A 123,413-nucleotide genomic window follows, 5' to 3' on the forward strand; every position below is an offset into this window, starting at 1 on the left:
ATTCCTCATCCGTGATTTTCCAAGGAGATCCTCCTGGTAGGCAGGGGCTCTGGATCTTGTGGTTTTGACTTAGGGTGGAGAGATGAAATTTCTCAGGGCCTACTCCCCAGTACTCACCTGGGGTGGGGATGTGCTCCCCATTTAGTGCTCTACAATAGGTATAAGAGGAGGAGGCACCTTCCTTTCTGGCTGTTGGTTAGAATCTCTGGGGACCTGGAAATAAAACCTGTGCCAAGGCCCCACCCCTCAGGCCAATTAATTAAAACCTGATCTCTAGTGATCAGGCCCAGGTAACAGGCTCAGGTGATGCTCTTCAGCAGCCAGGGCTGGGTACACCCTCATCCGAGGATAATGAATGAAACATAAGCATCAGCACACATTTGGACCAGTGTTTTTAGGGCATGCCAGCGGCGAGTATTATTGATCTTTGGAAAATAAGATCCTTGGTTCAATCCTTCTGTCCCTCCTTCTAGGAAAGTCTCGTAGCCCATGAGCGAATAAAGGCTCTTGAAAATCCCAAGGTAAAAGAAAAATCTGGTTGACTTGTTTCACCTGGTGTTTCCATGGTCAGGCACGCCTGACCATGGAAACATTTGTCATGGGTGACCCTCTGGGGTCACTGTGAGCTGGCAACGGTAGCCTGGAGTGCTTCTTGCATGCCACACGGTGTGACCCTGCTGCGGGCACACTTCCCCACCGTGTCCCTGGCAAACTGGTAAGACCAAAGTGGACCTTTGGACACGTTGCTGTATACACAGGTGAATGGGGAATTCCCTTTCTGGACCTTTGGGGGTAAGCCTGTGGCCTGCTAGAGCACTTGACCTGGGAGGGTGAAGAGGGGGGACCCGGGTTACGGAGTCAGGTGTACGCTGGAGGGAAATGAGGTCCAGAGAGGTAGTTGGCTGCCTCGTCTCAAATCACAAAGCTGGGCAAGAGCCCGAAAGGGACTAAAATTCAGACTTTCTGCTTCTCCTTCAGACTCTCCTCCCTGCCCCCTCCCCCTTAAAGGCATTACCTCAGGCGTTTTATGATCTTTGAATAAAGGAGTCCTGCGAAGATTAATGGGAAGTTCCGGCCTTCTTATTCCATTTTGTGTTCCTATCTCCATCTGCCAAGAAGACACCCAAAGCTCTAAACATCATTTGGTTGTAAGGAATGTTTAGAATTGAAAAGCTGGTTTGACACAATTAAAAGCTTCCAGAAGGCTGTTATGGCACCAATTATTTACTTAGCGATAGCAAGTGATTTAAATTTCATTATGGAGTAGAAAATAGGGAGATAAGAACAAAATATGGTCGGGCCGACCGTGACCTCAAAACCCCTGCTCCTTTGGTTCATGAAAGATAGCAGAAGCAGAACATTCTGATTCGAGGATCGTTTTGTTAAGTTGTGCATTCTCTTAAACGAAATTGTTTCTTAATCTCTTCCTGGGCTGCTAATGGGCCATTTATCAGGGCCATTCCAGGGCAAAGGCAGTCTGGGCCAAATAGGGCTGCTGGTTGGAGGAGGGGTCCCTCTGTATTGCAAGTGGTTGGACGAATGACTCAGTACCTCCCTGCTTTGAGCAGAATGAGGTTTATCTTTGGAAGATCAGAAAGATCCCCCATCAACAAGGCAAAGAAAGCAATGTTCACTCCTTCATCTTCTGACTTCTTTTTATATATTGTTGAAACTCTCCCTTTCTTCCCCCCAGCCCTCTTTCAAGGACATTCTTCAGGGTAATTTAAAAAATTGTTTTGACATTTATTTGAGAGAGGGAGAGAGCAAGAGCATGCGGGAAGGGGCAGAGGGAAAGGATCCCAAGCAGACTCCCTGCTGAGCACAGAGCCTGACACTTGCCTCCATCCCAGGACCCTGAGATCATGACCTGAGCCGAAATCAAGAGTCAGTGGCTCAACCGACTGAGCCATCCAGGTGCCCCCGGGGTCATTTTAACCACAACATTTCCAATGGTTCAACTTCTTGTTATGTTCTTATAGGCTGTAGGCAGGGGTGGAGGGCACAGCAGGGTGGAGGATCTGGTTCAAGGGATTGTCAAAAGGGCACTTACCTACCCATACTTAAATACATATGTTACATATGTATTTGAGGAATAATTTGCATATCGCAAGATTCACCCTTTTTAGTGTATAATTTTATGAGTTTAACAAATGAATATAGTTAGATAACAACCACAGAATCTATCTATCTGCATATATATAATCGCTCCTTCTCTCCCCAGAGTTTCTGTTTTGCCTCTTTGCTGTCATTGCCTTCCTCTTTTCACCTCGGGCTCCCTACCTGTTTCTTGTTTCCATAGTCCTGCCTCCTCTGGAAGGTCACACATGGAATCACACAGTATGTAGTCTTTTGGATCCGGCTTCTTCCACTCAGTGTAATGCACTTGAGAGTCACCTGTGCTGTTGCATGCATCAGTTGCTGAGCGTTCCACGGCGGGTGTGTGTTTCCTCATTCGCCACTTAGAGGACATTGGGGTCGTTTCCAGTTCTCAGTGATTATGAATGAAGTTGCTATAAACATTTACATATGGGTTTTTGTGTGGATACATGTTTTTATTTCTTTTAAATAAATACTGGGGAGTGGTATTGTTGGATTATGTGGTGTGTTTATGTATAACTTTAATAGAACTTTGCTGAATTTTTAAAAAGATTATGTATTTATTTATTTGTGGGGGGGGGGATCATGCACAAGCAGGGGGAGTAGCAGAGGGAGAGGGAGAGCAGGCTCTCCGCTGAACAGGGAGCCCGATGTGGGGCTCCGTCCCAGGACCCTGGGATCACGACCCAAACCAAAGTCAGATGCTTACCCAACTGAATCACCCAGGTACCCACCTCCTCCAACTGTTTAAAAAAGATTTTTTAGTTAAGAACTTTAATTTTATCAGAACTTTATTTGTTTAACTTTATAAATAATATGTTTTTGATTTAAACAGTTACATCAAAATACATTGATTTCATTGTTTTTAACTTTATGAAAGGGTATCATGCTGAGATAATCTTTGGGTGGATTTTTTTTTCACTTAGTTTTATAGTTTTAAGATATATTCCTATTGTGACATCTGGCTGTGAATGTAATATCCTAGCACATTCTACTGATAGGCATATGGCTGTTTCCAGATTTTTCTATCATCTGGTTTAACTACTGATGTTCTTGTATATGTCTCTCGTGTTAGTTCTGTGTCGCTATGTGACAGCATTAGCCCAGACTTAGTGGTTGAAGATAAACCACCTTGAGGTTTCTGTGCATTGAGAATCTAGGTATGCCCTACTGGATCTTCTGCTTCGAGTCTTCACTCGCCAGCAGTTGAGGAGTTACACAGGATCGAGGGCCAGTCTCAGGGCTCAACAGGGGGAGGATTTGCTTTTGAGCTCATGTGGTTGCTGGCAGCGTTCGGGTCCTTGCAGGTTGTCAGACTGAGTGCCTCAGTGTCTTGCTGGCTGTCAGAGGTTACCCTCACCTTCTCCCTAGCGTGGTCACTTCATCAAAGCCAGCAAGGGGAGAGAGCCTGCTAGTGTGGCAAACGTTACAGTCTTCTGTCACATCATCACAGGGTGACATTCCATCACCTTTGCCTTGTTCTGTTGGCTCAAAGCAAGAGTGGGTCCTGCTCATCATACTCAAAGAGGGAGCTTGCCCAAGGGCATACGTATCAGGAAGGGACAGTGGGGCCACTTCACAGTCTGCATCACTTATTCCCTAGGGGATGGTTTTCCCTTAGGTTCATAGGTGGCAATGGAATTGCTATGTCTGAGGGAACTCTTCTATTCCCAGTAATGCTCTTTACATAAAGACTATCATATCTGGAATGAATATAGTTAGGTCAGCTTTCTTTTGGTTAATGTGCTTAATATTCCCTCCTTTTACCTCTGACCTTGAGACCCATCCTCATGATGAAGTGGTAATTCTGGGAGTTTGAAGGAGAAGGGATATGGAAATAACTTACAGGAGTCAGTTGGTTCCCCTGTGTTTTCTCGTTTCTTCTGAGGACATTTGCACCAATCTCAATGTCTTAGCAGGAGGGGTACAGGCACTGTTTGCCACAAAGTGATGAGGTGAGTGCTGGGGGAGGCAGGAACAGAATTCTACAGTTCTTTTTTTTTTTTTTTTTTTTTTTGTAAGATTTTATTTATTTATTTGAGAGAGAGAGAGAGAGAGAGAGAGCACAAGTGGTGAAGAGGGAGAAGCAGCTGCCCATCAAGCAGGGAGCCTGATGCAGGGCTCGATCCCAAGACCCTGAGATCATGACCTGAGCCAAAGGCAGATGATCAACTGACTGAGCCAGCCAGGCATCCCTGTACCAATTCTTCTATTCTTTCTTCTCACAACCCTGCTGGGCTGGGTCCTGTCCCAGACAAAGCCAGCACTCCCCAGATGCCAATTCAAAACAGCCCCTGTAAACTCAAGAGCTTCCTCACTTTTTTCTTTTGTGATCGGATGGGGCTGGAGGAGTGGGAACCAGCAGTCATGCTAGTTCAGCGTCTTGGCCTGAACTGGAGCTACTTGAGGTGTGATCAATGGACCAGAAATATAGGCATCCCCTGGGAGCTTGTTAGGAATGCATGCTGTCAGGCCCCACCTTGGAGCTACAGATTCAGAGTCTGTATTTGAACAAGATCCCCAAGTAATTCTCACGCACATTAAGGTTTATGCTTTACCCAGCATAGGTGCCGAATAAATATATTTAAATCGAATCAGGCACCTTTTTGACCAAGTACCTCTGAGTTTGCATGGTCATGCTGTGCCTATAAAATGTTGATTTTGGTTCTTTGATTTGAGCTTTCTCTGCCCTAGGCCAGAATTCAACAATGTTGACTTTGCCTACCATGCAGATAGATTTTTTTTTTTTTTTAAACAGAATTCTTTAGTTTAAGAAAAACAACGTTGTAGTAGCACCATCTACCTCTAGGTTTTAGCACTCATTGCTGTTGTAATTTTATATTTACTGGTGAAGAGCTGATTGATGTCTGGCTCCTGCATGGCATTGTAAGCTGCAGAAAGACGAGGAAGGTATCCAACTTTATCAGCCATCATTTCCCTCATGCCCAGCATGGTGTGTGGCATATAGCAGGTGCTTAATAAATATCAGTCCAGTGAAAGAAATGACTTGAGCACTTATAAGAGACCTATTTAATTGATGCTTGTCTATTGTGTGCTCACAGTAATGCTTATACTTGCAAAGAGTTCTACTGTTAAGAAATATATGTATGATTTTAGGAGTGCTTCTTCTGATGTTACTATTTCTTGTCATTAATATTAAATCCAGCTACTTGAAGTTAAATCCAGTTTACTTGCAGTCTTATGTTTATTTTTTTAAAGAAGTTGAATGCATACTGGCATTTAAATAAATGCTAACATTTAGTATTTACTAATTTTTTTTTAAGTTTATTTTTAGCAATCTCTATACCCAATGTGAGGCTCAAACTCATGACCCTGAGATCAAGAGTCACATGCTCTTCTGACTGAGCTGGCCAGGCCCCTCAGTATTTACTAATTTCTAAATTCAGTGTCTACACTGTGTGTGATAAGATGAAACAAAAAATGTTGCCTTCAGGGAATTTTATGTCTCCTTGATATTCTTAGAAGAGAACAAACACATTTATTATATGATATAAAAAAGCAAGGGGGTGCAGGGGTCACAGTATGTGCCAAGAATGAATCCTATTTAAACTGTTTCTTCTGCTCTTTCTCTCCTTTCCGACTCTAGTTTAGGCCCAGGACAGCAGCCCAACTGTGTAATATTAAGTTTACCCCTCCCCCTTCTCTGTCCTTTCTGCCAGATTTTTAAAGAGGGGCTGATCGTGAGAGAGTCTTGCCTCTTCTCAGACCAAGAGAAGGGAGAGGGAAATGTGTGTTGGCTTAAGAAAAGCGTTGACAAAAATCCAACTTTTTATTGTGTAAGGCACATAAACATGCATTGGAATAAACACTTTATGTAATTTGAATATTACATTCTATCAGTAAAGGTAGAGCATGGTTTCCATTATGCTGGATACTGAGGTGCTTTACTGCTACAGTTCCCAAAAGATAGGTTGGTTCCCCAAAAATGTAATCCAGTTTACAGAACTCTAGATGGGGGCGGGGTGGCCTGCTTTCCCATGTGTCTTGTTTTTTTTTTTTTTTTTTCTCTCTCCCCTCAACAAGCCTGATTACACACACATAATCACTCCATGTGCGGTGGCATTAGACAATTAAAAAAATTAGACTTTTAAAAGATCTTGCCTAGCTTTTCTCTGGAAAACTTGAAATGAAGTATTTTGCTTTAAACTTGGCAAAGCTAAAGACCAAAGTGATGTCTGTGATCAGGGAAAGTCTAATAATTGAATACTATTACCGGACCAGTAGCACCACACATGCGTTTTGCTTGTCAAAGGTGATGAAAGATACGTGGAGGGCCGAAATCAAGCAACATAATGAGAGCACCATGGAAATGATTTTGTTTTGAACATTGCTGAGTTTTAAAGCAAAGTAATTTACTTCAAGTTTTTCATTCAACATTGAACTGTCAGTTGTGGAGACTCTTTTGAAAGCGCTTAGTTTTTAATTCCTAAAATGTGCATTCATCTAACAAATGTAAACCTTAATGAGACATTTGGGGGGGACTGCACTTTCATTTATTCTAATTAGTCTCTACTTTCAAAATCGGTTGCAAATTTTTCATTTCCTGAATGAAATATCAAAAGAGAGAGAGATAGAGAGAGAGAATAAAACAAATTATTACACTCTGGATGAAAGCATTTATTATTTTTTTCTGGGGAGTAATTATTAAACACAACACAAACCTCATCGAATCTCATTTCTACACATCATTAAAGAGTTTCTGGGCCAAACAATGACCTTTTGCTGAAGAGTCCGTAAAAATTACTAGTGTGGAAAAAATGATCATGTGTTCAGGGAGGACATTGTTACACTCTTGCCTCCCTGACTCTGTGCTCACGTTTTTCTTTGCAGAGTTGGGAAAATAATCAGATTTTTAAAAACCTCCCCAAACCTCATTTCACCAGCAGAGGTCACCCTTTCTCCTTTAACGTTTCTCAGAAATGTAGGAGCCTTCCGCTGGAAGTGCAGCCAGAGGGCTGGTGGAAATCTATGCATCGTCCACACTGGCTGTACCTTTTTGCAGAAGCACAGTTGAAACATTACGTACTTGGACTTCTCAATAGATAACTTGCATACAGATACAATAAATATAATAATCCTATTCTTTAGGTTCATCTACTTCATCAACTGTCTTTCAATGCTTACTGGTGCCAGCTCAAATTCCGCCCAGTTTTCTGACTCCTGGACCAAAAGGTAGGTTCCCAGAATCCCCCTAGAGGTGATGAGTCCTCAGAGAAAATCCCCTGGTGAGGTTCTGCAGGGGAGAGGGGAAGAATTAAATTGGGTGAGGACCGACCAAGCGTGGAGCCTGACATGGGGTCCTGGAAGGTGAGCTAGAGAGGAGTAGACCCCAGGCCTGGCTTCCGCCTGTAGTTTTCTTTTGGAAACAGAGGCCTATGTTTGCAGTTCATTTGAAGACTTACGTTGGACTGCAGAATGAAGTTCTCGGTGGATCATTTACGAGCTTCTCGAGAATGGATCAGTCCGTAGGTACCATCTAGAGAAGGTAGATCTACGGGGATCTAGGTGGGTGATGGAATTATCTCCATCCTATTGCCTGGTCCTGAATGGGAGGGGGGTGGGGGGATGGTAGGCATCTGGCCAAATCAAAAAAATGGGAATTCCTTTTCTCTTCCTGCCTTTATGGGGAAAATAATAGGCATTTTCCCTCGGGGTCCCTGGGAAAATTGAGCTTATTGGTTTTACAATGGATGGTGAAGGTTTTTTTTTTTTTTTTTTTTCCTAAGTTCCTTCTCTCCCTCCCTTTCTTTTCTTTTTTCCTATAAATCAAAGTTTTAGTTGGAATTTTAGAAGTTGAAAAATAGGGATGCCTGGGTGGTTCAGTGGTTGAGCATCTGCCTTCCGCCCGGGGAGTGATCCTGGGGTCCCAGGATCGAGTCCCATGTCGGGCTCCCTGCATGGGGCCTGCTTCTCCCTCTGTCTGTGTCTCTGCCTCTATGTGTCTCCCATGAATAAATAAATAGAATCTTAAAAAAAAAGTTTAAAAATAAGGTGGGTTTTGGGGGTTCTCTGTGGCTGCTGCTCTTCCCTTGAGCTCCAGGTAACACAACTGCAGTGCACGGGGGATGAGGTGGTGCTTCCTTAATAGAACTATATCTGTCCCTTCTGGGAAGCAGGGCAGCTGAATGACCATGACAGTGGACCTTCATTCATGCATGTGAGGTGACCCATCCCAGGGAGGAAAATCTGCCCGTGATGTCGACATCACCCTCTGCAGTCCTCCTCTTTCTGCTCACTGGGCTTCCGGACCTCCCAGCTGGTTCTGTACAGGGTCACCTGCTACCCGTTCGACGTGTTTGCAGGAAGTATATACTAGAGCCGGCTGATACTGTGGCTAAGGAGGCAGGGATTTTGCAGGCTGATTTTTAAACCATTGGTAGCTTGAGATCAGCTGTGGCGGGAATATTTACAACACAGAAATTGGCAAACACTACAAATCAGGCCCTGCCCCTGCTGGTTTACCTGTATGCCACAACTTGCATGCCCGTCTGCGTGCCAGTTGAAACATGCTCACATCATTTCTTTTCCTTCTTCCTTACTTTTTTTTTTTTTTTTTTAAAAACAGTGACACCCTTTGGAATTTTTTGATGCAAATATTTACCAGGAAAAAAAAAAAGAGAGAAAAATAGCCTGACTTCCTTCTCCTCCTCCTTCAAAAGCTTTGAGACAAAAGTTTTTATCAAGTACAGATTTCTGCTCTTAATTTTAACCAGAGTCTGTTCAAAAGACAGGCAAGTTGTCCGAGCTTTCAAGCACAGTCTGATTCCTTTCTTTAAGCCCACACTAGCCCAATTTCTTTTTAAAATCCCCCATTTTCCTCGTCCTGCGCCCTCTGGCTTCCTGAGGGTAACTGTCCCCTGACTCTGTCCCTACGCCAAGGCATCAGACTCTTTCTTCCCTGGTCCTTCTTGGCTCAAGGGGCCACTGTAGGTCTGCAGGCCCACCTGGGCCGTCTGCTCTCCTCCGGCCCGCCTGCGAGGAGCCAGGGCTGTTTTTGATTTCCCCACAGCATCATCCTCTTATTTCTTGACAGGTCAAATCTGGACTCCATGGCATCGCACCTGGACTCCTGGCATGGCTGAGGCAACATTCGGGAGGGAGAGGAGAGTCGTTCGTTCACCGCCTGCCTTGCCCAGACAACGAGCGCTGCTCCTACCCACTCCCGGGAAGGTACAGCTGCGCGTAGGTCCAGGGGCCGCACGTTAGAAAAAGGCCTGTGGATTCTAGAACCCGCGGGCTAGAGGTATTGTGGAGAGGTCGCCCCACCCCTGCTGGGGATGTTGTCATATTTACTGCCATATTTACTGCCATAAACCTGGTGCCTAGAAAAGTAGTTAATCCTCATTTGTTGCCTGACCCGTTTTATCTCCCTCCCTCAGGCAGAAACATATTAGTCAACCAGGCTGCCATGACAAGGAGCCACAGACCACGGGGCTTACACAATAGACATCTATTTTTCTCACAGTTCTGGAGGCTACACATCCAAGATCAAGGTTCTAGAAAATCTGGCTTCCGGTGAGACCTCGCTTCCTGGCTTATATATGGCCGCCTTCTCACTGAGCCAGCTCTCATGTTCCTTCCTCTTCTTCTAAGGACACCTTATTAAGATCAGGGCCCCACCCTATGAGCTCATTTAACCTTAATTACTTCCTTATAGGCCCTATCTCCAAATGCGGTCCCACTGGGGGATAGGGCCTCACATCCCAACGCTGGGGTGGGGGGTGAGGGCGTCCAAGTCCACCCATGATAAATGAGAACTGGTTCTGTTTTAAAAATATTTACAGAAAAAAAGAAATGCCCTCCCAATCTCCCTTAACTCCCTCTTTCAGAGTCAACAACTCTCTTTAGGAAATTCTCCCACGTGGCTTAAATCCTGCTCCATGCAGGGGGAAGCCATTGTTTCTTCTGGCTTCCACGGGGAGGGCCGAGAGCGAATCCTAATTCGGTGTATCTGTGGTTTCTATCTGTGTATCTACACTTATTCCTCAAAATTTATCCACTCAAAATTAATTTTTATTCATTCAAATTTAAATAATAAACATGTGCGGTAATCTAAGAAGAGGCAAACGGAGCCAAGTCAAACAGTGATGGGGCTTTGTGACTCTCCCAAAGTGAAAACTTCAATTCCTTAAAAACCCTAATAACACAGTGGGTTTGAAAAATCACTATTACATTATCCTTTATCCTTCCCTTCTTCCACTAATTCCTTCTCCAATCCTGTTTCTTCTGCTAGTTGTTGACATAAAATAAATCAGGGTGGAAGCCAGACAGCATGCCTCTTTACTCCTCATTCCTATTTAGTTTTTCCTTCATAAATTTGGGTTTTGTGCCTGTCTCTTTGTGGGGTAATTTCTTCCTTTGGGCTTTTTTTTTTTTTTTTAAGATTTTATTTATTTATTTATTCGTGAAAGACACAGAGAGAGAGGCAGAGACACGGGCAGAGGGAGAAGCAGGCTCCCTGTGGGGAGCTCGAGGCGGGACTCGACCCCAGGACCCCGGGGTCACGCCCTGGGCCTGAGGCAGCCGCTCAACCCCTGAGCTGCCCGGGTGCCCCTCTTCCTGTGTTTATCAGATGTTGGGGTGCTGGGGGTGGCCATGGGAGCTGGCGAGGGGGTGTCCCTGTAATAAGAAGCCCAAGGCTGCGTCCACGGCTACTCTTCTGTGCACAGTTGCATTTAGCAGGAAACTTCTGGAAGCAAGATGCTCGAATGCAAAGAAAGCGAGGGCCTAGGATGAGGGTGTCAGGCGGGTCTGCGAGTGTTATTTCGTGGGGGTGGGGGGGACCTTCTTCAAGTCCCACCACCTAGACTAGCGGGTGCGTCTCTCGCTAGAGTAGCCCGGGAGCCGGGGAGAGGGCGCAGGGCCGCGGCTAAGCCGAGCAGGCGGCGGGGTCGGGGTCGGGGTCGGGGTCGGGGTCGGGGTCGGGGCCGGGGCTGGGGTCGGGGTCCCGCGCACTCGCACTGTGTCGCCTCCGCACGGGGCCTCCGGGGACGCGGGCGGCTGTGCCCACGTGGCCGCAGGTGCGAGAGGCTTGCGGGGCGCCGGGCCTGGGCCCACGCGGGCACGGGGGTGGGGGTGGGACGTGGGGGGTGGGCCTCCGCGCCCCAGCCCCGCGCAACCCCGCGTCGCCGGACTCAGGGCGGGGGGGCAGCTCGGCAGCTCGGCGGGAAAGCCTTTCGTTCCACAGATGAGGTCACGGAGGCCGCGGGGGCCCCCCCTCTTCCCGGGGTGCCGGAGGCGCTCGGGCCTGAGGACCGTGCACTGGGCGCCGCCCGCTCAGGTGGGCCTCCCCGGGCTCCCCTGCTGGCGCCACGGAGCCACCTGGGCCGGGAGGGACTCCGCGGCCTCGGCTTCGGCCTCCACGGCAGGGGGCGGGGCGGGAGGTCTGCGGGGGGGGGGGGGGGGGGCGGGACGGGCAGGGGCGGGGTGGGAGGTCTGGGGGCAGCGGGAGGGGCAGGGGTCGGGGCGGGATGGGAATGGGGTGGGGGCGGCGCGGGAGGTCCGCGGGGGCCGGGACCGGCAGGGGTCGGGGCGGGAGGTCCGCGGGGGGGTGGGACGGGGCAGGGACGGGGTGGGAGGTCTGCGGGCGGCGGGAGGGACAGGGGCGGGGCGGGATGGGAGGTCCGCGGGGTGCGGGACGCGGCAGCGCCGCGGCAGGAGGTCGGCGGGGGACGGGACGGGCAGGGGTGGGGGCGGGAGGTCAGCGGGGAGCGGGATGGTGCAGGGGCGGGGCGGGAGGCCCGCGTGGTGGGGCGGGATGGTGCAGGGGTGGGGGCGGGAGGTCGGCGGGGAGCGGGACGGGGCAGGGGTGGGGGCGGGAGGTCGGCGGGGAGCGGGCCGGGCAGGGGTGGGGGCGGGAGGTCAGCGGGGAGCGGGATGGTGCAGGGGCGGGGCGGGAGGCCCGCGTGGTGGGGCGGGATGGTGCAGGGGTGGGGGCGGGAGGTCGGCGGGGAGCGGGACGGGGCAGGGGTGGGGGCGGGAGGTCGGCGGGGAGCGGGATGGTGCAGGGGCGGGGCGGGAGGTCTGCGGGGGGCGGGATGGGGCAGGGGCGGGAGGTCCGCGGGGGGGGGGGGCGGGATGGTGCAGGGGCGGGGCCGGGCGGGGGCGGCCGGGGAGGTCGATGGCGGGGCGCGAGGTCCAGAGGTCGGTGGCGGGGCGGGTGGGCGCGGGCGGTCGGGGGTGGGGTGCGGTGGGGGGCGCGGGGCGGGAGGGCGGCGGCGGCACGTGCCGAGCCCGGGGGAGGGCACCGCCACCGCCCCTCAGCGCAGCCCCAGCTCGGGACGGCCCGATGCGCGCACCGGGGGGCCCGCCCGGCAGCCTCTCCCCGCCCGGCAGCCGCCGTCCGTCCGGGCTCCGCTAGTGGTTTCGGGGCGCGGGGACAAGGGGAGCGTGGTGGAGGGGTGGAGGGGGCGGGCGGGCAGGGAGCCGCGGGAGTCGGCGGCGCCCGAGGAGAGGAGCGTCCCGCGCGCACGGGCCGCGGCGTCAAAGCGGCGGTGACCTGCCTGGCGCGGCGTGAACAAGGCGGACAAATCCCCGGGAGCTTAGGAAACATCTGCTCCTCACGTCGGAGGCAGAAACTTGACCGTAACGCGGGGAACGCCAGGATGGAATCGCTCCCTTTCTCCGCAGGCGTCAAGGTGGGCCCGGCCCCGAGAGCCAGGCCGCAGCTCAGGACCAGTTCTGTGCACTGCGTGCAGGTCGGCTTTGCCCGTCTCCTCTGTGAGTCTGGAATCTCCTGCAGGGAGCCTGATGGGGGCCGCGATCCCAGGACCCGGGATCATGACCTGGGCAGAAGGCAGAGGCTCAACCACGGAGCCACCCAGGTGCCCCTTGAGGTCAGTATTGGAGTCAGGAGAAAGGGCACGAAGAAGGTGAACGGGCATCAGGAGTAGGAGCTGGTCAGCGGGCGGGGTCAGAACCCCTGGGTGTGGGGGCCTGGTGATGGGGAAGGGGCAAAGAGCAACCAAGAGTTGAAGTCAGGAGTCCAGGAGATCAGAATTGGGTTGTTGATCGGATAGCAGGAATCTTCTCCGAGGAGCATGAGGAAGCACCATGGCTGAGGCCTAGCGTGTGACCTGCTGACTTCCAGCAAGGTCTTACACATGAGGACGGCAAATAGGTGATGACGTCTTACATCTTGCTTGCCGATCCCGACTGAATGGTGATGGCCATGTGATGTGCGGTGTTCAGGAGGGTCGATCCTGGGGTTGAAAGATGCTGTGTTCATGGGTGATGTCTGCTGTAAATAGGTCAAAGACTACTTACTGCCGTATATTTCCTATTCCTACTTTGATGGTCTCTCCTGATATTCCTTATTGCATCCACCTAGGTGCCCGGTTCACCCATAATCTGAGTTCCAAACAGGTGCTGTGCTGCTGGTCCTAGTCATGGGACTGCCGTGGAGATGAGAAACCTCCTACCATTAACTCCCTGGAGTGCAGTCTCAGATCTGTTCTCTTAATATACTATTAGTTTCAGCAGCGAAGGGTATCGTGTGTATAAAATCTTTTAGGCAGAAAATAATAGGTAGTTTCAAGGTTTAGAGGCTGTGCCTGGTTGTAGGCCACTGTCTGCCACGTGGTCATGGGTCCTTCTCTTTGAGGAGCATGAATAGCCTGGGAACCTTGTGGATGGTGATTAGTGAGGAAGCAAGGTGGTTCATGCCATGCTGCTTGCCCTACCTGGGGATAAACTCGGGCTTTTCCAGATTAATAAGGAGCGGGTAGGTAATAAGCAGTTGGTAAGTGAAATGAACTCTGTTAGGCACGCGTCACAAGGCAAGTATGACCCAGTCCCTGCCCTCCTGGGGCTTCTACTTGAGGGAGTGTATGTGGCAGTGGAGTTGAGGAAGGATGGGTAGGAAAAATTAGTGATAAATGGAAAATGGCTGGTGAGAAGGACCAGTGTCGTGGACTACTTAGTGCCTTTGGTCGTGGTGGTATGGACTCAGTTGTGCTAGGTGGGGGTGGGGCCCGGGAGGGAGAAACCCATATTTCTTCTTCATTACATCTGCACACATGAGGTTGATCAGAGTTGCAACTTCGAACTTATAGATTTTTTTTTTTTTTTCCTGAGGGCAGGTGTCAAAATCCACTCATCTAGGAAACTGTGTAGAGGTAAGCACCTGGGATTGGACCTGGATGGTTCTCTGACTGCTTCATAGCATGACTTTGGGCAAATTACTTATCCCTTTGAGCTCCATTTCTTTTTCAAATCAGTGAGGCGGGGTAGTAGTGTCTGCTTTGCCATCTAATAGGATTGAAAAGCATTACCATGTTTGAAAGTGATTTATAGATTGTAAAGCCCTATATAAGTGCAAAGGTTTTTTATCGTGACATTAGACACAGATAATCGTTAGGTACCACATGCATACCTATTGCATTAAAATATGAAAAACGGATCTCTCGTGAATGGGTTGTTGGCTCCATGTTTTATTTAACCGATCTAGAATCCATGGAAGCATTCTCTTCCGCTGTTTGATGACAGGGAGCTCCCAGTCAGCAGTGACGACCTCTGAGAACTCCCCTCTGGCCCTGCATGGGCTGGTTGTCCCACGGAGAGAGGGGCTTGCATTTTAGGATGGATGGGCAAGTGAAGGGTGCAGTCTTGGATTGAAACCTGGAGCAGAGCTCATTGGCCCACGGAGGCCTTGCTCTCTTGGCTAGTTCTTGTCAACTCACTGAGCCAGCCGGACAGAGGCATGACCAGCACGGAGGCTGGTTGTTTGGAGCTTGCTTTATTCCAGCGTGTGACTCCCTTCCCTGTAGTGTTACCAGGACTCAGTTCTTGTTCGCAGACATCAGGGAATTTCACTGCGAATTCAGTTTAGCTAATTTGGGCAGAAAAGGGTATTGTCCCGTGTGAGTCAAAGGCTCTGCAATTTGGAGCAAATGTGCTTTGAGCTTAGATCACATGCTGTGCTGGCAACTCGTTTTAACTTTTAATTCTTATAGTTAGGAGAAAAAAAAAGATTTCAAATGTCATTGGCTGTAACGATTAGCTTCAGTGAGGGATTCTATCTATGGCTATTTGCTTCAAAGCCTTAATTGGCTGAAGCCTGTATATTTGATCGTTAACAAAATGGTCTCTTTTCTATCATGCTAATAATTTTGTTTAATAGAAATGCGGCTTTGGTTTCTTCCGGGGCTACGTTGCTATTTTTCTGGCACTGAGTTGTGTTGCTTTAAGGTTTTGCCACATATGAGACATGGCGGAGTTCCATCTTGGAAGTCTCCAAACTTGGGCCTGCTCAAAAGGATGGGACTGGAAGGAATATTCTTGGCCCAGCTGCAGGAAGCAGTTTGTTTAGATCAGACCAAAACAAAGAGGTTGGCTTATGTGGAAACTTTATACCTGTCCCACATGTTTTAGACACTTCTGAAAAAACAAACAGCTCCATATTTGCAATTACAAGGTCAAAAAGTCACATGTTGGCCCCAGTGCCAATTCAGTGGAGTCCTCAAACAGTCAACGCTGGTGTTGTTAAGTAAGAGTATATGTTGTGGCCACTTAACCAGGCTCCACACCTGGAAAAAATAAAAAATTCAAGAACGCAAGCAAAGTGAATTTGAAACCAGAGCGGGCTCTAGTGACTGTGTTCAGACTCTGAGCTCCTGAGCTGTCTCTACATTCCAGGCTTGGAGGGATATTTGAAAAGCATGCATCATTATGGGCAGAGTCTCCTGAATCCATATCTCAGGGGCAGGATTAACACCATGCAACACCCTGTGTAGACCCGGATTCTTCCTTGAACTATGTGCTCATGAAAGGTGTCCAGGGACTATCTTTTTCTTCCTCGTCTGTCGTAAACCAGCTGGTTCATCTCCTGATATTCAATATGCTCCCCCCCACCTTTTCAGATATGTCAATGCACAAAAGAGGCTCGTGAAGGGGAACAGCTGCCCGGATACCAGCAGGAGCTGCTGCGGCTACAGATTTGAGGCGCACACCTGCGTGGAGTTGGGTGACAGAGGATTTGTCAGGGAAGGGCGGATCATGCAACATCAGGGCTCTAAAGCCAGAGGGATGGATGGCTCTGGGGTGGCAAATTGGATCCCCTGCTGCTCACCTGGAGGTCATGGGATCACACCTGACTTGAATTAGTCAAAAAGATTCCAGGTTGAGGGTTAGTTGGTGGTTTATGAATGAAATGATTAGCTGGTTGTAGCAGGTCCTAATAAACAGATTGTCTGTATCAGTGACATCTATTCAATGAGCCACCAATAAGTGGTATCCCTGAAGCCCTCATGTGGGAGGGGGCGGGATTGATGAGGTCTGCAACAGTCCTGTGAAGGCTGTGACAAAATGGGAACAGTGGGAGAGTGGGCACTTAGAGTCCCCAGGGCCCAGCCATGTGCCCTCCAGTCTGGGGAGGTGGGGAAGATCAAGATGAGTACTTGAGGGAGAGTGAGAAGGAATGACCATAGGGTAGAAGGAAAACTGGATGGGAGCTGTGGCCCGGAAACCAAGTGAGCAACGTGTTCCAAGGAGGAGGAAGGGAGCAGCATGTGCAGTGATATGTAGGAGGCGCCCTGGGTATCGGCAGTTGGATTTAGCAGCATGGATGTCACTGGTGACTTTGATGAGGGGAATCTTGGTAGAGTGATGGGGGTCACCATCTGGTTGGAGGGAATATAAAAGAGAATGAGAGGAGGATATGGCAAAGGAGCACTGGGCCATTCTTACAAGGAGTTTTATCATACAGTTTTATTATACAAGGAACAGAAATGGGGTAGTAATTGGAAAGGAGAGTGAGAGAAGGTTTTTAAAATATTTTTTCAATTTTATCAAGGTATAATTGAAAATAACATTGTACAGGGTTTTTTTCTCCCCTAAAGATAGCAATAACGTGCCACTGGGAATAATCCAGTAGAGCAGGAAAATTGTGATGATGTAGGAGAGAACGGGGAGTGTTGTTGGAGCCGTATCCTTGAGTGGGATCCAGTGGACAAGTGGAACGGCTGGCTGCCTCTTCGAGCAAGGATGGTCCATCCATAGTAAGGGGAGGAAGGCAGGGTTTACTGGGACAGATGCTGGTGGGTGCGTAGAAGTGGAGGTGGGAAACTAGCATTTCTTTTATGAGTGTTTCCATTTTCTCTGAGAGGAAGTGAGGTTGGCAGCTTAGAGCCTGGAGAGGGATGAGGTGCTAGAGTTGAGGAGATAGGATGGTCATCTAGGAGGGGGGCAGGTGCATGGACGTGGGAATGAGGTGTGATGTCCAGGCAGCATGAGGACCCAGGTGAAGTCGTGGAAAGGAATTACATTAAGACTAGTGGGTGTTGGTTGTATGATTTTCTCCAGCCACATTCAGCTGTGGGGAGTGGTACAGAGCAAGGAGAGAGTGTGATTTTAGGGGTTGGCAGTGGAGTTCTACAAAGCGGGAGAGGGGCACCCTGAAGATTTCTTTTCCATTAAAAAAATACTGGTTACAGACTTATGAAACTGATTTAATGAACTCTTCATGGGTTGTGACTCATAGTTTGAAAACCACTGATTTAACCATGAGCATGAGGAGGGGGAGGGGCAGGGGGATAAGCAGACTCCCTACTGAGCGCAGAGCCAGATGCAGAGCAATCCCTGGACCCTAATGTCATGACTTGAGCCAAAGTCAGATGGTTGACCAACTGAGCCACCCAGGTGCCCTCTCATATATATTTTTTTTCTACTTGGATTTTTAATGTAGAGACATAGCCTCAGTAAGGAGTTCTTGGAAAAATCCATCAGACATTTGTTGAATACCTACCTGTGAGGTGCCTAACTAGTTTTTAGTGCAGGGGTTGAGGGGAGACAGAAGAGGGATAAAACACAGTTCTTGCCTTCAGGGTTGGAGAGGATGCAGTCCGCTGTCCCTCATTCAGCAACTGGGTCAGTTCACTACCCAAAGATGGCACATATCGTGGTGTGCTACTACCTAAACAGTTGTGTGGATACCGAGGGGCCAGACATCACATTTGTCCACCTTAATGTCAATCTGACAGCACCTGTTCTCCACATGTGGTTGGATCACCCTACCCTAGGACTGTCAACTCCTTTAACCTGAGCAGTGAACTATTTTTTTTTTAATATTTATTTTTTATCTTGGGGTGAGAGTGAGTGGGGGGGAGGGGCAGAGGGAGAGAGAGAGTCTCAAGCCGACTCCCTGGTAAGTGTGGAGCCCAAAGTGGAGCTTGATCCCAGGACCCTGAGATCATGACCTGAGTGGAAACCATGAGTCGGAGTCTTAACCAACGGAGCCATCCAGGCGCCCCTGAGCAGTGAACTCTATTAATGCATCTTAAGATAGTATCAGCATTTTAGGGAACCTCGGTAAATTGTTGGCTACATTGTCCTTATGGTCAAATTCCACTCTCAGAAACTTAAAAAATCTTAGTTCTCATCAATTTTTTATTATATATCCAATTTTTTAGGGGGGCAGTGTGGGGTAAACTACACGCCTTTCTCTTGGAGGTTGGAGACTGTTTTTGAACTGCGGATACACACTTGCCTAATGGGGATAAAGTCCGGGCACTAGTTCTTCAGATCTGGTTCATCTCAGAACATATGGCCCTGCAGGAAACAGTTTGCAAGAGTCTTTGATGCAAAGGGAAAAATATTTAATTTCTTCATCTTTTTGTTCTATTTCTGTTCTTTGATTCAAAGGGAAAATGAATTAGGGCAAAAGTGATGTATTTTCCCCCCGTCTTTTAATTATATTTTAATTCAGTGTAAAAGGACTTCATTTCTCTCCGCAGTATTCAATGTTTATGGTCCCAGACATGGCGTTTGCATTCTCTGTTTATGGTTTGGAGGCTTTGTGCTAACATACTTGCCACCGATGCGGTTGGACTTGCCTTTCCAGGCAACAGTTAAACCAGCAGGAGACCACTTGTGTGCAATTTGTTGGAATGAAATCTGCATTTTGGGATTAGATTACTTAGTAGTGTCATTTTGCGTTGAGGCGACTTTGTGGGTGGTCTCCAATAAAGCCTCCACGTACAGCGAGTGTCAGCCCTGATTATCTCCAAGCAAGCTTATAATGACTGCACAGCTTGGTATTTACAAGAAAAAAACAGCTTCCTTTAAGTTTTAATTCAGGGAATGCAGGGGCACGGATGAACCCCTGCGAGAGGGTGGCGGAGGGGCCACTGTGGAGCCGTTCTGGAGGGGGTGCATCTGAACTCTGTTCCTTCTGGGAGACCAGGGTAATAGCCACCAGTGTCACTTGGGGCTCACCAATTAGGGCATGTGTCTTTAATAACGCCCGAAGGAGCTGTCGCGTCTCAGAATTTGGGAGGACGGAAAGATTTGTTGAGGACAGATTAGTGGCGTGAACCGTAGGGTTGACTGAGATGTGAGTATATATGATAAATAACAAATGATGTGCTGGACCCACCCTCCTATCACCCTGGTGGTGGCAAGTCTCCAGGGCAGTGGGTTCTTCGGCTAGGGTGGTTCGGCCTTCAGGGGATATTTGGCAGTGTCTGGAGACATTTTCCGTGTCACGATTTCCTGCATCTCGTGGGTAAAGGCCAGGGATGTTGCAAAGTGTCCTGCGTTGCACAGACCGTCCTCCACTTCTCCTACAACAAAGAATTATTGCGCCCCAGCTGCCCGGGTGCTGAGGTTGGGAGACCCGCTCCCAGGTACAGGAGCGGTGGGAGGAATGCACTGTTGCCCTTCCCCATCCTCTTCTTTTCTTCCCTCGGTGCCCTCTGGTCCACTTGGACTCCTTCTGCTTCTCTGCTTGCCTGGAACCCTCATGGTCCTGGAGGGAAAAGACTCCAGTTACGTACTGGAGAGGATGCCTGCTTTGGAGCCAGACAGATCTGGGTTAAATCCCAATCTGATGCCTTCAGTTTGGGTGACTTTGCGGGCAAATTACTTAATTTCTCTGACACTCGATTAAAAAAAAAAAAAAAACCGAAACAATGGGGACCGCAGTCCTTACCCCACTGGGTGGTAGGGAGGATTAAATTCATGGAAATGTATCAGGACCTGGTCACTAGGTAGTAGGTGTCTCATAATAGCTTCATCATTGCACATTTTTCCTTGCGGTTACTCAAGTTCAGTTTCCCTACCTCTAGACATTATCCCGATGATTTCTTTTTATTGTGGAAAATTTACAAAAAAGATAAGCAGGAAGAAAATGCTAAATCACCTGTATTCTTATGCCTTACACACAGAGATAATCACCACTAATGCCATCTGTATATGTATTTCTAGACTTTCTCTCTCTGTGTGTGTATTTGTGCTCGTGCTGTGTGTACTATTTAGTGACTTGCTTTTTAGACTTCATGATGTATTGGGAACATCTCTCTGTGTCAATACATATAGATCCACATCATCTACATCATCGTTTAAAAAAGCTGCCTGGTATTTTATTGTGTTGATGAGCCATGATTTAATCAATCAATCCCTTAAGTTTTTGGACATTTAAATCGTTAAAAGTTAGCGCACAGAATGTCCTGTCTGGGTTGTGGCGTTCGTGGTTTGTAGTTCTAGAAAGGCAGCCCTTTGCACGCGTACTTCCCACTGTACAGACATCCCCAGGTCGTCAGTTCAGGAGGACAGCACACGGTACATGTTTTCTGCTCCCACTGTGAGAGCACTGCTCCTGCTGTGTGGGTTTAATGTCCTTTTCTTTTCGTGACACAGCATCAGACAGTGGCTCAGCGCTCAGGCCCTGGAGTCAGGTGGCCTAGGTTCAAATCCCAGCTGCCCTGTTTGGGTCTGTGACCTCACTTACTTGAGCCTTAGTTTCCACAACTGTAAAATGGTGATGCCAACTGAACCTGCACCACTGAGTTGTCCTGAGAATTAAATGAGATAGGATATGTCAGGCACATCGTGCCAAGTACTCAGTGTGTTTTAAGTTGCATCAGGCGGAAACAAATGCCTGACAAGCTGAGTGCTACCTGAAAGTCTTTCTCCTGTTGTTTAGAAGTCCTTGCTCTCTGTGTTAATTATGATCTAACAGTACTGAGTGTCCCCCCCCCCCCCCCCAGGATTAGCAGCAGCTGGAGTTCAAAGACCTACCTGCTCCTGCCTGGGGCTTTGGCTTTTAACTGCTGTGTATTAGTCTCCTATAGTTGCTGTAACAAAACCCCACAAACGTAGTGGCTTAACAGAACACACATTTATTATCTTACAGTTCTAGAGGTCAGAAGTCCAAAATCAGTCTTACTATGCTAAACTCAGTATAATAGCAGGGCTGCCTGCCTTCTGAAGGCTCTGGGGGAGAACCCATTTCCTTGCCTTCCCTAGCTTCTAGAGGGTGCACGAATTTCTTGGCCTGTGGCCTCACATCACTCGGACTCTGACCCTCCTGCCTCACTCTTATAAGGACACTTGTGATCTTGTGATTACATTGCGCCCATCAGATAATTTCCCCATTTCAGTGTCTCTCACCTTAATCACATCTCTCCCCTTGTCCCTCTGGATACATAAGGTGGCCTAATCTGAGGTTCTGGTGTGTGCTCTGCTGGCTGTCATGGAAGTTCTTCCTCCTAGGATCTGCCAGCAGTCCTGTCCCCTTGGCCAGGCTCCCACAGGCCTGGAGCACGCCCATCTCTATTGCCCCTCCCTTCCCACTGCCTGGCTTCGGAGCACCCCTGGACCCTCCCAGCCCCCACATGGTGAATTCTTAGATATGTTCCTTGAGGTTGCCTTGTTCTCTGAAGTGTAGTTAGAGGAGCCCTGCTCACTGTCACAGGTTCACCTGCCTCCCTGACCAGAAGCGCCCCCAGCACTGTTCCTTGACCTCGTCCAACCTGTGCTTCCCTCTCCTCAGCTCCGAATGTGTTACGTGTTTAGTATGGCCCAGGGGCCCCTCCAGTCCTTGCTGGTCCACAGATCCTAAGACCCTAGGCTCAGGAAGGACACTGCAACACTCTTGCCACAGCTGGACCACCATTGGTGGGCTCTCTTGAGAGCAAGGGGACGAGTGTCCCCCAACATGAATTCGGGGTCATGGGCTGGTGAGATCTTCGAGACCCACGGCTGCTCTTATGGTCCTTTCCTTGGCATCTCTCCGCTACAGACCCTCTTTGACAACCTTCTGAAATGTGACCTTGCATCACTGGAACCCGTTCAGGCTCCTTCCTGCTAGTCCTTCCCCGTTCTCAGTGCCCAGCCCTACCTGGCCGAAAGCCTGTTCTCTTGCTCTTCTCCTGCCATAATGAGGCCCCATTAGGGAGGACGGAGTCGCCTTTAGGTTAGAGTCCCACTCCTTAGTGACACAGAGTCTGCTTTCCCACGCAAGCCCGGGTGGTGGCCTAGGAGCACGGTGCTTTGTTTTCTATGCGGCAAGAAAACAAGCTGCATTTTGATACACAAAAACAGGTTGACTATTCCAATCCAGGCTAGCCCTCCTTTCTCACCCTTGGGCAAACGAGAATGATGGCCTAGCCTGTCTCACTTCCACACATTCTTAAGTCTGGCTTTTATTTTAGCTTTTCTAAGCTTGCTCAGCACTACAGAGCCATTAGTCAGATATAAGGAGAAGAATTCCCCCACGATCCCACTGTCATCCTGAGAAATTAAATGATTTTTACTTTTTCCATGATCCCTTCCAGTTTTTTTTTGTCTCCACGAACATATAATTTAAATAATCGTAATCATAGTGTAGCTATCATTTTGTATTCTGCATTTTTCCACTTAGCATTAATTATATCATAAGCATTTTTTCCATGTTGTTGCAAAGTCATCGTAATTATCATTTTTAATGACTGTGTGAGAATTCACTGGGGGTGGGGGGGAGTAGATCACTTAACCGTTGTTCTGTTGTGGGGCCTTTTGCGGCTCCTTCCGTGTTCTGCTTCTGCTTTGGAATTGCCCTCCACGTCCTGTCCCTTGGCCGTCCTCCGTGTGTGGGAGGCAGAGTGGGGAGGCAGGGGGTGGAGGGGGGTGGGGGGGCAGGGGCAGGAGAGAAACACCACCGGGAGAAGCAGACTGGAAGGAAGAGGAGGCCTGCTTTACCTACACCTGCGTTAAGACTCCTAAAGACAGGAGCTGGAAACCTGGTACCTGTGGAGCCCCCTCACCAACGGCTGTTTTTGAGAATGACTTTCATTTACGTTCTGGGAGTGAGTTTCGGTGCCTGGAGGAAGGTGGCCTACACAAAACTGATGGAGCAAACAGACTTAACCTTTCAGTGTTGAGGCATCAAAAACCAACTCCAGATGCTAGTCTAAATTCGAAAAACATAATTTTTGTTAATCAGATATTTAGTACTGATTAGAGCTAACATGATAAAGCGAGAAGATCTCAACTCTTCCACTTTTTGTTAGAGTTCCACGAGCTCTAGACACAAAAGTTACTCTATAAAACAAGGGTCCCTTGGCAAAAACTGAGGAATGGTAATGCTACATGCTGCATCCCCTTCTTGGGTATTCACAATGCCTGTTCATCTAGTCAGTGCCATAAGGAAAACTGCCTACCTCTGGGTGAGCCCATTGGCAAGGGGGTCTGGGACACAAATGTAGTTTGTGTGTCCCACAGGTGCAGGGCCCTTCTGTGATATGGCAACTCCAACAGTCAGTCGACTCAGGAAACTGAAAATAAGCTAGATAGTTCAGAGAGAGCTGCCTACATAGATCTAGTTCATGAAGTGTCGGGAGAGCTGGAAGATCCGAAAAGGTATTGGGACCTGGAGATTCACAACTGCAGGACGTGGCTGCAACCCCAAAGTATAGACGTGCTGTGATCACAAATGGGACACAATTGCTTCTGCAGCCCTGGGGGTAACCCACAGGGTGCTGAGACCAGCAAGGGGGCTCAAGGCGTGGTGGGACCCAGCAGGTGGTGGGAGCACTGGAGAGGTTCTAACCTCTGGTACCAGGACGATGGAAGTGGCTTGAACTCTGACAAGTGGATCTGTGGAAGGACTCTGGAGCCCACAGCTGTTTCCTGGAGGGTGTTGCCCTCTGTGATGGGCAAAATTCTGGTCCCCAAGATCTCTACTTCTTGGTGTCAAGCCCATGAGTATGTCACTTCACTTGGTGAAAGGGACATTGCAGGTTTAATAAGGTTCTAATCAGCTGACCTATGACAAGGAACTTACCCTGGATTACTTGGCATGGACCGTGCGTGATCTCATGAGCCCTTAACAGTAGAAGAGGAAGCCACAATGAGAAGTCAGAGAAGGCTGAAGCATGAGAGGATTTAATCTGTCATCACTGCCTTCGAAGACGAAGGGGGCCAGGAACCAGGGTGTGTGAGCAGTCTCTCGAAGCTGACACCCAGCAAGGAAATCTCAGGGACCTCAGTCCTACAGCCTCAGGAAACTGAACTCTGTTACCAACCGGAATGAACCTGGAAGTAGTCTCCAGTAGAGTCTCCAGAGGAGAGCCCAGGCTGGCCAACACTTTGATCTTGGACTTGTGAGTCCCTAAGCAGAGAACCAGGGGTACCCACTCAGAACCATGAGATAAGAGTTGGGTGTTGTTTTAAACCAGTGAATTTGTGGTAAATTTTATGGCAGCAATAGAGAATTAATACAACCTCCCATCTTTGAATCACCTGTCATTTCCTTACATTTGCAGAATCGAACTGGGAGCTCATTGGCAAGGGGGTCTGGCAGATATAGTTTGTGGGGGTCCCAGCTTTTCCATAATCTAGCACACAAGTGGGGGAGTAAGGCTAAAATCACATGAGTGAGTCCCTGGCACAGCATATGTTAACATTTGGTGGCATAAATATTAGGAAAACCCCTTGGGGGGATTTTGATTATGATAGAGTAGTGTTGGACTTTTGAAATGGGCACTCTGGGGCCTCCCATAAAATGAATAAAAATGATACATTGATGCCAATCTTATAAGACAGCCAAGGGGGCACAGCAGGGTATTGTGCAGAAAACCCCACAGGCTGGAAGTCAGGTTCTAACTCTGTCCCTCCCTAGTGGGTCGCTTTATGCGGCTCACCATCCCAGGGTCTCCACTTCTGCGTGTGTGGAGCAAAGGGAGCTGACCGAAGCGCCTGTCAGGTCCTTTCAAGCTCAGAAGTTCTCCTGCGTGGAGAATAATTGTACTTTTTAAAGTGACTGTGGATTCTATTTAAAGGTTTGTAGTCATATTTATGATTGATTTGATGCTGAATTCTTGATTAGCAATGAAACTCCCAATCACGGGATTGTTGCTAAGGGAAATTATGATTCAGTTTGCAGTTATCTGCTGTCCAATATGAGAAAAAGGGATAGATTTAATAATGATCATCTTTGGCTCCAAGTGAATTGAGGAGCCTCCAGTGTGGGCATGGGCTTTTCGATGCTAAAACAATCGGTGGCCACGCTGCATCACTTCTGCGCTGGCTGCCATGGGGGAATGAGAGCCGTGAGCCATATGATCCCCAGCTTCTAATCTAGTTGAGATAAGACGAATGTGAAGAAATGATTGGACAATGACAGGAATGAATAGAACCATGTTTTTAATTACATTGCAGGTTAATGTCAACTTCCTAGAATGGCACTGGGCTTTTTGTAACGGAGGCCTTTCCTTTTATCTTTCTAGATCACAGAGAGAGGCACAGACCTCTGAGCAGCAGTGGTTTAGAGCTGGGTTTTGTTGGCCTCTGCAGTCTGCTTGGCTCTCCCTGAGAGCTGTTCAGTGAAGCCACGAGTGTCTCTCCTGACAGTTTCCCAGAAGGTATGAAACATAGCTCACCACCCACCTTGAGCAGGTTGTTTTTTGAGGCATTTGAAAGTAAAACAAAGTACCCTGCCATTAATGGAAAGCTAGAATTTTCTATCCACTTTTGACAAGTTGGTTGATGCTGTCGCGGGCTGTGTGTGCCTTTTCAGAATGCATGTTTTTAACTTGTTATTCCTGGGTGGATTAATTCCTAATGCTCCTCTTTGATATGCGCTTGATGCCGTGCTCTTGTTACAGCCCTATTCTGGGTGTGTTGACTACAGCACAGAAGCAACAGTCCTGCCTTCCAAGAACCTGCGCATCTGCACAGGTGGCTGAAATGTTCCTTTAGCACCTGGATGTTCAGGGGTCATGGAGATACAGGTTCTGAGCTTTAAGCCTCTTTAATGTTTGAAGCGCCTCCTATGTGCTCAGTGTTTCTTTCCTGGGAGACTGTGTGGTTTTGGAAACTTTCAAAATGGGGCACGGAACAAATTTTGCCTTCTCTGTTTTTCTGCAATAGTATGGGACCGGAGCATGGAACTGGGGAGTGGTGCCTGGGATAGAGTTCCGATTCAAAAACAAAACCTTTTTTTTTTTTTTTTTTGGCATGATTTTAACCTTTCTGAGACTCAATTTTCTCATCTGTGAAATGGGAGGAAAACAACCTGATAGGGCAGCCGTGAAGATTAAATCAAATAATACATGTTACGTGCTTAACACATGCCTGGGAAGTCATTAAGCAGTGGCTGCTTAATACTGCTAAGCTAATGTTATCATCTTCATCATGATCACGGTCATCATCACCATCACCGTGATCACCACCACCATCGCCATCTCCACCATCAGCAGTGGCTACAGACCATCATCCTGCCTTCCCAGAGATTCCTCCCAGATTCCTGAGGTGATCTCGGGCCCCCGCTCTGCTCTAGAATTGGCTGTAGCTGCTGTACCTCTGAGGAAGAGCGTGAGCCCCACATTCTCCCAACCATGATGTATGGACTCTTCTTTGTTTTCCCTCCTTGCTCAGTCTTCTTGGCTGGAGTCCTGCCTTTCAGCCTAGTGTTTGCCAGCCCCCTCTCTGGGGAGGCTTAGAGCCTCCCGTGGTATCATCCCTGGTAAGGCTCTAGCCGTGGAGTGGTCTTCTGAGTCTGTAGCTGCTGTCTGTTGGACTCTGAGAATTCGCTCCTTCCTAGACTCATGCCATTGTGGGTTTAGGCCAGACCTGTATTGACTTCACTCCTTGAGGCATGGTTGTGGGAAGTTTGAGGGGTAAAATAAAGCTCAGGCTTTCTTTAGGTGATGCTTTGACAGGTTTGCATGGGGGGCAGGGGGTACGTCCTTCCCAGCATGAGCCTGTCCAGAGGCTATGTCATGGGAGTCACTGCTCAGAAAAGGAGAGGGGCAGGGGAGCTCCAGGGGAGAGAGGGATTAGGTGTCTAGATGATGTTGCTCAGCAGCCTGGCCTGGGTCAGAGAGCTCTGAATAGCAGAACCGGCTGGGGGTCTTTATAGTCTCGGGGTTTATCTTATCTACAGCTAGCAGATTTAGGCTATGCAGAACAGGAAGACTCTAAATAGCTAAAAATCTGCTTATTTGGGCTAAATAAAAGAATTGGATGTGTTAAAATTTGAGTTTAGAACCAGGGGTTTTTGAGCTACCATAGACTGTGTGACTTAAGCAAGACATTTATTTTTCACACTTTTAAGGTCAGGGCGCCAGCACGGTCAACCTCTTGATGGGGGCTCTCTCTTCCTGGCTCGCAGATGGCTTTCTTGCCATATCCTCACATGGAAGAGGGAGAGGGAGAGCGAGAGCAAGCAGGCGCTCTGGTCTCCGTTTAGCAGGGCAGTAATCCCATCTCGAGGACATCACCCTCATGACCTCATCTGAACCTAATGGCTTCCCAAAGGCCCCACCTCCAGATACCATCACACTGGGGGTGAAAGCTTCTGCATGTGAAATTTGGGAGGGGGATCCCTGGGTGGCGCAGCGGTTTGGCGCCTGCCTTTGGCCCAGGGCGCCATCCTGGAGACCCGGGATCGAATCCCACGTCAGGCTCCCGGTGCATGGAGCCTGCTTCTCCCTCTGCCTGTGTCTCTGCCTCTCTCTCTCTCTCTCTCTCTGTGACTATCATAAATAAAAAAAAAAAAAAAAAAAAAAAAAAAAGAAATTTGGGAGGGACGCAAATATTCAGTCCATAACACTTTTTTTTTTTTTTTTTTTAAGATTTTATTCATTTGAGAGAGAGAGAATGAGAGAGCACAAGCGGGCGCTGCAGGGGGAGCGGGGCAGAGGGAGAGGGAGGAGCAGACACCCCACTGAGCGGGGAGCCTGATGTGGGACTTGACCCCGGGATCGTGACCTGAGCTGAAGCACATGCTTAACTGACTGAGCCCCCCAGCTGCCCAGTCCATAGCACTTCTAATATAGAACTTTCTTTCTCTGTCAGAGACAATAAATGGGAGTGTATTTTGAAAAGTGAAGAACATTGTATCAGTGGAACACATCATCTTTATTACCACTTGAAAGGTTAACGTGAAGCTAATCGCAAATGGTTTCCGATACTACATTTTCTTACAATGCAAATGAGACTTTACTCTTTGTCCCAGTCTTTCCACTGAGCCGTGCAAAGAATGCCAGCCTCCACAGTAAATAAAGCCCACACCCTCTGTCCCCTCCCCATCTGTCTGGCAAGGGGGTGGGGGTGAAACCACAGTGTGTCAAGTGGGCTGTAAACATTTGAGCTGCTTTCCTTCAACTTTTGGGAGGGCTTCTTGGGGATGACGGCAGGACAGAGGGTTGCAGTGTAAATTACCATGCAAATTGCAATAGTGTTTGAACCTAAGACACCTTTGCCAGCTCAGTGACCTTGAGCTTCTGGGGCTCCCACTGAAGGGGAGACTTGCAAGTACCTTCCAAGCTGAGCCGCTGAACCACCTAAGCAGCCCCATATGCTTGACTCCAATGAGCGCCTATAAATACGCTTGAGCGGCTGCTAAGATACGACAACCTGAAGAGAGTGTGCCTGAAGGTGTGTCCCTGCGGACCTTTGAGCATGCTTCCCTTTAAATGCCAACAGTAGGGGATCCCTGGGTGGCACAGCGGTTTGGCGCCTGCCTTTGGCCCAGGGCGTGATCCTGGAGACCCGGGATCGAATCCCATGTCGGGCTCCCGGTGCATGGAGCCTGCTTCTCCCTCTGCCTGTGTCTCTGCCTCTCTCTCCCTCTCTCTGTGTGACTATCATAAATAAATAAAAATTTATAAAAAAAAAATAAATGCCAACAGTAGGGTAACTCAGGTTTTGTAGTGTGATGCTCTCAGTATGTCTTGAGATACAGGTTCGCCAACTGAAGCATTGCCAACGCGGATGCTGGGTCGGTCTTTTCCCATTTCCTCCTTCGCTCTTTCCATCTCATTTACTAGGGCAGCAAAGAAATGGACTGCTCGTGTGGGAGGTCTCCTTCCCCCTAAGGCTGGCAGGCTTGGTGGTACATTGTGCTGCCCCCAGCCTCTGATGAGAGGCATGACTTTAGGACATTTCCTTGCGGGCAAACATCCCTGACTTTGTTGGCTTCTTGTCTCCATTCCCAGGACTACATTGATGACCCCGAGGCTGCTGGCCATATCCAGGGGTGGTAGCTAGTTCAGAGCTCTCAACAGGAATGACTCCCTGAGGGCACAACCCTAATTTAGGACAAATAGAAGACCACAGGAAGTGCCCTGAGGAGTTTCCATGCCTGGTTATAGGGAAGTTTCTAAAGAGCCAATGGAGTTGATCTTGGCCTTTCTTTTCCCTCCACACCTAACTCCATGTTATGTGGCATAATCATAACAGTGGGAAGCATCTTCTCTTTGTGTTAAAAAACGGCACAACCAGGGCGCTTGGATGGCTCAGTCCGTTAAGTGTCCAACTTTTGATTTCAGCTCTGGTCATGATCTCAGGGTCATGAGATTGAGCCCCATGTCGTGGGGCTCAATTCTTGGAGTCTGCTTTTCTCTCTTTCTCTCTCTCTCTGAAATCAATCAAAAAACATTTTTTTAAAGGCACTACCACCACAGTTAATGTCTACTAATCTTTATGTGCTGGGCACTGTGCAGAATGTTGTAAATTCATGTCATTTAAATTGGACTTGTCCAAGTCCATGCCTCAAGAAGGTAGATGTATTAGGCAGGGTTCTCCAGAGAAGCAGAACCAATAGGGTGTGTAGAGACACACACATACACATGTATGTGCACATGTATACATACTCATATATATATACATAATTTTAGTTTTTAAGGAACTGGTACCTGCAATTGTGGAGGCTAGCAAGTCCAAGATCTGGCAGGCTGGAGATCCAGAGAATAGCTCATGTTGTTCTAGAACCCAAAGGCAGTCTGGAGACGATTCCTTCTTTGTCAGGGGACACTAGTCTTTTCTCTCTTGAGGTTTTTGACTGATTGGACGAATCTCAATCATATTATGGAGGGTAGTTCGCTTTACTCAAAGTCTGCTGATTGAAATATTAATGTCCTTGAAAAGAAATACTTCCATAGTGACGCTTAGACTATGTTTGACCAAATACCAAGTTGATACATAAAATTAACCATCATAATAGGTATGATTTCTTTTTTACAGGTGAGGACAAATCTCAGAGAAATTAATTCACTGGCAGTGGGAGGCTGAATAATGGCCCCCAAGTATGTCCAGGTCCTAGGTCCAAAACCTGTGAATGTTACTGTAAATGACAAAAGGGACTTTGTAGATGTGATTGATTAAAGATCTTGAGATGCTGGCTAGTGCCTGGGGGGCTCAGTTGGTTAAGCCTCTGTCTTCGGCTCAGGCCATGATCTCAGGGTCCTGGGATGTAGCCTTGCATCGGGCTCCCTGCTCATTGAAGAGTCTGCTGCTTCATCTCCCTCTGTCCCTCCCCCTGCTTATACTCTCTCTCTTAAATAAGTAAAATCTTAAAAAAAAAAAAAAAAAAAAGATCTTGAGATGCAGAGATCATTCTGGATTGTTTAGGTGGGCCTGGGGTAATCACCAGGGTCCTTACGAGAGGGAGGCAGGAAGGTCAGAGTCCATGTCATGACAGAGGAAAGATTAGAATGCTGTTTTTTGAAGACGAAGAAGACGCCACAAGCCAAGGACTCCAGGGGGCCGCTGGAAGCTGAAAAAGATAAGAAATGGTTTTCCCCTGAGGCTTCAGAGGGCTCTAGCCCTGACAACATCTTGATTTAGCCAGGAAAGCTGATTATGGACTTTTTACTTCTAGAACTTAAGAGAATACGTTTGTGTGGCCTTAGGCCACGGAGTCCATGGTAATTTGTTATGGCAGCCAGAGGAGACTAGTACATGCCAAGGCCACTAGTTAGGAGATGGTAGGGGTGGGATTTGAAACCACGGCCTCAGGCAGTTTCCTGTTGTCATCCTCCCTCCTGTTGATCTCCCTCCAACAGTAGTTCTTGGGTTCATGCCCCCTCCGCAGTCTCCGTGCAGACTTTAACCGCCCTGCCCCTGAACTTATAACAACAGGGACTGGCGATAGGGTAATGAAAACAAGGGTCCCCATTCCTACTGTGGGGCAGGTGCTCTGTAAATATTAGTGTTTTGTTCTTCCAGCCTCCCTGGAAGTCAGGTACTGCTGTCTTCCATATTTCACAGTTGAGGAACCAGAGAGCAAGAGAGGCTGAATAACCTGCCCAAGGTCACACAGCTTACTAGGTGGCAGAGCTGGGGTTGAAGCCTCTGTCCATCTGATGCCGATGCTTTTGCATAGATTTTCTCCACCACACTTGCTTCTCCAGAGTCTCCATCACAGAGCAGCCGCAGCTGCAGGAGAGGAAAATGTTGGTGTAAGCTGAAGAGAGCTGGAGACCAAGGCTCCCTGTGTTCTGCTTTCCTTCCCAGAAGCCTCCATCTCAGGCGCACAGGCTTCAGATCCAAGGTCAGGGGGTCCCTGTGGGGTCCTCTACACCTTAAGGTGGGTCCCACTCCCCTGGCCATGCTGGTGCCTTCTGTTGAGTTTTCTTCCCCTCTGCCTTCTCACCTTTCCTACCTCCGCTCTTGGGCTGCCCTTGGCATCCGCTCTGGGCATTTGGGTCACCCCCATCCCCCTTGATGTATACACTTCTTTCTCTTTCCCCATGTGGCCATCCCCTTCTCACTCTGATTTCGGCCACTCACAGACGGGGTCTGAAAACATGGGAGGGAGGGGAGTGGAGGGTGAGCCACGCTTTCCAAGGAAAGCTAACCAGACTTCTCGGCCTGTCATGGGCTGGTGGACAATCTCAAGGTGGTGGCCACACCTTGGTCCTATCACCTGGTAAGCCGGCTATCCAGTGACCGAAGATGACCCCAGGCAACCAGGGCTGACCAGAGACTATATTGCTGATTCTGAGCTGAGGGTATGACTTGACAAAGCAGGTTATCAGCAGCATTGGACTGAAAATACCATGTTTATTTCTGAAATAAGTTGTTTTGGCAGTTATAAATACTCTATGGAGCCAGCTTGGAGTGTAGTCTAGCAGGTCTCAGACAACTGAATAATATTTCGGAGGCACATGCAGAATCCAACATGCAAATTCCAGCCAGTTCTTCACTCTCCTGAGTAATGGGGGAGAGACCGGGTGTGGTTAGAGCCAGTGGAGAATCAGCTTAGTGCAGGGTTACAGCCTGGGCTTCCAGAGGCTCTTTCTTTGGAGTAGGTGCTACTGGAAGAAATGTTCAGGGGCATTTCTGGGAACCCCTTTGCCCTTGGGTAGCAGAGAACTGAAGTGAAATACCCTAACTCCTTTTTCCCTCCTTCCCTTCCTTTCTTCCTTCTCTTCCCTCCCACCTCTTCCCCCTCCCTCCTTTCTCTCTTAATCCATCCACCTGTCAAACAATTATTGAGTACCAGCTTTGTGCCTGACACATTGCTGGATGCTGGGGATGGTGATGGGCAAACCGACCCGATCTACGCGCTCCTCCTCCCCACCATGAAGGTTAGGAACCCCTGGCGTGGTAATTAACAAGTGCACAAAGGAACGACTCATTTGAAAGTGTGGCCCACCCTCTGAGCCATAAATAGGAGGGAGTGGGGAGAGGCTGGGGTGGCACCTCAGCGTAGACAGGATGGCTTCTCTGGGTGGGTGGGTGGGGGTATTTTAGCTGAGTCTGGAAGGATGAGGAGCCCCTCTGAGTGTGGAGATCAGGGATGCTTCAAGCCAAGGAACCGATGCACACAGAAAATGACTGATGTGAGGAACTGGCTTGATACATTTTTATTTATGGAATTTCTATAAAGAACTGCTTGCCTGGCAATCTCAAGAGCTTGGCAGTGACTCTTACTCTCTACTTTCCTTCTCTTCCCTCTCCTTTCCTTGTTGGGGGGATTCTCTCTTCTGCCAAAAAACCCACTCCCACTCCCCACCGTCACTTCATTGTCTTCAGCTCTGAGCCCATCAGCCCCTCTACTGCTGCCTCCCCTACCTGTCTTGCCTCAGGAGCACCCGGATATGTTGATGAGAAAGAGACTCCTGCCTCTCATCACCCGCCTTCACCAGGACTCTCGTTACTACCAGCTGGGTGGCTTCACCATCGGCACCATGCTCACTGTCGCGGCCATGGTGATGTTTAGGCTCCAGGTCTGCTGCCCACATTCCCAGCCATCTCCATCTCTCCTGTACCTCATCCTCCTATAACTTGTCACGGGTGGCCGTTCTCTTCCCTCTCCTACTGATACTATAGTGGCAGCCTTGCTCTGCTTGGCTCCAGGGGGAGCCCCCAAACAGGGAAGAACCTGACCCTCCCCACCATGTTAACAGCAGAAAGAGCAGGGACCCTGGAGTCAGACCCCATTAGCTGAAGGGACACTAAACTTTGGAGCATTATGTACTGTTAGTCCACAATTATTATGAGCATTATGGAAATAATGGGCAGGACCATGCCTGGCATTTAGTAGATGGTTAGTGGAAGGGCAGGTTCCTCTCTCTCCCTGCCTGCATGGACATTGTGACTGACAAACAAGAAAGGACCCAGCACCCCATCACTTGCCTGCACCCACACTTGACTTATCCAGCTCTCTAGCACCTCCACTGCTGAGGAAGTGTTTTGGAGAGGACTCTAGCACTCTCCCAGTGCCAGTTAACGGTTTTGGGCTAATGATGCCTAATATATATTTTTAATGACACAAATAGTATGTGAATATATTCTAGTAGAAACAAAGGCAAAAGGGCAAGTTCTCAACCATCCTCTCCAATCCAATCTGGTTTCTTCCTCGGCAGGAGCAACTGTCAACGGTTCAGTCTGGAGTATCACCTTCTGAACTTTAAAAGACATATTTACTTAATAGGTGTGGTTTTGTTTTGTGTTTTTACTTTTTAAGTAACTGGCATCATTATGTATAATTATGCTGCAACTTGCTATCTTAATACGTTCTTTTCTTGACTGTACAGATAGCTCTGTATCTTTTGTTTAGGAGCGACTGCCTTCTTTATTTTTAAAGTTTTATTATGGAAAAATCTATATTTTTAAAACATATTTTTTTATTTTTTAAGATTTCATTTATTTATTCATGAGAGACAGAGAGAGGCAGAGACATAGGCAGAGGCTCCTTGTGGGGAGTCTGAGGTGGGACTTGATCCCAGGGACCCTGGGGTCACACCTTGAGCCAATGGCAGATGCTCAACCACTGAGCCTCCCAGGTGCCCCTTTATTTTGTTTTTTAAAAGATTGATTGATTGAGAGTGTGTGTGTGCACCGTGCACGTGCATGAATGAGGAGAAGGGCAGAGGGGAAGGGAGAGAGAGAATATCTTTTTTATTTTAATTAAAATTTTTTTAATTTAAATTCAACTAATTAACATATATTATTGGTTTCAGAGGTAGAGTGCGGTGATTCATCAGCCTTATATAACAGCCAGTGCTCATTACATCACACACCCTCTCTAATGCCCATCACCCGGTTACCCTGTTCCCCCACACCCTCCCCCTCCGGCAACCCTCAACTTGTTTCCTATGATTAAGAATCTCTTACGGTTTGTCTCCCTTTCTGATTTTGTCTTGTTTTATTTTATCCTCGAGAGACAATATCTAGCAGACTCCCTGCTGAGTGAGGAGCCCAACCTGGGGCTCAATCCCAAAACCCTGAGATTGTGACCAGAGCTGAAATCAAGTCATTCACTTAACTGACTAAGCCACCCAGCCACCCTAGAGATTTTAATTTTTTAAAAATATTTTTTATTAGTGAGAGAGAGTAGGATTGGGGTGGTAGAGGGTGAACAGCAGAGGAAGAGGAGAAGCAGGCTCCCTGCTGAACAGGGATCATGACCTGAGCTAAAGGCAGACGCTTAACTGACTGAGCCACCCTGGTACCCCTTAAGATTTTAAGTAATGTCTGTATCCAATGTGGGGTTTGAACCCACAACCCTGAGATCACACCTTCCCCCACTCAGCCAGCCAGGCACCCCTTATTTAAAAATTTAAATACATGCAAAGGTAGACCCTTATGTGCCCACTCCCCAGCTTCAGCAACTGTCGCCTCAGCCAGTTGGGAACATCTAACCCCACTTCCTTCCCTGTGCTTTACTGTTTCAAAGCAAATCCCAGGTATAGCATTCCAACCATAAATATTTTATTATGTGTCTCTAAAAGGTAAGGATTATTAACAAATATAAACATAATGCCATGGTCACCCTTAAAAATGAACAATTCCTTAATATTAAACTTTATCTAGTTGAAAACATTTTTTAAAAAGATTTATTTATTTATTTATTTATTTATTTATTTATTTATTTATTTATGATAGACGTAGAGAGAGAGAGGCAGAGACACAGGAGGAGGGAGAAGCAGGCTCCATGCCGGGAGCCCGAGGTGGGACTTGATCCTGGGACTCCAGGATACGCCCTGGGCCAAAGGCAGGCACTAAACTGCTGAGGCACCCAGGGATTCCCCCCCTCCCTTTTTTTTTGAAAACATTATTTATTTAAATCTGGATTCTGTTAAGATCCAAACATTGGAATTGGTTGATGTATCTTTTAACTTTGTTTACCCTGTAGGTTTCCTGTCCCTCTTTCCCTCTCTCCCCTCAATTTTCTTGCAATTTACTTCTTAAAAGCCCTACCTTTTTGCCTGCTGCGTAGTATTTCCCAGGAGGGCTTCATCATGGTTTATTTTACCTATGGATGTTCCAGTGAACTTCTTAGCGTAAGATTTTTGTGCACACAGTGCCAACATTCCTCTAAACTACAATAAAGTGGATATGCAAAGTCAAAGGGTGTGCACACCCTGTGTGTTTAGCTGAACCATAGCATTTTTTTTTTTAAGATTTTATTTTATTCACAAGAGACACAGAGGCAGAGACACAGGCAGAGGGAGAAGCAGGCTCCATGTGGGGAGCTGATGTGGGACTCGATCCCAGGACTCCAGGACCACGCCCTGAGCCGAAGGCAGGTGCTCCACTGCTGAGCCACCCAGGTGTCCCTGAACCATAACATTTTTATAAGTCAAAGATGGTCGAATATTGGCAGTCTCATTTGGTTTGACCTAATATATTTTAATTGAAATTGCCCAGTCGCCCTTAAACATATTGTATCCATTTTCCCTCCTCCTGACGGTTTATAATTGTACCCATTTCCCTCAGCATCACCACAGTTAAAATGACCAGTGTTTCAAGTGTCCTGCGTATCAGATGGGGACAGAATGGAGTTATTAGACTTGTCAGTGACGCTCAAGAGCCAGGGGGCTATCCAGTCTGAGGACCCTTCTATGGGAGCCAGATCCCTAAGGTATAGACCCCACACGATGCTGCTGGGCTATGCCCCGATGAAGTGAGTGATCCATCCGATGGACACCGCGAGCAGAGAGGGGCTTGGGTACGTTTTTAGGCAGATTTTTCCTCCAAATCCCTGCAGTGAGTTGTGACCCCCAAGGCAGGCTTGTACCTGCTTGAGATATGAAGCCTTTGGGCTGAAGCTGGTGGCCTCCTAGCTTGTGACTGCACTGGTCATCTTCACCCCATTAAGGCACCTGCCTGGGCTGGTGAAGAGATTGTGGGTGAAGGCTTGGGAGGATACCTGGGCATTGCGACGGATGTGTCCCTGTTATACCTGTACTTTGCCCATCCTGGCACCTGCTTCATTGGCTAAGATACATAGTGGGGGTTGCAGGTGTGGCTTAGGGAGGCCTACACACTAGGGGAAGGAGCTCGACCGAAAGTTTTGTTTAGACCCTGTCTTGTCCATTTGGCCATTCTCTTCACCAGCCTATACCGTGGTGGTCCCATCTGGAAAATGGAGACATGAAGGCCTGCCGTCCCCAACTCCCGCCCCTTTGCAGTGTTATCACGGTGACGTGAAGTCTGTGAAGGTATTTTGAAAGTGTCTGTGTGCTCTGCCAAAGCCAAACTCAGTGTGCAAAAGCCACAGACCCTGCAAACTAGAGAAATGCCCCCTTTCCTGGTAATTATTCAGTAATTATTCACCTAAGAAGGATTTCATTGTTATGTTTCATATATTCGTCGCACTTGATGGCCTTTTAATAGTGGCATTGAGTTTGTGTACAGAAAGGTCATTCATTTTAAGATTTCTGGGCCCTAATTGTTATTTGTTTTGCTTGGTTCCAGTGCGCTATAAATTAGTGATATCCACAGAGCGTATTTGTCTTGGCACCGGGGCGCATTGTCTGCAGCGAGCGCTGTTTGGCCTGGCGCTGGCTTGGATTTCCCCATCTGTTTCTGATGTTTACATTGTTAAAGATACGACAGACACATAGGACACGGCCACATGCAGAGAGGGAACTTTTTTCCACTCCAGTGCATCAAACAGGGTCTGAGCCTGTAATAAGCACAGCCCTAAATTACACTTGAGCCTGCTGAGGGACGGCCCAGCCTTGGTGACGGGGGGATTGATTGCCAGGGCCCCCGAGCATTCGCTCCCAGGAATGTGTCCAGCGGGCTCAACAGCTCAATCTCCAGAAACTCATTTTTGCCTTGTATTGGAAAAGAAAGAAGCACAGATTGCATTCCACATGGTCCTCCTGAGGGGGCTCCGGAGCACCGAGGATGGGGAAGATAAGGTGGTCAGTCCCCAGAGAATCCTAGTGCTGTGTCCTGGGGGCAAAACCATCCTCAGGAACAGGGACCCATGGGGGTCTGGTGCCTCTTGCCAGCTTTGTGGAGTGGCTGGCCCCATCCCCCAAGCAATTCTCCACGGTCACCCCCAATCTGCTAGGGTGGGAGGGGCACGTCTTTTTGGGAGGCGATCTTAGATTTTCCTCATGGGGTGAGAGACCACAGGAAGGGGAGGAGGCCGGGCAGGGGAGGGAGCAAAGGCTTTGAGGAAGGAAGGGATGGGGACAGTGCCCTCCTCCACCTTCCTAAACGAGAGAGAAAGGGAGAAAGGGGGTGAGGAGAGAGGAGGTAGGGATTGTATGTAGCAGGGACATTGGTGGCGCAGGCGGCCAAGCCTTCCAGTCAGCTGAGGGCCAGGCCGTGACATCTGCTGTGACCTCTGCTGTCACATTGCTGTCGTCATCCTGAGTCCCTCCTCTGTACAGACTTGGAGTGCTGCCCTCAGGTCAGAACAAACCCTGCCGCTCCCGCTAACCTGCTAGCCTTGCCCTCCCCTCGCCAAGGAGCTGAGACGTTGGCTGGGCCAGTTCCTCGCCTGGGCTCGTCGGGCCCTGGGAGAGGGCGGAGAAGACCGAGACCCCTTCCCGTCCTGGGCCTGTCACAGTGGAAACCAGTCTACCCTTCCCTCGCCTCCCGTGTTCACCCTTCTCTGACTCGGCTCCTCGGCCGGTGGCGGTTGCTCCCCGGGGAGGGAAAGAAGGTGGCGCATCACGTCGGGCGCTGGGCGTCCTGGCCTGCTCCCACGCCTGCTGGCTGCCCGCCCCGAGGGCTTCACCGCCCTCGACTGGGACCTCCGTCCTGTGCCAGCTGCGGCCTCCTAAATGACCCCCTATTCCTCCTAAATGACCCCCTATTCCTCGCCCCAGCACGTTCCGCGCTATAGTCTAGGTGGACTCCCCAGGACATTTGGGGAAGGGTATTATCTTGACGTGTCCCCTGTCCCCTGGTGTTTTGTTCTTGCTGGAAGGAAACACCTCCCTCGCAATGACTTCCACGCCATGCCCACCTCTGACGAAGGTCACCAGACTGCTCAGCCAGCGCCAGGGGTGGGGTAGGGGTGGGGAGTGGGGGGTGGTGGGGGGTGGGGGGGGTCTGTGTTTCCTGGGCGGGAAGTGGGGGTTACCTGCAGAGGAGCAAGTGCTTGTCTAAAGCTTGAACTTCTTGAGGGGTCATGCCAGGAAGGCTGCTGGGGGCTCGGGGAGGAGGAGGAAGGGGGAGGACACCAAGGCCTACATACTTCCTGTCCTGCTGTTTCTTCTCCATGGAAACACCCCTCCCCTGCTCCCTCATCGTACTTCAAAGCTCAGCTCACGTGTGGCCCTAGAAACACATCCCTCGCTCTTCCTTCCTGGGTGTCATCCTAGGGCCTGTGACTTGCTCATATTTGATCCATGGCAGCTGGCAAGGTGTTGGGCATGCAGGTGGTCAGGGCCACGTTTGCTGAGTGACTGCTGGCTGGGGGCTGTTTGGAGGCTTCTCTCTGAGGTGACCTCCGGGCTGTACCTGAGCTCCTGCTCATTTGCTCTGTGACGTTGGGCGAGATCTCTTCATGTGCCTGTCGAGTAGGGAAGTGGGGCTGGGTCATCTCCCATAACCTTTCCAGTGCTAATATCGCCGGGGGTGGAGGCCAGGGCACCTGATCAAGTAGAGATGGCCACACCAACTGCTCCTCTTCATTCCCCTGTCTTCTCTACTGTAGCCATGGTTTCTGCAGGAATGTCCTGTCACCCAGGGATCCAGAACCTTCCCTTTTTTCAACTGGGCCTCATCCAGCATTTTTTTTTTTTTTTAATCTCAGTGAATTTCGTTACCCTCATCCAGTTCTGCAAGCCAGAAAGCCAAGATAAGCTCGCTTATCGTCACTACTGTCCTCATCCGATCCACTCACTGGTCCTGGAGACATGCAGAGTATCTCTTGAACCCAGCCACTTCTGTCCTTCCCACCTCCACCCTGGCCTGACGTCAGTACTCTGCCAGTGTCCACCGTCTGCTTTTATCATCTTGCTGGACCGCTGCAAAGTACCTACCTAATACACCTGCTGTTCCTACAGCCACCCTGTCTCCCATTTAGACTCCGCACCATAGCCAGGGGATCTCAAAATCCAAATAGGACCCTGCCACTCTCCCTTATTTAAAAACCCCTCCTGGCTTCCTGGGGCATCTGGGTGGGTCAGTCAGTTAAGCCTCCAACTCATAATTTCGGCTCAGGTTGTGATTTCAGGGTCATGAGACTGAGCCCTACCCACATCAGGCTCCGTACTCAGCAAGGAGTCTGCTGGAGATTCTCTCTCCTTCTCCCTCAGTCCCTCCTCCTGCTTGCATGCTCTCCCTCTGTCTCTAAAATAAATACATCTTAACAACAACAACAACAAGCTCCTTACTGGCTTCCTATTGTACGTAGGAAAAAGATAAAACTCCAGTTGTGGCTATAAGCTCCTGCCTGCCTCTTTAACCTCTTTCTCACATCAGGTCTCTCCTTAGATTTAATTTTCTAGTCCCTCCAGCTTTCTGGTTCTTTCATTTCATGTCCAGGACACCTCTATCACGGGACCTTTGCACATACTTATCACCTGTGACAGTTGTGATTTTACATTTGAGTGAAATTGTCTCATTAATATCTGTTTCCTTTACACTGTTCGATCCAGGCAGGCAGGACCATCTCTGCTTTTGTTCACTATTATGTCTCTCTACTCCTATCATGGTATTTGACACTCAGTAAACATTTGCCGTATAAATAGATGAAGGAAGGGAGGTAGGAAGGACAGCCCCCCCGGTCAACATTTGTATACTTCCTTTATTGGAAAGTACCCAGTTTGTCATACTAACTGATAACTACTACATTTATAAAAAGGAGATTTTACTTGGGCAGCCCTGTACCTTGTGTTTTATTAATCAAAATCTTAATATTCTTAAGAGAATAAAGACTTGTTCCATTGTAAAAGGTTCCATATGGCCTTAAGAATTAGTTCTAATAAAATGATGAATGGCTCTTCACTCCATTAACAAATGATCATTAATTTCAATTCATATGTCTGACATCTGTTTCTGATCTTTGTCCTTTCAAGTGTAATTAGAATAATTGTAAATATGCAACCCATCACTGAAAGTTACAGGTGATTGTACTATGCTGTGTTCACCCTCCAGCCAGTGAGACTCTATTTCCCTGAAGGTGGGACCCATCCCCGTGGGGTGCACAGTCAGCATGGGGGAAATGAGTGGTGTTATAAGGGAACAGACATGGAGTTGGTCTGTGTGGGAGGCATCCATTTAGAGAGATGGGCTGAAAATAGATTTCTCCGCAATGTGACCATGAACCTGTTCTCCAAAGGGCAACTCTGCTTGGGTGCCTTTTTGCTCTAAGCATCCACCCAGAAAATGGCGAGATTTCAAGGAACTGGAAACATCTTCCTTCTCACTTACATTTCCCCAAAGAGTAATGGAACATGCCTGAGATTCTTCTAAGAAACAAGATATTCTTTCTCACAATTAGAAGGACTATAAATTAAAGTGCTGCTGGAAAAGGAGGTATTTGAATTCACACTAAAGTGTGAATGACTGACATGAGGTCATTTCCCTGAGAGGAAATTTTGATATGGAAAGCATCCTGAGGGCCTAGAGAGTAAGGAAAAGGGCCCAGAAAGGAGAGGCTTAACAAGACTCTGTTGTCTGGGCATTTCCAGAACTCTCAGGTTTCAGACCTTACTAAGCCTTTGTTAGAATAACTGGGGACCAAGCCCTGGAGCAGGCAGCCTGTGGAAGAGGATAGCTCCGGAGTCAGAACTTTGTGCCAAGCTTGTCCCTAGGCTCAGCCCTTAGGAAGCTCATGGAGAGTGACTTTCTCTGCATCTGCAGGAGTCCCTGGTCCCTGGCGTGCAGGAGGAAACTGGCCTCCATACACGGAGTCAGAAACCACTGCAAAGCCACTCCCTTATTAAACTTCTCATATCTCTTTCTGGGAGAAAACAGGGTTTATTGTGGATGAAATAAAAATTTTAATACACTTGGGAAAAACTATGCAAGTGAAGCGTTTTCCATATACCTGGATCTAAATTGTTACAGGGAAATTTTATTGTAATAGGGCCCATGATCTCAGAAACCAGGTTTTTATCCGGAGGCTATTCTACTTTTATAACCACATCAAGTCGGTGGAACATATGAGCTGATGACAATTTTGTTTCTCAGATCTGTCGTGTTTGTGAAACCCATTTCTGCTCTTGACACAGGTTCAGCCATGATGCTGTATCTGGGTGTGTGTGTGTGTGGGGAAGAGTGTATACCTCCCTCCTTCCCCTTCCTTTCTGGGAATCTGCTCTGTCCTGTGAACCCAGGAGGGTGGGTACCGGGGTTGCTGGTTCTGGGAACACAGAGGAATTCAGAATTCCTGAATTCCCTTCTCATCTTCTATTCCCCCCATGCTTTTATGAGGTGGTGGTGGAGTGGGAGGGGAAACTGCTCCCTTGGCTGTAGCCCACATGTAAGCAGAAGAGGTGACTGTGATGCTGCAATAACCCTGGTAGCGGAGATGATGTGAATGGTTAAGTGAAGTCATAAGCATCTCTTCTGCTTTCTCCTGGGGGCTCGTCCCCTGCTGAATACAGGAGAATTTTCCTTGACTTACACCGGTTATTCTCAAGCTAGTGACGTAGTTGCTAGATCCTTCCAAGATGTGACTTTCTCCATCAATTACCTTGCTGATCTTTAATCTGAATGTTTAAAGTATTACCTTTGGACATCTGCAGGCAGGCAGCATTTGACAGCACGGGGCAATTAGTTCTGCTCTTCAAATCAACTGAATCCAAGCCTGTATCTGCATTCTCTTACGACGCCAGCACCTACAATAGACGAGGCACGTCTTTTAGAGCTAGTGGTAAGAAATAAAATTGTGTATGTAGAAATTTGGACGGTTAGGTGGAGAAATAACTGTAATTTTTCTTTGCAAAAATGCATTATAGTATATTTTGCTGTAAAAAAGGAACGGTAGTTTCTCTAGAAGGAAGTAATTGCCGTGAGAGGTTGAGATGGGGGAAAATGCCACCTTCCAAACGAACTGCTATTAATACTCTCCCAGACCTTTTTCCTATGCAACTATTTTTATATTTTTCAAAAGTCATCTTCTCTTACACATACTATTATTAGCTGTTTTTCACTTAACAATATTCCGCGGCTATGTTTCCATAACAATCTACTCTATTTCTTAAGCGGCTGCATAGAACCTGGTTGTATGGGTGCACATTAATTGACTTAACCAGCCTTCTGTTGCAGCACTTTGAGGTTGTTTCCTATTTTTCACTGTCATAAATAACTTGGAGATAAATATCATTTTTACATCTTTTTAAAATTTGACCAATTATTTTCATAAAACGAATCTCAGTATTCTTGGGTCAAAGATGTCCACTTAGAAACAAGACTGTTTCCACTATAAAAAAGCAGAGAAAATGCTTCTCCCAAGCCCAGTCCCCATAGTTATTTACTGTGGCATATTTGCATGTGTTTCGTTAAGTGGTGGTTTCATTAAAGGTTAGTGAGACACAGGAAGGATAACATCCTATTAAAGTAACAACAGCAAAAAACAACTCCTATTTAGGATTTTTTTTCTGATTCCTCTTCTGCTTCCCCTGCTCCCTCCCTCTCACTGGCTACTGCCTTCAGCCCCCTTTACCTCCTTTATCAGACCCAGAATGTGTCTTCTTTCCTTTGGAACTTGGGTGACAGGCTGTCCTTCAATTCTGTTCTCAGTTTTAGGTGTCCAGAGGGAGTCAAAGAGACCTCATACCCCTACTGATCCATTTAGAGAGAAAGAGGGGGGCTGAGAGAGAGAAAGCGAGAGAGGAGGGAGAGGGAGACAGAAAGAGAGAAGAGAGGGAGAAGGGGAAGGAGGGAGACAAACAATTTTGCTACCAATAGACATAGTGGACACTGGGATCCCTTTGTTTTATTTCTGAACCTCTGCTATGTTGTTTCACTCTTGTAGCTTTATAGTACATTTTAATCCTGGGTAGAGAAAGATTTATTTATTTATTTATTTATTTTGGTTTTATTTTTAGAGATTTATTTATTTATTTTATTTATTTTAGGGAGAGCATGTGTGTGTGCGAGTCAGGGGAGGCGCAGAGAGAGAGGATCTTTAGCAGACTCACTGGTGAGTTTGGAGCCCTTCAGGAGCCCTGAGATCATGACCTGAGCCAAAACCAAGAGTCGGATGCTTAACCGACTGAGCCACGCAGGTGCCCCAGGGCAAGACTTCCAGAACTATTTTTTTTTTTTTTAAGATTTTATTTATTTATTTGAGAGAAAGAAAGCATGAGCAGGGCCTGAGGCAGAGGGAGAAGCAGACTCCCTGCTGAGCAGGGAGCCAGATGTGGGGCTCAGTTCCAGGACCCTGGGATCATGACCTGAAACGAAGGCAGACGCTTAACCTACTGAGCCACCCAGGTGCCCCAGGGTAAGACTTCCAGAACTATCTCTTAGAGGATCAGTGAAATAGGCAAAGATCAAGAGAAAGGGGAAGCAGAGGGATTTAGTGGGGAGGGAGGAGAGGATAGGAAACCACCTTCTGACTGGTAAAGATTTTGGAGCACAGGGACTGGTCCCATCTCCCCAGGGCAGGGGGAGTGTTGCTGGGGTATCCTCAGGTTCAGTCAAAGCCATCTGCTCTGCTTTCTCTCATGTCTGGGTGACAACAACAACATCCACGTAACTGAAATGAGAAGTCCTAGGGATAGAGCAAGGACTTTAGCCAGGGTAATAATTAAATTGCAACATCCTCTGTGTACTTCACTGATGGAAGGTTGATCATGAGGAGAAGAAAAAAAATCCTCAAATTACTCTAGCCATGGCAAACCTGGTTCTCTGAATGTCACCCAAGTATGAAATGCTCACATTTCTTAAGTAGCTTTTCCTTATTTTGATTCCTAACAAGTTCTATTTCCTCTTAAAATTGAAATAAATATTGATTTTTTATTGTTGTTGTTGATGAACAATTTCTGATGTAGAGTCTTCCCATTTTTTGAGTTTTACCCTACTACTGTACTTCCTATCCTAAGCAGAAATTGATTTCGGGAAGTCAAAGGATACAATTCTGTTGAACGGTTTTCATTTTACAATGATAGCTTAGTAGTAAATGAGGACATTAGAATAAACATCATGAGGTCCTGGCTGTGAGCATCAATAGTGTTTTTTTAATAGCTATTAGAGTTATCGAGTTTTCCATTTTACAATACCATTTGTGATTATGCTGGAGTGAGCAGAAAAGAGGAGGCTGTGGTAGTATGGATCTTTTTTTTTTTTTTTTTTTGATGCATTAAGGAGGTGTATTGGATTCAGAATCCAAGATTTTGGTTTTAGATCAAGCTCTACTAACTATGTTTTCTCAGTGCACCATTTCTTTTCTATGAATCTCAATCGTATTGCGTATAAAATAGGGAAAATAAGACTTGCTTTACCCATATTGTGGATTGTCCAACAAACTGAAAAAGATAATTCATGGAAAGCCACATTGTAAAAGGTGAAGCATGATCAATCTTAAGGTTCTACTGTTAGATTATTCCTATAAAGTGCCGCACAATTACCTAGGAATACAAAACATTGGTCAAATTACTACTGCATGGTATTTCGTAAATAACCCATTGAACCCACTAATTAATTTTTGGGCCTGGTTAGAGCAGTCCCAATTTATTATTTGTAGTGATGGTCACATCATAAGCAAATCTAGGCTCTTCTGTGGGTTGGTTTGCTTTTCCTAAGAAGAATCAATTGGCCTTTGATACCAGGGCATGGAGGACTGGATACTACAAATCTGTGGTTCCTAAGTTTGGGTTTCCATGAGACTCAGGGAACTTTTAGAAAGTGCTGATTCCAAGTTCTCACTCCAGAGCTACTACATCAGAATCCTCAGCAGCTGGGGCCTCCGAATCAGTGCTTCTAACCAGCTCCCCAGTGCTTCAGATGCACAGCTGGCTTTACAGCTACACCTAGTGTAGGAACAAGGAGGTGAAGATTCTGTTTTTTGCTGTACTAGTTGATTCTGTTTGGGCCTTACTTTTTTTTTTTTTTTTTAAAGATTTTATTTATTCATGAGAGACAGAGAGAGAGACAGAGACAGAGACACAGGCAGAGGGAGAAGCAGGCTCCATGCAGGGAGCCTGATGTGGGACTCCATCCTGGGACTCCAGGATCACGCCCTGGGCCCAAGGCAGGTGCCAAACCTCTGAGCCACCCAGATGTCCTTGGACCTCACTTTTGAGTTTAGTAAAATGCCTGTCTTTTTAAGCTGTGATCAAAATCCAGGAGAAGATTCTTCAGATACTTCGGTAGACCTGTAAACAAGGAAGCACTTAAAGCCCATCTGAAGATTTAAACTACCCTGACTGCTTTTGTTTAATAATTGGGATTCTGGAAGCTTCTGCCTGAAAGGAGTCCCATAGCTAAAGAAGTTTGGAACCCATTAAGAATCCATGACCCTGACTTGACCTTCCAGCTCTGACAATCTTTGGTTATATAGCCACACAGTTCGAATGCTCTCAGAGAAGGTGGTAGAAAAACTTTCTTTTGTTTTGCGTTCTGGTTATTAAAAGTCAGCACGAATCTTTGCAACATTGAGAGACCAGCTTTGAGGATAATTTGGGTCTTCAAAGAACACTCCTCTGCCTCCTTGCAAAAGTTGTGTTAAAGCAATTAAATATTATCTGAAGGAAAGAAAAAAAACGTAAGCTGACTACTGAATAACAGGAATCGTGTTAACAAAACAATCCTTACCCCGGGATCAAAGCCAGAGAGAGGCAGGGAGATGCTATGCAGGGGATAAGAGGAGAGGGGGAGATGAGGAGGTGTTAGGATGGCTTCAGTTCAATTAGGGATGCGAGTGCGCAATTTGGGGATAGTCTTCTGAATTCAGAACAATAGCTGGCAACAGAAACACGAGTGGCCCCACGAGAACTCACGATGCAAGAAACACTGGATTCTGTGTCTCTGTTCAGACAAGGGGCCAAATAAAGGAACAAAACAAACAAGTGGACATAATTGTTTGCCATTCAAGGGAGCCACAGACCGCTCAGCATATGGTGTGTGGAGATTCCGGAATGCACGGGCAATCTCATTTGGAACGACTATTCTTGTTCCAGAAGCCTGGGAGCCAGATGAGCACGAGGCTGACTGAATGATGAGGTGGATCGTACTCTCCATTTCCGAGGCAGAAACATTCTTTCTCAGCTTCAGCGCCCAAGGTATTCACCAGACTTGGCTCCAGTGGACATGTACTGTTTCCAAAACTCAGATCTCCCCTGCAAAGGATGAAGAGGTGCCATTACTGAAGAGATTTTGAAAATATGTTAGAGACTGAAGAGAATCTCCAGAAAGGAGGGGCAAAAAGTCTTTTGAGTAGCGTTGGAAATAAGGGCATGGAGTCCTCATAAGCCAGTGGGCGCATGGGATGCCTGGTTGCTCTTGTTACCCTATTTGTGGAGCTCTTAGACAACAGGGAAGATGGAGCTGTGGCCCCAGAGGGCCTGCGAGAGGTAACCACGTCTTAGTCTGTGGGAATTCCTGGCTTAGAAGCAAGGATTTGCTGAGCACCATGCTCTCTGGGGGCAGGTAGGAGAGGCTGGACATGGGTGTTAACAAATCTAACTCTCCAAACCTGTGTGTACCTAGGGAGTTAGTTCCTTGCTTTGGGCCATGTTACAAGGGGCAGAAGGAGAAATTCTTAGGCCAAATACATCTGGGAAACAGTTGAAGTAAAACAGGATTTTTTTTTTTTTTTTAATTGCAGGACTTCTCATAACCTTTGGTATTCTAGGAAAGGGATATTGTAGGCAGCATTTTCCAAGTGATTTGCTCATGGAAACATTTATTTGCATGGGATCACTTGGGACTAATGTTCTCTGGAACACACATTGCAAAGAAAAGAAACCAGGTCAAAGAATCTTAGGGACCTTAGAGTCTGTTTCCTCATCTTAGAAATCAGATTATAGATCCTGAGAGAGAAAACAGTTTCCCCAGGATCACACAGATGGTTTTTGGCTCGTGCTGGAAGAGAAAGTAGGATCTCATGTAGAAAGTAGCAGGTCCTAGGGATCTGGGTATATTCTTTCTACTATATCACATTGTACTTGTCACTGACCTTTTGTACAGGGATTCGATGCTATTCTTTAGTAAAGCTGAAGTCAGGAAGGAGAGATAATCAGGAGACAGATTTTCAAGGGGTTTGAATGCCAAGTATTTCTGAATTTTATCCAACTATGTTATACTTCCTCTTGGCACTTACAGCACCATATCATCGTTGCTGGTGGCGGATTATGTTATTTTGCTCATATCTTGCTGTTTTTCCCATCTTTGCTATGGCAGGTGGGGTCCACTTCCCTGTCTCATTGATGTTGGGCTTGGCTATGTGTTATGGGCTGAATTGTGTCCCTCCTAAAATTCATATGTCGAAGTTCTAACCCAGTACCTTAGAACGTGACTGTATTTGAAGATAAGGTTTTTAAAGAGGTGATTAAGTTAAAATGAGGTTGAGAAGATGGGCACTAATCCAATATGGCTGATGTTTTTGTAAGAAAAGGAGATTAAGACACAGGCACAGAAGGAAGACCAAGTGAAGACACAGGGAGAAGGGGACCATCTACAAGCCAAGGAGGGGAGCCTCAGGAGAAACCAACACTGCCAACACCTTAATCTGGGACCTCTAGCCCCCAGAACTGGAGACTGAATGAGACAATAAATTTCTCTTGTTGAAGCCACCCAGTTTGTAGTTCTTTGTCACAGCAGCCTTGGTAAACTAATAGACGTCTGCAATAGTGTTCATGATGGGTAGGTGGCTGTCATCCAAGAAGTCATCAGGAACCCAGGCCTTTCCCATCTTGTGGCTCTGCCATCTTGACACGTGATTCCCAGAGTCATTGTGCTTGTCTACAAGAAGATAGTAGTGGGGGAATGGTTTTTATGGGTGACATCTGGAAGTTGTGGTGTATACCGCTTCCACTCACAATCCATGGTCAGAACTTCGTTCATGGACACACCTACTGCGGAGGGTGCTGGGAAGTGTAGGCTGGCTGTGCACCAAGGAAGAAGAGGAAACGGATTTGGGGATTAGCCAGCCAGTCTTGGCCATATCTCTTAACTATCCCATGGTAGATTGCATGAGAAAACAGCAATGACTTCTCTCAGATTATAAGGCTAGATAGAAAGGAGCATATACTTTATGTCTTATAAAAGAAACTGTGCTGGTAAAATAAAATAAAAACAAAATAAAACCCAAAAGCAACTGTAGAGAAGTGTGAATATAAAAAGTAGTAACCCCATTTGTTCTTTGTCTCCCAAAGCCAGGCCCTGGAGGAGACCAGAGCCTGCCCCATGGCCTCATGTGTAGGGTCATCCCATCTGCCAAGGTGGTTTGGCTGAGTTGTGTGAGGTGAGGCTTTATGCTGGTGCGCCAGTAAACAACTGCCCAAGGAGTATGTCCCTTCCCTAACACAAAAGTCACTTTCCTTGCCCTGTGGGTGCCCCGATTGGAAAACTGCCCTGATTTCCACACACAGGGAAACTAATGACACTTCCATTTCTGACTGGTATTTATTTGGTGGCAATGGATTGAGACTCAGACAAGGTCAGGAGGTCAGAAAAGCACTAGATCGTTCTGGCTGAGATGAATATTAGCTGGAGGAACAACCCAGACACACGCTCAGAAACCGTGATGATTGCTGTTTTTAATGTTGGTGGTCTTTCCAAAATAAAACACAACTTTGACAGTAGCTCCAATTTGGATCTAACAGTTGTATTTGGACTTCCTTGCTTTTCTCCTTATCCTAGAAAATGTTGATTGAAACTTACCTGTGTTTAAGCATAGGGCAGTTTAAGACAAATTTTCTCATTTTAGGCAGAGGTAAGCTTAGATGGCTTACCATCAAGTCATTTCTTACAGGGAGCATTTGCTCTAAGCACGGGAATATCCCTGTGGTGTCACCCTCCCCGACATGTGCGACACTCTCCATTGTCTCTTGCTGTTGATTCTCCCGGTGTCTCTTATCTCCCAGGAACACTTGCCTTGTTCAAGTGCTCTTGCCTTGTTAGAAAATAGGTTTTAATTCTCTTAAGGTGAAACATTTCCCTCATTTGCTTTTTCATTCATTCTACAGACATTTATCAAATGCCGTTCAGTGCCAGGTCCCCAGAATGCTAAAGTGAATAAGACTGTCTCTGCCCTCCAACCCCTGGAGTCTAGTGGGGTTGGTCCCATTGTCACAGAAACTTGTACTGTGTATTATGGGGAAGCCAGGTTATCTTACCCTGTGTTCCAGAGGGTGGTTGGATGTAGTGAGTGGAAAGATTGAACATAATCTTGATATTCTTAAAATTTAAAAAGTACATACAAATGTAAATAATTTCCCTTGTTACTATAAAAGGTAGTTGAACAGAAGTGAGGATAGTATTTCTGGAAAATAGTATGTTACTCAGAAATGATGTAGAGTGAATCATTGACTTTGCTAGAGAGTTGTCGTCTATTAAATAAATTATTGAACGCATTAGGGGCAAGCCTAATAGGAAGGAGTCTGTATTTGGCCTTTTCCTTCTTCCTGCCTGCCTGTCTGCCTTCCCTCCCTCTCTCCCTCCTCTATCCTCCCTCCCTCTCCACCCACTGCCTTCCTCCCTCTCTTCTTTTTTTCTTTTTTAATTTAACATTTATTGAAAACCTGCTGCAATTCATGGTGTTCTATATCTAGGATTTTCCAGTATAGACCCAATTTTATATAATTTTATTACTTTTTCAAGAAGATATTTTATTAAATATTCAACTAAATGTGATTTGGCTTCAATATCCTTGTTAAACTTTTCACATAACAGAACCCACAAAATGGGGGAAAAAAACCCCCCACAAACCACCCTTGCTAGGCCTTGGGATTTTGTCTCTGGTTTGGGCAATATGGCCCCTGGGTTACAGTTAAGGTTCTGGAAGAGGCTGGAATGGGATAGTGTGGGGACATACAGGTGAGTAGGGCTCAGCCCCTGTTATGATCTAACAGGAGAGATAATGTGAAATGAAGTCTCTGTCATAAAGGCATGATTTGCTGAGGGCACATCACATCCTTTATTGACTTCCCCGGCCAGTCTTTTGGGAAGCATGTGGAAAGTGAGAAAAGTGGGAAATTGCATCCATTTGATTTTATCCCTGTACATTTGTGTTCAAAACAACCCTGTAGACAATGTTTCCCAAGAAGTGGCTTTTTGTTGATTTGATAAAATCCAAGTCACTCAACTCATTGAGAGAATTTGACTTCCTCTGTTGTAAATCGTGGAGGCCCAGAAACTATGGCCATCTGTTTTTGTAAGACCCAGGGGCTAAGAATGGATTTTACATTTTTAAATGGTTGAAAGAAAGTCAGAAGAAGAATATTTCATTACTTGAGAAAATTATATGAAATTCAAGTTTCCGGGTCCATAAATAAAGTTTTATTGGAACACAGCCATGCTTATTAATTTACATATTGTTCATGACTGCTTTTGCTACAATGGCAGAGTTGAGTATTTGTGATAGAGGCCATATGGCCCAGAAGTAAAGCTGGAAGTATTTATTATCTGGTCCTTTAAGAAGACTTGCTAACCCCCTGATATATTGCTTTATTTCAGTGGAGAAAAGTTAAAAAAGGCATCTTAACACCTGGCCCCAGAATCTCTTCTAGAAAAGGAATTGTCTTTATTTAGAAAAATCCTCAAATAGACCATTCAGATGTGAAAGGACAGGCCTCAGGGTAGGTGGGGAGTAGCACTTAGCTGCTTTGTATAAAAATGGACGATTAATGTCCCTGTCCCTATGCTTCCTGGTAGGGTTAGAAAGCAGAGGGCTCTTAGAGTAAAACATTCAGGTTTGAATCCCACCTCTCTATGACTTTGGGCCAGTCATTTAACCTTTATGAGCTTCAAGTTCTTTATTTGTAATATGGTGAACCATAGTCAAATTTTCCTCTCAAGTTTGATGATAAAATGAATTAATGTATATAAAACACTTAGCATAGAGCCTGGTGCATAGTAAACTTACAATCTTTTCCAGCTGTGATTTATGATTATCATGATTACATTTATAGGATACAGGAAATTAAATGAAATAATATATGTTAAGTCCCTAGAATACAGGCCAGCAGAATCCCTTTTAAGACACACTGATGATCAATCCTTCTTGGTCTCTGATCCACAGATGTTCAGACACGAATCTGATGCCAGAGCTGGTATCAGGGACCCCCGGAGGGTCTGGATAGTGTGCCCTTGGATGTGAAAGATGAGTGTGATTAATAATGGGTTTTAGCACAAGTTGTGTCTTTCCACAGAGCTGACCTCATCTCCTCAGAGAGTTGAACAGGAAGAAATGGGTTAGTGGTGCGATGGGAGGTACAATATTTAGAAAGACTCTAAAGATAGTGATGGCTGTTTGATTTTCCAAGAAAATAAAGGATTTCTTCTAGCAAATAGGAATATTTAATTTCATACAACAGAAGCCAGGGGACATGGAGTGTTTTTTTGGTGATGGCGAATCCTTTAGAGCTTGTATCCTCAGCAAAGGGTTTCCATCAACTATTCGTTTAGAACAAGCGCTGTTGGCTGGCCTAGAAGCTGTTTTCAAACCCTGTGTTAAATGAGTGTGCACCATTCTGTGTGTGAGTAGTTGTTCAGAGCTTGGATTCTAGAGGCCGAAGGATAAGCCAGATTCAAATCATGGCTCTGCCATTTATTAACGGTGACCTCAGACAAGCGATTTCACCCATCTGTGCCTCACTTGTAAATCAGGAATAAGAATAACACCTACTTGTGGTAGCCAGCTGGCCCCCAGTGATCCCTACCTACCAGTACTCACACCCTGTGTATCTCCTCCTACACTGTACCAAGGTCATCCAGGTGACCAAGAGAATATGCTAGAAGTGACATGGATCACTTTGATATCAGGTTATAAAAGATACTGCGGCCTCAGCTTTGTTCCCTGTCTTTCTAATCTGTGTACTTTCTGCCTCTCCTATTCTCAGATTACTTGCTCAAGGTGAAGCCAGATGCCATGAAGCCAGGACACTCGGGCTGGCTGTAGAGAGATCCACATTGGCGGGAACTTAGCCCTGCCAGCAGCCACAGGAGAGGTGGATCCTCTGGCCCCAGATGACAGCAGCTCCAGCCCAAGTTCCATCTTTGTAAGAGACCCAGAGCCAGAACCACCCAGCTAAGCTTTTCCCCAAATCCTGACCCACAGAAACTGTGAGACAAATGTTTTTGTTTATTTATTTTAAAGAAAGATTTACTTATTTGAGAGAGAGAGAGAGAGAGGAGAGAACATGGTGGGGAGGGGCAAGGGGAGGATCTCAGACAGACTCTCTGCTGAGCATGGAGCCCGACTCGGGGCTTGATCTCACGACTCCTGAGATCCTGACCTGAGCAGAAACCAAGAGTTGGACGTCCATTGGACTGAGCCACCCAGGCGCCCCTAAATGTTTAATTGTTTTAAGTTGATACATTTGGGGGAATTTGTTCCATAACTAATACAGTACCTCATAGAGTTGTTGATATTTACAAAGTTCTAGAACAATACCTGCCACACAGTAAACACCATGTAAGCGTTTGTCAAAGGTATGCATTCACACGTAAATACATACCTAACTGGGGGATTAGGGTACCGGAAGTGCAGTTTCGGTTGGTCAAAAATTCACATAATCAAATCTTGGCTGTTTCAAAATCAAAGCCTTCTGCTTCCTTGAGGGCAATCTTGCCTGTTTTCATAACAATCTGCAATAAGGAGGAGACTCTGATTTATATTTCTCGCCGAGGAGAAGAGATATTGAAATGGTAAGCGCCTAAGAAATTAAAAGTCATTTCAGTTTTTCAATTCATTACTTCTAGAAAAAAAATTCAAGCCCAGCTTCATTACTAGTGCTCCGTTTTAGTGCTGATGATAATTGCAAAGGCAGTATTTTAAATTAGAATGTATAAGACCACATGTAATTAACCTGTACAGAAGGGCTGAGACTTCATATTAGACTATTAAATCAATCCCAGCAGAATCACTAATGCTGAGCAATTGATTTGAAAATACTGTACAGGCAGAGTAAAGAAGCGGGATGCTAATTACCATCCACGAGAACTGAGCACACTCCTCGGATGTAGTTAGAGTGGCAGGCTTTTTCCTCTGGCCCTTAACCCACTCAAAGCTGAACATGCAAATTGGTTCAGCCTGAAGACTTACAACACCCTGAAGTTCAAGGCAAGAGAGGGTTTTTCTGCTGCTCTGTGAGTGTGAGGATCGTAAGGGGACTCTCAAACCATTTGGAGGCCATGACTTGGAAGGCCAAGCTTGGGTGCCTGCCGTGGGGTCCTGGTGAGGAGTCCCAGGAAGACTCTCTCTCTAACATTTCTTGGTGCGGTGGACATGAACTGCTTCCTCTACCACTTGCATTTTGTGTACCACCCCCTTACACGTTCCTCTCTCCGCTCGTCCCTATTCCTGTTTCTTCTTGTTTCCACCCTGCAACATCCATTTACTTGCTTTATTCTTTCTTTTTTTCACCGAATCTATCAAATGATTGGCAAATACCTACTGGCTTACCCAACAAAAAGAGTAAGAGCAATTGCTTACATTTAATCTCTGGGGCAGAGAATGCAAGCTGGCTATCAGAATCCAGGGCCTGCTTCCCCTAGAGGGATGACGTGTAACCAGGCACATGGCCAAATTATATTTCCCAGACTCCCTTGTGGCGACATGTGGCCACGTCCTTTCATGGCACTGTAAGGGGAAGTGATGTGTGTTGCTTCCAGGCTGAGCCCTTTCCAAGAGTGGGTGTTTATATCCTCCCAACTCCCTCCTTTTGCCAGCTGGATGCAGATGGTGATGTGGCCCCAGAGCCACAAGATGTAGTGAGCCTGAGCTGTTGATTTGTCACGTGGGGTAAGGCCAAAGTGAACCAGGTTCACACTTCTGGGTCTATCATGTGAACAAGCAATCTTTTGTGTTTGGGCCATTGTACATTTTAAGGTCCCTTTAATTTACTCCCACTAAGGTTTCCATGTACTATCTCATTTGATCCTCATAGCCATCCTATTGAGGGCATCACTGTTATTCTATTTTACAGAAGAAGAAACAAAGGCTGAAGGGATGAAACAATGTGTCTGAGGACACCCAGATAGTAGATGACAGACCTGGCACTGGGGGTAATAAAGAAGTTCAAAATGTTATCTTTGGGCAGTAGTAAGCTACAGGTTATAGAGGGCCAGACCCTTTATAACCAAGAAGAATCAGAGAACCAAGGGATGCCGATTCTTTCAGGCTGCCACCTGTTCTGTTGGTTAGTGCCTGTCCCAGTGCTGTTGTTAAATATTTTGACTACTGGGGCACCTGGGTGGCTCAGTTGGTTGAATGTCTGCCTTCGGCTGAGGTCATGACCCCAGGGTCCTGGGCTCGAGCCCTGCATCAGGCTCCCTGCTCAGAGCTTGCTTCTCCCTCTCCCTTTGCCTGCAACTCTGCCTGCTTGTGCACATGCTCTCTCGCTCTCCTGCTCTCTCTCTCAAATACATAAATAAATAAAATCTAAAAAAAAAAAAAATTCTGACTATTACTCTTGCTTAAGACAAAATGGGATGACTGATGCCTCTCGTCTGTGGTTGTGAGGTTCTGTGGGGACTCCAGAGTGAAGAGGATGCTGACGATGTGAGGCCATTCTTGTTCCTTCAATGCAACGTGATGGGAACAGGACTAACACTTCTGGGTCTTCTATGTTGCAGTGCAGTCAATCTGAGTCTGGCTTTTAAAATTTAAAAAAGTGTTAAAACAAATTTTTTTGGGGGTAGAGGTAGGAAGGATAGTCGGGGTCAGTCTTTTGTTCTTTGGTTGGAGGTAACTTAGGCCCAATAAGGTTAAACTCAAACCAGACGTGGTTATTGGCACTCCCCTAGTATCTCAGGTTGGGTTCCTTCATGTGTGTTCATGTGAAGTGACCATGATGATTCTGGATGTTCCCCCCAGGGGGTCCAAATAGGGGAGCAGAGGAATAGGACGAGGAGGAGAGCTGAGCAGGGGTGAGAGTCCAGGTGATGTTCCAACCTGTTGGGTGACCAGACTCGTAGCAGGCAGGCCTTGGCTCCTGCTGTCACTCCCGGGTACCCCCGGGCCTCCGAGTGGCTGTGGTGACCCAGGGGGACGTCCTCCGCAAGCACAGAGGCTGGGGGCAAAGGGTGTCACAGCAAACCTGATAGAGACCCGGGCAGACGTGGGCAGAAGCTGCTGCACCTCAGGAGAGGGCACTTGTCCACAGGAGCTTGTGGCTTGCCTTACTCCTTTTACTTGCCCAATTTCCCCTCTTCCGTGTGTTAACCTGGGCTCCAGCCCAGAAGAGAAGATCCCTTCTATTCGTGATTGACCAAATCATGAACCAAAGAAAATGACTGTTGTTGTTTTTAGAGGAGAGGAGGGGCAGAAGGAGAGGGAGAGAGAGAATCTCCATGCTGGGTGTGAAGACCAACGTGGGGCTTGATCCCACAACCCTGAGATCATGACCTGAGCAGAAGTCAAGAGATGCCTGACCATCTCAGCCACCCAGGTGCCCCGAAAATGACTTTTAGCCACTAAGTTGTGGGGTATTTGTCATGCAGAAGTTAAAATCTGTGTCTTGGTTGAAGATTTTAGGTGGGATAGGATCAGCCTTATGTTGCTTTAATTGGGGGTTAGTTAAGTCTAATAGTTTAGGAAAATAGTGTTCCCCCAATGTGGAGTTTAGGGTCAAAACCTCAGTTAATAATAATATGTTGCTTCACTTTGCTAGAGGTGTGTTGTGTTGAGGTCTGGGTGGAGAGAAGATAAATTTCCAGTGAAACTCTTTGGAGTTGCCTCACGGGTCCCCCTGTGTTTGTGTTAGATGTTTTCCTATCTAAATCTTTGTGACATTTCACACATATTTGAAGCTGGAAAGGCTCATTAATGGTTAAATTTAGAGGCCATTACTTTATTGTATTGTCAGTAAGAAAAGGAATCCACTAATAAGATTTAAAATGCCTTTTGGGGCACCTGGGTGGCTCAGTTGGTTGAGCTTCCAACTCTTGATTTCGGTTCAGGTCATGATCTCAGGGTTGTGAGGTGGAGCCCACCAACAGGCTCCTAGCTTGGTGGGGAGCTTGCTCGGGATTCTCTCCCTGTGCCCCTCCCCTTGCTCATGCTCTCTCCTTCAAATAAATAAATAAGTCTTTTTAAAATATGCCTTTTGTTTATTTGCAGTTGGTGAGATCTACCTGAGGAAGGTTGCATGCCAATGCCACATTAAACAAAGAAAAGGAAAGGAAAAAAGAATCCTAAATTCTTTATTAGAGTCTGACGTGACTGATTTCAAAAATTCTTGGCCAAAAAAAAAAAAAAAAAAAAAAAAAAAAAAAATTCTTGGCCAAGACCTCAGTGGAGTTTGTGTGCTGTATTTAGTTTCTCAACCAGAAACCTTCCATGGAACTTGGAGATTTGGAGGAAGGCAAGTGAGGATCTCACCTGAAGCCTTCAGGGGGGCCCAAAGTTGCCAGGATATTCGGAGTTCAAAGTTGAGGAATTCGTTTTTCTTCCTTCACTTGTCTGAGATTGAAAATCAAAAGTGGGGTTTAGGGATTCAAAGAGATGATCACCCAAACAGAATTTATGTTCGATTTTGAATAAGCAAGTACATTTCAGGAAATTAATGAAACTTGTTGAGCTTTAGTGTTTGATGGACTCAAACTTCATGTGCTTTAAGATTTATTTGGAATTGTTCTCCCATTGGAGGCATAGTTATGACTGTTTTACCTGGCTGCTAACTTAGATACCCTCTTTATATTTGGCTGATTAGACACGTCTTCCAAGGGGTAGGGTCACTGCAGATCTAGTGTTTGGACTCTTGTTAGGTCCCTGAGTCATGACTTACGGGCTGTCTCATATTGATGTGTTAAGCTCTGTCCTTCAATTTCCAGGTTACACTGTGGTTTTACAGATGTTTCAGACCAGTCTTCTTGTGTATTAGTCCAAGGGAGGGACCAAAGCAAGACACATGACTATGGAGCAGTGAAGTGGGGGTGGGAATGCAGAGTTCTGTTATTATTTTAGCTCCCCAAGGCAGCAGGGGGTACAGGTTCTATCCCAAGCAATAGGTAAATTCAATCATGATTGACACTTTCAAGAACCTATTGGTGTCTTTTTCCTTTAATCTTTCATGTCTTCTTCCCTTCTTCTCATATTCAGTGGAGTCTGGGGTTATTCTAACAGAGGTTTAGCATTAAGAATGGACATTTACAGTGGCGCCTGGGTGGCTTAATTGGTTAAGCCTCCGACTCTTGGTTTCAGCTCAGGTCATGATCTTAGAGTCATGACATGGAGCCTTGTGTCAGGTTCTGTCCTTAGTACAGAGTCTACTCTCCCTTTGCCCCTCCCTCCCCCTCTCTCTTTCTCATTCACATGCTCTTTCTCTCAAATAAATAAATCTTAAAAAATATAAAAGAATGGACACTTACATATGTCTTGTGGAAATTACACTTCATAGCCTTGAGCTTAGAGGACAAACATCTCCCTAAAAGATACGAGCTCTTATTAGGTTGAGCTCCATCATGTGTGAGGCGCTCAGGTGATACTTTTGCTTATCTTCGTATTCAGGTAGAGATCCTACAGGTCAGCAGAAGCCCTGAAACTGGCCTTTCCTAGACAGTAGGCTCTCATCCATATTTCCTAGAACTCATAGATTTTCCTCTGAAATCTACATTTATTGTTTGGTTGCAACAACTGTCTTTAGCAAACCATGTCACCTGGGATTTGTTATGGCTCTGGGTACAAAGTCACACCATATTAAAAGTGCCATATTTTTGTGTTAGCCACAGACTATATTGTAAGTAGGAGTCACACGTTTGGTCTGTGGGCATGCCTGGCCATTTATCTGAATACTTTCTCTGGAGAAAAGTCTTTATTGATGAATGAATGAATGAATGAGTGAATTTCACAGTATTCATGAAGAGCCTGCTATGCCCCAGGCACTGCTAGAAATGCGGCATAAGACTAGCTCAGGTGAGCAAGATGGGCATGATCTTCTTCTTCAGGGAGTTTAAAGTTGAGTGGGGGAGATACTTATACCACAGATAAAACCCCAGCATAGTGGGGGGTCATGATCATGATTCCCAGGAGGACTTTCTTAGGGCAGGGTGAACAGGGAAGCCTTCTCTGAAGGGGAAGGCATCGAACCTCCAGCCTGAAGGATAAGAAGGTACCCTTATTGAAAAAGGGAGGTCAACGGGTAGGGGAAGGGGGCAGATGACCTCAGAGAGGAGTGGTTCATACTTTGCAGTGAATGTTTTGAGGGTGATTTATTACTTCTTCCTGGTGTATCACCTCTCAGCCTTAGCTCTCATTGGGGATTTCCAGGCTCAGTGGACAGAGGGAAGGTATTTGTTTGGGAGCTGAGGATCCTTACTGAGCACACCTGCTCTTACCTTTATGGACAGGTTTAACTGAAGGGGGTCTCCCGGGAGTTCTTGGATACAGCTCAGGCCCCACCCCCTGCCTACTCCCACTCCTCACTTGAATGCTGTTTTTAGCTCCACTGGAGAAAGGAGCTCTGAGGCTAACAGGGCCATGCATGACATTGTTTTGCCAGGCCAAATGGGAGGGGGGTGGGCCTGGGCTATTTAGCTGCCCTAGAGCTTGGTGGGATGGGGTGTAGGCCTCTAAGTGTACAGAGGACGCCTGGGGAAACACAGCTCTTGAATCCCACCATTGGCTCTGGTCCCACTGAAATCACCCACTCCTCTTTCTTGAGTCCCAAGCATAAAGGCAGGGCAACCCGAATGACCACCAAAGAAAAGAGGCACAGTCCATGCGTGCAGGCGCACACGCACGCATGTACACTCAATCTAGAGAGGGTGGGGCAGAGATCCTTTCTTCAGGCTCTCTAAGCTCATTTAAAGTCTTAAGAAAATTCCTCATAGGCTCAATTTATCTTTTAGAAGATCAATTTCTTTCAGAGGTGTTCTACATCAAGGTTATTTACATAGATTTTGCTGGAGGGAAGGGTATTGCTTATCCAACAGAAAGTAAATCCACTTTTCTTGTTTTTTCCTTTAAAAAATTTTTTTTTTCTTTTTTCTTCTCTAGAGCATTGGAGACAACTCAGCATCCATCTTTTTTGGAACCTGATGCTGAGCTCCAGTGCCTCATGTCCCTGATCACAGTGGCCTCTAACCCATGGCTCATCCAAATCCCTCAGGGCTCAGGGTAAGCACGTTTTCACTTGTTAGTCTATCCACTGGGGAGTCACAGGACATCTTAATGTAAGTGAAGTCAGATGATATTTAGGGAGAGTTTCACCAAGTGTAAATCAATGCCTTGAGGCTTTGGGAGTATTCCTTCTTGTCTTTTCTCTTGGAATATGCAGTTTAGACCCCATGGGTATGGTTTAGCAAGATCTCAAACTAGAAACTTATTGAAAGTAATCCCCAACACAACTCCAAACTTTCTTTTTTTTTTTTTTTAACTCCAAACTTTCTTGAGCATCTCTGTCAGCAAAAAAAGTAAAGTCTAGTTTTTTATCCTCAACCAATAAATGCGCATACCATCCAGTTTGTCCACTCCAATCTGGGATGGAATGAAGTGTTACAGCTCTAGGTCAGGTAATCTCTATTTTTCTCTGAAGTGTCATGGGATCCACTAAGCCATCACTGAACTCCACTGGGCTTGTTATGCATTTGCTCTGTGCCATGCACTGTGCTACGTGCTGGGGATGTAACACTGTTCAGGATACAGCCTCTGTATCCTTGGAGAACATCAGATCTGCCCTGGGACAGACAGGTAGAAAGAGGTAGAAAAAGGATGAAATAGGATGAAGTAATAAGGATAAAAGGGAGATATTTATATATTATAGATTACAGGAATGAATAGATGGGAAAGGAAATCTTTCTCCAGTGAGTGGAGGATGCAATGGGTGATTTGTTCCCTAGGAGATATTTGGCAATATCTGGAGACATTTTTGATGATCAAAATTGGATGTTGGGGGTTAGTTACTACTGGCATCTAATGGGTAGAAGGATGCTGCTAACCGTCCTACAATGCATAGGACAGCCTGTTACGAGGAACACTTACGTGGCTCCAAATGTCAAGAGTGGCAGGGGTGGGAAGCAGTCCTCTAGGGTCTGAGCTGGGCCTTAAACATGGCTGGAGTCTACCAGACAGCAACCAGGGAAGGCTGGTTTTGCAGATGCTGGGGGGACCAGACTGAGAAGAGGTGAGGCTCTGGGTTTGAGGGGCTCAGCTCACAGTGTTGGTGTTCCTGAGTGGCTTCAGGGCTGGTTCCAGGTAGTCCCTGCTCCCACCATGGTGCAAGGTAGGGCTAACTGGGTAGGAGAATGAGATTTCTTCCTTTAGATGGTGGCTCAAGAGGGAGAATTGAGGAATTTGATCTCTTGGCCCTGAAGAGGTGGGTCCAGCATGTCAGGAAAGATAACACTGGAGATAGCAAGAGTAAGAACATTACCCTCAATAAGTGACTTAACTTGGGGATCCCTGGGTGGCTCAGCGGTTTAGCGCCTGCCTTTGGCCCAGGGCGCGATCCTGGAGTCCTGGGATCGAGTCCCACGACGGGCTTCCGGCATGGAGCCTGCTTCTCCCTCTGCCTGTGTCTCTGCCTCTCTCTCTCTCTCTCTATCTCCATGTCTATCATAAATAAATAAATAAATAAATAAATAAATCTTAAAAAAAAAAAAGTGACTTAACTTGAGCCTGTCCTTCGCAAGGCTAGTGAGGTGGCCAGACCATTTATTACATATGAGCACTTGAGCTAGAGACTTAGGTGCCAGGGTGTAAACCTGTTCCACCCCAAGATCTAGAATGGAAGCCTGGAGCTGTACCATTGACTCTCTGTTGTCTTTTTTTTTTTTTTTTTTTAAGATTGATTGATTTTAAAGAGATATAGCGCGAGAGAGAGAGAGAGAGAGAGAGAGAGCATGAGCAGGGGGAGGGGCAGAGGGAGAGAATTTCCTGCAGACTCCCCACTGAATGTGGAGCACAACACAGGACTCAGTCTCACAACCCTGAGATCATGACCTGAGCGGAAATCAAGAATCGGATGCTCAACCAACTGAGCCACCCAGGCACCCGAACTTTCTGAAGTCTTCTGGACAGATGCCAGAAAGATATTCTTAAATTAAGTGAAACACCATTATCTGAATGACCCCCCAATAACCCTGTGAGGTTGTCCCCAGAAGGTAATAGTACATTTAAGTACAATAGTATGAAGGAAACTGAGACTCAGAGCAGTTTGGGTGCTGCTGATGGGGAGGGTGGAGAGGCCAGAGTCCTGGTTTGGCTGGTGGGCCAAGGCTGAGCTGTTTGCTGGAATTGTCCATTGTCCTCGTTCGACTCTGTCCTCTAGGAGAATGAGATCTTCCACAAAACCTCACCCTAAGGTAATTGTTTGGGTTTGCTTCCTGCCTCCATCCATATAGATCTACAGTTGCAAAAATAGCATGATTGCTGTCAAGTCCTTTTGCACGTGTGATGTGCTTGTCCGTGTTCTGCATAGATCCCGTGAATCATTTTAACGAGCTCATCAAGGTGGAGTGCCATCATTTACCTATCAATCCCCCTCCTTTGGTCATTTTAGAGGCTTCCAGAGTTTCAGGATCACGAATATCATTGTAGTGAGCATCTTTGTGTAAATAGATCTTTTGTTTTCTTTCAAAGATCTCTTTAGGATACATTTCCAGCAGTGGGATTAATGTGTCAAAGGGTATGAATATCTTCAAGTTTTCTGATATATGTTGTCAAATTGCTTTCCAGGAGTGTAGCAATTTACATACCTGACATGGATAAATGAATGTAGCAGGCGGGCAAAATGGTGCCAGCATTGAATATTATTATTTTGTTTTTAAACTTTTGTTCTTTTGCTGGTTTAATATATATAAAAGGATCTTAATTTAAATAAATGGGATATGCCTAGCATGCACTTTGGCACATGGTGGTTGTTTCCCTGCCTGTTATGATCCCTATCCTGCTCCTTGGACAATAGCCTAGACCTTCTGTCTGTCCTGTACAACCTCCACCCCCCATGTGACCTTGGCTGTCATCACTCGCCTGTGAGTGCCTGGTCTTGGCTTGGCCCACATGCCCATAAATGTTAGGCATCCATGGTAATATTGAGCATCTAGGCCGATCCCTTGTGTGGCATAGGGGTTGAAAGACTGCTTCTATTCATCTCTTGGTTCCTCAGTTTATCGTGACCTTGGACAAATAATGTAATTCTCTAAGCTTGGGCTTAATTGAGGTAACGTATGTTAGGCATATAGCATAGCTGCCTGATACAGAGTAACGCTATGTTAATAATTATCAATTTTAATAAATCATGTCAGTCTTTGAGATAGGTGATGTTCGGTCCACATTTTACAGTTGAGGCATTGAGGCTCTGAGGAGTTAAAGTACTTTGTCCAATATAGACAATGTAACTTGGTGTGATCTCTGGCCCTTTCTCTCTGTAGCTCTGGTGACTGGGCCCTGGGGGTGGGAGGAGTATTCATGAAAGCCCTCTTGACCAGGACAGATGGCACTAACCTACCTATACATGGAAATGACTGCAAGCCACAGACGAACGGATCTCTAAACCCAAACTAAATGAATTCCACACTGCCCCTTGCCTGGATTCCAAAAATGCCAGCAGCTGCTGTAGTACCGCCTGATCTGAGGGGAAGTAGGGCCGAGGGAGAGTTAGGATGGAAAGGGATTAATCTGAACCAATTGTGGTTAAACTGTCTTACCTCTGAAAATTTTACAAACATGTGTGACCAACTGCAGGACAGTTCCGGGCCTTGGGAGGGGCCGGCTGTGTGAGGGTCCCCAAAGCTGAAGCCCCATTTGCTTTGTAGTAAGTGGGCCTTGAGCCTGGTCTCTGGACTAGCCATCAACCAGGCATGGCATGGGCTAGTTACTTTTTGATGGCTTGTCCCTTTTCTCTGAATTAAAACTTTGTCATTAGCATCGTTTCAGTTTGAGAGTTACTGCCAGGGTGGAATTACTCTAATTAAGAGGAAAAGAAAAATATGTTGCTAGTCATTAATTTTTCTTGATTAGAAGGTGACCCAGTTTGAGGTTAAACGAAGAGGACGGAGGTAGTAATTTAGCACCCTGGGGGTTCGTGGAGATTTTTGTGAGCGGGAGAAGCAGCAGCTGGAACCTGGATTGCCAGCTGATTTGAATTCATAGCCACTTGTAAATAGATGTGTAAGAGATCTTCAGGAATGGTGTGCTAATTTTTAGAAGGAACAAAAGCCAGGATGCTACCGATGCCACATCTGTGTCCCAATACATGTTCGAAGGCAGGCTTTTTCTCTTAAACGTAAAAATGTTATATTTTCATCTTTCCTTGATTTGAGGATCTGGGCCTCGACTGGTCTACCTCTGGAGAGCAAGAAACTTACCTTTAGCCTATGCCCACAGCATTGAACGTATGTTAACATAGCTCCGATGTGTCATCTCCTCCCTTAATACCCGACACAACATTTCGAGGCTTCTGTGATGAGAGCAAAGCATCACCTAGTGCAAAGAGCACAGACTTGGAGCCAGAAGACCCGAGTGCGCGTTCTGCTTCCGTATTTGCTAGCCCGGTGACTTGAGAGTTAATCTTTTTTGGTCTCTCTGAACGTGTTTCCAATATTACAGACCGAGTTTGAGGAATCACATGAGGTAATTAAATATATGGAGTTACAAAGGGGTATACAGTTGTTTTCATGGTGTCATCAAGTTCTCGGAGGACTTCTAAATGGGGGACTTTGGGCAGCATCTTTGGGAAGATGAGGCAAGCATCTGAGTTTTCATTCTAAGGGAAAAGCTGCGGGAGTTACAAGATGTGAGGCATCTCCCGGCCAAGGGGAAGGCTGCCTGGGTCTCCAGGGCCCACGCGCCTTCCCCTTTCCTCTGCTAAGGCTCCCATGGCCCCAGAGACCATGCACATTTTGGAGAGATGTAACTTCATAATTTTTTAATGATCCATGGCCCAAGTTTAAAGAAGAAGTGGTGGCTTGTGAAATTTTTATTTATGACATGATTTTCAGAATTCAGTGTTCACAAATACTGGCACGATTGAATTTATGGAAGCGGAGGAGGCTATTTGACTAGGTTATCCACGCAGTTTACGATGTTGCCCGGTGGAGGTGTTAGAATCTGGCTGCAGTGTAGGGCACCCTGATGGCTCCTTGTGCTCAGCAGACACTTATCCCGAAATTGTGTTGTGACTTAAGCTGAAAGGCTAAATGCCTGGAGTTCAACTTGTAACTTAAATAGGTTTCAATTTGGCTGAAGCAAGTTTTGTTTTCCTGGGTCTATTCTTAAGTAGTAATTTGATTCTGGTTTAATTACCATTGTCTGCTCCTTGTTTTTGCCTCCTTAGCATTCTTTAACCCATTAACATTTGAAATTTGAAGTGGCTATCTCAAGTGGAGAAAGAACAATCTTTTTTCTTAAGGACAATTTCTTATGTGGGAAAGTTTATAATTCACAGTTATTTGCAGTTGGTGTCAACTGGTGGAGCAGGCGCCAGGGGTTGGAACAGAAGCTGTGAGGGTAAGTGGGGGGGGGGGCCCGCAATGGCCACCTGAGACCTCTGCCTGCTAGTGTAAATGCAGGCTCGACTAGCTCAGTGGACTGAAATCTTGATCCAGAGTGCTAACATAAAAATCTCCCTGGCACATTTTTCAAACTTGAGCTGCCCTTTGCAAACAAGGTGTTGCATTTATTTATTTATTTATTTATTTATTTATTTATTTATTTATTTAAGGGAAAGCCTGAGTATCTACAAGGCATAGAAATGATGGTTCATTTTAGAGAAATTCTGTGTGGCAAAAAGAAAATGACAATGTCATCAATTCAACTGGATTTTTCAAGCTTTTCAGAAATATGTAGAGAAACCCAGTGATTGAAACAACCAGTAGTTCCTAGAATGGGAACCCAAGTTCTTGAAAATGGAGAGCATTCAAAAGCGAGAACCTAGAAAAAAAGTTTGTTATACTGATTATAAATTTCTCAGAATGTGAGCCACAGGGTGGCAAAATGTTGGGAGAAAAGCAACTCTTAAGTGGAAGGTAACAGGCAGTTCCAGTTGTCCTCTGAGAGGACACTTCCTCTGCGTCTCAGGACGCAGAGGATGGTGACACACACTGGAGCCCAGGCCCACGTAGTGGCTTCCCCGATGGATGTCTGTGCTCTGGCAGACTTTATGATTTGGTGCCGAGCTCAGGTCTGGGTTGGAATCTTGACTATACCACTGACTGATCCTACAACCTTGGACAATTCACTTACTCTCTAAATCTGTAAAATGGGGATAAGATCATGCATGGTTCTCAAGCGGTTATGAGGATTAAATGAGGTAATGTGTGGTTAGGGCCTCAGGCTTGATTCCCTCCTTGCTTCAGCCTCTTGGGGCACAACCAGCCAAACTGTCATTTAGAAAGAGAAGATGGTCATTCATGCTCAAGACAGGTAGGAGGAATCAGCCTGCCTTGGAGACTCTCATCCTCAACTTGGCGATGCTTGTCCTGAAAGGCCTTCTGTTTTCCCTTTGGCAGAGCCTGGCATCTTGTGACTCCAAGGAGAGCCTTGGGCTTGGGCTTCAGGTAGCACTCTTGGCCTTAGGTTCATCCTCCGTGTCCAGCAGACAAATGTTCATGTTTCCCTAGGGCCTGGGAGACAAATGGGGAAAGGTGAAACATGCTGAGGCCAGGAGTACACAGGATGTCTCGAGCTCCTGGGCAGCTCTCTCTGGTAAGGATACCATGTGGCTTAATCCAGGTGCTACTTCTGCACCAGAGCCAGAGTGAGAACACTCCTGCAAGCCTCACGAGGTTTTCCTTTTGCCTCCCCACTTCTGACTGAGGGATTAGGAACCACCTTGAAAGGCTCCCTAAGTTCTCCGTGTGTGATCTAGGAGGTGTGATCACTGTCCTAGACTCCTGGTGCTTGAGCATCAATCCCCTTGCAAGGGGGTGGTGGAGGCTACATCTTGCTTTGTAGCGAGTGACATGACACTCCAGTGAGGAGCTAATGTGTAAGTAGCAAAGAAGTAAAAGAGAGTCAAAATTTAATTTCAAATTAGTGATAGCATAATTTTAAATTATTATTTTAAAGGGAAGAAGTAGGTGACTATATACATCTGACTTGAGTTCTGGTCTGATTTTTCCTTCTATGCTCTTTGTTCTTTTATCAGTTAGTTGAGGCAAACAACTTTTAGGGGCTTTTCAACTTTCTTCTGATTTCACCTCCCCGGGTATTTAGTTTTTTCTTTCTAAAAGCAAGCGATGGCCCCAGGTGGGGTATGATCAGATTGTGGGTGTTTGGGGTTCTATATGTGCCTTTCCTTGCCCATAAATTGGGTGAAGATAGGAGTTCAAACCCAGGTTCTGGTCTTGTAAAGACCAAGAAGGGCTCACTGAAGTTAAGTGCAAGAGCAGTATCACCATTGATCTTCCCTCTCTGCCTTTAGTCTTGTAGGTCCCGGTTTCCAAGATGCACTCTGGGGCACCTGGGAACCCAGCTGTCTCCGTCCATTCCACAAAAGGGAAAGGGCAGATAACAGGTTAGCACAACAAGAGCTGATTGTGAACGATTGGTCATGGCACTTCACCTACCATATGCCAACTCCTGTGTGCCCAGCAGGGTCTTCTTGAGGCCTGGGTGGTGGGGAGCATGGGATGCACGGTGCTTGAAGCCTTTATGTTCGAAAGCTTAGTTTTGTCCTTTGAAAGTGGGAAATGGTTTCCTAGGAAATCACATTTTTGTCAGGATCAGACTGGAGAGCCTATACAACCTTAACAGAACTTTAGAATTTCAGAGGTGAACGGATCTGTCTAATTTTATTTTTCAAAGGAGGAATGGGAGGCCCAGGGAGATTCAGTGTCTTCCTGCATGTCCCATGGCACCTACCTTATGCTAGATCTGGCTTTGAGGGAGTGCAGATGTAGTGAGGATTCAAAGTTTGAGCTGTAAAGAAATAGAAGTGGGCAGACCCAGAACAAAACCCTTTGTTCCTTTTATAAAAGGGGGATTGCTATTGTTTCATGTACACATCATCTTGTAGGTAGGAAAAAGTCTCTAAAAACAAAATTCAATCATACGTTGCTGAATATTCACTACCTTCTTAGTGGAGAAGATCAGTGTAGTCAGAAAAAGTTCTGGGGCTGGAGGGAGGGTGGGAAGGGGTCAGAAGACCTAGGTTGAGACCCAGATGTGCCATGAGGCAATTCACTCTCTCTTCTTCGTTGCTAAATTCTTCCTCATTTGCACTATGAAGGGTTGGGCTGGATAATCTCTAAATAATATTATGACATTAAAGTTCTGGAAGTTTATGACAGTACAAGCAGTATTACGACGTAGTTTCTGCTGTTGTGTGACAGACATAAAAAATAAAAGTGATTTAAACAAGGTAGGGCTGTATGTATCTCTCATGTAAACGGTCAGCTGATATGGTGGCTCTGCTCTCTGACATCGTCAGGGGCCCAGGCTCCTTCTATGTTGTTACTCTGCCAGTGTTCCTTGATCTTCACCATCCAAGATAACTGGCTGCCATGCTCATGTTCTTAGCAGTAGGATGGAGGAAGAAGGAAGAGGAGGGGGGAAGCCTGTTCCCTCTATGAACATGGCTTAAAAGTTGCACTTATCATTTTTGCTCAGAACCTGTTGGCCAGAACTTAGTGAAATGGTCATACCTAGATGTAAGGGAGGCTAAGAAATGTAATATTTGTTCTGGCTGGCCGTCCGCCTAACCACAAGTTCTAATTTTACAGGAGAAGAAGAAATAGATATTGGGGATAACCATGAATCTTTCTCATGTGAGTCATACTTGAGATGATATAGAACACAAGGTCATCTGTTGCCTTCATCACTGCTCAGTGAGGCATGGGAAGGATTGGGTGGGGGGCAATGTCTCCAACCCTCCTGACAAAAAGGAATACTGGTGGGGCTCAGAGGACATGCTGATGAAACTCTGTTATTCCAATAAGTGGGTAATGGTTGAAAACTACTTTTGGGGAATCTGCCCAGTTCCTGATGTTCCCTTTTCTCTGAGCTTTAATTCACTTTCATTCCAACATGGTGAGTGATAGCAGCCATGTTTGTAGTGACTATCCTTCTACCCATGAGTGGCCATAGACTGAAATGGGTGTGAACACAACCTGTGCTATCACATCCTCCCTTGAGGGTGTTCAGAACCATGACCAAATGAGTCATGTTCATTAAGGACCATTTGCTTATGCTTGAGTATAATAAACTCAAAAGTGGTGGGTTGCCATTTTCTGTCATGAGTTTGGGGATTCAGAAAAATCTGGTTCTTGGACAGAGAAGTGTTTAGAGAGAGTAGCCACCCCAAAAGTGGGGTGTCTGAGAGAGGAACTGGGAGGGCCTGCTGATTCCTGATGGCTCTGCAGAAAAGTTTTCAGTTTTGCCTAAGGCTGAGATGCATTCTCTCCTATTAACATTTATTTAAACCCTCTTAAAAATACATCATGGATATATAGAGCCTTCAAAAAAAAAAGAACTCCTAATCTGCCCAGTTGAGTTTTTCTTTTCTTTTTTTCCCTAACAAATCTTAAAATCTCATGTACCATCTTAACAGCTAGTGGCTTGCAAATTTCAATTTTTCGCTTGTCACTAAGAGTGACAATTCAGAGGAGACTATATAAATTGATTCACCTAGCCAAACTTATCCAAAGTGGGGAAGCTAAATAGGTCAGTCCATGGCAACCCAAACCACAGTGTCTTTCCCCAAATAAAACAGTAAGAAATCCACATAGGAAGGGATGAAATGCAATGCAGTGGTTCAGAAGTGAGATTGAAAACAGCTCATCTTTATTTTTAAATATCTTCCTTTAACTTCAATGGACATGTGGATTTGAAAAAGATCCTAGGTTGGTATTAGAGGATAGAACTCACTATACATTTATAACTGAACTTCAAAGCAAAAAATAGATAGGCAAGTCATCAACTTCTTAAATAAAATTTAAGAGTGGAGATCTGTTGAGAAATAGGGGCCATGCTGTGAAATTTCCCATATGAAGTACAAAATCGACTAAAAGAAATATATTAGAATAAGGTTTCAATTAACTGGAAACTAATCAGAACTTTCAATAATTATTATTCTTAAATCTACTTAAGTCAGGATATAATAAAATAAATCAAATAAAAGAAACTTTGGGCGTATCCTAGTTTTAGGTTTAAATTTGTTTTTGTTTAAATTTTTTTTTTAACTTATAGTACTTATCTAGAGCCATGGAATTGGGCAAATAATTGAGTTTTAGAGCTAGCAAGACCTTAACGGCTGTCAAGTGCTCCAGTTTTCACCCTTAGTTTCATATCGTAATCACTCAGGAAGCTTTGAAAAAAGTCCTGATGCCCAGGCTGTCCTCCATACTCATTATATCAAAATCTTGGAGGGTGGGACCTGATTTTCCAGATGAGTCCATCTGGAATTGAGAAATGATTCCATCTGGAATCTGGAAAACCAGGGCTCTTCTACAGCTGTCCCAAGTAGTAAAGTGACTGACCCAGATTGCCAGCTGTTCTAGAACCAGGTGGGCCTCTGCCCTGTTATGCCACTCAGCCTGCTGGTTACACAGGGCCAACACACACCACCCCCATGCTGATCACCGAGCCAGCGCTCCTCTGACTCTGGTATGCCTTACAGTCACCAGGAGAGTTTAGGGAATGCAGCTTTTGATGACTAGGTCTAGGGTGGGGCTGAGAGTTTGCATTTCTGACACGTACCCTGGTGATGCTGCTGAAGTTGCTTTGGGTACCACACTTTGAGAACCACTCTGGAGGCTGTTGTAGAACTTTCCCTTCCCACAAGTGCCCCTGCCTTATGCCCAGGCGGTAGATTTGATCTCTCCTCCTCCTCCTTCAAGGACACAATTCCTGTCTTCTTAGAATGTCCTTCTTTTTCCAAAAGTGTGTGTAGCTACTCTGTTCCCTTGGGACCTGAGAGCCATCCACGGATGAAGTATCCTTTCATGCTGAGGGATTCCGCAGCCGTTGTGCTTTCTTGAACTGCGACGTTTAACTGCATCATTCCAGAGCAGGGCTTTTTTCTTTTTTTTTTTTTTTTCTTTCTTTTTTTTTTTTTTTTTTTCTAGCTTTTCCTAGAGAGGGTGAAAGATGTGCTTCATTATATGGGCGTCACCAAAGAGGTTAAAGTTCATTGACAAGGACCCACTGGTTAGGCTGGATGAGTGTCTGAGTTCCGCTTATCAGCCTGCACATGTGGCCAGAGATGGAAGAAGTGCCAGGGCAGTGGAATGAAACCCGGGCACTGACAGAAATCCAGCCCTAATCCCTTCCCATAAAACAAAGTGGAAGATAAGTGAAAACGGTTGAAGCCTGGAAGCAGATGGCTGAGTTCCTCCACACTGGGCTATAAAGGGGGACCTTTGTGACGGAGTATTTATGGGTTTGGGGAAACCTGACAAGGTGTTGCTGTAAATGCCAAGAAATACACAGAACAGTGATTTTGTTATTTGAACACATCTCATGATGACTGCAGTTTAGCGAGGATGAGGAAAGATAGCTGCTGTGCGTGTTTGCATGTGTGCATGTGTATGTGTGCACACGCGCACACGTGCTCATAATGCTATGAGCAAGACTAACTTGGTTGGTGGGTGAGTGGGTGGCGGGGACAGGGCTGCCAAGGGAGATCCCTGTAGATGCTTAGGAAGGGACGAGTGGACCATCGGGTCACGGAGGAGCTCTGTGGGGTTTGAGGATGGGGCTGGGGAGTGTGACTCACAGTTCAGCAGTCTCCTTAAAGAGGTGCCCCAAACAAAACTGCATCTAAGAAGCCACTGATGAAAGCAGGTATATCTTTGGCCATCTCTGTTCTAGGCCATTCCACTAATCCATTAAGTCACAGTCTTCTGAGTAGGCATGTTAGCATCAGTACTTAGAGCAGCGCTGCCTTCTTTGCATAGGTATCAAAGCGTGATTATTATCTTTACTGGTTAGCTGGTTCTTCCCAATCTTTTAAGTTTCTGTGCTTACTCCTGGCCAGCTCCACAGAGCACTTTTGATAGATAAAAAGCTTTCCTTAATATGCAAAGGAGTAGCTAACTGGACCTTTGAAAGCTATTCTCTCAGCAAAAAACAAAACAAAACAAAACAAAACAAAACACAACCCACATGTATTATTTAGAAATCCATTTTTAAAATCCAAAGAGCTCTTTCTAATTGCAGTCTCGAAACAATCCTGCAGAACTGTGTGGTTGGGGGGGGGGAGGGGGTGGCCCTTTTGTCTCCCATTCCGAAAAACACGTGCTCTCCTTTTCAGAGTGGAAGCAGGAAGATTTTCAATTGTAGTTTAAACCGAGTGGACCCTTCGGATTTTCCTGGAGCTTGTCAGACTTCTATTTCTGGGAAACTGCATTGTGATAGAGAAAGACAAGGGGTGGGAGGGAGAGAGGAATCAGAATGAGAACATGCAAAGAGAAAACAGATGTCTCAAAGTCACATGCAGGGCCCCTCATTTGCAGGGTTTGGATAAACAGGCCTGAGCGCGGAGAAGCAGCTTTGGACATGAACAGTAAACCTAAAACAAAAGGAACCAGTGGCCCTCGAGCCCCACCATGGGGCTGCTCCACACCTGCCAAGTTAGAGACTTCAGGTGGCAAGTGTAGGTTGCCCTCCCGCTCTGGAGGGGCCTGGCTGTGACCCCCTGGCTCTGAAGGACAGGAACAAAGGCCCCCGTGCGTGCCATCTGATTGCCCACCGTGTTCCTCTGGCCTCCTAGGATTTGCTGGCGGAGGCTGGTCGCCCAGTGGGAGGGGGCTCACTGCTGGGCGGTGTGCCTCCCCCCCAGGACACCTTTCCTGCCTCCCACTGTCGGATGTTACAGCTCCTGTGTCCTATCCCTTCTTCCCTATCTGCTCTCTGCCGAATAACAGAAGCGGGTTCGATGAAACCAGCGGTGTCTCTGGGCGCAGGCCCGTGGTTCTCATCAGGTGGTCTCGGGACCAGCAGTGGCAGCATCACCCAGGAACTTGTAGAAATGCAAATTCCCGGGCACCTCTCCAGGTCTGCGGAGTCAGAAATTCTGCGGTTGGGGCCCCGCTACCTCATGATTCCACAAGCCCTTCAGCAGATTCGTGCTGAGGTTTGAGAATCGCCTGTTTAGACTTGTGGAGGTGACGTTTGCCTGGGAGCAGAGGAGCAGCTGTGGGCAGAGGTGAATCTCCTAGTGGGGATTTGGGGGCATTACAGAAGTCAGTGGAGTGAAATTTGGGGGAGCATTTGGACCCCTTTTTAGGCATCTGGATGACTCCTTGCTTTGCTCCTGTGCGAGACCTGCCCAGTGGCCGTTTTAACGAAGTTGGCTTTGGATGGGTGATGTTACTGCTCATAGCAGGGTCATAATATCTTTGAGAAGGTGGCCCAAGGAGCAGGGTTGTACAGCTCACCCTGCTGCTGGCACTCCCTTCCTTCTCCAACGTGGTTTGGACACATCCTCTCTTGGGGCTTCTTTGCAGTGAGTCTTTCCTCCCTCATGTGCCCCCAAACACACACACACACACACGCACACACACACACCAGAGTCAAGGACACAGAGGGCATCCCTGCATGCTTTTTCCTTTCTTCTCTCCTGGGAAATGAGCCCAAGAGAGGCAGGCAGCAGAGTTTCTTTGATGAAAACTGTAAAATATTGCTCACAGAGCTGCTTTCCACATGTTTTGGCTGCAGAATTTCCAATTGCAGATTAAATAGTGCATGTGTCTACTTAAATTAACTCCTCCTTGCTCTCAGTCCTGAGTTGACTATACTGTGTTACTGACCCCCTCCTTACCCCTCCCGCCTTGCTGCCTGGAAGCTGATGCTGATTTAAGAGGACATATTTAGTGTGGTCTTTGGCTGGACCCCACTAGCCCATAGCGATCACTTTCTGACTTTTGGTGGCAAGAGCGAACCTTCTCTCGGGTTGCCTATGCACTCTGGACCCTCTCAGAAGTGTGACTAGAGGGGGCTGACGATGCTCTCTCTGTTCCCCATCCCTCTCCCTGACAGTAAACAACAACATTTAATCCTGACCTTTCTAGACTGATCTATTATGGTAATCAAGGGGCAACCATTAAAAGAGAAGTAGGCTCCTTTTCTCTTGAGTTTGGCTGCCAAGAGGGAGTTAAGAAGAAGCCATGCTGCACTTCTTTTTGGATGACACTGGGGAAAGATTAAGTTATGAAGGACTTTGACTGGTTCTCTACTATGTTATCATTCCCTTTTGGAATTTGTCCTAGCTTTCAATAAAGAACTTCCTAAATGCCTGTTCAACCTGGTATGGACGTTTCTGGGAGGCTGCAGACAGAGTATAACAGGGTAGGGGGCTGCCTCACCCCATCTCCTTGATGACTTCACTGGGGAGAGGGCATCCTTTTTTTTTTTTTTTTTTAGAGATTGTATTTATTTATTCATGAGAGACACAGAGAGAGAGGCAGAGACACAGGCAGAGGGAGAAGCAGGCTCCCAGCAGGGAGCCAGATGCGGAATTCGATCCCAGAGCCCTGGGATCATGCCCTGAGCCAAAGGCAGACGCTCAACCACAGAGCCACCCAGGCGCCCCAGGGGAGGGCATCCTAACTATGGAAGGACCTACATTTAACCCCTCTAATGGTAGCCCACTGAGTCCCTGGGAGGAACTGGAGAAAGATAGCAGGTGAGGAGAATAGCTCCTGGAGGGGAAACCGAAGAGACATGGTCAAAGTGGCCAGGTTTATTGAGATCTCAGTACGTAAGGAAACATTGCATGGGAATCCAGACAGAACCAAAGAACCAGCCAGAGGAAGAGTGGGGTTGGAGATTGAACCTAAAGTCCCAAAGCTGGCTTTGGGGAGCATAAGAGTTTATGAACGTGGCAATGGATGGAAGCATGTTCCATCATTTCAGGGACTTGGCTCCTCCCTGCTTGTCTACTCCTTACGTTTCTTTCTCTACTGACCTTCCCCCCAACATCCACTTTGAATAGCTGTGTCTGCCCTTCAGATGCACCTTTCAGCCCTCCCTACCCGGCTCTCTGCCCTGGGGGGCTGACCCATGTAAAAACAATGACTATTAGAGCTAAAACAGAAACAGTCTGTGAACCTACCAGGCAAATGAATACACACCAGTGATGGATAAATTCAGTGAATAAAACGGGAGTTGCTTTGGTAAAAGTCAGGGTTTTTGTTTTTGTTTTTAAAGACTTAGTAAGAGGGTGTCAGAACGGTAATGCCAGTTAAGGATCAAGATTAGCAGTCTCTGTAGGTCCGAGCCCAATTCACCCAAACAGGCCCCATGGTTCCTTGGTGAGGAAGGTCTGCTGAGGACCGGCCTTCTGGAATCACCCAAGGTGCACAGCGGGTAAACAGTTCCAGCTTGTCGGGACCAGCCACAGCACAAACTCAGTTTTGATATCATTCAAAGCAAAGTGTGCTGCAAGGAGGACACTTTCCCTCTACACCTAAATGGATGTTCCATGGACTCAGTTTTGGTTTTGAGGTAATCGAGGCAAGGCAGGAGCACGGGGCAGGAGGAGGGTGAAGTTGAAGTTGAAGGCTTACTCCCCGGCTACTTTCCTTCTGGGCTGGCCCCAGGGTATGGAGGCCTCTCCTCTGCTCAGCTCCCCTCTCCTGGTCTGACAACAGTAGGCCTCGGGGTGGTCGGCTCTTGGAACATAATCTCTTTATCCAACTTTTCTCAGATTACTCAATTTGAGTGTATCGTCCTTTTCCTGCCAGGACCTCGACAGGTGGGTTGACAGATCCAACCGGCACTGCCTCATTTGTTCCCCCTGCCTTCTTGTTCATGCTTCTTACAGCTTCCCAGCTGGACCCGGCATGTGGTCCATCTCATTGCTGTTCTCTGGCTCAGCTTCAGCTCTCACTGCTAAGGGGTTAAATTTTTTGAGCAAGTGTCAGATGGGCTCAGAGTCTGTTCTTGTATCTGGGCTACATCATACATGCCTGGCTCCTCAGGTACTCTCGGTTGCATCTCCCATGCATGGCTGCAGGTGGAGGGAATCACATAGTACGAAGCATGTGGGGGTGGGGTGGGGTGAGGGTGTCCCTTTGATGGGGAGTGGCCATGGCAGACACTGTAGTTGACATCCAACTTTTTATACATTTCTGTCTCTCCTCTCCCTGTGCCCCACCCCTTACTTGTAGGCTCGTTGGGGGCCAGGACATGGTCTTGACTGCCCCCGTATCCATGCCAGTGTCTAGCTCAATTCTTTCCTTAGTGAGTCCTTTCAAAGACATGCCCCTCCTCCAAGGGTCCGTGGACTAGTTCTGTTACAAGGGAGGAGGAATGGCTCTGAAAACTGTTTATATCACCGTTTCAATTTTTGAGTTGCCTCAATCATCTTTCCCAGAGTGGGATTCCATTTTTTCCCCACTCAGATTCTTTTCCTGGTCAGCTCTGCAGCAGGGAGCAAGGTGAGCTGACAGGGCGAGTGGGGGCCTGTGAGTTCATCTCCCTTGCTGCCTCCAGGAGAAGTAGCTGACATTTGCTCAGTTCCTACTTAGTTTTAGGTATTTCCCTAATGATTTATATATGTTCTCTCATTTAATATCCTATAAGACCAAATGACCATTTTTTAGATGGGAAAACTGAGGCCCAAATATATTAAGTTCTTTGCTCAAATTCAGTGGCACAGCCAGGACTTGGACTTTTTTTTTTTTTTTTTTTTTGAGAGAGAGTGAATCCCAAGCAGATTCCACACCCAATGCAGAGCTAGCCTGATCTCATGACCCTGAGTCATGACCTGAGTTGAAACCAAGGATCGGGTGCTTAACCATCTGAGCCACCCAGGTGCTCCTGGACCACACTGACCCCATCGCTTCCATTCAGGCACATTCACAAGTACCTCTGGTGTGAATGGCAACACCCTCTTGCCAGCTGACTCTACGAACATCATCTGTTACCAGCCACCCCTTTTTCACCCAAACACTGGACGGTTTGGAGCAACCTGAGAGAGGAACCTGTTTCGGGCATTTTTTTCTCTTCCACATACCCTGCAGTACTTAACACATAGTAGGTTCTCATAAGCCCACAATAAATTAAGTTGCAAGGGGAACAATTAGAAGTAGTTCTGATGAGGTAATTTCCTTTCAAGGGGCGCCAGGGTGGAAGGCAAAAGACTATAAAATAATTTAGTTTGGCCCTACTGACATTATTTCTCACTTTTCATCTCTTTGTTTGGACTTTATGGGAGTGGATATTTGATGGCCCCCATAAGTTAGAATCCAATCAAAGTGCTGCAAACCTCAGCCTCTGATACTCTCTCTCCGCAGACTGTAATTTTGAGAATTGCTTTCTTGATTGGCTATTGTGGTTGGGTAAGAAGAGGCTGGTGCTCAGGTGGGGTGGCACAAATGCTTCCGGAATTCCAATGGAGGTGGTCTACTTTGAATATTTGGTACTTATTCATGAGAACTCTTTCACACAGAATCGCACTTCCTGCACAAGTGAAAATATTTATATGATGGTATTCATGCAATTTGGCAAAAAAATTTGCAGCCTGTGATGTTTCCCTTTCCTGTGTGCCCCAGCATCTCAGAGTATTTTCTTTCCTCCCCCAAAATTAATGAAAAAGAAATCAAACTTTTGCAGGCTTCACTTAGTTCCTGACTTTCAATCAGATAAATTTGTGACCTGAATATTTCCCTCTCCTCTTTCAGTATTCATGAAGAATCATTTGCGGCTGGGCTGGTGGATTTAAGTGTTTGTCTAGTTCAGGAAAGACAGATTTATTCCTTGGGAGTTGTGGGTGACTTACAACCTACATATTTCTTGCCCCTCCCCTGCTTTCCCCATCCTTTTTTCTGTCTTTAAATTTAGAGGGAATAATTTTTTTTTTCTGGTTTGTTGTTAGTACAAAGTTAAGGAGTCTGGGCTTAATATATCGATCTAGCTTCTCCCACAGAGACTTCGGTCTCTGAGTTTTGCAGTGTGGTATGCCTGATTGAAAGTGGTCTGGGCTGAATTTGCTTTAATAGGATGTTACACTCCTCTCCTGGGTCAATTTCTATCCACTTTATCAAGTTACTTATTGATTACAGCTCTTGTCACATGCACATTAGTGTGCCGAGAAACTTAAAGATATGTTTCATTTCTTGCTTGGAGTCGTCTAGGAATGTTGTGGACTCTAGTTCACCAGGGACCCCAGATGCCCTGAGTTTTAAAACGGACTCCATTCTCTCCGAGGCACTGGATCAGAATTCTGAGAATGATGTTAGTTGTCCAGAACAGGAAAACAAAACAGATAAGAAGCCCCCCGCCCCCCCACCCCAGCCTCATTTAGTACTTTCTACTCTGGGAATACTTGGAGGCAATTTCATCCTGAATAAAAGGAATATGAAGAAAGTACTAGAATGGGAATTTAAGAGCAGAGGGAAGGGATAGAATGTATGCAAGTCAAGCTGATGGGTCAAGTCCAAGAGAGGCTGGGCTTGGTATTTTCGTGCCTAAGAAAAAAGTGATTTGGAAAAAGGAAGGAGAATATGCTTTATGTTTCTGTTCCTTGGTCCTGGCCAGCTTTTCAAGATACTTGTTTCCTTTAATTTGCAATCAGATATAGAAAAGTCCATCATGAAACCAGAACTCTAATGAGCTTGATTTCGAAGATTTGGAACCCCTCGGCAGGTCATGGATTACCCCAATTACTGAGATTATTGCTGCCAGGGGAACAAAGGACACTTAGGAACACACTCAGAATGGAAATATATATTCTTCTATTGGATCTCAGCTCTTTTTTTTTTTTAAAGGATTTTATTTATTTATGAGAGGCACAGAGAGAGAGAGGCAGAGACATAAGCAGGCTCCCCACAAGGAGCCCGATGTGGGACTCGATCACGGGATCATGCCCTGAGCCCAAGGCAGACGCTCAACCGCTGAGCCCCCCAGGTGTCCCTGGATCTCAGCTTTGAATGTGCAAATGGTTACATCTAGGGCTAAGTCCAAATAGATCTATAAAGTTGTCTTCAAGGCCATCCCACCTCCATTTTCTCATGACCCAATTCAAAGTAGTGTATTATGCCACCCAGAGCAAATATAATTTTTTTAACGTTAAATCTTTTTTTTTTTTAAAGATTTTATTTTTTTATTCATGAGAGAGACACACACACACAATGAGAGAGAGAGAGAGAGAGAGAGGCAGAAGGAGAAGCAGGCAGAGGGAGAAGCAGGCTCCATGCAGAAAGCCTGATGTGGGACTTGATCCTGGGACTCCGGGGTCATGCCTTGGGCCGAAGGCAGGTGCCAAACCGCTGAGCCACCCAGGGAATCTCCAATATAATTTGACACTTATTTATATGAAACTGAGATAGCATTATCTTATATCTTGTTAATATTTTTTTCCATCACAGTGCCCACAACCTAGAAGGTGGGCTTTGTGCCTAGAAGGTGCTTGCAGTAGATCTTGACTGTTATGGGTTACCCAGTCTCTTAACACTTTTCCTTGTTTTTGCAAAACTCAGATAAATGCTAGCCAGCCTTGAAGACAGACAGCAATGATCCCTGTCTCCTGTCTCCATGCCCTCAATCATCCCCTCCCACGTTATATTAGCGTTGGTCTGTGTGGTCAATAGCATACCACAGGAGCGATTGCGTATGATTATAAGACTTGGTCATAAAACACATGATGGATTCTGTTTTGCTTTTCTTTGGATCCCTTGCTCTAGGGGAAGCCAGCTGTCATGTTATAAGAACCCTCAAATAGCCTGATGGAGAATTTGTGGTGAGGAACTGAAGCTTCCTGCTAATAACTAGCTGCCATGTGAGTGAATCACTCTGTAAGTGCATCCTTTAGCCTCTGTCAAGTTTTCGGACCATAGCCCTGGGTAATATCTTATCTGCAATTTCATGAGAGATTCTGAGCCATAACTACCCAACTGCTTCCAGATCCTGATTCTCAGGAACTGTGGAAGATAACCCGTGTTTCTTGTTTTAAGCTGCTAAGTTTGGGGATGATATATTACACGGCAATAGATAACTAATACACAAAGGGAGGCATGCTCCAGTTAGTTCCCACAATGGAAACCAGACTGAGGGTGGAAATGTCCTCTTTCAGATTCCTGGCAATTAGTGCTTGGGCATGTGATTTCAACTGAACCTATCGGATGCTTATGCTTGGGCTTTGTAACCTGCACTGGGTCAATCAGATGCTTGGTTTAAGACCTTGAATCTGAAGACAGTTATAATAAAGCAGAATCCAGTGTAGAACAAATCCCTTCAGAAGCAGCAATATCAGCAAATGGTGTCTTTTGTCAACAACCATGAGCATAAGCAGTATGCTTTTTGCCTTGGGCCTGGCCAGCTTGGTGGGCCACCTGCAAAGGTCAGTTGTGTGCTGTGTGGCATCTGTGACCCCATCTTTCCTGTGGTGTGATTTTGGGTATCATTCTGCTGGTTTGGTCTCCAAACAGGAGACCTGTTTTCAGAGCTTCACTCTCTAGTCTTACTAGCAACTTCTGCAATGTGAGATTCCATTTAAGTTAAGCAAAATTAGTTTTATATTTTGTGCAACCAGGAACCCTGCCTGGGACAGCACTAGAGTACATTTTCAAAATGATGGTGGTAACTTCTTTTTAAAAAAGTCCATTGCCGTAAGTATTTGCCTAGACAGAGAGCAAGTGACAAGTGGATCTTTGCGTATTAGAAGGCTAATTAGTGAGCATTTTTTTCATATGATCCTATGTTCCGTTAGCAGCTTTGTGGAGATGACAATGCTAGGTATAGTACCTGGCACGAGTTGTTTATGATCTAGACTAGAGACAAACCACCTCCCCTCCCCACCCCCCATAGCGATCTAGTGATGTAGACATAAGAGGTCTCTCTTTGGAGGCTGAGCCACACCACCTGTTGGCTGTGTGATTTAGAAAAAGTTATTTGATATGTCAGAGCCTTGTTTATCTCACTGACAGTATCACAACCCCTATTCCACTGGGTAGCTGTGAGATCACATTAGACAGCATGTGGGAAAAGAGCTTAACCCTTGGGAATGTAGGAAGGTCATGATTGCGTACTTAATGCTCAGGCTCTGGCTCAGGGTTGCATGGCTCTGCTCTGAGCAGTGATCTGTGGGTTCTTGGCCAGTTACTCACCTTTATTTCTGCTCAGTTTCCTTATCTGAAAAATTATTTTCAAGCTTTTTTTTTTCCTTCTGGAAATATAAAAAATAAAGTCACTTATAGACCTCAACATAAAATTAAGAAATAATATTTTATTAGCATGGACTTATTTTATAGATTTGCCTATTATAAATGCAGTTACTGAGAATAATGGGGCTATTCTGATGAATATAAACATTTGAAATCAGGGTTATGGGTAACCTTTGCTACTGAGGCCTAAGTATCACATCGAACTCTGCATATTATATTGGATATGCATCAATGAGAACGTTGAGTTTCATATCCATAAGTAGTTGCACATGTAATTGTTTTTGATGGTTTATCTGGCAGTCTCAGAAGATTTTTAGCTAAATAGAGAAGGTTTGGTGTGAGGACTGCATGAACATGAGCTTCTCCAAGCGCCAGTTAATGTGCAATGGATTTAAGTGTGCCTTCTGCTGCATTTGGGGAAGCCTGTGGAGCCCTAGGGAAAGCAATGTACCAACTCCCAGAGTAGATGATGCTAAGTTTTCTTGCAGTTCACACATTCATTGGTTCTAAGGATTGACACAGGAGTGATATCTGCATAACACCAGCCATCTTATTAACTTGCAAAAGTAGTACATGAACATATGCTCAGTGTAAACACTTCCAACAACATGGGAGCATATAGAATGAAAAGTAAGAGTTCGCATTCAGCCATCCCCCCTTATGGCCCTGTCCCCCTCCCTTTCCTATATACACATGTAAATCATCTCTCTCAGCAGACTTTCTATGAATACATAGCCCTACTATATCCTCTTAAACTCTTAATGTTTTTAATACAAATATCCACAAGTCACTAACTGTTCCTCTATTTAACCTATATTTCAAATAATCTATGTTTTTCATCATTACAAACAGTGCTGTAGTCATCACCTTACACATATACCTTTCCTGGCCTTTCAGTAGCATAGTTCCTGAGAATTGGAATTGTCTCATCAAAACAAATAGATATCAATAAATACTGTCCAATGGCCCTTTCAAAAGTCGATGCCAGTTTTTATTCCCCAATGATACTTAGTGTTTTAATTTACACTTCTCTGGTTAGCAGTGACACTGTTGAGTATCTTTTCATGCTTATGGGCCACTTCTGTTTGTATTTTGCTGCATTGACTCTATCACTTCCCAATTTTCCATTGGGTCATAATAATTTTTTTTTCCTGTCTAGAATCATGTATCTTTTAGGTAGTATTTGATATCAAAGTATTCCAGAGTACCAACAAATCCAAATGGATTTCTTGGAACTTGTTGCAACAGCAATTAATCCATGTAAGTAAATGCATCTATCCATTTATTCATCTATTCACCAACCATTCAAGAAGTATTAATGTGTATGAGAAGTTCAAAAATACATAAGGCCTGGCCCTTATAGTCAGCATGCCCACAGTTTACTTGGGAGGACAGATAGGTAAGTAATTACAGTTTGTAGTGTAAGTGCTCGAACACAGGTATGTCTGGGGAGACGTAGGAGCTCCAGGTCTACTGGGTTCGGGTTATTCATACGGGGTGTACTGTCTGGAGCGTCATACCCTATTAACTCTGAGATTGAGTGGTGGAGGTAACCAGACACCACCTGTGCTTTTTAAGGAATACATTTTTAGAGAGCTGGAATTTTAAGAGATGTTTGAAAAGCTGGAGAGCAGGGCTTAGGAAAATGAAAGAAAATGGCATCAGAGGAAGCTTTAAGTCTGTATTGCAGAAATTACTTGAGTAAGGGAGTGAGTAGGAAAAATCGGGATGAGTGAAAGGAGATGGCAAATAGGCCTTGGAGTTAAGAATGTCTTAATGTAGATATCCATGCAGTTTGAGGATTTATAGTGTCAAACAAGTCAGGAAAGAGGACTTCATTAACTCCCACTTAAAATTTGCTAATGTGGCTTCTGTGGGAGGAGGCTGAGACCTTGAGGGGAATCAGATCAACTTTCCTTGGAGGCAGTCAAGAGCTAGGCTAAAGCTGTGGGTTTCAGGGTCAGGGAGAAATGCATACACACACACACACACACACACACACACACACACACACTTACATACTTACGTATTTTGAGGGGAGCCGCCCACATTTGATGTGGTGTAGTGGTAGAAAAGCATTAAAGCTGGGAGTCAAGATAATGGAAATCTTAGCTTAGAGTTCTCTAGAATTTTCTAGCAATTTCTAGAAAGCAGAGCCTGAGACAAAGGTTAAAGTGCTAACATTTTACTTGGGAGGTATAAGCTTAGGGCTCTGAGGAAAAAGCAGAAGTGAGGCAAAGAGGTATGTGAAACACTGGGATGCAATGTGGTCAGCGCTTCCCAGTGAACCTCTATGAAATACAGCAGGTCACTCAGCAGGTGTATTTGCTTGACATGTGGGACTTTGTAGGACTGGAAAGAGAAACTGTACTTAAGGAGAAACCATACCTCATAGTTGTGCCCAGAAGAGATTATCGTTGGGGAGTTTGATGGTTAGCCCCCTTCTTTCTCCCATTTTTTTGTTGGTCATAGTTCACTTCTTGGGCTGCTGATCGTCCTGTACACCTTTATGTTTGGAAGAGGAGCTTTTGTTGTTTGCAGTGAAGACCCCCAGCAGACCCCTGCTGTAATGACCTGCATGGGTCCCCATCTTTGTGGCTTGCCTCTCTCCACACTTGGCTTCAGAGTGTGGCTGCTGCTGCCAATGGTGTTCTTGGAGAATTTACTTAGGTAATTATCAAATCGGTCATTTTCCAGCTACTTTCCTTCTGACCACAGGCTCTACTTGTAGTAACTTCATTTTTAACTCTTTTATAATCAAGTCTCCATCCTGTATCCCAGGTCCATACTTGGTTCTGTGTCCTCATCCCTGCATCGCTTCCCTTATAACCTGGGTGGGATTTAAAAGGAAGTAGATTTGAAATTAATATAATCGTAATTCAACCCCAAACTGGGCCTCATGTGGGCTAGCCTTGGCAGAGAATTGCACTCTAAGGAACACCATCCAGGAACCAAAAGCAATTAAGTTAAATTAAAACTTTACTGGTATCTCTGGGAAGAATGTCAAGGGAAGTAAATATATTTTTAATGTACAGCAAGACTTGTTAAACTTTTCCGTATCTTCCAATCCCCGCCCCACCAAACTCCTCTCTCCTTCACTCCAATTCTAAACCAAGCATTTTCCCATCACTCTGCCTTAGCGAGTCCCTTATTTTCTTCCTCTTCTCCTTTCCTTCTGCCTTGATTGTGTCCATGCCAACTTCTGATACACATATCCCATTTTTGCATTTCCAGTTCTGTCCTTTTTCTTGCCACTGTCCCAGAAACTGAGATTGCAGATAGAATTCTCCTTAAAAATGGTGAAGGAGGGGGACACTAACTAATCATTTTTATTTTCATCATTTGAGAGAGAAGTTACTGAGGAGCAGAGCTGCTCAGCAATGAAATGGATGATACCATTAGGGCAGGGATTTTCCTGTCACGGGGATAATTCAGATGAAGTCTGGAGAATCAGTGCTCAGGGATATTGGGAGATAGTTCTGGTTCTGGGAGATGTTGGGCCAGATGATTTATAAACTCCCACCATGTCCAGGATCTTCGACTTGGATTTGTGTCCCATAAACTCTGCCATAGTGTTAGAGTTGACTCCTGTCAGTTTTTCCCCTCTTTAGAAATCTCTTAGCCAGGGATGGGGAACCTCAAACTCCAAGCTTGCTCTAACTCTTGTGGCTTTAATTTCTTTGAGACAAGTTGTCTGCATCATCTTTTCAGCATCCCAGCCTTTCCTGCTGTAATTAACGAGCTCGATTATGTGCCTTTCAAATGGCTCAGAGTTTTTACTCATGTGTCAACTGTACAGTCAAGCTGTGTCAGGCCTTTGCTGGATGACTGTTTATTTTGCTCTGAGACAGCATATTCCAGGGGACAAGCGGGCATGGTGGATGTTGGGCTTGGTGGGAGGCAGGAGCCAGGGCCTCAGACTTCTCTAGGGAAGGAATGGGGCAGGATGCCTGGCTTGCCAGACCTGCTGTGCTCTAGGGGAGCAGTGTGGTGGGAGAGAGGGCACACACTTTGGGGTTGGATGGGCCTAGTCTGAATCAGTTGCTCATCCACAAGGAATGCTAGTCAAGACTTCTTGGGTTGCAAATGGCAGAATTTGAACTAGTTTGTCAAAAATAGAAAGCAGGGTGGTGGTGGTGGTGGTAGAGGTGGTGGTGGGCATGGTGATGATGTGGTACTTACTGGCTTCCAAAGCTGGAAGTGCAGTCACGGCTGTATGTAAGAGCTAGAGGAACTTGTAAAGACTTGCCTCTTAGTGTCTTTCTCTGTTTTGCCATCCTTATCTCCTCCGGTTTCTACCTTGCTTCACTTTCTACCCCAGTGGAAAGAAATCTTTTTTATTGAATATTTTGAACCACGTTCTCAGAGTTGAATTGCGTTGGTCTGGATGGGGTCTTGTGTTTGCCCCTGAATCCGTCTTGGTTGGGGGTGGGGGGGATAGAGTACATTATTGGCAGGAAAATGTTTTCCCAGAGGGAAAGTGAGACTTTCTTGTCAATGGGGAGCAAGAGCATATGGATGTTGAACTAACAGGGACAGCCCACATCTACTACGGTACAACCTCGGCAATGATGTCATTGCTCTGAGCCTACTTTCTTCAAGTGTAAAATTCCTACTTTATAGCTATTTTGAAGATTGTAAATGATAAATGCATAGCACCTGTCACAAGGCAGGCCTTCAATAATTAGTAGCGATTCTTGTTGTTGTGTCCAGAGGACCAGTTGGTGAGAAAATTCTACTCAGTGGGGAGATGTGTGTCCGTGCTAGCTGTCAGAGGCACAGGTTAACGAGACTTGTTTTCACCATCCCAACCTTTCTCTCCTTCTTTTCCTTCCCTTTTGCTCTTTGACTACTCTTTGTTTTTCTATCTTTCCTCCTCTCTTCCTGTTCCCTCTTTTGCTTTTCTTTTCCTTTCACTGGCCATATGTGTGTGTGTGTGTGTGTGTGTGTGTGTGTGTTACAAAAATGTAGTTTTCTTATTTTATGGGACATTAATTTTATTTATTTCAAGTTTGTATTTGTTTATTTATTTATTTTAGAGAAAGAGAGCCAGTGGAGGTGGTAGGGGGAGCAGAGGGAGAGGGACAAGCACACTCCCTACTTCCCTGCTGAGCACAGAGGCACATGTGGGGCATGACCCTGAGGTCGTGACCTGAGCTGAAATCAGGAGTCGGATGCTCAACTGACTGAACCATCCAGGCATCCCTGAATTGAATTTATGTATGTATTTTTTACATCCTGACTTAAAAGAATTGAGGTATCTCATCCAAGTACATGCTACAGAACCATGTAAATCACCAGAGAAATTGTGGAGGGCATAAGTAAAGAGAAACAATGTCATATTAGGGAACAAAACCTATACCTCCACATCTTACAGGATTGCTGGAGGCAGGCTCTATTCACTGAAAATAAAGTTTCGCATTCCCTATTTGTGATTTTAAAATGCAGCAGGTTAAAAAATGTTCTCTTTTCTCCAGAACCAGCTAAGCAATAAAGTCAGCCGAATGGGATTGTCCTGTGTGGTCCTTCATCGTGTCTGTGGGGGTGGCGGCTCTTGATAGTAAAAAGATTCCGCCCATTTATAGGGACCAGAGAAGGTGTTAGAGACAAAATCAGGATGGGGGGCTGATGCATAGCTGGGCAGGCAAGGGGAGGGAAACAGTGAATCTCTCCTCTGAGGTCCACAGACCTTTGGAGAAGAAAGAGCTCAGTGCCACAGAGACACACAGGTTTCAGGACGAAAGTGTAAGTAAAGATGAAATGGAAAATCTGCCTTGTTAAAACCCCCAGCTCCTCAAAGAATTAGACTCCTGCGTTTACCTCTGTTCTGGGGCCGTGTATATATAGCCACCAGGCTAACCTTTTTGAGACTGAGATTGTGGGTGAGAAAGGTGGTCCCATGTCAGTCAATGAACGGTGGCCTTCTGGACAGCTGTGTATAAAACCAAATTAGTGCTTCTTTTTTGCCACTTACGAACATAACTAGGTGTCATTTTTTGTTGCAGGGGCCCCCGGCAGTGCTTGGGAAGATGGGAAGAGGAGGGGGCATGAGGGAGAGAGGAGGACCTCTGCCTTGCTTCATGCATTCAGGGGAAAGGGTCAGAGAATACTGCTGGGCAGGTTGTTGCACTTGAGATGTGGACTGTCCCATGGGGAGAGGGCACGCGTGGACGGGGGATTGGGGTATTGCTGTAGGGTGGCAAGGGATATGAGCCTGACCCTAGAGACAGGGCCTAAGCTGATGAGAGCACATGAGGATAGATGTCATACACCAGAGACACATTATCCGCTTTAACGTCATCGCAAAGGAGTGAAAGGAGGCCCTCTCCCCCCACCCCCTCCTCTCCTGGCTGAGGCTTGGGGAACTTCTGTGGGCTTGGCCTCGTGTTCTTTCTGAGCCTGTCCCGGGGATTCTCTCATTCAGAAAGAATTTACTGAGCTCCGACCACACATTCAACGTGGGGCTGGACACATCGGGGAATAGGGAACAAGGTTAATTCTCAGTCTTTATCCTTTAAAGAACTAACAGATGTGAAAGGCTTCATAGAGCCGTTAGGGGTGTTTGTAGGTGAGCTACGTGGCCCGGGGTTGGGGGGCATCTGCCCGGACAGGCTTAGGTGTCATCCTGCGCTGCCCCTTCCTGACAGGGCTGGGGCACCCCATCTCTGGGCCTCACCTACGAAACAGCGGGGTGGGGGTAGTCGCCGAGGGGGTTTCTTCCACTTGTGGCCTATATGGACCTTCTGACTGCTCGCATCTGCTAGGAACCCAAGCGGATGACCAGGAGGTGCTAGGGTTTTACTTAGAGCAAAACCAAATCGTCTCTCCCGCCCCCAAAACAAGCAGTTCTGCAAAGTGCCACGACTTCTGACGTTCCAGTAGCGCAGCCGCCGCCGCGTGACAGCAGCCCCATTGTTCTGATCACGGGTCACGTATGGGGGAAAGGGGGTGCAGGGGCTGCGAGCCTGTCCTGGGAGGGGAGAGGGGTGAGGCAGTCCTGCAGGCCTCTGCTGCCCAAGGACGGGAGAGCCGGTTAGTGTCCTTCCCGGCGCACGGGGCGGGCGGGCCCTGCTGGGTACCTCTGCCCTCTGCAGGCACAGACTCTGTTGTTTTCCTCCTTAAAGGTCTGATCAGGGCAGCTCGAGACGCTCAGAGCCTTCCCATGGTCAAATGTGTTCATTTTTCTCTTCGCTGGATTCCTGGTGCTGCCCTTCTCGGTCGCCGTGGGTAGGCTTGGGTTGCAGGCGTGTCCTGCTAACTCCGTGGGTCTTCTCCAAAAGCCATTTCGGTGGATGGTCGAGGCCGTTTCGTAGGCTGGACTCCTCAGTGCCGCTGATCCCTAAGCCAGAGGCAAATTCCTGCACCTCGCCTCCTGACAGCTTTTGCAGTCGGGCTAAAACATAAGATCCGCATGCTTCCCCATTTTAAGACAGTGTAAAGAAAAACAGGTGCCCACTGGTCTAGTCACATCCCCTATAAAACGGTTGGAGTCTCTATTTTTTGTGGGAAAACAGCAGAGGGGGGTTGGACTAATTAGTTTCCTCCCAGGAATCTGATTAAGGGGAGGCTGAGCAGTGTGGGAAAGAAAAGTGAAACTGCCCCCCAGAGCTGTCACCAGCAGGAGCCACGCTATTTGAGAGGCGGGCGAGCCTCCTGGCTCGGATGCGTCGAGCCAGAGGCTGGCCAGCCACGCCGGGGAAGAGGGTGCACAAAGGGGACCGATGGACTGGGCCGAGGTCGGAGCAGGGCACCTGAAGGTTTGCAGTGGCTCCGAAATTGCCCTGTGGAGCTGAAATAGAGGAGAAGGCAGCATTAAGTGTCTCTACTCTTTTTATATTTTTTCAGTTGTCTTTTTGTGTGTGTGTGTGATAAAATACACAGAACATAAAATTTGCCATTTTAATCATTTTTACGCAGACTATTCGGTGGCATTAAGTGCATTCGCATTGCTGGGTGGCTATCGCTACCATCCGTCTCTGGGACTTTTTTTTTTTTATTTATTTTTTATTGGTATTCACTTTGCCAACATATAGAATAACACCCAGTGCTCATCCCATTAAGTGCCCCCCTCAGTGCCTGTCACCCAGTCACCCCCACCCCCTGCCCACCTCCCTTTCCACCACCCCTTGTTTCTGGGACTTTTTTTTAATCTTTATTTTTTTTTAAGATTTTTATTTATTCATGAAGATACACACAGAGAGAGAGAGAGAGAGAGAGAGAGGAGAGAGGGGCAGAGACATGGGCAGAGGGAGGAGCAGGCTCCACGCAGGGAGCCTGACGCGGGACTCGATCCCGGGTCTCCAGGATCAGGCCCTGAGCCGAAGGCGGTGCTAAACCACTGAGCCACCGGGACTGCCCTTTTGTTAATCTTTCTAAACCAAAGCTCTGCACCCATGAAATGAGAACTCCCCCCCCCCCCCATTCTACTTTGTCTCTCCGAGTGTCTGACTACGTAGGCACCTGAGCAGAATTGTTCACCATTCGGCCTTGGGTGTCCGGCTTACTTCACTCAGCGTTAGGTCTTCAGGGTTCACCCACGTTGTAGCGGGTCAAAGCGTCATTCCTTTTTTGAGAAATATGCATTGTATGTGTCGGGTGCATTTCGTTTATCCATTCCTCCCCGGAGGGACGGTTAGGGGGTCTCTACCTTTTGGCGATTGCGATCGGTGCTGCTGTGAACACGTACGGAGGCGTCCCACTTCTGGTTATCCTGAGTTTAGGCGTAGCATCAAAATTGCCGGATCGTTGTTGGTAAATTGAACACCAATAAAAAATAAATTTATTAAAAACAACAACAACAACAACAAAAACAAAATTGCCGGGTCGTGCAGTAATTCTGCGTATGCACGCCTTGCGGTCGTACCATTTCACATCCCCACCAGCAACGCCTGGGAGTTTGGTGCCTCTACGTTGAAGAAGCCCCCCCCCACCCCCCGTTTTTTTTTTTTGAAGCACCCAGAGGCTGTGCGGGCAGGAGATGCGCCAGTGGGCCTAGTCTCAGAGGCCAGGAAGCTGGAAATGTAAATAGCCCCGGGGAGGTGATTCTCATCAGTAAGTGGACCCAAGGAAGCATGCGACAGGAAGGATCCAGTCACCATTCCAAAGGTAGAGGAGCGGAGTTGTGGGTCTTTACTCCTGTGTTAGAAATCGGGTGGAAGGAAGGAGAGGTTGTGGCAATTTAAGGCGAGGTTTGCTGACTGCATGAGTCTCTTTCAGAGCTCGTAGCAGAGTCCGCGTCTCTCTCCTATCTCTCCCGGGCCCCCTAATAGCCAAATGCATCCTCAAGACCCAGCCTTTGTCGAGCACTCACTATGTGCCAGGCCTTTTAGGAACTTTCTGTTCATTTGCTCATTAGTCCTCTAATCCATTAACATCTGGAAGCTGAGGTCCTGAGAATTACCAAATTCGAAAATACCACTGTAGTTTACCCCACTCCCCCATAAAGTGCAGTAAAGCATGACCAGAAGTTGGAGTGAGCATTAGGGCTTCTAATGAGACTGGGGCCAGAGGGGCACAATGAGCTTCCGCGGGGATCTGGAGGCTGAGCCTGGGCCCCGTGTGGCCCTGGGCTCTGTGCCTTTCCTTTTGCGGCTTAATGAATCCTCCCTGACTGTCTTGCTTCTGCCGTGACTCAGGGTCATGTCAATTAGCCGTTCAGAGCTTGGGTCTTCTGCATAATTGTTGACTTAAATTAAGACGAATAGGTAAGTAGTGAGTTCACTCTGGTCTCCCTCTCTCGAGCCAGGAAAGGGAGACAGAGCTGCCTTTCGAGGCCCAGAAGGGAGAAGGGTTCCTCTCTGGTTTCTGGACAGCTACACCCACACGTGGCACCCCACGCCTTAGTGGAGGAGCTTCATCTTCTCTCTTCCTCTTCAGCCCTCACCTTCGCCTTCTCTCTCCGACTGGGCCTCCCAAGGGCATCAGCACCTGGCCTGCTATCCTCTCGCCTTGTCCTCTGCCCACAGAACAGGCTGGCAGTTCTATCTCTGGGATCCCACCTCCCTGAGCTGTTGGCACGGCCAAGCCTCCCTTGGCATCCGGGCTCTGATGGCCTCATGTGCTGATTTTTGCACAGCCTCCTTCCTGGTGAGCCCTTCCCACCTGCAGCCCCATGCCTCCCGGCCCATTCTGTACCCAATCGCTGAGCTAATTTTCTCTGAGTGCTATTTTGATTTTGTCACTTGTCCATTCAGAAATCATCAGGAGCTCCCATTTGCTTCCCACCTTTAATCTAAACTCCCCAGCATGTGTTTTAAGACCTTTGCAAACTCACGTTTAACTGCCCTCATCTCCTGCAGCCTCCTGGCTTCTCATCTTTGTGCTGGCCCGACACAACACACATAAATTGCTAGCTTTGGGGCATGACTCTGCCCTTGACCCTCAGATTCATGTCTGTCCCGATGTGTGAGCAAGGCCCTGCCAGGCTTGCCTGACACTGTAGCCCTAACTCCTCTGCAATGCGTGTCACATAGTAGGTGCTCAGCAATTTGTCGAATGAATGAAATTTAAAGGTGTCTTTTCTTTTTTTTTTATTTTTTTATTTTTTTATTTTTATTTTTATTTATTTATGATAGTCACAGAGAGAGAGAGAGAGGCAGAGACACAGGCAGAGGGAGAAGCAGGCTCCATGCACCGGGAGCCCGACATGGGATTCGATCCCGGGTCTCCAGGATCGCGCCCTGGGCCAAAGGCAGGCGCCAAACCGCTGCGCCACCCAGGGATCCCTAAAGGTGTCTTTTCTTGAATAGCCCTACTTGGGTTAATAAGCACAGACAGAAAAGACTGTGCTGAGTATTTAGGACACAAAATGAGTAAGCTCCTGCTTGAGGAACTCACACTGTAGTGCAGACCTATAGAGAAATCACAGATATTTCCTTGATTATATGATTGATTGTCAAGTGTTAATTTAAAAACAGATTTTGGGATATGAAAGAACTGCTACCACTCTCCTTAGACACAATGTGTGTTGAGCTTTAGCTTTGGAAACTTTGAAATGTGAGAATAATACACATCTTGGGATGGAGAAAATAAAGTGTTGGAATACGGAGCTGTAGGTGCTGTAGTGGAGGGATGTGCCAAGTGCCAGGGAAGGATGCTACTGACGTGAGCTAGCTCTGGACTGGTTTTCTGTGAAGAGTAAGGACAGAGATAGGTTTCAGTAGGTTCCGAAACTGGCATCTCTGACCCTTCAAAACTGTGTGGCCTGAGACAAATGACTTCATCTCTTTCAGTCAAGTTTCCCTCCCGTGAATCGCAGATAATAATAGAACCTACCTCGTCACCCGTATTTCAGTGTCATTTGCTAAGCATTTACTATGCACTCAGCCTGGGCAAAGTGCTAGAAATATGTCATATAATCTTCACTCATGGGTAATATTCATGCCATCTGGGGCACGGGGTAAACACTTAGCAAATGGGTCTCTTTAGTGAATGTCCGTTTTGGTGGTTGATGTTGTAGTGTCTGCCTTCTTTGGTGTTCACGGACATTCTTTCTGGTGACAGCACTCAGAATTCCCTTCCATGAAGCACCTGCTGTCAGACCATATCGGTGTGCTGCCCTCCCTGCCTTTCCTTGGGGGCCCCATGACCTAGGTGAGGCCCATGAGACCATGGAGTCTCCCTGAACAGTGATTGGCTCAAAGATGATGCCTGGCACCAGACCCCAGCCAGTTGGAACTGCAAAGAGGACCCATCTCTGCTGGGGCTGGTGGGCTGGTGGGATGGGAGTGGGAGCTTGAAGCAATAGGTGGGCATCTTGCTGAAGTATCCTGAGCCAGTCTGAGAGTGGGGTCGGCAGGGAGGAGATGGACCCTGCTTGAGCATTTGGAGCCAGCTGTGCCAGCTTACTCAGAGGCTTGCAGCACGCCCAGACATCTCAGTTGCTGGAACCAATATATTCCCCTTCTTTGAGTTCTTTCTTTCTTTTTTGGGGGGCTTAGATTGGATTTGGTGGTCAGAATTCTCTATTTTATAATGAAATGTCTACTGTGACCCAAACAGAAATTGTGATGATAACAATAGGAGGGTAGAGAGGCTCAGTGTAGCTTGAGTGTAGTGTGTGTGTGTGTGTGTGTGTGTGTGTGTGTGTGTGGAACTGAGCCCATGTCTGGCACTTGAATATCTAACTACACAAGACTGAAAATATATGTTAAAAGCATGGGACATGTGATAGGTGCTGCAACACTCCAGGGGAGGGTGGGAGCTTGCTGGGTGATTAGGTTGAGGGCTAGAGCCTGTGGGAGCTTGTGGGGAGACTGTGGAGTCTTTGGGGGGTCTGTGGGGAGATCGTGGGCAGCAAGGAAGAAGGTGATGATGCTGAAGGCAGGTGGTGAGCAGTGTGGACTGAGGGCAATGCAAAGTGTGGTCAGGACAAAGGGAGTAGATCAGCCTGGCTGCTTCCCTTAGGGAAGGAGGGCACAGCAGGCGGGGTAGTGTGGGAGCTGACACCCCAGGCTTTGGGATTCTAGACCCGGGAGGTGGAGCAGCAGCCCACCTGAAACCCCATTCTAAACCCCAGCCCCCAGCAGCCCCATTCCTGAAACACCAGGTCGTACTCTCTGGAGCAGGATTCCTAAGCAGTGGAGGATGTTTCCTTCAGTCTTCCAATGTACCTTTCACTTTCCTACATGAGAATGTGAGCCCCTTTGGCAGGGAGCACTTCTGCCTCTTGGTTTCCTCTCATTTTCAGCGTGGTGGCCCAGCACGCAGCCTGTGGTGACGTGGTCTGTCTGGGTGTGAATCCTGGCCCCGCACTTACCATCCATGACCCCTTGGGCAAGTCACTCACCCTCTTCGTGCCTCAGTTCTCTCATCTGTAAGATGGGAATAACGGTGGTATCTACCTCAGAGGGTTGCTGGGAAGTTGAAATGAGTCAGGGAACATTCCAGTGTTGTGAACTGCACCTGACAAAGAGTAAGGCTATTTAAGTGTAAGCTGCTTCCTATTTTTATTATTATTTGTTCCCTTCCACAATGCTTTCTCTAATGCAGACTGTTGCCTGAAGCCGGTGCTCAGTAATCTAATTTTCCAAATGTGGAAGCCCGGGTGCACACGCTTGCGTCTTGCCCGAGGTGTGAGCTAACTCAGGGAGAAGCAGCGCATGGCAGCAGTTGCCTGGAGAACCTCAACATTTCCAGCCAAATCTGGCTTGTGGGTGTGTGTGGTTGTCCCATGGTTATTTTGTCTTGACTTCCCCGCCCGCCCCTACCCAAGCACTCCTTAGGGGGGTGGGTTCCATCACTGGCCTCATCTCTCTGGGGCCTCTGGACCTGGCAGGGGCCCTGACTGGCGTGGCCATGAAATTCCCCACTGCCCAGTCTTGCCCTGACTTTCCTTTGTTACTTGGGCTTCTTTTATTTTGATTCCAGGAGCATCTGCTTGCAGGATTTCCGACACTCCTGGGCCCTCAGAGCTATGGGGTCTCGCTAATGTACGGTCCCTCCGTTACTACATCGAAAGACGATTTACCTAACAGATGGGATCTTTTGAATATTTATGTCTGGACACATCTGTTCTGGACTTGAAAGTTTAATAAAGCTTTTCATTTGCTGAAGCGCTGGTGAAGCCTGTCTGTGGTGAACTGACAGCCCCGTGGGTCAGTAACTCAGCGGTGACTCTGGGGCGCGGGGCTATGGCTTGGACACCCCACTTGGCAGACAGCCAGTCTCCCAACCGCTCTTCCTGTCTGCGGCAACAGGAGGGAATGGCCGAGGGGCCAGGGCCAGGGCCAGGGGGTGGGCTGCTCCCTCGGCGGACCCATGGAGTATCTTTACAGAGAGGACAGTGGCGACCGTGATTTGCCAAGGGGAACGATGTTTTCTTGCTCTTCCCTGGGGAAGATGGGTATCCTGGTGTGGGCGAAGGTTGGGGCAGTCTGGCCCACCTGGGCCTTGGCCCCACGGGCACACTGCGGCTCTTGGGGGGAGTCTAGATGGATGCGTAGGTCGGGGAGGCTTTGCCAGGACTCTCCAAGGTGGGCTGCAGGGCTGTTTGTGTTGAGTACCTTCAGCTTCTTAGTTCTTGCCGCCCATTCCCTTTTCTCCTGAGCTTGGTGGGGTGGCCTTCTGTAATGTTCCCACCCCTCGTTGCAGGAATTCTCTGCCTTTAGTTCCTCTCCATTCTTGGTTACACCACTTGGAACAATGAAGAGTAGACCAGACGAGGAGTGGTGGGCAGCCAAGCAAAGCTTATTGAGTAAGAGTATAAAGCTCCCGGGGAGGGAGGGGACCCAAGAGGGTTGCCCCCAGAGTTTCTAAGTGTAGGGGTTTTTATGAGCTCTTTTGTGGAACTATCTTGAACAAACAAGGGGTGCTAAGTCATGCCAATCAGGGCTTTGGTCATGTATCTGTCTACCTATGTAGGTTAATGTTGATGTGCTGATGGTCTTTTTTGCTGACATCTGGGGACTTAGGTCTTAACTGCCCCTTACCTGTGATATTGACAAATGCTTTGTGGTGTAATTGCCTTCTTTTAGGATGTTTTGCAGAAGTCATTTCTGCAAAGGCTGCAAAGCAGGATGTCAGGGCTGTTTTCTTTTAGCTGTCCTGACTCCATGTTTTCTTGTTGGGGCGCCTGGCCCTGGCACCCAACTGACCCAACTAACTCCTAACACCCTCAGGCTCTGTTGCAGTCCAAATAGACTCCCAAGAGTACTTTACTATCCCAACACTGAGAGGGAACTCTTATTATCACCATTTTACATGGGAATTTACTTGACTTGCCTAAAGCCATACAGTTACTAAGTGGGGCAGCCAGGATTCGAACCCAACCCATCTTACTCTAGAGGCCAAACTCTATGTTTTATTGCCTGCTGATTGGAATCTGCCAGCTAGCATTTTCCAAAATATGTTTTCTGGAACCTATGGTGCAATGATCAAATAACTCCAAATGCACCTTTCCCTCTCAGGCCAATTTAAAATACACATCAACTTAAAGGCTCTGAGGAGTCCTGCAGTAAAGAATCTTGGTGTACCTCAGTGTTTTCCAAATTTCTTTAACAAAACCCCCTCCTTTCAATTAATACCAACCAGCAAGGGTCTCATAGACCTAATATACTGTGAGACGCTTGGGGAAACACCTTTGAAAATGAGTGTTGGCTTAAAATATTACCTCTCCCAGGGATACTTGCATTTTAACAAAGTTCAAAGTTTTAAGCCTCAGGAAGAAGAGGGCTGTTCTAGGTAGAAACCATATTCATGGAATTTTAGGTATCATTAGTAGAGAGGGTCTTCTTAAGGGGGAAGCTTCAAAAAGCCCCAGATTCCTGTCTGCATGAATCTAAAAAATATATTTTAGTTTAAAACAGTTTCAAACTTTAAAAAAAATTATAAAAACAGTACAAAGAACTCCTGGATACCTTTTACTCTGACTCCCAGGTTTTCTAGTGTCTCAGTAACATCAGTTATAGCACTGGCTCCAATCCAGGATCACACGTAGCACTTGGTTGTCATGTCTTTCTCAGCTCTTTCAATCTGGGACCGTTCCTCCTTTTCCTTTGATTTTTATGACTTTGAAAATTTCGAGGTGTATGGGCCAGTTATTTCGTAGACTGTCCCTTGGCTTGTGTTTGTGCATTGTTTCCTCTTTATTAGACCCTGGCTACATGTTTTTAGCCAGAATATCATAAATGCTGTGCCCTTTTCATGGAAACCTCTCTAGTGGTGGCTGTGTGGTGTCTGTTGGTCCTGTAACTGGTGGTGTTAACTTTGATCACTTGCTTAAGATGGTGTCTACAAGTTTCTCCACTTAGAGAGATCCTTTCTCCCTTTTCTAATTTAATGAATATTTTATAGGGAGGTACTTTGACACTGCGTAAAATCCATTCCTCACTCCGTCTTCACCCACTGGCAGCAATGTCTCTTGATCTTTCTTGCCCGAATTAATTGTTACTGTGGTGGTTTCCAAATGGTGAATTTCAACTACTGTGACTCCATCTTCATTTGGTGGTTGCCTTTCTACTGCATGGAAAAGCTTTTCTTCTTCCCATTCATTTATTCATTAAAATTTTATATCTCTATAGATTTATGGGTTCCTATTTTATTCAATGGCTACAATTTCTTACTATCACTGTTTATTTTTATTTTTTAAATTTATTTTTATTTTTATTTTCTTACTATCACCATTTATTCTGATGCTCTAGTTCTTCCAGATTTGGTCAGTAGGGACCCATTCAAACTGGCTCCTATATTGTTTTTAAAAATTTCCGTCATTTTAAAGCACTTCCTTACTTTCTGGCAATGCATCTACTTTCCTTCCCTTGCCCTAGAATCAGCCATGTCTCCAAGAGACCCTGGTTCCTTTTAGTAGATAACAGTATTTCCAAACCAAGATTTGGGCCAGAGATGTGCTCATTGCTAGTGGGATGTCACCGCTCTCAGGCTCTATCAGTGGACAGAGCTAGGAAATGAGACGGTATATAATACACACAAATTTACATCTATATTGAAAACCATGAGTTCATATCGATGCTTCTAATTCAATCCGGCATCACAGAGTATATTCTAGTTTTCTCCCTTTCCATATTTGCATCTCCTTTTTTGACTGTGAGAAACTAGGCTTCCCTTATCTTGCATACTCTACATAGTTAGGCAATCTTTAGATCCTGTGACCCCTCCTTTGGATGGGACCCTGACGCCAACTTGGGCCTGCTTCCCCGAGACCTCTTGTCTCATTTGGACCTGCCGAATGGCATTTTTGATGAAAGATGGGAAAAATGAAGGAGGAAAGGAGGGAAGGTGAGAGGTAGGGAGAGAGGAAATAAGGGAGGAGGCTGACAAATATTTTTTTAAAGTGGAAAGAGGAAGGGAAGGGGAAAGCCATATGGATTTTGCAACTTTTTTGAATACTCAAAAAAATATTTGTGTTTGTGGTAAATTCAATATCATTTGACCCTTTCAGATATTAGTTTATTTTATTTTTAGCATTCCAATGAGGAGAACTAAGAACAATAGGTAGGGATTATATGGTGGCAGATTTCAGCTCACTGTGAGAAACATTTCTGTAGTTAGAGCTGTTCAACGTAGAATGGTCTTATTTGCAAAGGAGTGAGCTCCCTGTCAATAGAGGAGTTCATTTAGAGATAGTAGGACCACCAGTCAGAGTGACAGTGAAAAGATTTCTTGCATTGGGAGAGAAATTGGATTAAATGCGTGTAGAGTTCAGTGCTGACTTGGTGATAGCAGCATAGCTGGATGCCAGAATTGGATCAGGTTTCCCAAGGAGTAGGGACACCAAACTCCCTCATGGGTGACTGAGGCAGGGAGGGCTCCAGAAGGAGGTTTTCTCTCTTTCCTGTTGGAGTCAGCAGCAAGATGGGTCTCCTAGAGCTCTGTGAGTGTGCAACTCAGAGTTGCACCAACGTGAAGGAGCTATATGTGTGTTTGCATGACGAATTTGCATCTTGAGATAAAACATAGCTCCAGATTGAGACAGCCTTTAGTCTCAGTGCCAACAATGTAATGTTGGCTTCAAAGAAGAAACTAAAAATGTTCTTCTTGGAGCTGGTTCTGGCCCGTGTATTTCTTTTATTGTTCCCAAATGGACCACATACTGGGGAGCTTTTGTGATTGCCCTAACAACAGTAACCTGTCAAGCACAACAAGCAAAATCCAAAAGAGTCTCTTCTCAGAAGCAAATTCAAACGTCAGATGTTTCTATACTCTTGCCTCTTCATTTTTACAGCATTCTCTCAACTAATCTACCTCCAACTCTATTGTAAAGAAGCAGAAATTTTAATATCTTTTCAAAATGTTGAATCAAACTTAAGACTTAAAATTCTGTATAATACCAGCAAGCATATCTTTAATGCCTGGGGCCACCAATAGTTCAACAAACATTAATTCAATGCCTTCTTTGAGGAAGAGATGATATAGCTTGACACTGAGGGTTGTCATTGCTCTTAATAAAGTTTTTTATTTTATTTTATTTTATTTTTTTACCTACTCTGCCTCATTTTTCTTACCTGTGAAAGGGGACCATGAACACCTTGTTTAGTTGTTCAATTCAGAACTGGCACAGGTGCTTTCATAAACACCTGATGCTTGCTGGCTGACTTGCAGAATGTGTAAGTATTTTTCAGCATGATGTGTTTGTGCTTTCATTGTGTCTTTTGTAGGTAGGCACTCAATTTAGTTACCGTGAATCCTGAAGAACAAGCTCTTCTACCAGGGAATAGTAGTAATAGCGACTGTTCAGTGAGCACATTGCTGCATGCTAGGTCTGCATGGACAGTATTGCCTTAAACCTTTCCAACAACAGAGTGCAGATTAATTTATAGACCAGGAAGCTGAGGCTCAGAGAGGTTGTTCACATGTTCCATCCAAAGCTAGAAAGTGGCAGAGTCAGGTTTTAAACTCAGACTTGTCCAACTCAAAGGGTGACATCCATCATATTATACTGCCCTCAGGAGCACTGCCCCCGAAGCCAGGTGGGTGAGCTTTGCATGGCAGTTATGATGGGTGGCAATGGGCCACAAGGGGGCCTACAGAAATAGGTTACATATGAGTTAAATTTTTTTTTTTACTCGGAAGGTTTTCATGTGTCTTTTCCAAAGGCCAGAGTTCAGATTTATGATACTGGAATATTCATGAGTCACTGCAGTGTACAGTACCAGGGAGAAAAGTTTCTTGTGACAGAATTAACTTTAAGGCCAGGGCTCTTCTGAATTGAGGTTCAGATATTGCAGATATGATCAATGTGGTCATACAACCTACTCGAGAGGCTGTGGATTCATACCTTAAAATGGTATTTAATGATATGGAACATGGTAGTGTCTATCCATCCATCCATCCATCCATCCATCCATCCATCCATCCATATCTATCCACCCACCCACACACTCATCCGTCCACCCACCCAGCTAGCCATCTATCCGTCCATTTTCTGCTATTTGCCTCATCCTCTATTGGGGCCCATTGAGATGTATCAAAACCAAACTAAACAAACCCTCCTAAGTGGCTTTCATCCAACTTGGAGAGAGAGAGAGATCCATCTAAGAATAGATAAATCATAGGGCGATGAGGTGTCTAAAGTATCAAAATGGGTGGTCTAGGTACTGGGTATTTCCAGAGACCCAGAAGAGAGAGGTCTTTGGTCTGGGCCATTTTAGTTGCCTTCAGGGACCATCGTGGCACCTGCGAGACTGCTGGGAGTCCAATTAGTTCTAGTCTTAATACAGACAAATTGCATATATGGTCTACCCACTGCTGAGATAGAGTTTAGATCTCTTTAGCTCTCTGTTTGAAAATGAGATGCCACCTTTCATCTTAAACACCATTGTGATGGGCCCGCTGGATTGAAAGAAGATGAAATAAGCAGAGATTCATTGGAGGCAAAACTGACTGTTCCTCTTCATTCCCGTTTCCCTGCTAAAATATAATGAGAGTTTGTCTGTCTGTCCGAAGCCAGAAAAACCAGCTCTCCAACAGCAGTCTCCCCTGGCTTTTATGACCTCCAGGGCTGCGAGGTTGACAGTAGGGGACCCAGACACTGAGGGGGCCTTGAATGTGAGGTGCGGACATATGTGACATAATTAGGCAGCCTTTATGAGGAAAGCAGAGAGAAGTCATTAGAACTGCTGTTGAACAAAGGGAGACTTCCTGCTCCTACCCTCCTATTAAAGAGCTGCTTTTCAACTGTGTTGCATTTCTTTGATCCCCGAAGGCCCCTGATGTTTTGCTCACATCCTGTCACGAGATTTAATGATGTCTCACATGTGCACCAGGAGCACGGCCCAACTTAGCATCATTTGGGGAGAAAGGCATTGTAACATGACAAGTTTTTGATGTGGGTCCCTCGCACGGCAAGGTTAGCAAGGCAGCTCTGCGGCCGCTAGTGAGGGCCCTGATTCTGCTGGCTGTGGAAGCAGTTGAAAGGAATGATCGAGAGACAGAGAGATTGCCAAGTTTTTCGGCAGAAATTTTGTTTATTATGGGGGCTGTAGTATCAGCTGGTGCAATGCTCAGGAGAGGAAAGAAAGAATTTGGTCTTGGACCATCTTCTTTCAAAACGCGGGGGAATGTTTTGGAGGGATGGATCTTTTTCCAACCTATAGTTCCCTGTGATCATACACATGAACAGCTGCTAAAAGGAAGATTAATAGGCCCTTAGGGACCACCCAGCCCATACCAGATATATGAGTCCTTCTACAAAATTCCTGGTAGGCAGTCTTTCCCTGTCTGCCTAAACAGCCCTAGAGATGAGGAGCTCCCCACAAAGCAGCCCAGGGCACTGTGGCTGCTCAGACAGTTTGAAAGTTCCTCTTCATTCTGATGCCACTTGCAGCTTGTAACACTAGATCCAGCTGGGTGCTTGGCAGCTTCGTGCAACAACTGGACTGTTCTTTGTGAGAGTGCCCCCTGAGCTTTCTCATTTCCGGGCCAACCACCCCATTTTTGCTATAGTTCCTCTGATCTACCCTGGTTTTCCATTCCCTCAAATCTGATGGCCCTTCTTGGAATGTCCTGGCAGGACAGCATCACCATCCTTGTTCTCCGAATGCTGATAAGTTTGGCTTGGCCTCTTTAGTAGCTGTCGAGCTCCAGGTTCTGAAATGGAGCAATAATCTCAAAATACAAAGGCAATTATTGGGGTTTTCCATGAGATTCCCAAATAGGTCCAAGCTCATAATGCAAGTGTTGACTTGTGTGAACATTTCTTTTCCTCCCTGGCTTTCTGGATTACAAGGATGTCAAGGGATAATGCTTGAACCTATCTCTTTGATGATTTCACCTGGAGGACAATCCAAGTGCTCTACAAATTAATGCCAGTGCGATGGAAGGAAACCATTGCTAGCTGCCTCTTGGTGGAGATGCCGCTCAATCCATTTACTACTTTCCACCTGCATTGTCACCATGTCATCAAAGTCCTGTCATTTCTGTCCCAGATTATAGCCAGAACCTCCTAATGTTCTCCCTACACTTATTCCTGCTTCCATAAACACAAATTGCTAACAATATTCCAGCAGTTTCTCATCGCACATTTGATAAAGCCAGTCATGCTATCATGGCCCTCAAGGCCCTGTGAGAGCTGACCACTGCCTACTTCTCCTGAGTCATCTGATACTTCTCTTTCCCCTAACCCCACCCTCCATCCACACTGGCCACCTTTCAGTCCGTTGGACACATTCGCTCCTTTCATGTTGAGGATTTACATGTGGTGCGCTCTGCCTAGAACACTCCCTCTGCCTCCCTCATGCTTTGCTTGGCTTGCTCCTTTCCATCTTCAGATTTTAAATATTATAGGTTTAATACACAGTATCTATGGAGAGGCCCTCCCATATTGCAGATTCCTTGTCTGACCCTGAACTCTGTATAGAACTGATAATAATTTGTAATTATACATTTATGTACCTGCTTATTCTCTGTGTTTTACTTCTTCCCAACACCTGGTCTTCCATCAGGCCAGGGTCTTGTCTTCTCTGCTCTCCACTGTATCATCAGCCCCAAACTCGGTTCCTGGTGCATGATGAGGGTGCAGTATATCCTGTTGAATGAATAAGTGAATGGATGAATGGATGAATGGATGCAGTTGCTTATTTGTCTCCAGGTAAGCATCAGCTTGAATATAAGATTCGTTCCTGAGTTATAGACTTTGTGTTTTAGGAGAAATTTTTAAGATGAGAGAGTCTTGCTGAAATAAGCATCCCTTTGCTTTTTTCATTCTTCATGTCCCAACAAGATGGAGGTTTTTTCTAATCTAATCACAATGTAAATGTGATTGTCCTGGTCAAATCATATACCTCCCACTTATATTTATGTTGCTTTTGTTTTTGACAAGCTGAGAATATTTAAAATTAGTCCTTTCTTGAGCGGTCTAGTGCCTTGTCTCGATGGGAAAACAAAAAGAAAAAGAATGAGAAAATCTGAGCACCATTCTTTCCTCCAACCCCAAAACAAAGGATTCAGATGTCTTCATTTTTTTAATGTAAATTTAATTTCCCTGTGACTTCACCCCAAATCACAGAATGGAGAGAGCTGATGCTAATCACACCAATGCTTTCAGGTGTTATCTCTCTAAGCTGGAAGATCTGTAGTAGTTTCTAGGGCTGCCATTAACAAAGCACCATGCACTGGGGGGCTTTAAAACAACAGACATTTGTTCTCTCACTGTTCTGTAGGCTGGATGTACAAAATCAAGGTGTTGGCAGTGTTGGTTCCTTCTGGAGGCTCTGAAGGGAAATCTGTTGTGTGTTTCCTTCCTTGTTTCTGGAGCCTGCTGGCAATCCTTGAGTTCCTTGGCTTGTGGATGTGTCCCTCCGGTGTCTGACTGTCTTCACATGCCTTTTTCTCTGTGTTTCTGTGTCCATGTCTCATCTCTTGCTTTTTCTTAGAAGGACACCAGTCACTGGATTTAGAGTCCCCCCTAAATCCAGGATGATCTCATCCTGAGATCCATAATTATACCTGCAAAGACTCTATTTCCAAATAATGTCACATTTACAGGCACCAAAGAATAGGACTTAGACATATCTTTTTGGTGGACACAAGACTGGGCAGTGAGATCCAGAGGCGAAATGACTTTCCAAAGACATACAGTTACTTATTGATGAAATCAGAGCTGCTACTCAGATCTTTTGGTTCTAGGCAAATGCTCTTTGTACTCTTCTATACTGTCTCTCAAAAGAATGAACTCTTCTTGTCTTCTAAGTCATTGGTTATATATATCTTTTTTTTCTCCATTAGAGCCCCTTTATGAGTTGGCATTGACTGTGCAGGCTTCTACTAGCCTAAACCACACGGATCAAACTAGTCCAACCCACACTGGTTTGTGCAGGTATTGTTTTTCTCAGCTTGGAAAAGAAGAGAAGGGATCATAAAATAATATTTTTTTTTTTTTGCTGAACTGATTATATTTATTTAGCATGATTGTATTTGTTGATGTATAGTGGCAGCTTTTGTAAAATAAAATGATAATTTCCCCAACTTTGTCTTTGGCTGCTTGGGCTAGAAGCGTTTGATAGACCCCAATGAGTAGCAGTTAAAGTCAATGATGACAGGCCAGAGCAGTGGTTCTCAGTCCCGTTCTGCCTTGACACACACCTTAGATGGTGATCATATGCTGGATACATGGTAATGAGCCTGCCCAGGTTTTCAAAGAATCCAAACCATTTTGCAGGCAAGCAAAGAAAATAGCACCACAACCATCTCCTTCTCCTCATTTTTTTCCTTTCTTTTTATTTTTTTTGGAGGGGGAGGGTATGTGGGATCTTGATATCATGAAAGCATTATAAAAGCATGTGAATAACAAAATCCATCTTTTAAAGCTGTAATGCCTTTTACAGGCTTTTAAAATCTATCCTTGCCTTCTTTTTTCCTTATAAAAAATTTAGTGATGATTAAATTAAAAAGAAAACGGAAGTCATAATAAAATAAAAACTCACAAGCACCACGGTAATCTGTAATTGCCACCAATATTAATGGTACATCCCTAACTCACTACTCCTGTGGCCTAGATAGGATAGGATATGAGTGTCTACAAATTCCTTTTATTTAGCTGCCATACCATCCCTTCCTCTCCATTCAAGAGAGCATTTGTAAGGCAAGTGATTGGCTGGATAACCATAAATAATCTCTTCTTAAACTGCAGAGCTAAAGGTCTTTATTGCATGGCCACATAATAGAGGACCCAACTTGAAATTCTTTTAACAATAAGGATTCACTAATCTTAGCATGTTAGTTTGTCCTTAAACCAATGTCTCTCATGGTTGCAAGATGACTGCTATAGTTCCATGCATGGGACGTCCAAACATGAGGATATCCAGCAGGGTAAGAAAAAATCTCTCTTTCTTGTCTTTTTTTTTTTTTCCTCCTAAAGCCAGAAACCTTTCCTAGAAGCTCCCAGAAGACCTTTACTTGATTATCATATTTGGGTCACATTTGCACCCTAAACCAATCCCTGGTAAGGAAATGTGACTAGTACCATTAGTTTAGCTAATCACATAGTCTATCTAGGGGTATGGGTTACCCAAACAAAGTTGGGATTGTATTCCAGTAGAACAGGGGTATATTAGGACAATTTTTGTTTGCAAGTATGAGAACATCCAAATAAAAATGACCTGAACAATAAGAAAATTTTCATTATCTTATGTAACAAAAAGACCAGCAGTAGGTGGTTCCAGAGTTGGTGGATTTGCCCCCTCAGGATATTGGTCTCTTCATGATTTTCTTGGCTTTATGGATATGTTTGATTTCACTATGGCTGCCACAGCTTAAAGCACTGCCACATTCAAATTCAGGAAGAGGGCAAAGTCTCTGCCTTGAGTCCCTTTTTAGAACAATGGAAACTTCCCCAGTGACCCTTGAGAGTATTGTGCTTCTGTCTTATGGGCCAGGGTTACATCCTGTGCCTAAGTCTAAATCTGTTACTGGCACGTGGAAAGGATCAACATGACTGGCTTAAACTAATCAATGTTTAACCTTTACTTCTGGATGGGAGGAGAGTGTCCTTGTCCAAAGACAAAAGGGAGGAAAGGAGAGTTGCTGAAAACACGTGGAGAATCAATAGACATCTGCCAGCTGGGAAGAAAGGGGCTGGTAGTACTGTTGGACGGCCTACCACATATTAGTCATTATTTGTCTAGTTAGAAGAATTAAGCTGAGCGCCTAATAATAAATGAGGAGTGTTCCCATTTGACTGAAAGATTTCGGAGCCACCGTCTTCTCAGTGAGAAAGATATGCAACATGTAGTCACAGCTACCTCGTGGGAGTAGCAGCCAGAGATGCTGTTTTCAGGATTTCTTTGGGCTAGGAGCAGAAAGGAATGGAAATACTGTAGGATATATGAGTTATTGAAACGGGCTGCTCAGGTGGAGTTATTGAGGTGAGCTGCTCATGGGTGCTCCTGTGATGGGACACTGGAATAGAGGGAGGGAGCAGCACAGACCTTCTCCTCTAGCCAGGAGGGAAAGGAGACTCCTCTCCCACACCCTGATGCTGCTGGTATGGGGTCTTTCCTCTCCTATGTCCACCCAGTGGTCCAGAAGTGCCTCTGGGACTTACAGGTCTTATCCCACCTTCCCCTTTTCAAAAGATGCCACTGAAAAGTAGCCAAAGTAAACATAGGGGTTGTTGATAATATCTTTTCATCAGCGTGTACAGCTGCGCACTTCTTTTCCTGGGGTTCAAATCTTGAAGGCATTCAACTTGATTTGGATCTATCATGTTCTCATTTCTTACTTTGAGCGGTCTGACCTAACTTGGCTTCCCAGTTTGTCATTGGCTGGCTTGCATGCAGAAGTGCGGCAAAGCCTTGTCCCTGAGGACCTGTAAGGTCCAGGATAAGTCTTTTTTTTCTTTTTTAATAAAGATTTTATTTATTTATTCATGAGAGACAGAGAGGCAGAGACAGAGGCAGAGGGAAAAGTAGGCTCCCTGTGGGGAGCCCTATGTGGGACTCCATCCCAGGACCCCAGGATCACAACCTGAGCCTGAGCCGAAGACAGACACTCAACCACTGAGCCACCCAGGCCTCCCAGGGTAAGTCTTTTCACAATTGTGAAGACTAGTTTCTTCATCTCTAAAATATGGATAATTATGCTCACCTTGAAAGAGCAATGCACACCACTCAGTGGACTGCATTTGTCCTGTGCAATAGTCTTCTCTCTTCCTTCCTCTGAAGCTTTGCTCTCTCTCATTTGTATTTTATAGTTGGCTTGCTTGTTTGTTTGTTTTGTTGTTTGTTTGTTTGTTTATTTATTTATTTATTTATTTATTTATTTATTTATTTATGGCAGTGAAAGCTGGGTCCCTTCACCTGATGGCTGGGGTTCAAAAACAACTCCTCAGGACTCATCCTTCATTAATATTCACCCAGTGTCTTGCAAATGGCTCTGGAGGCCTTTCCTTCATGGGCTGCTTTAATGTGGCAGTTATGAAAGCAGCTCAGACCAAGCTCGATTAGCATAATAATGAAGCTTTGGCTGCAGTGTTATCATCCTCAAAGGAAATAGCTGGAGTGGTCACAGAGCCTTTAACAAGTACTGCTTTAGGATAAAAAAGGACAGGGTGGGAAATGATAGATGGCAAATATGGAGTATCGGAGGGGAGATTGGAAGAGGTGGGAACTAGCAGGGGAAGTAGGGAGGGAGCTTGTTTATTGTCCTTTGCCTTGCTCCGAAGATGTGTCCTCTGTAACTTCAGAACTTCTTTTGGTAATGGCCCCTTAGAAATTCACTGATATCCGTACTTCCAGAAAAAATTAACGTTAATGTCTCTTTTGGCTGTAGAAGAAAAAGAAAAAAAAATTCACAATAGTAGCAACGTGTTCAATAACCTCTGAAAAATAGGCTGGGTAGATGTAGATATTATTGTCTCCTTTTTGCAGATGAATGCCCATCATCCATCTTAATTTTGCTCCAGAGATGGGATGAGCACTGGGTGTTATTCTATATGTTGGCAAATTGAACACCAATAAAAAATAAATTTATATATATATATTAAAAAAATTTGGCTCCAGAAATGATTTAAGGTAGTTTCCAAATGAAGTATCCAAAATCTCAGTGCTAGAAAGAGGCAGTAAGCAGATTTGAACTCATATCTGCTGTCACTCTTCCCCCCACACCACGATTTTCTGTAAGCATTAAAAAATCCAAAGCAAGGACCATATGTTCTAAGTCTTTTGCAGTGAATTGTCAAGAAACAGGTTTAGCTGGATTCTTGTGGCTATTGCTTATTTATGCTCCTCCAGCTGTTTTCTCAGCAGAGGGATCTAACATGAATATGAATATGCCTCTGTAGAGCCATTTGATTGGCCAGTGGCCCAATTTGGGCCAGTGTAATAACTTTGATTTGCACATTTAAGCTATTGGCTACTTTGCTGGATTTTTAAAAAACAAGGATCAGCTGTTCCTTCATTACACAGACATGAAAAACAGCAGGGAAACTGAAGCACACTCTGGCTTTCTCTAACCATGTAAAATCAAGCACTAAGGGGAAGGCATAGTCTGGATAATTCAAGAAAATCTCCTTAAGCCCCTCCCTCTCCATCAGCGCATGCACATAGAGCAGGAAGAAAGAAAATCCCTATTGAGAATAGGAACTGACAGCAGGTATATACGATTTGCCATATTAGGCCAATGGCATATTTCCCATTAGGGGAGATGTCTCTTTGTTTAGCAAAGTATCCTAATGGCCTATTTGGTGTGAACAGTGAAGCCTTCCCTCCTCCTCTAGAGGTTAATTTGGAAAGGGGTGAGGCAAAGGAAGGACAGGATGACTCTACATAGTAAAGAAGAGAGGATATAGAAAAGTGAATGGGAAGAGGGGGTGATGCAGAGACAGAAGCCACTGGAGGGAGAGGGGGATGCTGAAGAAAATTGTTGTCTGTTGAAGGAAATAGCCCAGGAGCTCCGGTTTTAAGTTGCTTGTGGTGCTGGGATGGAATTCCTTCTGGAATCCCAGACCTTTAGTAAAAAAAAAATGTCTATCTGCAATATGCAACAACTTTAGTGTGGGTGTGGCTTTGGAGATTTAACTTGGAGAAGGTCAGAAAGAGAGTGACCACAGAAGGGGACATGTGACAATGTGAGAGATCGCCAGTAGCAGGAAATCTGACTGGAGTGACCATCTAAGACCCCTAGGGATCAACAAGAAATCTTTTGATATGTAGGATGGGGGCTTAAGTCAGATTTCCTCCCGTATTGAGAAGAAATGAGACCCCAGATGTTTATCTAGACAGAATATATTTGCTTTCATTTTCTTGAAGTTCTGATAGAAATCTGAATGTTAAATTCAGCAATTATGATTGCTGCTTCAAACTTCTACATCTTTTGCAGAGTTTGCTGTCCAAGATCACTTGCAGAGATGTCACATTCATATGGTTCTTTGCAGTTTATCAGCACTCTGCATTATTTCACTTAATCTTCATAACTGCTTTGGGAGGGAAGCTGAAAACCCAGATCACCCTGGGAGCATTGATCTATTGCCATTAACTTGTTTGCTCTCATGAAACAGCTTTAACTAGTTGTATGTGCAAACACAAAACTCAATGTCTATATAAGGAAGAACATACTAGTATGGGAGGGCTTTTGGTTGAGGTGGAGGTGGAGGTGAGAGTTAGAGTTTGCAGCTATAGAGCAATTTCCCTTCCAGTTTTTAAAATTTTAAGTACAAGCTAAGAAGGTTTATCCCATGCAACCCTACTGAACCTGTGGCCACATGGGGTACACTCTCAAAGTTACAGTCAAAGAAATAGCCCAGGAACCAAAAGGCAATTTTATAATATCTTTGGTTCTTGCAGTTTTTCAAACATCATGACTTGGATGCAAAGTCCCTGATAATAATTTAAAAATTTGCCTTTGCCTTTTTCTTGTGGTCAGTGGTCTCACATTCCCTAGATCTGCCTCTAAACTTTCTGAGAACTCACTTCCCTCTGGTCTAGACTTGGTGGTGTGTTTGTTCTTTCTACCTCTTTCTGTCTGTCCCCTTCCCCTCAATTCTGCTTCACAAAAGCTCCACAGAACAAACCTGGCAATGTCAGAGCTCTTCTCAAAGGAGAGAGAAAGAAACTGAGTCAGGGAGATTAGAACATGCTTTTGTGGAATGGGAGAAAGACTAAGAATACATTTACAGGGACCCCTGGGTGGCTCAGAGGTTTAGCGCCTGCCTTGGGCCCAGGGCGTGATCCTGGAGTCCTGGGATCGAGTCCCGCATCGGGCTCCCTGCATGGAGCCTGCTTCTCCCTCTGCCTGTCTCTCTCTCTCTGTGTCTCTCATGAATAAATAAATAAAATCTTAAAAAAAAAAAGAATACATTTACATAAACATTTCAGGGTTATAATAAATAATGTTAAAAGTTAATCTGGCAATATGCATGATTATTTTGTTGTATATTAATTAGGCAATAAATGGTAATGGTTTATGCAAATGATTGTGCTTATTATTTATTTTTAAGAAGAAACTGTATTTTTAGTTATTCTTTTCTGGCTTTGCAAGTTCTTCAGTGTTTTAAAAACAATGGTCGCACTGTTGACTCTTTGCCTGACACCATGGATATAGTTTAATTCTCATGGGAGGGACCCAAAACCAAACATTACTCACAGACACAGACTTGTCAAAAGACAAATACTTAAATCTGATTCCTCAGAAATATTGGTTCCAATTATTCTACTAATCTTTTATGACTCAAGACTGTAGATTTTCGAGCAAACTTTTTTTTTCTTTCAGAGTATCTTAAAATAATTAAAGCTGGGCTTGCCTTCAAGATCAGCCTTATGGTGACTCACAAGTGCGATATGATTTTAGGGGCAAAAAAAGGTCCTTCTGTCCCCAGCATAGCCACCCCCTTATTTGCTAAAATTCACTATTTGCTAAAATTATTTCACCCTTCTGAGCATTCCATTTTCTGAGCTCAAAGAGAGATAACACTTTGATTGAAGTCATTCTCACATCTCCAAAGAAAAGCTGAGTGGGGAGGCGTTTTAGGTGCTAAAAGGGTTTAGAAGGGGGACTTATGCCCAGCTTTCCAGGAACTGAGAATCTGGGCTTTTGCTGATTCTGGAAAACAGGCATGAAGGGACCTGACTGCCACATTGGGTTGTGCAGATGGTTGGACCAAGGTGGTGGGCAGTGAAAGGGAACAGAATATGCTACCTCAAGATATGCCTCTTTGGCATAAGGATTATTTTTAGTTGGTTATTTTTAAGACAGTGCAGACACAGGAGAAGCTCTGAAAATGGACAAGTTACCTTTTTATAAGAGACACTTACATTTATAAGGGAAATTTATTATAAGACATTTACATTTGGGGTGCCTGGGTGGCTCAGCTGATTGGGTGGGTGACCGACTCTTGGTTTGGCTCTCATGTATTCACTGAGTCAGGCTCTGTGCCAGTGGGGAGTGTGCTTGAGACTCTCTCCTTTGCCTCTGCTCCTCTCCACTTCTCTAAAATAAATAAATAAATAAATAAATAAATAAATAAATAAATAAAAATTTTAAGACATTGACATTTACCATTTCCCTTGCTTTACCTGGAAGAAGAGGATGAACAAATCACTAAAAACTCTAATCAATGGGAAAGGCAATGATGACATAAATAACAACCCTGCCCTTATTGACTTTGCTTTGCCTGATAATCTCGCATAACTGGCCCCCCCCAAACACCCTTTTTGTTTTGAGTTGGAGATGGTATTTAATGTGGTAGCTTAGGCCATTTCAGGGAGTTAGTTTCTCTGGGTATCAAACTTCTGTTGCTTTTTTTCTATTAATCTGCCTTTCAAATATAGGTGTGTGTGTGTAGGCGGTGTCTCAGCCAAGAATCTAGAAAGGTAGAGGGAAATTAGTTGTTCCTCCACTGCAGCAGGTAAGAGGAGGGAATTGGCTGGTGCTTCCTATAACTTGTAAGAGAGACTGGCCAAGGCATTCAGGAGACTGTGGCTGTTTTGTAGGCCTTGGTAACTGTTCTTCTCCTGAGCAGTAGTGAGGGGAGTTTGTAGTCCCCTTTCAGGTAGGGGGTGTTAGCTATTTATCATGATATTGTGGGACTTTGAGTTCTACAATTTTCTACTGCCTGAAGACAAAAGAGGAAAAAGTTGAAATCTTACCCGAGGCCCATTCTGGCCGTGATTTTCTTATTTTCTTTTCTGTCTTTCACGCTTCTTTCTTCTCTGCAGGTAATCTGAGGCTGACTCCTCTCCCCCAACCTCTTCCTCTCCCAGGTTGTTATTTAAAGACCAAGGGCTTCTGGACACCTCCTCTCTGCCTCTGAGCTGTAGGGAGGGCAGGCAGGGATCACAGGGGCAAGTGCTCACTGTCATTCTTCCCGACAAGGTGGGGCAGGTTCTCTCTTCCAGAGCCTCGGAGCTGGGCTGATAAGCAGCAGTGCCAACTGCTTTCTGCCAGAATGGCCCCGGATTCTCCCTGGAGTGAAACACCTGCACCTTGGCGGGCAGCAAGCAGAGGAGGTAGGGGACAGGGAAGCTGCTGGAGGTTGCAGTAGTCAATTAATTAACATCATGTAGCCAAGGGGAGGAGGAGTTCTTGAACTTGATATGCAAACTTATGCAAAATCATATGTAGATTATCCTGGGTTCAGAATGAAAAATTCTGGAGGTCTGGCATTTTTCTTAAAAGGAATTCAATATTGCAGAATCACATAGAGAACAAGAAGTAGAAATATTCTGAGTTCAGTCCTTCATAATTTGCTTCCATGATAATAACCTCTGTTTACAGTTAAGTGAGTGTAGGTAAATCTCACTTAACCTATCTGTTCAGCTCTGTCACTTTATGTTCCAGGAGCCTCATCTTGAGGGTTCCAACTGACTTCTCACCTGCGTTAGACCAGTATATTCAGTGCACCCTGGCCACAATGCATTTCCATCTCTGAGTTTTGCTTAAATCTTTTCAAGGTATCAAAGGGCCATGCAGTGTGGTCTAGAAATGTGAGTTTCAGAGCGAAACTTGGGTTTGGGTTGTGCTGGGTGACAGTACATAATCTTAGCCTTACTTTCCTCTTCTGTAAAATGGGGACAAGGTTATCAACCCTATCCTGGCCTTGCGGGCTATTAAATGAGCCGCTGTATTTGAATCACATAGCATGTACACATCATAAGCTCTGTTATTATCCAAATCTGATGCAAATTTTAAGACCCAGCTTGAGTCCTACCTCCTTCATGAAAGTTTTCATTTCCACCACAGCTTGAAGTAATCTCTATGTACTCTTGAGGTATTTATTCGCTGTGCAATTCATACGGAAATTAAAAATGCATTGCTTCATGACTTGTCCTTTGTTGTTGTCTTATTAATTAACCTGTGTTGTTATTTAATTAACTTTTCATATCTTTATTTCTTGCCTTCCCAATTTGACTTTATGGTCTTTGAGGAGGGATACTATGTCTTAGGTTTTACAGCCTCCCCAGGTGTCTGGAATAGTGCTTTGTGATAAATACTCGGTCATGTTCCTTTCCATAGATTAAGAACTGGGAACAAAACACATTGTTAAGCAAGCATTCCTAAGTAGTCACCTAGAGCATGGAATCTGTTTCTTCCACAAGGAGCTTACCCTCTAACAAGATAACCCCTTTGTCCTCATATGTTTTCCATCTTGCATATTTCCTATTTTCATGAGGAACAATAAAGCCCAATGTTAGCCCACAGATTTTTAGCAGAAGTTAATAGCAGTAGGTACAAAACTCATGGGAAAACCGATGAAGAGGTGGAACATCTCCTTAATTAGACCTAGCTTGTTGAAAAGAATGGCACTGGGAATGGGACTTTAATATGCTTTACACCTCGTCCCTTGATCTTATCACACCTTGAGGGAACCAGCTAGGACTTCACTGCTTGCTGTGGCCTCTGAGTTTCACATTCTTAGCTTTAGGTCTCCCAAATTCGGGGTTGGAGCACTGTCACTACAGAATTCCTACTCTTTTCCTAGAGTAAACCGATCACTTTAGCTGCAAAGATCAGAAAGACATTTATCCAGTGAAGCATCTTGATATCCTGCTGAGAGCTTTGGAGAAATTGTAGGGAACAGATCAGAAGGTTTATGTAAAATCATTCAATTTTTTAACACACACACACACACAACCACACAAATTTTCCCTTTTACCACACTATGATAAACAAGGTTATCTAGTGGTTAAAGCTGATACACTCTACATCTGGGGTCATGTTTCTTGGACAGCCCTCTTAATTTCCGTACAAGTCTCAGTGTGAGACCAGAAAATGTGAACAATTATATGAGTTTCACATATCTCCAAGGGTCATTGTGAGGATGAGTGAAATCTGCCAGAACCTTGGTTTTGTAGCCCTGGTTAAAAACAAACAAAAAATGATGAATGCAAAAACAGGTTCAGAAAACCCTGGGTTTTCCTTTTGAGTGGTACTGTTAACATTAAGTACTCCATGTGCATTTGTTATATTGGCATATAAATGTGAGTTGTTTAAGGATCTGGGTGTTCACAAGAATTCAGACCAAATCACAAAGTCTTGTTGATGCACCTAGTGTCTTCTGTGTTGTGCTCTTGGGTGAGTGTGTCCTTTCTTCTCCTGGACAGGTGGTTGGCATCGACCCTCAGGCTACTGCCCAAGGGTTCATTTTCTTTCTCTGCTCTACTTCTCCTTTTTACCTTTTTTCTTGCTGCTTTTTCATACTTCATATTTCTCCCTTCATTTCTCCCAATCCCCTCTTTCCCACCTATTTTTTTTTTTTTTGCCTTTCCTTCCTTGACCTTGCCTTTTTTTTTTTTTTTTTTTTTTGATAAAACACCATTAAGTGTTAAACATTAAGCAAGTGATACCTGCCAGGGCCCTTATTACTAAAAAGTACTCTCTGGGTGTAAATAAACAGATTTCAAATAGAATAGAGTTCTTATAAAGAAAAAAAACCCCAACCATGACATCTAGAAACAAGCTGCACACATATTTCTCCTGCAATGGAATTATGGAAAGGAGTATTTTTTTGAAGATTAAAGCCCTACCAGACTTTCACATAGGGAAGGTAGGGAAGACACTTATTTATTTATTTTTGCCTTATCCTGATGGATGAGCTCAGGAAAGAGCTGGGGAGGGGAGACATTGGATCTGGTTTCAGAAGGAGACCCCAAAGATCTGTGGATCTTATTCCTAATGTAAAAAAAGGAATTGTTCATTTTTCTGAATAATTTTAGTGGGAATGTTGGTCTGAAGTGGAACTTAAATAGGCATACATTGTTATTTCAATTAGTCCTCACGGTAGTGTAAGGAAACTAGTATTACCTTCTTTTTCAGGTGAAGACAGTGCTCAGAGAGAGGTAGTTTAATTGCTATGATCAGTCAGGAAGTGGTGGGGGGGACTTGAACCTGGACGGTCTGATTTGAGAGCCTCTTCTAACCTGTTGAAAACATACTGCTCTGTACATGGTGATGAACAAAGTTTATTTCTACTTATTTCACCCTCTTTATTTTACATTTTACTTTTCTCCTTCATCAATACCAGTTTTACCTGTTCTAGCTGTGATGTCTAAATTATGTATATCCTTCAGGACTAAACTGATGCCAGATGAAATATTTAGTTATCAGGCTTTTCTTTGTTATCCCCTACCTACCTTCCTTCCTTCCTTCCTCCCTCCCTCCCTCCCTCCCTCCCCTCCCTTCCCTCCCAGTATTTAGTTGTTTTAATTCTGGAAGTATAAATCAGATATCTTTAGTTCTTGGGGTTAACTTTATCTAAGATAGAATAAACATGATTTCAAGCCTCCATCGGAGGTCCTGCTGGAAGTCTGGCGCTCTACCCAGTGGTTCTGCAAATTCGCTGAGGACTTATATTCTTGTGGTTGCCTCCCACACTGACTTCCTGTTCCTGCTGAAATTCCTGCTCTCACGCGGTCTTGCTTCCTATATCTCTTTTAGCTGCCCTACATCATCTTAAACATAGCACACAGCTGCCATACCCTTTCACAAAGTTCCCAACGCAAAGCTCTTGCATACAGCAGACGTTACCCCATGTTTGGGATCATGTTCCAGAACTATAGACATGTTATTGAATGTTGTCCACCCCTGATCCCAAATTTCCTGGTCCTTTCTTTCCATCATGGGAATTTCTCTCTAACCTTCCTTCTTGGGTCCTGAGACTCCCTCATGTCAGGTGGCCCCTCCTTGTGAGACTTTATTCTTTTTATGTTTCCCACATCTCTTCCTTCAGTTACTAGTAAGCAGCCACCCTAAAGTCCCCAAATCCTGGTGTTCACCTAGCTAGAACAATCTACTTTCTTTCTGTCTAAACCTTTTCCAGGGGCCCCATCTTCCATAATCAAATACTCTAATATGTTTTTCTAACCAAAAGAAAAGTTTTTTTCTCAGAGAGAAATTCTGTCTTCCTCCTCAGTTTCCTGGCTCAAAATGCATTCTGCTTATAAAAATAACAGTTTTCTTCTTTCCTGTTACATCATCTATACGAGACCCATATCCATGCTATATTTTTTATTTTATTTTCTGTTGGCCTCTGGAAATCAGGTGACTTGATGGTAAAAACTTCTCATTTTATCCAATTGATATTTAACCCTTATTTGGGTATTACTTGTGTTTTTCTTTAAAAATTCAAAGGAATTGGGATGCCTGGGTGGTTCAGTGATTAAACCTCTGCTTTTGGCCCAGAGCATGATCCTGGGTCCAGGGATCGAGTCCCGCGTGGGGCTCCCTGCAGGGAGCCGGCTTCTCCCCCCTCTCCCTATGTCCCTGCCTCTCTCTCTGTGTCTCTCATGAATAAATAAATAAAATCTTTAAAAAAAAAAGCTAAAAATCAAACGAACTGTTCTATCTTTAACAGCACAAGGGCATACAATCACTTTTTGGTAAATAGGTTGAACTCACACTGTTCACCTTTTTTTTTTAGTTATTTATTTAAGTAATCTCTACATCCAAGGTGGGGTTTGAACTGATGACTCTAGATCAAGAGTTGTATCCTCTTCTGACTGAGCCAGCCAGGCACCCCAAAATCATATTGTTCACCTTAAAGATAACTCCAAGCTGAAATCATGAACTGAGACAGGTTTCATAGCCCTTTTTATTTGTTTGCTGCGCTCTGTTATGCTCCCCCAAGTGTGGAAAGGATTGCAGAGGGAAATAAGATAATGCTACCTGGTTCTGAACCCACATGGGGTCCAAACACGGGAGATGACATCTCTTGGCTTTCACCATCAGGTGGCTTTTCAGTTCAGTGGATTGACCTTGGCTGAGCATAGTTTGGAGTCACTCCTTCCTCTGGTCTCCCTGTCTTGCTTCCCTGTTTCCTTCATGCTTTCTTCCAAGTTCACTCCCACTCAGGGTCTTGGTGTCATCCTGGTTTGGCCTTTGGGGTGTTGTTGTGCCTCTATCCTGTTGGCTAGGCTTCTAGAATCTAACTGGCTATGGAGGGGAAAGAACAGCACCTCTGGGCACATCCGCATTCACTAAAGATGTGGATTTATAGATGGGTTGTGGTGGGCTTAGGGAAGAGGTGATGAGGAAGCCAAGATCTGGCTTTCTAGGGGGTTTGTCCACAGGAGGAGCTCGGTCTGGTCTGGTATGTATTGAGAACATTTCTTTTGGAGCTATGTGGAGTAGTGATCCTGTGCATTTGTTAGGATATTTGCATTTACCAAACTTTCTAAATTTTTGAAACATTCTAACAAATTTCCTTTCTCTGCTGGTAATGACAGCATAGGGTCCTCATTTTGCTCAGTGTCCAGACCTGCTTCTCCCCCTGGGCAGTGTCTATTTGCTGTAATTGGATGATGCCACACAACCCACTGCCTTTGCCAGATTTCATTATGAGTTGGCGTCTTCTGTATTAATTTCCCCACTTTGGGGCTGTTTCGAAGCAAGTGAGGCCAATTTCCTTTTCAATAGCACAAATCTGGAGGCCCATTTTGAGCTGTGAGCTAAGTGGGTGCATTTGTGCAGCTCTGATTGACAGTGCACTCTTTGTTTGATTTGATTTTTTTTTTTTTTAAATGAGAGCTTGATCCTGAGAGGCAGCTGGCATTCTCTGAAAGCCAGAGGACCCATCCTTGAAAAGCCAAAGAATACATTTGGGCAGCTGGTTTTATCCAGAATGATTTTTTGTTGGGGAGTGAAACACAGGCCTGCAGTTCTCAGAGTTAGTACTGCTCCTCTTCAGCGCCCACCCTAGCTGACCCAGGAGACTTCACCGTCTGGTCACTGGAGGAATTTGGAGTGAGAAGGATGTAGAGGGATAGGAATAGGTTGGCCAGAGAAAATACAAGATGCCCAGCTAAATTTGAATTCCAAATAAACAATGAATAATTTCTGGTGTAAGTACGTCTCTTGCAATTTCTGGGAAATGTTGCATGGGGTATACTTATACTAAAACATTCTTCATTGTTTATCTGAAATTCAAATTTAGATAGATGTCTTGTATTTTTATTTGCTAAATCTGGCAACCTTTGAAATGTATGAAAAGGTGAGTGTGCTTGTGGTCACTGTGAAGAGCCAAGAAGATGAAGGAACCAAATCCAAGGGCAAAGAAGAAAGAAGGATCATTTGAAAAATAGGACATTGCCAGTGGAAAACTTGTTTAATTGGCACAAAAATAAGAATTAAAAATATATCTCATGGGAACCAAATGTGCTATTTTAGGCTCCTTAGCAACAAGAAAACGGGGAGAGTTAGTTTCTTAAAGACTCATATCCCCCATTAGACATTAGTGATAGTATGAATTAAAAGCAGATTAAGCATTTCTGATTTTGCAACATGTGGCCAGTGATTCTCAAGCTCATGAGACTCACCTGGAGGGCTTGTGAAACACAACTTACTGGGCTGTGCCCCAAGTTTCTGACTCAGTACTTTTGGGCTGAGCCTGAAATTTTGTGTTTCTACCAAGTTCCCAGGTGATACTGATGCTGTTGGTCTGGGGATCACACTTGGGGAATCAATAATTTAAATTTGAGCTAAGTTATATGGTTATTATTATTATTATTATTATTATGGTTATTATCAAGCCACTCGGGCTTGAACTATAGCTAGTCTGAATTGAGAGGTGTTTTAAGTACAATACACACCAGAATTTGTAGACACAGTAGGAAAAAGGAATGTATACTATCTCATTAGGAATTTTAAAATATTGATGACATGTTGAAATGATGGTATTTTGCATATATTGGGTCAAATAAAATGTATTATTAAAATTAATTTCATCTACTTCCCCTTTTGTGAAACTGTCTACTGGAAGATGTAAAATTAATCTGTGACTCATGTTTGTGGCTTGTATTATATTTCCATTGGACAGTGCTGTTTAGGCCATCATTTGTTTGGGTCTGAATCTGGGCATCCATGAATTAATGAGGGAGAATTAGTGAGATAGGCACAAATGCCTTAGACTTTTGTGCTCTGTTCTTGAGTTTAGTTTCTCTTCTAAGATTTACTAAATTCTCTTACTTGAGTGTGCCTTTTGGAACTTAAAAAATGTTCCAGTGTCCTGGTGCTTGATGCTAGTAGGCTCCAGGGCATGTCCTCATGGTGGTAAGGGACAATGAGACAGAAAGGACTTCTACTGTGGAGCTCTAAGAAATTACCAGGCTTTCACTTCGGGTCATTTCTGCTCTAACTGTAAAGGGGAGGCCATCACAAGCACAAAGGTGACTGCTTCTATTCCTCCAAGTGTCCCCTTACCCCATTTTGGCTGTTTGCTGGATTAGAAAATACCCGATGATGTGGCATCTATAAATAACCAGGGGATGCATGGATCCTAAGAGGCCCATTTCTTCCTTATTTTTTCTGCAGTCAAACTCAGCCAGAAGCCTGGATTCAGGTCTGGGGTTCTACAGCTAATAAGGCCACGTAGAGCTTGGACAACATTAGAAAGAAACCCCCAGAGAAGTTTAAAGCATGAAAATTGAATTTCTGACAAAAGGCCAACCTAACTTGGACTCTTTCCTCTGGAGAAGAAAAGCCATCAAGTATGTGAAAGACCACTCCACAGAAGGTTGTGGATAATTGTTCTGTCTCTACTAAGAATAAAACTGGTGGAAAAACATTTAACTGCTACATGGGGGATTTGATTTTCTGGGAAAGAAGAATTTCCTGACATTGAACAGAGTTTATCTTTAAAAGAGTTTCTATTAATGTCTGCCCAAGCCCTTTCCTTCAAATTTCTTGCCCGGACTACAGTGACATTCCTGGGGCATCTCTATTGCTTAGATGGAGGATCAGGTAACGACCTGAGCCAACGGGGGAAGGCTTTGTGCCATTTTGGTTAGAGGAGAGAGCCCGAAGATATTTCTGTGATGCTAGATGTTGGTCTTAGCCCAATTCCCCCATTCCCAAATCTGTGTAACCTTCCCTCTTGTCATTGATTTTAGTTGCTCAGGTTTTTAGTTGAAAACATTACAATTAACTTAAGCATAAAAGGGATTTATTAAGAAGTCTTGAGCGGTGGTGAGCTGGACCCAGCTCATAATGGTTTCTGAGAGCCAGTTGTTAAATTTTGTAGGTTGGTTGGTGTCACATTGGTAGCATGAAATCAGACATGGTAGGAATGTTTACACGTGGAAATTGGCACCATGGAATTTGCCAAACAGTACAATCCAGAGTCCCCTGCCCCATCTTTCCCCTGCAGAGCCAGTTATTAAGCATTTACTGGCACCTGGTGGGATGCTGATTAGCATAGCAAATTATCCTGTTCTTATGTCTCATCTCCTTGGTCCACTTCTGATTTCAGTTACAGCTGTATCGGTCAGTTCCACTGCACACAGAGGGCATCCCACCTCAAGTATCTTTTGTTTTTATCCCCTTTTCTGGTCCGGGACTTTCCCTGAAGCCATAAAATTTGCCCAGCCCTTACACAGGACAGCCTGGATGTTTGGGGGAGTCAGTGCTTCCAGGCGCAACCTCAACCCACGGTGGGCTGGAAGCCAGAGGATGGATGCCTCAGACTCTCATCCTTTGGAGAGAGACAGTTCTGTAGTGCGTTCTGGATGATTCCTCACTGGGTCCCCAGTAGGACTGAGCCCCAGTTACTCATACTTATTAACTTTTCCTCCTTCTCTGTCTTACTCTCCTCTCTTCTTCACTCCTGATTCTGGGATCATGTCCCAGATAAGCTGCTTATACCCATGTTTTTGCCTTAGGCTCTGCTTTTGAGCGAACTCAAACCAAGACAGGAAGCTCAGGGAGTCCCTAGGAGAGCCAGAAAGCCAGGTTGGGAGACCAAATAGCTAGAAATGGTGCCTCAAATAATCCTCCATTGGGCCACAGACATGTCACTGTTGATCTTGGCACTGAATGTTACCGCTAGAAGCTCTGCCATTGCCCCTTGGAAGCCGGATAGAGTTGTCGCCACTCCCAACAGAATGCTTCTTCAAGCCACTAACTCTTGATCAAAGCCTGGGGTGAGTGTGTGTGTCTCATTATTGGAGCCTAGATTCCACGTTTTCTTTCTAGTTATAAGGAATGTTGAAAAATACGTGTTTCAGTTATTTATTGTTGTGTAGCAAACTACCTCAAAACTTAGTGGCTTAAAACAGCTATTTTATTTGCTCATGGTTATATAACCAGCAGATTGGGCTGTGTTTAGCTAGATGGCTTTTTTTTTTTTTTTTTTTTACTGTTCTCACCTATGTTGCTGTTCCATCTGTCGCTCAACTGGGCCCCAGTGGTCTACAGTGGCCTCGCTTATATTACTAGTGTTTTCTTTTCTTTTCTTTTTTTTTTTTTTTCTGGCTGTTTCTCTCTTCTGCCATGGTCATTTGTCCTTAAGGAGACTAGCCTAGGATTCGTCACGTGGCAGCATGAGTTAAAGAGAATGACAATGGAAGTCACAAGGTTTCTTGAGACATAGGTTACAAAGTGCCAAAATATCACTTACGCCTAGATTCAAGCGGTGAGGATATCAATACCGTTTCCTTTCAAAAGGAGCAGCCAAGTCACAGTGCACAGGGAAGGACAAGTGGACATATGAGGGGTATTGTGGCCATTTTGCTAGTCTGACTCTGGTGGTACCTAACTTCTATGGTGGGAGATGGGCATTCATAAGGTGGAGAATTCCTCAGATATTGAAGAGGTGTGCAGACGTGCTGGATGATCCAGCTCACAGTGGTAAATTGTCCACTCCAGTTGGCTTGCTCCTGAGTAGGGTGATTACATTTCCCATTCTTATTCCCAGGCCCCTCTTAGCCACTGACCTCCCGGGAGGATTCCTTCCTGGTTACAATCTCATAGGTGCATGACTGGGAGGGGACCGAGCCTGGCTTTGGGACCGATGTAGCCCTGAGTGGAGGCACCACAGATGGTAGGCAGGACTGAAGTCTGATGTTGGATGTAATTATTGAATAATTAAAATGAGACTTCTTAACAAGGCATTGTTTAGAAGAAATGCATTAATTTGTATAAACATGTACTTTTTATCAATGGTCATTAATTCAACCACAGTTTTGAGTACTTTGTATTTTTAGAACATGATGAAGGTGAAAGTGACAGTAATAACTCTTGCTTGATCATTGCTTTTCCTCAAAGGACAGTATGAGGATTAGACAGAAAGAGGAAAGGAAATGAGAGGAAGAGAAGCTAAGGCTTACTGAGGGCCACTGTCATGCGGGGCTCTGGACCACTTGTGCATATTTGCACCTGCTCTCGCCTTGCCTCAGACTCTGAGTTGGGGGAACTGAGGCTCAGGAAGTTTATACAACTAATGAAGACGAAGTGAATCCAGATTCTGGTTTCACTCCAAGATCTTTGGTTTCTGCACCTACTGTGCTTTCTATGTGGATATGAACTGTCAGGATCTGCCTGTTTCTCTAAAGAGGTGATATAGCATTGATCGGTGTGCTTGCTATTCAAGGACTCAGTGCTCGGTGTCAGAACAGACCTGGATATTTGAATCCCGATTCTGCTTCTTAGGAGCTCTGATCATAATGAAGTCACATAACTTCTTAGGTTCCCAGTTTCCTCATCTATAAAATGGGGATAATAATAGCAACTCTCTGTAATGTCATTTAAGCATTAAGAGTGATGCCTGGTAGCCAGTAAATTTAGTACTAATGCCAACTGTTATTGTTCATAACCATTAGCAATTGGTTTTTATTATAGAACATGTTTTTACTCTTTCTGTGTTATTCAGTCAAACTGAAATAATACTGTAGATTTGCTTTTTGGGGTAATTGTAAGTGCTGACTATGGTACAATGAAATCACTGCACAATCTGATTTGGTTATTAGGTACTTAGATTCTTGTTGAAATAAATTGTGAAAAAAAATCCAACCCTGAAAGCACTGTTTCAGCTGTTTAATGATATGTTTAGTAGAGATGTGATAATGACTGAATTGGATTAATTATGGGGTCCTTCAATGGATTGTTTAGTAGTATATTTGCAGATATCTTTTAAGACAAGTCTGTGTATTAGATGAATGGTTAGAATTTCAAGTTCACCTGTAGAAGCATGAGGGATGGAATAGGTCAATTCTGAAGAGGGGCTTATGAAAACAAATGTCTTAGGTCTTCCAGGGTGTAAAAGTTGGTATCATTAAAACTGCAAAGAAAGAAGAAGGGAGGGTTGGTGCATAACTGATTTAAATTTATTTCTGTGTTTGCAAAACTCAGGGCCTGTGTGAAACTGTTCTGCATAATCATAATCGCCAACATCTATTGAATGCTTGCTGGTTTCTAGGCACCATGCTAAGTACTTTACATGTATTTTTGTTATTTATTCCTTACATTAAACCTATACCAGTAGATACTGTTAGTTAACCCATTTTTGCACACAAGGAAACTGAGGTTCAGAGAGGCTAAATAACTTATTTAAGGATATGCGACTAGAGAAGTGGTAGGAGGGATATAAACCCAGGCAGACTGACTACAGAGCTCTCATTCTTAGCCTAACCGAAACTTGTGAATGAAAGCCTTTCTGGCAGTGAGATCCCTGTTGGCTCTGGAATAGGGAAAGGTATTCAGTGTGTACAAAGCATAGTTTAATATCCATGCTTAAAAGTGACTCCTTATTTCCTTGCTCATAAGAAAGATGGACCGGAAGCCAGACTCTC

The 123,413-nt window shown here is 45.5% G+C and overlaps 1 long non-coding RNA gene across 4 annotated transcripts; it reads left to right on the top strand.

The window, feature by feature from the left end:
• Positions 1-45,841: 45,841 nt before the first annotated feature.
• On the top strand, positions 45,842-119,416 carry LOC112656585 (uncharacterized). Of its 4 annotated transcripts, none has more exons than XR_004812565.2 (5): positions 45,842-47,327; positions 52,818-53,040; positions 59,918-60,037; positions 79,489-79,599; positions 119,161-119,416. It is a non-coding gene; the product is annotated as an uncharacterized LOC112656585 (long non-coding RNA). The 4 variants fall into 4 exon arrangements; XR_003134478.3 differs by having other exon boundaries at positions 45,843-47,327; positions 79,489-79,583; XR_007408868.1 differs by having other exon boundaries at positions 45,846-47,036.
• Positions 119,417-123,413: the final 3,997 nt, after the last annotated feature.

This window comes from Canis lupus, chromosome 37, assembly GCF_003254725.2.
Source record: "Canis lupus dingo isolate Sandy chromosome 37, ASM325472v2, whole genome shotgun sequence".
NCBI classification, from domain to species: domain Eukaryota; kingdom Metazoa; phylum Chordata; class Mammalia; order Carnivora; family Canidae; genus Canis; species Canis lupus.